At 41.7% G+C, this 144,179-nt stretch overlaps 2 protein-coding genes, 1 long non-coding RNA gene, 1 other non-coding gene and 3 pseudogenes across 9 annotated transcripts in view; 2 read left to right on the top strand and 5 right to left on the bottom strand.

Moving 5' to 3' along the window:
• The window catches only part of LOC117075538, a 2,972-nt gene extending 1,162 nt beyond the window's left edge, over positions 1-1,810 (bottom strand). Inside the window, exons 1-2 of the long non-coding RNA XR_004434040.1 lie at positions 951-1,810; positions 56-271 (exon numbers count right to left, since the gene is read on the bottom strand). This is a non-coding gene — a long non-coding RNA (uncharacterized LOC117075538). The remainder of the gene's footprint in view (positions 1-55; positions 272-950) is intronic.
• Positions 1,811-4,205: 2,395 nt separating this feature from the next.
• On the top strand, positions 4,206-4,277 carry TRNAH-GUG. Its single transcript has one exon. It is a non-coding gene; the product is annotated as a tRNA-His (tRNA).
• Positions 4,278-10,659: 6,382 nt separating this feature from the next.
• On the top strand, positions 10,660-10,784 carry LOC117076900 (annotated as a pseudogene).
• A 2,741-nt stretch (positions 10,785-13,525) lies between these two features.
• Positions 13,526-15,196, bottom strand: LOC117075483 (annotated as a pseudogene).
• Positions 15,197-24,305: 9,109 nt separating this feature from the next.
• LOC117074142 lies at positions 24,306-36,648 on the bottom strand (annotated as a pseudogene). The gene is made up of 9 exons (XR_004433516.1): positions 36,603-36,648; positions 34,909-35,121; positions 31,900-32,029; positions 30,956-31,153; positions 29,828-29,897; positions 28,460-28,674; positions 26,836-26,887; positions 25,887-26,050; positions 24,306-24,844 (listed from the first exon to the last, which is right to left on the bottom strand). The product of XR_004433516.1 is annotated as a neuroblastoma breakpoint family member 10-like (transcript).
• A 35,130-nt stretch (positions 36,649-71,778) lies between these two features.
• On the bottom strand, positions 71,779-88,638 carry PRKAB2 (protein kinase AMP-activated non-catalytic subunit beta 2). 2 transcript variants are annotated; one of them, XM_033197929.1, is made up of 8 exons: positions 87,517-88,638; positions 87,078-87,256; positions 82,528-82,694; positions 81,615-81,708; positions 81,269-81,389; positions 76,547-76,680; positions 75,830-75,898; positions 71,779-73,782 (listed from the first exon to the last, which is right to left on the bottom strand). In XM_033197929.1, exons 2-8 carry the CDS (start codon positions 87,231-87,233, stop codon positions 73,705-73,707), a joined length of 819 nt encoding a protein of 272 aa, XP_033053820.1. In that variant the 5' UTR covers positions 87,234-87,256; positions 87,517-88,638; the 3' UTR covers positions 71,779-73,704. The 2 variants fall into 2 exon arrangements, with proteins under 2 accessions (XP_033053820.1, XP_033053821.1); XM_033197930.1 differs by lacking the exon at positions 71,779-73,782 and adding an exon at positions 73,802-74,949.
• Positions 88,639-102,556: 13,918 nt separating this feature from the next.
• FMO5 (flavin containing dimethylaniline monoxygenase 5) lies at positions 102,557-135,691 on the bottom strand. 4 transcript variants are annotated; one of them, XM_033197891.1, is made up of 9 exons: positions 135,331-135,691; positions 134,936-135,110; positions 124,918-125,106; positions 122,179-122,341; positions 121,274-121,416; positions 117,757-117,956; positions 113,017-113,369; positions 106,202-106,274; positions 102,557-103,154 (listed from the first exon to the last, which is right to left on the bottom strand). In XM_033197891.1, the coding sequence occupies exons 2-9, from the start codon at positions 135,068-135,070 to the stop codon at positions 102,809-102,811; spliced, it is 1,602 nt and encodes a 533-aa protein (XP_033053782.1). In that variant the 5' UTR covers positions 135,071-135,110; positions 135,331-135,691; the 3' UTR covers positions 102,557-102,808. The 4 variants fall into 4 exon arrangements, with proteins under 4 accessions (XP_033053782.1, XP_033053781.1, XP_033053783.1 ...); XM_033197890.1 differs by having other exon boundaries at positions 135,211-135,633; XM_033197892.1 differs by having other exon boundaries at positions 135,321-135,633.
• Positions 135,692-144,179: the final 8,488 nt, after the last annotated feature.

Raw genomic sequence — 144,179 nt, 5'->3', positions numbered from 1 at the left:
AAGGTACTTTAACTTCACATCATGTAGCCCAATAAGGTGAATGCCGCCCACCTACCAAGGGTATTAGTCAGCTCAGGCTGACATAGAAAAATACCAAAGGTTGGGTGGCTTAACAATAGACGTTTTCTCAAAGTTCTTGAGGCCAGAAGTTCTCCTTGAGTCTTTTGTGAGGTTGGATGTGCTAGCAGGGTTGGTTTCTGGGAAGGCCTCTCTTCCTGGTTTGCAGAAAGCCACTTTCTTGCTGTGTCCTCCCATAGTCTTTCCTCTGTGCCTGCACGGAGAAAGAGAGAGATTCTTTGGTGCCCTTCCTCTTCATATATGGACACCATTCCTACCAGATTAGGGCCCCACTGGTATGACCTCATTAACATTAATTACCACATTAAAAACCCTATCTCAAAATACAGTCAACTTGGGGGTTAAGCTTTCAACATATGAATTCACAGGGAAACATTTCAGTCTATAACATCAAGCAATATGGATGATCCTCGGATTCTCTACCTATTAAATCCTGTGACATTTGCCTGGTGATGCGGCCAGAAATAAGTTGTTACCAAGGCTGCTATTATTGCTAATTATATGATTAGGAAAGCACACCTGAGCTGGTTTGCATGACATATAGGAAAGAGTGCAGATCAAACAGGTATGAAATAAAAACAGGGGAAAATGGTAGCAAACAAAACAGTGCTCTTTGAGTAATGAACCTAGGAAGGACTGAAATCATGCAATTTCAAGGAAATCCTCTTGTCTTTGTCAGGAGAAATGACTTGACAAGGTTCCCAAACTAGGAAGAAAAGTTTGGTGTGGATTAAGGTCCACACCTGACAGTTCAGGATAACGTGAGTTCTTGGCTAATCAGCCACATGGTGTGAAAGACAGATCAGCAGTCAAAGAAAACTCTAAGATTTCTGGACTGAGCATATGTAAGGATGGAGTTTCCATCAACTTACGTGAGAAAACTGCAGGTGCAACATATTGCAGGAGGAAGAGGAGAGATCAGTACCAGGCCTCAAATCCTTGCCTGAGAGAGGTTTCCATTCCCCCATCTCCATTTCTGCATCGCTTTGGGTCTTTTGTGAGGTTGGATGCAGAGATGTTGGTGCTTGGCCACTTCTCCCCGTGGACATTTCTCCTCTCACCTCCTTTGACAGCCATGTCTATGGCCTTGTCCTGATGACATCTCCCAGCACGATGTCTATTGTGAGATCTGGCCAGCAGCCTGCAATGCAACAGGGCTCTCTCTGTTCCCTGGCAGATCAACAGGTTGAGAAATAATAGACACACACAAGATAGTGAAAGCTGGGTCCAGGGGAGTCACTGCCTTCTGGTCCCATGATGCTGCCAATGCACTGGGTATACCAGCATTTATTATTAAGTTTAGTGAGGGCAGGGGTAGGTTAGTGAGGGATTTAGGGTCATTTGATTATGAGGTGAGATGGTCACATGGGGATGACGTAATTCTTCAACATAACATCTGTATGCAGAAGAACAGTATACAGAGGTAAGAATTGACAATATAGTGTGTGCATCAGTAATTTCTAACAGAGCCTTAAAACAAACACAGTCTTTCCATAACCTATGATTAGCAAGATATTAATCAGCAGTAACAGTTGCAGCAAAAGCTGGTTACAAACAATCCATAGAAAAAGGACATGAAACTAGACAACCGGTTAGACCAGAAATTCTCAGAAGGGAGTATGCCTTAACCCTAAAGAGGCCTAGAAGAGCTGTGGCAAGATGAGGGCATTTATAGCCCTACCTTATCCATATGAACAGGCATCCCTCATGCATCCGTTTATAGGCTCTCCACAGGGGTGGCATTACATTGCCAGAGCTATGAACATCTGCTTTTCTGGGATAGGAATCTTGGTGATGTGAAACCTCCCTGACTGCTCATCCCTTCATAGGCTCTCTGCAGGGGAAAACACATCACACACTGTTGGCTCATTCTGGCAGTCCAACCTGGCATTGTCTTTGTCTTTACACAATCCTGCATGCAACTTTGTATTTACAATAATCAGGAGCATTTCATCTTTTATTCCATAGCAATAGTTTCAGGGGATCTCCCTACAGATGTCGTTTTGCAAAAGTGATCTCAAAATCAACTCTGAGCTGAAGCCAGGGTGAGGTCACTCACTCCTTGATTTGTGTGGCCTTGGTGGGCCCCAGGAGCACTTCACTGCTTCTCAGAAGAGTACATCTTTTTCATGGAGCTCTTCATCTGAGGGAAGCAGGGAGGAAATGGCCTGTGGAGAGGGAAGGGAGGGCTGCACCAGGGAGCCTAGGTGGGCAGATCTAGGCTCTCAATGCAAAGAACATTTACCACCTGAGAGGTTCTACTCAGTTACTATTGTTAATTTAGGATCTCATCAACAAAAATGGTATAGAAATTTGTTTTCTCATTGGTTATATGTGCACCTACATAATACCATGGTTTTTGCCTCTTGGCTTAGAAGCCTACAATATTTAATATATCTCTAGCCCTTTACAGAAAAATGTTTACTGGACTCTGTAGAGAATAATGCCGCATGCTTTATGGAAAGGGACACTCAGGAATCTCCTTTGCTAATTTTTTTTGTGTTGGATGCTTTTCCTGGCAACAATAAATTCCCTTTCTTGGCTTGTAATGAGTAGTCTCTGGTTGGTTGTCACCTGCAATGAAACAATACATACGGAAACCTCAAAGTAGAAAAATCCTAGAAGAAAACCTAAGAAATACCATTCTTACTTTTGTCTTTTTTTTTTTTTTTGAGACAGAGTCTGGCTCTGTTGCCCAGGCTGCAGTGCAGTCAGTGGCACTCTCGGCTCACACTGCAAGCTCTGCCTCCTGAGTCCACTTCATTCTCCTGCCTCAGCCTCCCGAGTAGCTGGGACTACAGGTACCCACCACCATGCCCAGCTAATTTTTTGTATTTTTAGTAGAGATGGAATTTCACCGTGTTAGCCAGGATGGTCTCCATCTCCAGGCCTCGTGATCCACCCGCCTCGGCCTCCCAAAGTGCTGGGATTACAGGCGTGAGCCACCATTCCCGGCTCTCTCTCTCTCTAGAGACCATCCTGGCCAGCATGGTGAAACCCCATCTCTACTAAAAATACAAAAATTAGATGGGGGTGGTGGCGCGTGCCTGTAATTTCGGCTACTTGGGAGGCTGAGATAGGAGAATTGCTTGAACCAGAGAGTAAGAGGTGGCGATCATCACTCCAGCTGCGACGGAGTGAGAGGAAGAGGGAGAGGGAGAGGGAGAAAGAGAGAAAGAGAGAGAAAGAGAGAGATCCCAGAATCCTGGAGGACCTTGATTTAGGTCCTCATGTCCTAGGCGAGACACCGAAGAGAGGAGGGTAAAGTTGGTCTCACTCTGCATGTTCCTTGAGAGCACAGGAGCATGTGCTGGACAGAAGAAACTTGCCACCGGTTCAGGCATTCTTAAAAGTGGAAGAAATGCTCCATAGGACAGGTTCGAACCACTCACCTCCAAACTTGGAAGCAAGCACACCACCCGACTGCGACACTCGGATGGACAGTCAACTGTCGCTCCGGCCTCACTTTGCAGAGCACGCGCCCATCCAACGCTAGGCGGAGCCACTGCCTTTTGTAGAACAATTGTGCAGGCTCCAAAGCCTTAGAAAACCGGAGAGGTGCATCTTGCCGGCTACGATTGAAATCTGTGCATTGAATGATTCCGAAGCTAGGAGGGCAGCGGAATGGCCTTCGCCCCGTCCTGCCCCTCGCCGGCGTCAGAGCCAGCGTCCGGGGAAAAGCCCGGGTTCGCGACTTCCCAAAGGAAGCAGAACGCCCGTGGGCTCTAGTGATGGCTCTTCCCGTTCTTGGCTCCGCCTTCACCCGACTCTACGCCGCTTGAGCTCCACTCGCTCAACTCGGCTTCGGTCGGTGGGGCGGGAGAGAGAAAGGGTGAAAAGCAGAAATACGGAGAGGCGGGAGAGAAGCAGAGGAGGTGCAGATGAGGACAGCGAGACCACCTAAGAGAGGCCGGTGCAGGGAGGCCCAGGCTGGAGTGGAGGAGATGAGAATTATTCTTGTCCCATATTAGGATTGGGAGGAAGGGAGGGAAAAGCAGAGCGGGCATGAAAGGGAGAAAAACGTGAACCCCCTGTGGCTGGCTGGAACAAAGCCGCCTAATAATCGAAATGTATTGACGTCAAAACTGCTAGAGCAAGCGCTGGCATCGCCGCTTGGCTTGTGGCTCGCCGTGATCGTATAGTGGTTAGTACTCTGCGTTGTGGCCGCAGCAACCTCGGTTCGAATCCGAGTCACGGCAAAGTTGTTCGTCCAGGTAGTCACCTGATCCGTTTTGCTCCCCGCAACCAGGCGCGTCAGGGTAAGGCAGAAATGTCTTCTGCAACATTCTCTTCCAACAACTTTAGGGTGCCGTTTTAATTTCTAAATCTATGGCATATCAAATTCATCTCCTGACCACAGCAAGCTTAGCATCTACTAATGTCCTGATCCCCAGAAAGCTTCTCTATAGTGTAAACACACTGGCAAGAGTTACTTCTCTGCTGTTCAACACCTAAGGGCCCTGTGCCTCCCTCCATTTCTTCCCTACTCCTCTCTTACTGCGTCTCCTTCTCTGTCCTTCTCTCTCTCCTCCGGTACAGCTGAGAATCCCAGAGACACCTGACACAGAAAAGTGGACAGGTGCAGTCTAATCTGTGTCCAAGAACCCAGGTTCTGTGTTGAAAATCTACCTCAGCCCTTGCCTGACCTTGGGTAAGTATCTTAAATTTTATGTGCCTCAACATTTTTCTGTGGAAGGATGGGCCACTTTGCGAACTCTGCCTTACACTGCTGTTGTCAGACATGCCTGGATTTACTGACTATTCAATCAATAATGTAATCACTAGAATTATAAAAATCATTGTCATTGTTCTCTGCCTTATTTGTGAACAATCACTCTCCAGATTGTTTTCACTTTACCTTTGCTTCTTCTAGAACTTCACATAGATGAAATCACAGTGCATCTACTCTGTTCTATGTGCTTCTTTCTCTCTGTATAATGTCTCTGGCTCTATCCATTGCTGAGTGTTGCACATGTTCATTCCTCTTTCATTGCTGAGTAGTATTCCATTGCAGGGAAATAGCACAGTTTTTTTTGCCATTCCCACCCCACCTCTACCCCTATAATGAGCGTTTGGGTATTGGCTATTCCGAATAAACCGGTATTGGTTATTCTGAATAAACTGGTATTGGCTGTTCTGAATAAACCTGCTTTGAACATTCTTCCCAAAAGAGATATTGAGGGTGTCTGTTTTCATGTCTCTTGGGGGAAAACTTAGGTGCAGAATTATGAATACCAAAGAGTGGGATATGTTCAAGTTCATAAAAACTGACAAAACTTGTCCCAAAGTAGTAGTGTCAGTTTACATTTCCACCAATGACGTGTGAGAGTTGTGGTTGTTCTTCATCTTCTCCAAAATTGGATATTTCCTCTCCTTATAAATTTAGCCATGCTACTGGGAGTTATAGTGGTGTCTCAATGTGGTTTTAATTTCCATTTTCCTGATAGCTAATAATATTGAGCACTCTTTTATGTGCTTTGTTGACCTTGTGTGTACTTTTTATTCTAAAGTATCTGTTCAAGTCTTTTACCCATCTAGCACATTTGGGTTGATTTTTTTTTAAAATTTCCAGTTAGGAAGATCTCACCATACATTATAGTTACAGGGTTTGGGGATCAAATAGGTTTTGTGACTATTTTCTCCTCATCTGAGGCTGGCTTGTTTCTTCATTTTCTATGTGGCGTCTTCTGATGAGAAGATATGGCTAATGTTCATGAAATCGAATTTATCAAGTCTTTCCTTTTTGCATGTTTTTTTCTGTGCCCTGTTTAATAAATCTCGTCTACTAACAAGTCACAAAGTATCCTCGAAATGCTTTATACCTTTGGCTTTTAAGTTTTGGTCTATAATGTGCCTCAAGTTACTTTCGAGTGTAATGTGAGGAAGAAATAACCTTTTTGGTCTCCCTCTTCCCCCATGTGAAAGTCCATTAATTGAAACTATTTCTTTTGCCTCATTGAGCTGCTTTTATTGAAAACCTATGGCCAGTCATGGTGGCTCGGGCCTGTAACCCCAGCACTGTGAGAGGCTGAGGCTGGTAAGTCACTTGAGCCCAGGAGTTGGAGACCAGTATGGGCAACATGGCAAAATCTCATGTCTACTGAAATGTGCCTGTAGTATGAGCTACCTGGGAGGCTGAGGCAGGAGGATCCCTTCAGCCTGGGAAGCAGAGTGAGACCTTGTCTCAGAAAATGAAACAAAATTAACAAACAAAAAATCTATGGACCATATATCTGTGAGTCAATTTCAGGTCTCCCAAGTCAGTCTGTTGATGTACTGGTGTCTCCCAATGCCGCTTGCACACTGCCTTGTTTATAACAGCTTAGAGTGAGTCTGAAAGTCAAGTTGTGCAAGTCCTCTGGTTTTGTTCTTTTTCACACAGCACAATAACCTTTGAAATAGGTCATAATTCATGTAACCATCACATAGATCAAGATATGCTGTCACTTCATCCTTCTCATTTCAGTGTGGGACACATGTCGTCGCTCACCTATGCTGATCGCCCCCTTGGGGCCAAGGATCCTCTCTTCTACCCTCTGACGAAAATAAATCTCCAGTTGTCTGCAGGGAGGATGAACACGCAAAAAGTCCACAACACTCAGCACAAAGTCCAGATTTTAGTGGTGGGGTTTGTTGGAAGGAAACTCATGTTTCAGGCCTTTCAAAATCTTAGGAAAAGTTTTCTTTATTTCTAACTGTGAAACGTACAAAGCTTTGGGTCATTTATAATTTCTTATTCTTCTAGAAAGATCACAGGAGACCTAATGTTTGTGTCCCCCCAAAATGCCTTGATTGAAACTCTAACCTTCCCCCACCCACCCCTGGAAAGTGTTAAAATTAGGAGGAGGGGCCTTTGGGAGGTAATTAGATCCAGAAGGTGGAGTCCTCCTGAGTGGGATTAGTGCCCCTATAAAAGGGACACTAGAGAGCTCTCTCTGCCTCTTTCAGCCACCTGTAGATGCAATGGGAAGATGGCATCTACAAGCAGGAAGAGGTTCCTCACCATAACCCTACCATGCTGGCACCTTAATCTTAGACTTCCAAACTCCAGAACTGTGAGAAATGTCTGTTGTGGATGAGCCACCCAGTTTATGGTACATTGTTATAGAAGCTCCAACTAAGACAGAGAAGGAGTCCCATGGAGGGTGTCTAATTTTTGATGCTGGTCATTGAGTTCTTCGAGTGGGATGTTGCAAATTAGAAACTGAGGGAGAACTGACCTTTCCTGCATATGAAAGAAGAGAGTGGAGAGGCAGGGATACAGAATGGGGAAGAATAAGCTGGTACCAGAAAACTGATTTCAGGGTCTGGCACTTGAATGTCTGATTCTGGAGAAAGAGAAGACACTGGTGGGTGTATCCAGAGAAGAAGACCTTCAGTGGAAACAGCAGATGTTTAAAAGCCATTCGATTACGTCTTTCACTTGTTTGTATGTAGACCCTCTTTTCCTATCTTTGTAAGTGTGGCACAGGTGAACTGCATGCGTTTGTTCAATGTGTTTTTGGAATGCATGTGTAAATAAAAATGACTGTGTCATACTTCAGATACTCACCCCGGAACCTCCTAGACTCCCCTTAGGCTCTGCGAAATGCGCATTGAAAGTACAACAGGCCAGTCGTGGGGATTAATTTTTATTGCACATTTCTAGGAAGAGGGAGCAGGAGGAAGAGTGGGACAGTTTCAACAACCCTTGCTATACTCTTACCGAATACATGCTTCTCAACAGATCAGCCCTTACTTCAAATAAGAGCAGTTGGAACAAGAAAAGGTGTTCAGTTGTACCCTTGGAATCCATGGAAATCCTGGGTAGGGAAGCTCGAGTACCACCAACTGGAAAGAAGGGGATGCCTACTAGCTGATTGGGGGCCCATTGTCATAGGCTTTGTCCACTTTGGCAAACAGGAGACAGGGACTCAACTCACCTTTGCCAGCCACTGGAGGACCGGGAGGGAGGACCTTCAGAGGAGGTTAGATCGACTTCATGGTGACTTTAGATCCTGAAACCTCACAGGATTTTTCTTCTCTTCCCTTTGATCTCTCTTCCGCTAAGCCAACCGGACAGGACTCACCGCCTTTCTTTCTGGACAGAAAGGGGTCCCTTGCGGACAGGACCGAAGTGAGCAGCTTGTTTCCCCTACGTGTCTTTTTGGGCCTGGGCTTCTTGGGAGCTTATGCTGACTGGAGACCTACCTCGGGGCGAGTGGGACCAGCAGGAGCCGGGAAGGGTGGGAAGGGTGCGCACTGGGGAGGAGGGTGAGCGCCAGGGGGTCGGGAACCACAGTCACACTCTCCCCTTCCCCCGGCACCGCGCACCTACCCCTTAGGATGCCGAACGAAGTGGCCCCTAAGGCTTCTCTGCAGGCCCAACCGAAACAGGCCTGAAGTTCCAGGAGGGGCAAGCGGATCCTCCTTGAGCGAACCCAGCCTTCGACCTGGCTGGCCCTGGTCAACAGGCTCGGAGGAGGCCGGTTTGGAGGATAGAACGGAAGGAAAGACCTAAAGGTAGAAACTCATGATGTGGAGATGTTAAAAGCCACAAATCCTAAGGTCAACTGTGCCGGGGAGGGAGGGGCTCTCCAGCTGGATCGACCCCTGAGCCTTCATCTGGAAAGTCCTCTGCACAAGCTCAGAGAGCAGGACTAGGCCCACCAATACTCAACAAGGGGCAACTTCAGCCTCACACGCCTTCCCCACTCCCGCTGGGACACTAGGCCACGACTGGGGGAAGCCGGGAGGGAGAATGTTAACCCCTGGCATCTATCTAGTCAGCGGAGGCGACGGATGCTGCTAAACACCTTACAATCCACCGGAGGGCCCTCCCCCACCCCGAAGTAGCTATTCCGCGGAGGTGGAGAAACTCACGTGTAGATCGATGCCCACGCACTTGGCCGATGGGAAATCACGAATTGGTTACCAGTTCGATCTTGGCTCTGAGGAAAAATCTCAAGCGTCAGTTTGTACCACCAACTGGAAAGACGGGGATGCCTACTAGACTGGACGCCTACGGAAACCAGCCTGTCTCGGTTTCCGCATCCGTCTGAGTCCTTTATTATGTCGGGAATGCCAAGGTCTGAGTCCTTTATGATGTTCGGGGTGCCCCGGTCTCACCCCGGGAGCCTCCTCGCTCCTGCCTGCTCCTGGCTACCCAGTGCGAGGTTCTGGCCCCGGCGACCCGCTACTGTCTCTCCATGCGCTGCCGCTTCGCAAAGGCACATCTCTAGGTCAGTGGTCAGGTTCTGCCGGGACTCTGCAACTCGCTCCGGGACTCGTGGCTTTGGTGAGCCTCGCGGAGTGCCGGGTGCGTCGCCTGCGTTCTCCTCTTTTGGAGAAAGGAGGGAGGGAACGGCCTTGTGAGAGGACTCCAGGAGCGACCAGTGACCCCCACAAGTCCCAAGTCTTCCCAGCGCACAGGGAAACTGTCACTTCAGTGGCAAGAAGGTTGAAAATGCCCCATCCTGTGCGTCCCAGGTGATCTAGAGGCTAGAATAGCGCTTTCCCCGGCGCAGTCCCCGGTTCGATTACCAGTCAGGGAATCGTTTTGCACTGACCGCCATTCCGCAGGAATCTTCCTTTACGCCGCTGTAAGCGGGCCTTCTCCAAGGGCCGGAGACAGAACAGTCTCCGCAGTGAGGTGCAAACCCTGGCGAAGGAGGCAAGTCCTGGTGGGTCACCTCTCATGACACAGCGCTCTTATTTACCTCCGTGTCTGTCATCCCCACAAGCGGCTTTACAGAGCGACTGGGCGTCTCGCTCAGGTGTATACCGCCGTGCAGGGATGCCAGCCCTCCTGGAGCTGCACCCAAGAAGCCCACCGTCTCTGCCACCTCCGCCATCCCAGAGGCGCCGATCGGGCTCAGCTGCGAATAACTAAGAGAGAGGCCAAGGCAAGTCGTGGCGTTTGTCCGTGCCGCAAGTTGTCAGCTGACACGGGACGGTCAGCGGAGCCTCCTCACCTCCGTTCGCAGGTAACGTGCTTCTTAGGCCTTCAGAAGAAGCGACTGGAGGAGATGCCTGCGAGGTTGTAAGTGGGGTGAGCGGCGGGTGAGGTCCTCCAAGACCGCGCGTTTGTAGACTGAGCAGTAGAGGTAGGCGATATTTGCTGAGCCAACAAAGACAGCAAGTGGAGTAGGCACAAATGGAAAACTGTGGCCGGTGCCCTAAGCAGAAGGCAGGTGTGAAAATCAGCAGTAGGACGACAAAGCGATGGTACCACAGTCAAATCCCACAGTGTCTACACTCTACCAAGCACTTGCGCACGCTCCCCCTTTTCCATTCAGTACTCCCAAGAGGGGTTCGGAGGAACCCCGCATCCACTGCAAGCTCAGGGGAGAGCGGGAGCCAAGGAGGTGAAGTGCACAGACTCGGCAGAGGCTGCTGGCAGAACCGCGGGGGTGAGAGGGCGCGGTGGCTGCGGGTCGGGAGCCGCTGCTGAAAGGAGGCCTGGGTTGTCCGGAGGAGGGTGACTGTCGATGGAATCTTTGGCGGAGAGTGGTTTGGAAGAATGGCGACGGGCGAGCAGAGGGGAAGGTGGTGACCCTGAGCGTTCGGCCAGGGGAGAGGAGGCTGTACTGTTTCTCCTCTTCCCCTACCCGGCGGAGGACAGACCGTGGTCAGGAAGGGGGTTCTCCCTGAACGAGGTTAGTCCACCGCACTTCGGCTGCGCTGACCCCTGCGATTTCCCCACACGCGGGGCCCTCGTCTGCGGTGCTGTTCGCGCTACCCTGCGGCTGGGTTCGCGCACTCTCTCTCCTGACATGCCTTGGCTCACAGAAGAAGCGGATATCGCCGCCACAGACCCTTCCCGCTCTTCTAGGGATCTTGAGTGCGCTTTCTTGGTTTTCTCACTGAAGTTCTCCAACAGACAGATGTGAGCTCTCGGTCTTTTACACGCTGAATTTGGCTACTGGTAAAAAAGCCCTAACCCAGAGCTTGAGTCTCCTCCCGGCATGCACACGACTCTCCGACTCCCGCCTCCAAGCGTGGCTCTTGGCTCGCGGGTGGGCAGCGTCCACCAAGCGTGGAACCGCGGCAGCCGCAGCCCCTGCAGGCTGGCGGGCCGACACTAGCAGGAGAAAGGACACAAGGCGTCCGTGGTGGGAAAGCATGGGAGACGTCGCTTTCCCACCGGGCGAGAAGGTCTCCCTACAGTCTTTGGAGACAAGATGGATAGAGGCACCCCTTCCAGGAACAAGGCGGCTGCTCCTGAGGCCTGGCTCCGCACAGAGGGTCCTGGGTCTCGCGCGCCCTCTCCCTACCCGCTGTCGCCAGAGCTGCTTCACACATCTCAGCTGGCTTCCTCTTCCGCCTCTGCCTCCTCTTCCTCCCCAGCCGTCGTTGGAACAGCAAGGTCCCCAGCCCGTGGGAAAGTCCTCGCCTCCTCTCCAGCACTTGGAGAGAGAGTTGGATGCACGTCTCTTAACACCAGGAGGACAGAGACCCTGAGGCGGGAGGGGACCCCTTTCCTTGCTGCTTCTCTTGGCACAGCCGGTCCAGGGGGCTGGCTCAGGGCCTAGGACTCCTCGCTCCTCCTAGAAGGCCTGGGTCACGTGGCCCAGGAGCTGGCCACATGGGCATCTCCCGCACTGCTCCTCAGGGAACGGGAGGCATTATCGTGCAGGGCCCACTCTTACCCATGAAAGACGCTCGGGAAATGCTCCCGCGGAAGCTGGAGCTCTACGCGCTTGACCACTTCGGGGTGAAGCTTCCGTCTGCCCATCCTTCCTTCGGAGGGTCTGGGGGAGAGGAGAAATGCTCCAGGACGATGCCCTTTGCAGTGTCTTAGCCGAGACTAGAGGAAAGGAGGGTGCATCTTCCTGGAAGAAGGTGGCCCGAGGCCTGAGGTCGCAGGGAGGCTTGCGGAGCAGGAGCGCCCTCTCTCCACCCGAGCTATCCGGTGGCTTCCTTCATCCCTCTTGCTCTCTCTCCTACTCCGGCTCTTCTATCCTGGTGTTCTTTGAATGCCTGTCTTCCTTTTGTGCCACGGAACTTCTCATGTCCGCTACGTTACTCCTTTCCTTGGTTGTTCTGAACTTTAAATAAGGTAAGGTATGTTACCTTATGCATTTTTCATTGTTAAAAACAGACAATACTGATGATTCAGATGATGTTACTGATGAAAATAATAACAGAAGACAATTATTGAGCATTTATGGCACTCTTACATACATGGGGTATTGAATATTTTATGCTAAAGGAATTTGAGGAAATATTTATGCTAAAGGAATTTGAGAAAACAACAGAAGCAGGAAGGTGACTGTCACCCTCCCCCTGCCTTTATTCCCTGAAGCCGATCATAACACTCTCATGTGAGAGGTGCCCTCTCTGTACCCACAGGAAAGGTGCATCCTGGAGTGTGAAGACACAGGGACACAGAGAAGAGCCTGAACACAGAGGCCTGGCTACGTTTTCCCCAGTTTCTTACTGTTAGGTCATACTTTTTTTATCTTATCATACTTCTCCATAAGTATCCACTCTTCATAAAACATACTGTTAAAAAACAACAACAACAACTGAGATTTAGCTGTTTCCACAGGTCTTCATTTCCTTTGAAGGCACTCTTGTCATGTAAAACTTACATTAAATAAATACATATGCTCTTCTCTTGCTAGTCTGTCATATATATTATATATTTATAAAAGTATATATGCTTATATGTAATTTATATAGATAATATGTAACTATATATACTTTTATAAAATTGAGCTTAGACTCTATTTTACAAATATTCCATTTAATAGTGCATGAGCCGGGCGCGGTGGCTCAAGCCTGTAATCCCAGCACTTTGGGAGGCCGAGATGGGCGGATCACGAGGTCAGGAGATCGAGTCCATCCTGGCTAACACGGTGAAACCCCGTCTCTACTAAAAAATACAAAAAACTAGCCGGGCGATGTGGCGGGCGCCTGTAGTCCCAGCTACGTGGGAGGCTGAGGCAGGAGAATGGTGTGAACCCGGGAGGCGGAGCTTGCAGTGAGCTGAGATCCGGCCACTGCACTCCAGCCTGGGCGGCAGAGTGAGACTCCGTCTCAAAAAAAAAAAAAAAATAGTGCATGAATTTAACTGAAGACACAGAGACAGAAACAGAAATCAAGGAAAACCTGAACTCTCAATCACAGATAGACACTTTTCTAAGGCTAAACATACACTACATTAAGTAGAAGACATTAAGATTTGGAGTTTTTTTTTCTCTTTTCATATAGTATATGTTTTATTAGTTTGTACTAACATATTCTCATATCACAAAGGCAGTTTAGTGGAAGAATCTTCCTTCTGATATTTGAATCATCTGAAACAACACAAACAGAACTATACATTCAAAATAATTCTCATTTGGATAACAAAAAAAGACAAGTTAAACAACAAAAAAACTTTTCCTTTCTCACAGGTGGACATTGAAGTGAACCTAATTCGGTTTTCCTTTTCAAAGCCCCCATAAACAAAAGTAGTTTAAAACCTATTTAAAATGAATAAAAGATTAGTTTACTCAACTACCAGTCTTCAGCACCATTTTCTCTTTTCTGTTGTTTGGATGTAGGTTCTTGTTTGCCTGTTTCTTCTCTTGCTCTTTTCACGGGTCCAGTTGCACCATTTTCATCATGTTCATCATGACCAAATTTCATTTTCTTGCCCTGAAACTGTACTTTTTCTTTACCAGACCCAGGATAGGCAGCTTTATTATCCTTTCGTTTTCCTTTAAATCTGCAACTTTTTGACTTCCATATGTTTAGGGATTCTTGTTGGTCTTCTGTTATTTTCTTCAGTGCTTCTTTTTCCACCTCCCCTTCTAGTACTTCCCAAGTCACTTCTTTATTCCATAATTGTAGGTTACCATTATTTGCATCTTTGGCTTTACCCAATGCTTCCTTGGCTTTTTCTTTAAATAGAATTATTCCCTCTTTTGCTCCCCTGATGAAGTCTATCTATTTTATTTCACCATGATTTGAGAAAGGGATGTGTAAATCTTCTCTACAGGTCTGATCATCTAAATCACCTGAAAACTTCAGCAAGCATCCAATCATTTTTTCTAGAGATTTCATTTCAGCATCTTCTAATAACTTTTTTTTTTTTTTTTTTTTTTTTTTTTTTTTTTTTTTTTTTTGAGACGGAGTCTCGCTCTGTCACCCAGGCTGGAGTGCAGTGGCCAGATCTCAGCTCACTGCAAGCTCCGCCTCCGGGGTTCACGCCATTCTCCTGCCTCAGCCTCCCAGTAGCTGGGACTACAGGCGCCGCCTCGTCGCCCGGCTAGTTTTTTGTATTCTTTAGTAGAGACGGGGTTTCACCGTATTAGCCAGGATGGTCTCGATCTCCTGACCTTGTGATCCGCCCGTCTCGGCCTCCCAAAGTGCTGGGATTACAAGCTTGAGCCACCGCACCCGGCCCTTCTAATAACTTTTGATTTGCTTCTTGCTCTCGTTTAGCTCTTAATTTAGCTTCCACTTTATTTTGTTTTCTTACTTCATTTATTTATTTATTTATTTAGGCAAAGTAATTATCCTTGAAAAGTATTAGCAGGCCTGTGTCTTTGTACTTCTGGCCAGGGGCCTCTACAAACTTCTTAGTAGATTCAATGCTATCACACACAACAAAAGTTGATCCCTTAAATGTTTTATGCAACGTTCTTCTCATCTGAATATTTAGTACTTGACCTTTATCTTCTAACCATTCTTTTATGTCATCGAGAGTTGCATCAGTTTGGAAGCCTTTAATATAAACAGATCTGTTTCTTCACATCATTTTTGTACTCATCAGTCACTTCAGGTAGGGGTTTGCTTGGAGACCTTCTGATTTGAGTTTTATCTTCACTGATTTCCATGAGTCCTGCCTCGGATTTGCTCGGTGTTTCCACAATTACATTAAAGTCTGTTGTTAGACAGTTCATCCTGTTGAATTTTATCATTATCTCCAAAGATACCCAGCCTTCGTCCAGTTTCATCTGTTCCTTTAAAAGCTTGTCCCATGGTAAATTGAAGTCTTCAAAATAATATTCAATTTGATGACAGATTTTGGCCTCCAGGGCAGCCATCTTTTCATTATCACCATTTTCAGCATTGTGGCTGTCTTTAAAGTTCCAGTCCCACAGAGCCATGCTACAGGCTCACAAACAGCAACAGCAACAGCAACGACTCCTGGAGTGATTGTCTTATTACTTTTTACAATTAAGTTGATTAAGGTGTGAGTTGACTATGGTACAATGCATCCATTTCAAGTTGATGACGTGTCTATTACTCTAAAAGGTCCTTTCATGCGCTTTGCAGTCAGTCCCACCCTCCCCCTGACCCCAGCAATCAATGATGTAGTTTCTGTCACTATATGATGTAGTTTCTGTCACTATATGTTAGTTTTACCTGTTCTAGAAATTCACCTTGATGGCGCCACACAGGATGCACTCTTTTCATCACTCGGCATGAGGTTTTTGAGATTATCCATGCTATCTCATGTTTTGTAATGTGTCCCATTTTATTGCTGGGTAGTTCAGGTAATTGGAGTAGATCGCAGCGCATTCTGCTGACAGGTGAGACTGCGGTTCTGACCTGCGGCCCTCTGTGAATATGCGCAAGGGCACCTGGGCTCCGAGCCGTTCCCATCCACAAAGTAAGCTTGTTATGTCTACAACCGAAGATGGACACAGAGCCCCAGAGATCCTGCTTTCATCCCAAAGAACAGCACCTGTCTGCGTAGAGTTTCTACCTGGCTCTATGAGGTGAGAACACATTCCCTGCCAGCACAGAAATCCTATAAACACCGGTGGGTGCTGCAGTTAGAAGCAGAGGCTGTGTGAAGGGTGACTGTAGAGGCCTCGGAAAAACACGAAGATTTTCACAGAGCGTGAGAACCCAGGAGACTGGAGACCATGGACCAATCTCTGCTAAAAGCAGCCCCACGTAGAAAGGAAAGAGTTCTGGGGCCCTCGCGCTAGTTAACTTGTGTTAAACAATCTCACTATGGCTGTCCCTTAGAATTTCTCTGGCGGCAAGGACAGCAGTGTGTTACTTTCTATTTCATAGCCTCCTAACTACAAGGAAAACACTTGGGATACCATCCAGGATGTAACGCAGTAGAAACTAACAATAACCACTGCGTGCAGTCTATCCTTCCGCACTGAAAACAAACAAACAAACAAACAATATATATATATATAATCATAAGTATTCTTTCCAAGGGGCTCAGGAAAGAAAGAAAAACAAGAGCGTCTACATGGATGGAGTTAGCAAACAGAGAGCGGGGATTGTAACCATGGCCCAACTTATTTTCTCTAATTCCCTGAAGTTTATTCCACACCTGGTTACACCTTAAGGCATTTAGCAATATTCTCAATATCTAGACCAACAAAACTCTGAAGTGAGAGGGACTCCCAAGACAGTAGCAGTGGGAACAGAGCAGAGTTCAGAGAGCAAAGAGCAGATGGGAATGGAAGGTCTTGGCAGGGTGGCAGCCCATGAGACACAGAGGTAAGACCAGACAGATGTGACAGCAGCTGCTGGAGAGAACAAATAGGGAAGAGAAAAGCAATGGGAAAATGAGCTGTCATCATAGACAGAAATAAGAAGTGAGTGCAGCTAAGAGCCATAGATGTGATTACCTTCGTACCCCAAGCTTGTAGGCCAGGGAATTTGCATGCCAGTCTCCACTTGCTGAATGGCAGTTTTCTTTTGATCATCTTTGGTTTTAGGACACTTGAGGCATGAATGTAGCCAATGACTTGATACCCATGTGTGTTGTCAGCTGAGCCTTCAAGAGCCTCACCTTCCAGCTGGGGAGGGTTCTTCATTCCAAGGGAAGGCTCTAAACCCAACTCTGAAAATGAAACCACACCTAACAGGGTTCACTGTCATCCATGATCTTATTGTGACTTTCTCTTCCACCCAAGAAGATCATCAGAGAAGGAAAGTGGCCTTGAATAAGAAAGTCCAAGGGGTAAAGGGAAGTCAAGGAAGACATTTTGGTATTTTCTGCATTGTTGATTTTTCATGCATCACCCAGTAATGACAAGACTGCCAGGAGGAAAAGGTGATCCCAGTTGACAAACATATTCAAGAAACTTAAGATTAATAAACACAAGTAGCTTCCAGGTAGACAAGGCAAAGGCAAGGAAGTCACAGTGGATACAGGCTGTGTTTTGGGAGGGAGGAGATTCTAAAAATCAAGCAAAATCAACATTAAATGAACATATGAGAGAAAAGAATTGGAAAGACTAAACATGGGATATTGATGAAACGATCATACAGATATGTATACAGCATATGTACACATTTTATTAAAAATACATGCCAAATATACATAATGTACATGACAAATGACATAAATGCATATATTTATATATAAAAATCTATTGGAAGAAAGTATTACATAGGGATGTGGAGGATGTTGAATTAACATTATAATCACTAACACTATAATCTGGTCCATTGAAATTGGAAAAAAATTCAGAAATATAAGATGAATGAGAGAGGGAAGACATGGTGAGAAACAAATGCCCTATTAGACAGCAGGGAGAAGTCACCAGGTAAAGGAGAATGAAACAAAAGGCTTTCACTCTGTCCTCTTGCCTGGAGCCTGGTTAGTGCTCTGGACTCCTGGGGAAGCCAGCAGGTGAGAGTGTTGGAGCCAACGGGGTGAGTCCTGACTGGGAATCCATGGAGAAGCAAAAGAGACATCAGTGGAAGAAATCAGTGTAAATACTCAAAGTTATCAGGGCATGTGTCAGGGACTACGCATCCCCCAACACTCAATGAGCATCTTTCATGTGTCCTCTCCATGGACCCAGATGTTGCTCATTACCTCACGTGACCCTCCTTCCTCTTGAGGACGTGGGTCTCCTTATTCCTCAGCTGAGGGCATTGCCTGACAGATGAGCACCAGGCAGCCCCAGGGGCTCCAGGAGGAAATATTGAGTGGGACGGAGAGTAAGGATGAACATGACCCAGGGTTAAGGAAATCTGAGCAGAAGTGGATCCCTGGGAGATGGAAAGTGAGGACATGGCTGTGGACGTGAGTGGAGATGACGAACTAAATGGAGTTTCATAAAAGAGACAGATTTGTACACTTTCCAAGAGAAGGTTGCCCTTTTATTCTTTTATTTCAAAACAAGGGGGAAAAAAACACAGAGCAAGAAGCTGGGTATGTCAGGAGACTGACTTGTGGGCCCAGGATTTGCACTTTTACTGAATGTGCCTAATAGGTTGTTACTGAAAGTGCTCGATAGGGGAAAATTGACTTTAAAAGGGATGCTGACGGAGAGGAAGAAAACTGGCAAAAGAGACTGTCTAAGAAAACACAGAAAGGGGGTCCCTAGAAAGTAGAGATCCTAACAGTTACTCTTCCTCAGTTGAAACAACGAATGTCAAGTCATTTCCTAAGTGTTAACTTACCAGAAAGATAACAGAATTAGATAACATCTATTCACAGATTTATTGAGCAATTTTAACTGAATTAGTCCTTTGGAAATTATCATAATTAATGTTATCAGCAATGATTGAATGTAGATATTATTTTTCAGGTCTTTCAGATGACAGAACTGAGATGTAAATGCCAACACCACAAATGACTTGGCCGAGGTGAATAATGGGTAAGGGTTAAACCCAGGACCTGAGAGCAGATTTGATCCTAAACCCCAGGCTCTTGCTCACCTCACTGGGCTGCAACATTGTGGATTTCTACTTGACTCTGAGGGAGCAAGAAGAGACCTCATTGCCTCTTCCCCTCACAGCACCATGATCACCAACACCCGGATTAGAGCTTCCTGGTCCCCTTTCCTTCACTACCTTGGAAGGGCCATTGCTTCCCAGGATCAGCGTTGACTGTGAAGCTGCAGGTGGTGGAGGAAACGCCCCGCTTGGCTAAGCCATAGCCACAGTCAAACCCTTGATCCAGCTGCAGTCACAGACAATTGGGCACCAGGGTTCTCAGCTCCAGCTGTGCCTGTGAAGCCTGCACTTCTGACAGGTGGTGGCTCAAGTCTCCACTCCAAGGCCTATAAGGACAGGCTGCCTGGGTGGGAGCTGAAAGGAGAAGGGGCTTTAGTAGGAACACTCTCAGTTTTCCCTTTGTTAATCATGCCCAGAACACCCATCTCTGGCATTTCCGCCTCTGAGGTAAGCCACCCAGTGGCCCAGGCCACAAAGACAGACATCATGTGTCACCTTCCTGTCTGTGCCTGGGGATGCTGAGATGGAAGGTACCTAGGCTGGATGTTACTGAAGTGAAAATCCCCCACTTCAGCCTAGAGGGCTTTGGATTGGCTAACAAGGCCATGCCGATTATTCTGTTATTGTTAATATCCATCCTGCAGCCTAGAAAGAATGTTCTGGAGAGCCTTCAGAGCATAGGAAATGCTGTTTTTCTCAACACACAGGAGTATAAGAACAGAGGAGGACTTAAAGCCTCCAGGCTTTGGGAAGGAACCATAGAAAAGTGTTTTGGGACACCGTAGACCGGCAGTCTCCAAACTTTTTGCCCCAGGGGCTGGTTTCATGGAAGACAACTTTTCCTTCTATCAGGGGTGGGGGACATGAGAAGAGGGAAGGATCATTTCGGAATGAAACTGTTCCACCTCAGATCATCAGGCATTAATTACATTCTCATAAGGAGCACACAATCTAGATCCCTTCCACGCACACTTCACAATAGGGTTTGTGCTTCTATGAGAATCTAATGCCACCGCTGATCTGACAGGAGGCGGGGCTCAAGCTGGAACGCTCGCTTGCCGGCTGCTCATATCCTGCTGTGCGGCCTGGTGCCTAACAGGCCCAGGACAGGTAGCTGACCACAGCCCTGGGGGCTTGGGGCGCCCTGCAATAGACCAAATACTTCATGAGTTGAGCTTTTTAGGGTTCTGGAATATTTTGAATTTCCGTTGCCTATAATGGTTTTACCACTTACCCACATATATACATCTTGCTGCCATATAGTGGGTGTCCGCAGCCATAAGCAATGTTGTAGAGGGACCAGTCCCCTCACGGACACTTAGGGGCCACAGGTATTACCGATCAGCATGTGTGATTCTGTAGGGAGATAACACCGAGCACAGTCCTCATCTTACCCGCTCCTCCAGTGGGGTCCGGGCAGCACCCCTCATAAAAATTATCGCTATTTCCACAGGAAGAGGAAATCACACTCTCAGAAAGTGGACTAAGGAAAGACTTCCAGTGGCCTCACGCCAGTCCAGATCTGCCTCAGAAGAGGGACGGGGCGCGCAGGGCCTGATCCACGTTCCTGCAGGGCTCCTCTCTCTCCTCCCCTCTGCACATCCTCATTCTCACCAAGATTTCTCTAAGTTTTATTAAAAATGTCTTTCATCTATCTGTTGTCTTTCATCTTCCTGAGAGCACAGACTCATCACTGATGCCTGGCTTCATACACACCCCCAACTGCTATCTCTGATTCTGCCATCTCCACACTAGCAATTATCTCTGCAATTTTATTGCCAAGAAATCCTGTTCTTTCCACATTCCTACTCTGCTTCTGAAACCCCTCTCTCCACTGCCCACTGCATGACTCTCCCCACTTACCCTGCCTTTGTGCTCCTTCTAACTTCTGCCCCATGTTCCTATCCAGCATCACCTCCCATCCCTTCCTCATACAGACTCTTCCCTGGAGTCAGGCTGGCCCCTCCCTGGCGCAGCCCTGCATGGAGTGCTTTCTAGCTTCTGGGCCTTTGTCCCTGAGCCCTTCGCTCCACCTCATGTGGCCTCCTTAGCTGCTCAGGGTACAGTTTACTGATCATTAACCATCACTTAGGACACTCAGTGTGACTTCATGGTAGTTCATATTGGGCAGATGGGGAAACATCTCAAAAGGACAAATCTGGTTGGGGAAGGCTGGTCAAACCCAGGCTTCCCATTCTTGTCCTCTGCATGTGTGATTTAGAATCAATGTCTAGGAATGTTTTTAATTCTAAACACTTAATTTTGTTAGGTCCTTTTATCTCTCTTTCTCAGAATACTAAGTCTTCTTAAGCTTATACTTTTAATATTCTTTGCATTTTCAGAAGAAAACAAAAAACGTCTCAAACTTCTGAAACACTGTACATATTATTAGTTGAGCGGGTGGGGAAAAGTCCTCAATAAGTGATCGAGTTATGATTTAGGTTGTATTCTCGCTGATTCTACTGTGACTTTCTCTGAAGCGAGAGGATGGGTGGAGCACATCAATTCTGGCACCACGACTGGGATCACAGCTGTGCATAGTACAGACTCTTCACAGGTTATCATCAGAACCCACACACAGGATGCCTCCTGGTGCAACTGAGACAGTGCTTTCATGCATCTCAGCCTGTCCGCATGAATGAATGTGGCCTCTGCTGGCCTATGTTTCATGATGTCCTGGCAGAGCTGGCCCATATCACAGGCATCTCACTTCTGAGACATGTGTCTGAGCATTTCCCTTCCTCATCCTGGCAGCCCTGGTCCTGACCGGGGTGTTCCTGAGACAAAGCCCAGTAACTTTACAAGGGCTCTAACACTGCCATGTTGAGAGCAGAAACCCAAGTGATACAAGGTAGGAACAGATCAGCACCTTTCACCCCCTGAGAAATTTTCCGGTAAGCACCTTCTAGAGCTGTAGGTCCCCCTGGGGGGATGAGAGGAACCACTGGTTCTGCTCACAAAGTGCACCAAGGTGTTTATCACTGGGTTACCTGCGTCAGGGAATATAGGAGTTCTTTGTACCAGACCAGCAAATTTTCTGTTCCAGCTTGAAATCATTTCCAACAAATTTGCTACAAAGGGAAAAATCTTGAGCACCCATCCTAGCCCAGTCTCTGAGAGATCCCACTGCAGAGAAATGACAGCAACCGCACCATGGAGTCAGGCAGACATGGGGCCCATGTTCTCACTGTGACTAGTTGGGGCATCCTGGGCAAGCAAAGGGACCTTGCTGAGCCTCAGCATCCTCAGCTCTAACATGGAGATGCCACTGCCCATTTGGGAGTGCCTCTTGAGCACTGTATGGATTATAGCAAGGACAGAGCTTTCTTGGCCAAGGGCAAGGTGTACAACAGGTGGAAGGACAATGTGTATTTTACTTCGTTTTATGAATTGCTGTGATCCTACAAAATCCTTTGCTTCTTTGAAACTGAAGGAGAAATGAAACACAGGAAAGAGGATGGTTCCAGCAGGAAAGGTGCTTACTGACCAAAATAGAATGGAAGACAAAAGTTTCAGTCACAACTCTCATTACAACATATTCAGATGGGGACATCACACAGTTACTTGCTCGTCCTACAAGAGTTTTGATGGGTAAAACTACTAACAATCCACATGAAATTCCCAGAATAATGGTATAAAAACCAGAATGAGTGAGAAGAAAATTGTTTTTTTTTCCTTACACACCCTATGAAACTGCAACCTCAAGGGGCACTTGCTCACAGGAGGAGTTTGCCGGAGATCATGGGGATGAGAACCACTGCGCTTCGCTCATCAGCTAGGCCAGCACCTGATCAGGGACACTAGTTGTTGATGGTTTACATGAGAACACAGCCCTGAGACAGCACATGATTGAAACCACAAACCCACACATAAGAGAAACCACCGGGGCTCTACGGAGGATGCAAGCCATGGCCATGCATGGAGGAAGGGACGCTAACTGCTTCAGTGGAGGGAAGCCACCTCAGAGGAGGTAGTAGAGAATCTGGTTTGAAACACAGGAATCATGAAACAGCCCTCCAAAATAATGGGGGAAAACTGCAGGCACAGGTGGATGGCCAGAGAAGAGAGAAGGGCGCTGTTCAGGATATGTGATGAGAAGGGTGCTGCTCAACATAATGTCTGAAAAGAAAGATGCCCTATCTTAAGGAATGAAGTCTGTTATACAAAATTCTCCAGGTGAGCTGTTGCGGTCAAGAGTATGCAGTGACTGCATGGAAACTTGAGATTTTATGGAAAAGTATTGAGCGCATTCTTTTCATGATCACTGTATGCTGTGTGTCCTGAGGGCATTAACGCAAAGTGTCCTGTTACTCCCTCATCAGTGTGTCACCTGGACAATGCACTGAGCTCTCTCTCTCTCTCTCTCTCTCTCTCTGTCTGTCTTTCTCTTTCATCCTTTTCCATTTGGCCCTGTTCTGTCCCAACATGAAGGCAATAATTTGTTACCTCATTAAAGGATCTATCCTTTTCTTTTTTTAACCACTTCCTTATGCTACCCATGAAATCTAGTTGGGGCTCTGTGGTGTCTGATTTCCCCTGGCTGATTCTTTAGTTTTTCCTACTTTTCCAGGCTCAGCAGAGAGCTGCTGGAGGTGGAAGAGCCTGAAGTCTTGCAGGACTCACTGGATAGATGTTATTCGACTCCTTCCAGTTATCTTGAACTGCCTGACTCATGCCAGCCCTACAGAAGTGCCTTTTACTCATTGGAGGAACAGCACGTTGGCTTGGCTCTTGACATGGACAGTGAGTACCTTACTATGAAGGTGATAAGGCTCCACCTGGTCTTCCAGATAGGGGTCATATTCCTGCACTAAGCAGCCCTTACTAAGCTGAGAGATGTCATTGCCGCAGGCAGGACCTATAGGCACATGTAGGTTTGAATGAAACTCTAGTTCCATTTGGAAGCCCAGACATAGGATGGGTCAGTGGGCATGGCTCTATTCCATTCTCAGACCATGCAGTGGCAACCTGTGCTCAGTCTGAAGACACTGGACCCAAGTTAGGTGTGACACGTTCACATAACTATGCAGCACATGCCGGGAGTGATCTGTCAGATATTCTAATTTGAACCAGGTATCTCTGGGTAGCTACAAAGTTCCTCAGGGATTTCATTTTATAGGCAAGTCTCTGAGCTTCTATGCCTGCTCAAGGTCAGTGTCATCTTTGTGTTTAGCTCATGCAAAGGTGTTACCCTGGTTTCAATTAACCTAACCCCATTCTTTGTATCTTCAATGTCTGCTTTTTTAACTGATGTGTCTGTTACCTTTTGTTTTGGTTTTGGAAGCAGGACTGAGCCTCGTCACTTTTTGATGCCGTGAATAACCAATTTTTTTTTATAGAACCAAATACTTAATTTTGACTCAAGGGTTTGTTGATTTTCTCCCTCATTGTAATTTCAGTGTCTAAAATCCTCGCCTTTGTGAACAAGCTGGGTATTTGATGAGACAGGGCTGAATACTGAAGTTTTTTTTTCCAGAAATTATTTTGGGTGTTTGCTTTGAATCAAACACCGCAGAGCCCCAGCTAGATTTCATGGGTAGCATAAGGAAGTGGTTACAAAAGAAAAAAGATAGATCCATTAATGAGGTAACAAATTATTGCCTTTAGGTAGGAATAGACCATGGCTGGGTAGTAAATGATGAAAGAGAAATACAGAGAGAGAGAGAAAGAGAGACAGACAAAGAGAGTTTAGTGAATTGTCCAGGTGACACACTGATGAGGGAGTAAAAGGACACTCTGAGTTAGTGCCCTCAGGACACACAGTGAACAGTGATCATGAAAAGAGTGGGCTCAATAATTTTCCATAAAATGTGCTCAAGTTTCCCTGCAGTCACCATGAGAATACAGCTTTTGAGGTATGGTCAACCTTCAGTAGGTTAGTAAATGATAAGGGTAGGAAGAAATGGAAACCTAAACATTTACTGCAATGAAAACCAACAGCAATATTAGTAGGAGTAATTCAGGCTTGGCTGACAAGATGAAATCACTATTTTCAGCATGTACTGTTTTCCCTGCACTTGGCGTCTCTAGGTGTCAACAGCAAATTAACTGTCCACAATTTCTCAGACTCACCTGGGACCTGCGGCCTCTTGGTCCTCCTTTTTCACTTCATCACACCAGTGTCCTGCAAATAAATTCAGATGGGGCCTCTTACATGAAGCAGTTCTTCCTTGCACACAGAAACATTCCTCTGTCCAATCCTAACACAGGGACATCAGTCTTCTCAGTGTGGGAACAGAAGACTTTGAGAGAAACATAACCGGAGGCCTGAGGTCAAGTCTTGAGAGAACTGACTTGGTTCCTTTCAGGAGCCTTGGGCAAAATTCCCCTGTTTTGGAATGTTATCTTCCCAGTGTGATCTGTCCTAGGTTTGTGTACACAAATGAGCAATGACTTTCCCAATAGATTTTAGGCAAATAGTTCTAACACCTCGTAGGAGAGATACTGCAATATTCAGGTTTCTCACATCAAATACCCAGGATTTGATAGTTTACGAGATTGTGGACACTGAGATTTCATGCAGGGGTGTAATATACCAGCTCTTGAGTTACAATGAGACTTGGTTCTACACAGAAGCATCAGCTATTATGGCTTTTGTGGGTGAAAAGTCAGTCATTTATCTAGAAAACATACCAGCAAGATGATGGACAGATGAGCTAAAACAAGCCAACTGAGAAGACACAGAAAATGGGGATAAATTCAGTGAAACCTGGGTCACATCTTCCACTGAGAGGTAGACAAGGGTGACACCGGTCTTGGGCAGGTAGAGAACCGCACAGACATGCTTTGGGAACAAAACTCATAAGGAACTTTGTAGCTGGCAAGAGACATTTAATTCAGATGAGCTGATCTGACAGACAACTCCTGGGCATATGCTGCACGGCTTGGTGTGAGTTTGCCACACCTGCCTTGAGTTCAATGTCCTGACAGTCAGTCCAGGGTGCCATGGGTATGGCCTGAGGCTAGGAAGAGAGCAAAGCTCACTGACCCACCCCATGCCTGTGCTTCAGACTCAACTCCAGAGTGATTGAAATCTACATTGATATGTAGGTTCAGCCCACAGTGATGGCAACTCTCAGCCCGATCAGGGGAGCAAGGCCCAAAGATTATGGGGTCCACCTGGGACATGGACTGGAGCTTCACCACCTTCACAATGGAGTACTCACTGCCTATGTCAAGAGCCAAGTTGACTTGCTGTTCCTCTAATGAGGGAAAGGTGCTCCTGTAAGACTGGTATGAGGCAGACATGTCAGGAGGAATTGAGAGAGTCAAATAACCTTCATCCCAGGATTCCTGGGGAGCTTCCTCCTCTTCAGACTCCTGCAGATTCCTGATGAGCCAGGCAGGACAGGGATGACAGAAGATTAAACCAACAAAGATTAGACAACAAAGCCTTTCAACTGATCCAATGGGAAACAGAATCGATTGGTCACAAAAAGTAAAGGCATTTTTCCTTCAAGAGAAAAAAAGCTATCCTTCTAAATGCAGGGTGGAAAGTGACTGTCTTGGGGAGAGATCAAAAACATGCAGGTCATGCTTAGTGCATTTGCCACAGATGAGCCACTGCAGAGCACCCAGACTCTCCCTGTAAACTACCATCATGACTTGCAGCACAGACACTAACACAGGATTTCAAGTACTTTGCATAAATTGTGTTGAATTTTCCATGCAGCATTCAAGTGAACAGAGCTCTTGTGGCAGTGCAGACACAGATCTTGTGTGCTAAGGGCCCCATTTTCCCAATATTTTGATATAATATGTTTATTTTTTCAGTTTCTTTTCTTGCACAAATACTAGCAAACATACAACAAATGGGCAGAAAGCGTATATGCATCTCTCCCTGGATTTAAACACGTGGGAGAGAACAGGCGACACCAAGAAATCCCTGTTTGGTTAGTTCACCTGGCTCATCTGATTGCAGGTTCCTATCTTGAGAGGACTACAAAATTAAAGCCAATACAAGTGCCATGAATAGCCCATAACAGTGTTAATAAGGACAATTTGTAGCTGAGTGAATGAAAGAAATCGTTCTATTCATCACTTCCTCGTTTTCCCTAAATCTACAATCTCCAGGTGTCACTACTGAATTAACAGCTCACAATTCCACAGCATTACCTGGGAGACACTGGCCCTTTTTCTTCCTCTTCTTCATGATCACTTTCATTTTCTGTAAATAAATTCAGAGAAGCAGGTCACATTAAGCAATTCACACTTCACATATGACCAAATCACTGTCCAGTCATAGCACAAGGACCTAACTATTCTCAGGGCAAGAACATGGATTCTGACATGAATATTCTAGGGTGGTCTAGATTAAGTCTGGTGAGAAGTAGATGACCCTGCTTTCCAGACCCACAGGCCAAAATTTCCCTCTGTGGGTAGACCATAATGCCATATTCCCTGCCTGAGTCTATGCAAGTTAAACAAATTTTTTTCCCAAAAAAATCTCCAAAAATTGGTCAAGCTACTTTGTGAGAGTGTTGCTGCAATACTGACTTATCTCACCAGATAACATGGTCATTGAATGTTTAAAGGCATCTATATATGAGACTGGACTGATGGATGAATTCTAACAACTCTGTCTTAAAAAATAATCTGCGATTTGGGAGGCCAAGGTGGATGGATCACTTGAGGCCAGGAGTTCGAGACCAGCCTGGCCAACATGGTGAAACCTTGTCTCTACTAAAAATATAAAAATTAGCCAGGCATGGTGGTGTGCACTTCTGGTCCCAGCTACTCAGGAGGCTGAGGCAGGAAAATCGCTTGAACCCAGGAGGCAGAGGTTGCAGTGAGCCGAGACTGCCACTGAACTCCAGCCTGGGTGACAGAGTGAGACTCTGTCTCAAAAAAAAAAAATCTGTGATGCTACAAAGAAACATTGGCCATGATGGGGTGGAGAACTCAGGCCCAGCCTTGCTCTATGGAGACACATCAGCAAGGTAAAGAATAAATGTTTCCATCCTGGTTTCAAGGTGACTGTGCAGCTAAGCAAGCTGATTTTTTTTTTTTTTTTGAGACGGAGTCTCGCTCTGTCGCCCAGGCTGGAGTGCAGTGGCCGGATCTCAGCTCACTGCAAGCTCCGCCTCCCGGGTTCACGCCATTCTCCTGCCTCAGCCTCCCGAGTAGCTGGGACTACAGGCGCCCGCCATCTCGCCCGGCTAGTTTTTTTTTTTGTATTTTTTAGTAGAGACGGGGTTTCACCGTGTTAGCCAGGATGGTCTCGATCTCCTGACCTCGTGATCCACCCGTCTCGGCCTCCCAAAGTGCTGGGATTACAGGCTTGAGCCACCGCGCCCGGTCGCAAGCTGATTTAAAGGAGATCAAGACTGAAGCTGAGAGCAGTAAAACTGGGGGAACAATATCTCCAAATACAAAGGCAAGGCTGCCAGTTTCCTTAAAAAGGCATAAAAACTCCATGGACTTTGTTCAGGGACAGATGACATAATGACAGATGATGAGAGATATTGGATCCAAGCTAGAAGGCTTGATAGATACCTCCTGTATACCTCCTGGACAAAGGTGACTATGAGTTTGTCCCAATTGCCTGGGGTCCATGACACTGGGGACAGGGAGACAGGGCTGAGGAGGAGAGGAAAACTCCCTAAACCACCTGACATCTGTGTTTAGTACCCCATCCTAATTTCTGATTCAAACCAATTTGTTTGTATAGAGCTCTTTTTCAGAGTTGATCTTCCTCAGCCTAGACAGAGGTATGAGGGGCAGAGAATATAGAGTCTACCTGGGAGAATGTGTAGAGCATCCTCCCATTCATCATGAGAGGATTCACTGTCTACAACCAGTGCAGAGTCAACTTTGTCTTCCTCAAATGTGATTTTGGTGTTCCTGTGAGGCTGGTTGGACTCAGAAGGGCCATAGCTATTTGAACAAGTGACGGCACATTCCTCCACTGAGTCCTCAGGGACTTCCTTTTCTTCTGCCTTCCGCACCTCCCTGATGAGCCAGCGGGGAGATGACAAAAGATTAAACACAGAGAGATTGGACCCTCAATTGGACCCAGGGAGTCCTAGCCAGTTTTGACAGAGGTATAAGAGAATTGTCCCAAAAAGCAAACAGGTGGCTCCCTGTAAGAGGGAACAGGCACCCCTCCTTTCTCTGCAAGAGATTGTGGATGCCATGGGAGCCAAAGAGGAAGGGAGCAGCTGGTGTTCATTGCACTGGGAAGATAGGAGCTGAGGAGCATGGAGGCTCAGCTATCGCTGTGTGTGCAGGCATGACACACACAGAGATACACACATGAAGAACCATACAGCTGCTACACCGTGTGCCAAAACTGGGTTGCATTTAAATACTGTGACCAAAGGAATACAGGCTCTTGAGCCACTGTAGGCCCTTCTGGGTCTTTTTAAAAAAATAATATTGTGAAATGTACAATTTTTTTCTAGGTACTTCTCTTGATGTTTACAGTTTCTAGAAACTTCCTAAATAATTCCTCTGCTTTTTACCTCTTTACTATTTTTTTGAGACACATTCTCACTCTGTCACCCAGGCTGGTGTGCAGTGGCATGATCTCGGCTCACCGCAACCTCTGCCTCCTGGATTCAAGCGATTCTCCTGCCTCAGCCTCCCATGTAGCTGGGAATACAGGTGTCCCCCACCACACCTGGCTAATTTTTGTATTTTTAGTAGAGATGAGATTTTGCCATGTTGGCCAGGCTGGTCTCAAACTGCTGACCTCAGGTGATCCACCCACCTTGGCCTCCCAAAGTGCTGGGATTACAGGTGTGAGCCACTGTGCCTGGCCCACCTCTTTACTATTTATCTTTCTTAACAAGAACCTGAAGACAATCATGTAGAAAGCAGCTTTGCATCTCCTCCTGGTTTTCATTATAGGAGAGAACAGTTCTCCTCTGTGAGTGCAGGAAGTCCCTAGGGCTGGTGACTTCATCCAGGGTCATGCTTACAAGGCCCATGAAGACAATGGACCAGGCCTATTTCCTTGTTGGGTGAGCATATGAAATCAGTGCACTCTGCAGCTTTCTTTATCCTGCATCTGAAATCTGTGACTACCTTCAACTCCTTCGTATTCTAAGACCTTTTCCATGGTTTATCCACCCACTACCCGCTCCTGATTGTTCAGTGTAAGCTGGGGACTGGTGACTCTTGTACTTTATGAATCTCCTCATCTTTATCATTTCCACTATCACCTTCATCATTCTCTGCAAACAAATACAGAAGTTTCCATTTAAATATTCCTCACTTCACACACTGCAAGCACAGTGAGCCCTGTGTGCACAGAGACATGAACATCTATGATGGGTCAGCGTTGAAGTGAAAGCTCTCATGTTTTATCTTTAATAAAATGCCCTGGCATGGTTTCCTGATCCATCAGGCAATGCATTTCTGATCTGGAGGGCCACCAGCAAGATGTGGCCAAATATTGAAAAGATGTTTTGCTCCCCATATCACTGGAGGCTTGTCCAGCATCTTTCTGGACTTTGGCAGCTGTCTCCCCCATCCTGCCACAGATCTGATTCCCAGGCACAGGCTCGGTGTCCTGTCACAGCTCTCACATTTAGAATCTATTTCTTTCTCTTAGGGGAGAACAAACAACCTTATCCCACCTTTCTTCATGCATTGGGAGACTCACAAGCCCTCCAAGTTGGCTTCTGCTGTGTTATTCAGGGACATTCTCTCCATGGGCAGTGCTCCAGTCTGAAGCACTTCCTACAACCAAATGCCCCCACATCAAGTGCCTTCTCCAACACCACACGGCGAGGGGCTTCATCTCACTTTGAAAGGTAATCATAATTGTTCCCATATTTGAATGCTGTATCTACCATTGAAGAGACAATTTGACCCCTTTGCAGGTTTAGACAAAGAAATCCAGAAAGGATAAATCAATCACTCACCCACAGTTACTAAGGACATTGCTGAAGATACAGCCTGGGAACCTTCATTCTTAGTCCTGGACTCTTTTTACTCTAACAGCTTGCCTTCTGTCATAGCCTCCTTCCTGTCCTTTAAAACTGAATGGGTATGACCTCTTGCTCCAAAGACATGACTATCAAGGAGGAGGAGACATTTGCAATACTGTGACCTCTAACCCCATGGACTTCTTACCTCTGTTCCTACCCAGGAAGTCCTGGTCATGTCATGGCCATATATGTTTAATGGAAAGAAACACCACCGACATAACTGTCATTGGGAAAGTATGGAGGTGTAGAGTCTCTCATAAGCCTGGGCTTTGTGTCATCAGGGCCTGTGGTCACCTTACCTGGGCTGAGCTTGTGGACAAGGTGCTCTGCCAGCCTGCTCTCAGAGGTCCTGCCCCTGGGAGTTGTCAGAATCATCAGGGGTGAGAAGGACCTTGAGATGCTGATTCAGTGAGAGGAAGGCATCTCTCCCTTCCTGTAACATGTCCTGTAACTGGGCCAGCTCTCAGGTCTGAGCGTGAACAGAGACTTTATGTTGCCTAAGGTGGAATAGTAGAGAAAATTTAACAGTGGAAAGGGATGAGTGATCCATTCTAATATTGCAACAAAGGAGCCCTCCATGCAGAAAGTCAGTACATATTAAGGGAAATGCCTGTGGCAAAGGAAAGGAAAATATATTTTTTTATTTAAAAACAGGTCTTCCCCTCTGCAACAGAGAGAGAGAGAGCTCCTGGAAGATTTTTCAGCATTCCATTCATCTTTTTCTTCTGTAACCAAATGAGTTCCAAAAGGATTTTCCTTCAATTTCTCATTTTGGTTGTGGACATTTTCATGTTAAAATACACATAGTGCAGTATTCAGTGACTGGACACAAAGCTGTGCACAGAAATGTGGCCAGGTACAACTGGAAAGATGGAAAAAGAAAAGAATGACACGGTCGAGAAGGCAATATTGGTTGAACAAATGAGAAGCCCAAGTCAGTCAGGAGGTCATTCTGACTAAGAGTAAATGCAGTGGTGATTGCACAGCATTTTGAGTATACTAACTGCTGCTGGGTAGTTCACTTTCCTTTGGTTAATTTTGTGTTATGCAAATTTCACCTCAACAATTACTTGTTTGAAAAAGAGAAAACGAGGCAACCCATAACTTACTATTATTGTTCTCTGTTTTACAAATATTTGTGTGACATGTGCCTGCCATGGCAATTCCTGCCCTTCCCCTGGCCCAGCTTAGCGCTTACTTCTCCCCGCTGAGCTGCTGTACCGAGATTCACACACCTGCCCACCTGCCTGCCCCCACGGGGCCCCCTCAGCTGAGCTCCTCCGCTTGCCTGAGCTTCTCTGCCAGCTTCTCCTCCTTGAACTTCAGTTCATCCCTCAGCATAGATTTTATCAGGTCTTTGCACTCTTCATATTCTAAGACAGACACGCCTGCCTCAGTGGAAGGCTGGATATGCTGCTGTGGTCACAGCCTACAGGGCAGGAGCCAGGTCCATCCCAAGGACAAAACTGTCCCCAGTTCCAGGCTGTAGGCAGGGATTTCCACATCTTTACTCTTCAGCCTCCCGACTTTCTGGCGTCTGATACTCCCCACTTAGACATAGGAAAAAAGAAGCTCAGGGGCACACGAAGCAACTCGACAAGATGATTCACCTGTAAGGAGGCAGGGTCAGAATTCACAGCCCCTGAGGTCTGACTCTGAATCATGGGACGCTTTCCCAAGCCTTGCAGCCTCTCCTGCACTGGGGAATGAAGTAGTGATTTTCTGTACAGCTAGGAAGGCTTCTAGGACTATGAGACTGCGAAAGGAAAATATCCTGGCCCCCAAAATCACGAAGGAAAACTCAAGCTGGGAACTGCTTAGGGCAAACCTGCCTCCCATTCTATTCAGTCACTCCTCTGCTCACTGAGATAGATACATATCTGATTTGCCTCCTTTGGAAAGGCTAATCACATACTCAAAATAATGTAACCATTTGTGTGTCACCTATCTGTGACCTGGAAGCTCCCTTCCCTGGTAGCTCCCTCTCCACTTTGAGTTTTCCTGCCTTTGCTTCAAGTTTTCCTGTCTTTCCAGACAGAACCAATTTACCTCTTACATATATTGATTCATGTCTCACGTCTCCCAATGTATGAAACTAAGCTATGCCCCGACCACCTTGGGCACATGTCGTCAGGTCTTCCTGAGGCTATGTCCTGGCGCATCCTTAACCTTGGCAAAATAAACCTTCCAAATTAACTGAGACCTGTCTCAGATTTGTTGGGTTCACATTTTGGTAACCACCACTGGGGGATTCTGAGTAGAGATGCCCCTGATCTTTGACAAATGTGTCAGTGCTTGGTACCAGCATGAACTAACTTTATAGCTCAAGCCAATAGGACAATTTGCTGAGGCCTGAGAGCACCCCCTCCAGATAATGCTTGATCTACGCAAATTTGGTCAAGATCTTAAATTTATTTTACTGTACAACTCTTTTTTTTTCTGGAGTTTTGCTTGCTGTCAACAGGAAGGCAAGTTTTCCTGCTTCCATGACAATGGAATGCAGGTAACTCCTTTATGAAGTTCGAGCTCACTTCTTCCAACAGGGAAGATGAGTTGTTTTTCCTGCTTCTAGGATGCTGGAGAGCAGTATACAGCCTGAGACCAATCACTAGGTAAGAAACTGGTTTGGGATTGTATCTTGCAATTTCCTTTTAAATGACTAAAATAAGCATTTAACCAGCTGGTGTTAATTTCTGCTTACACTTAGAGTGCTCAGAAATCATATAATTTGGGTCTTCCTGCCTTTGCTTCAAGTTGTCCCGCCTTTCCAGACTGAACAAATGTACTTCTTACATACATTAATTGACGTCTCGTGACCACCTTGGGCACGGTCAGGTCTTCCTGAAGCTGTGTCCCGGGTGCATCCTCAACCTTGGCAAAATAAACTTTCTAAATTAACTGAGACCCGTCTCAGATTTTCTGTCTTCACAGGATTGATTTTTTTTTTTTAAGCTGGGAATTTTAAGCACCAATATGTTCAAGATTTTAAAAATCATATCTGGATATAATTGCATAAAATATGAGGCATAAGACCATAAGGCCATGAAGGAAGCATGCCCAAATACTAATCAAATTTCTGTTAAGTTAGAAACAGTAGAATGAAGAACTAATAGTGTTTACTCTGTGCCAACAACTATTCCAGGAGGTTTACAAGCAATAGGTGGTGTAATTCATTGCAGCAATTTACCGAGGTAGGTATCATTATAACACCCATGAACAGATGAGGAAACTGAGGCACAGAGAAGATGAGCAACTTGGATGGAGCCCAGGAAACTGACCCAAGGTTCCTGCTTCACACACTGCTACCTCCACAAAGTCTTGGGAGCTCTCTTTTTCCCTCTTTAGAAATAAGAGCCTGGGCCAGGTACCATGGCTCATGCCTGTAATCCAAGCACTTTGGGAGGCCGAGGCGGGTGGATCACCTGATGTCAGAAGTTCGAGAGCAGCCTGACCAACATGGAGAAACCCCATCTCTACTAAAAATTCAAAAATTAACTGGATATGATAGCGCATGCCTGTAATCTCAGCTGCTTCGGAGGCTGAGGCAGGAGAATCGCTTGAACCCGGGAGGCGGAGGTTGTGGTGAGTTGAGATTGGGCCATTGCACTCCAATCTGGGCAACAAAAACAAAACTCCATCTCAAAAAAAAAAAAAGAGAAATAACAGCCTGTGCCCCAGGAAGCAGGACTTTCCTCTCACCAGGGTACTCCTTGCTCTTGATGCGGTCACTTATGGATACCACAATTTCTATTAGGTGCAGACTACTCTTTAAGCTACTTGGAGTTGGTACTGTGTGCTATCACCACGTTTCCACCAGGGTTCTCAGCATGGAACTTTGCCTATCAGGCCTCAATAGCCTGAATTGAATGGAAATTCATTAGTCCCAGATACGTAAAGCCACAGATTAGATGCTATTTTTCTGCAGGATCTTATATGGTACAGAGAGAATTCTTGTAAACACAATTTAGCCTCTTGCTGAGAAAAACAGGTGGTTCTGTTCCTATGTCAGACACCAATAACTGGTATTTTAACTCTAGTTCCACCCCACACCAAATTACAAACATGAAAAGCTGCTGAACACTTTGTGCCTCTGTTTTCCATCTTTAAGAAAATGAGGTTAAAATACCCTCTTCTTTTTTCCTAGAAGCATGGAAAGGATGAAATTAATTTTGATTAAGAGAGCATTTCACCTCTCAGGGAGAAGATGGGTAATCATTCATCATTTTTGATATAGTGAACCTATAGAACTTACTGTACTTCTTCAGCTGGTTGGCCAGGGAGTAGGTAGTAGTTTGAAATATAAGAAATTTCTCTTTGAGGTCTCAGAACTGCTGTTTGCTCTCTGCCAGCTGTAAGCGCAATTCTTGGTTGATTTCTAGGATGTTCATCTCTGCCCTTTCACTCGACAAAAGGCTGGCAGAAACAGTCACGCTGACATTTGTGCCAGAAGAGGTAGAGCCAGGGACTAGGGAGAAGAAACTCAAACACATAATGGGTTGAAAACTGGTGAAATCAAATAGGTTTGATCAGGACTGAGGGATGACAATAACTGGAATTGTTATCTTACCGCTGAGAAAACCTTGATCACTCCCCACAGCACTTTAGAGTCCTTAACCACAAAAACAGGGTCTGAGATGCCAGACATTTGAGCCAAAGGCACTGCTTGTAGCTCAGACTCTGACAAGAGTGAGGCAGATAGTGCCAGGTAATGGCCTGCAGTTGCAATAACAGAATTAGAAGGTGGGAATGGCATGGAATCTTAGGAGCCGTGCATTACAGTTGCCCAGGCTTTGCTGAAATACAAGGCCCCTTGGTCTTACCTGAGGGTCACCACTGAGGGGGACCATTTGTTCAGCAGTCATTCTCAGTATTTGTGTACTTTTGTGACAATGCCACAGACCCATCTCTTTCCCAATACATCTAAGCATATTCCTCATTGTTCGTTTCTTGTGTGTACCAGTCAGAAACAGTTTCCCAACGAGTTATATTTTCTTAATGGTAGTCATGAAGTCACCACACCTTCTCTTTCAATTAAAACAGATCTGAAGGCTTTTCCACAAGTAAAAGATATTAAACTGTTAGACTGCCGTGATATTCTCAGGGTCTTCTGCATTTTTTTTCTGTATCTACTGAAAAGTGAATGAATAATTCATTTTTAAAGAATGTTTTCTTTCCTGTCTCAGTATTCTTGCTGCATCTCTTTGTTAGGTTGATTTCTATTCTCTTACTGGATCGGAATTTTGGCTTTCCATTGCACTTAAGACAAGTTTGACATCATTACCTTCAAAGTTTTTCTTCTATGCGTGGGTTGATTTGTTTTCTAATGTCAGTGAACACTACATTTTATACTTGTCACTTATCGATGTCATTCTAGTTCCACAAGAGCTCTTTTCAAGGTATCAAGTAATCCAAATTATTTATACATATATCTCCTGAAAACATGTGTGACCATCTATCATGGGAAGTTTTGTAAACCTGATACTATTTTGTTGTTTTCATTCAGTTTTCTCGTATAATGAACAGAACAGGGTTGTGAGCAGTTCTTATGGAACATCGTTTGACATATATATATTTTCTGAGTTTGTCTAACACCATTGAAGTGTGGTTGCATTCCACTAACAGAACATGGCAAGATCAAGGGGGCAAGACATGGTTAGGGTTGGTTGGTGGTCCTCAGTGTTTCTATGCAGTAGAAGGTGAGTTTGAGGTGAGAGGAACGAGTAGGAGAGAGTAATCCCCTGAACCACCTACTCACTTTCTCAGCTTTTATCCCCACCTGGGTTTTGTGAGCCTGGGACTGGGGAGATAGTCCCATAGCCCAGGTCTCCTAAGTTTGGCTGCTGGACTTGAGTGATTTGAGGGTGCAATGAGCGTGACCCTGGGCTACTCAGCATTCATGTGGAAGTGAAGGACAGAAGACTGGGTCAATCTCATTTGAAAGCATACCTCTCAGCAGTCCCCAACGTCCTGCAACTACGCTGTGTAAGGACATTGCTTTGAAATGTATCAATGTAAATAAATTTATTTTCTGGTGTCTATGAGACCTGACATTATATGGCAGGAAAAAAATTTGTAAAATTTCATTAAAAAATTTGTAAAATTTCTTTATTTTAAAAATGGTGGCCGGGCACGGTGGCTCAAGCCTGTAATCCCAGCACTTTGGGAGGCCGAGACGGGCAGATCACGATGTCAGGAGATCGAGACCATCCTGGCTAACACGGTGAAACCCCGTCTCTACTAAAAACTACAAAAAACTAGCCGGGCGAGGTGGTGGCGCCTGTAGTCCCAGCTACTCGGGAGGCTGAGGCAGGAGAATGGCATGAACCCGGGAGGCAGAGCTTGCAGTGAGCTGAGATCCGGCCACAGCACTCCAGCCTGGGTGACAGAGCGAGACTCCGTCTCAAAAAAAAAAAAAAAAATGGTGAAGGCCGGGTGCAATGGCTTACGCCTGTAATTCCAGCACTTTGGGAGGCCGAGGCAGGTGGATCACCTGAGGTCAGGAGTTCAAGACCAGCCTGGCCAACACGGAGAAATCCCATATCTACTAAAAAAAAAAAAAAAAAAAAATACAAAATTAGCCAGGCATGGTGGTGCATGCCTGTAATCCCAGCTACTTGGGAGGATGAGGCAGGAGAATTCCTTGAACCCGGGAGGAGGTGGTTGCAGTGAGCTGAGATTGCACCACTGCACTTCAGCCTGGCAACAAGATATGTTCTTACTTCCCTTAAGTTAGCGGTGATGTCTTAGGACAGGAAGGAATGCTTTCCATTTTTAGAAGGTCTTTTCTTCGTGTCTCAATGCCTCTGGACAACTGTCCTGAAAGAAATTGCTAAATTTCTGATCTTGTGTTAGATAGCTAGAATAGATTTATAAGACTTCCTTACTTTCCCATGTCTGCTGAAGTGTGATTACTTAGCAGTATGATTCCTTTTCTTATAAGCTGAGCAGCTTAGGAAAGATTGGCCATGTTGCTGTGCAAAAAGAGGTAAACTTAATTTCTACTCAAAGCATGCTTGAATTTGAAACTAGGGCTTCCACTCTTCCAGAGTTGGACTGTCACTGCCTCAGGCATGTGCCCCGAAGGGCTTCTGTCTCTGCTTTACTCAGGATAAAGTTTAAATAGAGCCCAGCAAGCCAGGTCTCCTTTACTTCTAGGTTCCCCCAACAGTTTCTCCTCTGCTTTAGGGACTGCACTGAAAATATTCTTGTTCTGCTGTTGTGTTTTGGCTTTGGAATGATGTGATGCAGCTCAATGGGTCCTACCCCCAAGTTGACCAGAGTAAGAAACACCTGGGAAAGTCAGTGCAAATACAAGTTCATCGTCCTTCTGGCACGAATTTTGATTCTGTGGGCTCAGGTGGGGCCTGGAATGTGTTTAACATGACTCAGATGTGCAGTCAGTTTGGGGACCCACTGATACCATCAACCTTACAGTTTATGGGATGATTCTTTCTGTTTTGCTGATGAAGAAACCAAGGCACAGAGAGTCTGTAACTTGCCCAAGTTCCCCTTGCTGTAAGCCCTGGAGTCAGATCTCAAGTAGAGCACCCTCTTCCCCATCCCCTTCCCACATTTTCCAATTCAGTTGTGTCAGTTCTTTCCAAGTAGATGTTTCTCTTCCCTATGCCTTATTTCTACAAACAACAACAACAACAACACCTTTTTGAATTTAATTTGTTTCATCTGATACATTCCATCACAGCATGCTGTCAGCATCATATTCTGGTCACTTACTATTAATGCAAGATGCTTGTTTTTGAGATAGGCTCTCTTTCTGTCACCCAGACTGGAGTGCAGTGCTGATTACAGCCAACTACAACCTCAAACTCCTAGGATCAAGTGATCATCTTGCCTCAGCTTTCCAAGGAGCTGGAACTGTAGGCACACATCACCATTCCTGGCTAATTTTTAAAAAATTTTTTGTAGAGATGAAATCTTGCGGCCAGGCGCAGTGGCTCAAGCCTGTAATCCCAGCACTTTGGGAGGCCGAGACGGGCAGATCACGTAGTCAGGAGATCGAGACCATCCTGGCTAACACGGTGAAACCCCGTCTCTACTAAAAAATACAAGAAACAAGCTGGGCGAGGTGGCGGGCGCCTGTAGTCCCAGCTACTCGGGAGGCTGAGGCAGGAGAATGGCGTAAACCCAGGAGGCGGAGCTTGCAGTGAGCTGAGATCCGGCCACAGCACTCCAACCTGAGCGACAGAGCGAGACTCCGTTTCAAAAAAAAAAAGAAATCTTGCTATGTTGGTCAGGGTGGTCTAGAACTCCTGGCCTCAAGCGATCCTCTCACCTAGGCCTCCAAAAGGGCTGGGATTACAAGAGTAAGCCATTGAGCCTGGCCCTGAGATGATTTTCTTTTTTTTTTTCATGAAAATACAGGGCATGGAGATGTGGAAAGACACCTCACTTTATTATTGTTGTTATTATTATTTCTAAAGTATAATTCATAAATCACAAAATTCACAATTTTTAAGCATACCATTCAGTGTCTTTTACTATATTCCAAAGGTTTTGCAACCTTCACCACCATCTAATTTTAGAATATTTTCATAATGCCAAAAGCATGCCTGTACGTCCTGCCAGTCACTCTCAAATTCTCCCCTTTTTGCAGTCCCTGACAACCACTAATCTACTTTATCTCCCTATGGATATACTTGTTATGGACATTTCCTGTATATGGAATAATACAACATGGCCTTTTGCACATGCGTCTTTTACTTAGCTCACTATTCTCAAGGTTCATTCTTGTTACAGCTTACATTGGTACTTCAATCCTTTTTATGGCCAAATAATATTCCATTATATAGTTATACCACATTTTGTTTATCCATCAACTAATGGTCAGTTGGGATGTTTCCACTTTTAACTATTATGAATAATGCTGCTATAAATGTTTTTACATGTTTTTGAGTGAACATCTGTTTGTAATATTTTTGGTTGTATGAGTGCAATTGCTGCATCGTAAGTCACTTTATGTTTAACTATTTGAGGAACTGACAGACTGTTTTCCAACCTCAGTGGCTATGCCATTTTACATTTCCACTAGTAATGTATGAGAATTCCATTTTCTCCATAACTTTTCAAATATATGTTGTCTTTTTTTTTTTAAGTAACACTAGTGGGTGTGAAGTGGTATCCCATTTTGGTTTAAATTTATATTTTCCTAATGATGAAAAAATTGAACATATTTGCAGGAGCTTGTTGGCCCTTCATATGTGCCCTTTAGAGAAATGTCTATTCAATCCTTTTTTCTCATTGTTAAATTTGGTTGTTTGTCTTTTATTGCTGTTTTATGAATTATTTATACACTCTACATACTAGACCCTTGTCAGATACGTGACTTGCAAATAGTTCCCCATTATGTGAATCATCTTTTCACTTCAATGACAGAGTCCTTTGAAGCACGAAATTTTTAAATTTTAATTAAGTCCATTTATCTATTTTCAGGTTGCTTGTCCCTATTTAAGAAATGTCTGATCCAGAGTCACAAAGATTTTATACTTATGTTTTCTTCAAGACATCACTTTTGGAATGAAAACTTTCCTGGGTTTTAGTGGAGGATGGATATTGTTTATTTATGCCTCCTGTTCATTACAATATTTTTCCTGATCGGTATTCATAAGTCCACCACCCCTCCATGGAGCATGCCATGGCCTGTAACAGAGCTCTGGGGACTGGTATCCTTCCACTAATTTTGATGCTGGTGAGAGCCCTGGTCATATATTTCAGCCTGAACTTAACCCAACCCAGTTGCTTCTATAGCTCAGGGCCATTAGAGTTGAAGTCAAGAGCCACTCTGAGAATGCTTGGCAGCCTGTGCTGCTCTGAGACTGGAGTGGGCTTTCTCAGTTCATTCCATACAGAAGAGACCACAGGGGTTGGACCCAGTCAAGACTTTCATCTCTGGTGTTAGAAAGTAGACCTGCTGCAGGGTTTGGGGAACGTTATTTAATGCAAACTAGATCCTCTCTAATTATTTATACCGCATGTGTGACTTCTTTCTAGAAACAATGGAAGAATATTTATGTTAGAACATTTTGTCTATTCTTTGTCAATTGTTGTTTGTCTACAATTTTAAAGGAGATAAAGGAAAGCTCAGTGTAACTATATTCTTAGCACTTAATTAGGGTTTATGTCCACTGCAATGTGATCATATTTAATTCTATAAACTATCTTATTACGTAGATATTATCTGGTTCCTGGTGAGAAAACAAACTCAGACAGATTAGAAAATTTCTCTAGGTCACAAATCTAGTAAGAGGAGGAGTAGGAATTAGAAGCCAGTTCCTTTTGGCCTTCAAAGCTGAACTTGTATCATTAGATCAAACGGAATGACAGTACTTTTACAGGAATTGGCCTCAAAGTTTGTGGTTCTACATTGATTTTCCCAAGGAAACAGTGTGTCATTTTTTTTTCTTTCTTTCTTTCTTTCTTTTTTTTTTTTTTTTGAGACAGAGTCTCTTTCTGTCGCCCAGGCTGGAGTGCAGTGGCGCAATCTCGGCTCACTGCAAGCTCCGCCTCCCGGGTTTACGCCATTCTCCCGCCTCAGCCTCCGAGTAGCTGGGACTACAGGCGCCGGCCACCACGCCCTGCTAATTTTTTGTATTTTTAGTAGAGATGGGGTTGTCATTTTAATATTATTTCAAACTTTTAAATTTCAAACCTTTTTAAAAATTATACATTTTTTGTTTGTTCTGTTCCATTGCTTTTGGTTTCTTCTCAATGGATCCCTATTATTTATATGCTGAATATTTGTTACTCATCTTTTGTCACTTTCACTTTTCCTTGAGTGTCTGCTAAGACACTTCTACTAACAGTTCTTCACTGAGGTGTAATTTGCATAGAGTAAAATTCAAAAAACATAAGGGCACAGCTTAATAAATTTTAATGTAATTATGCATTGTATAATAACACCCAGATCAAGATAGGGAACATTTTCCCCTATGTCAAAAAGTTCTGATGTGCTTTTGCCAGTCAATACTCATCCCCCAAATGAAGAATACAATCTGAATTTTGTCACTGTCTTAGTTCCTTTGTGTTGTTAGAAAGGAATACCGGAGACTGGGTAATTTGTAAAGAAAAGAGGTGCATTTAACTCATAGTTCCGCAGGTTGCACAACAAGCATGACACCAACATCTGCTCTTAATGAGAGCGTAAGACTGCTTCCACTCATGGCAGAAGGTGAAAGAGAACCAGTGTGTGCAGAGATCATATGGTGAGAGAGGAAGAAAAAGAGAGGGAGGAAAGGTGCAAGGCTCTTTTTAATAACCAGTTCTTGCAGGAACTAAGAGAGTGAGTTCACTCACTACCTTCTCCCAGGGTGGTGATTAATCTATTCATGAGGGATCCACCCGCACGACCTGAACACCACCCATTAAGCCCCACCTCCAACACTGGGGATCAAATTTTAACATGAGATTTGGAGGGGACCAATATCTAAACTACAGTAGCCACCATAAATGAATTTTTTTTATTCTTGTGCTTTATAAAAATGGGATCATTTAGTATGTTCTCTTGTTTTGACTTATCTTACTCAGGTGGTTATATATGCTGCTAATTTATTTGATTGTGTTTTTCTCTCATTTTATATTGTTTTGGCCAAGTAATATCCTATTTATTGTAGGATTATCACACAATTTGATATCATTTTTCTTTTTTCTTTTTTTTTTTTTTTTTTTTGAGACAGGGCCTCACCCTGTCACCCAGGCTGGAGTGCAATGGTGTGATCTCGGCTCACTACAACCTCCGCCCCCCAGATTCAAGTGATTCTCCTGCCTCAGCCTCCCAAGTAGCTGGGATTACAGGCACACACCTCCACATCCAGGTAATTTTCATATTTTTACTAGAGACGGGGTTTCACCATGTTGGCCAGGCTGGTCTCGAACTCCTGACCTCATGATCAACCCATCTGGGCCTCCCAAAGTGCTGGGTTTACAGGCATGAGCCACTGCGCCCAGCTTGCTATCGTTTTTCTAATGGTAGACAGGTTTACTTGCTGACTATTATGCATAAGTAACTATGAATATTCTCGTATAATTCTTTCTGTGAAGATACATACACATTTCTCCTGGGTATATGTAGCTAGGGATGGAATTGCTTGGTGAAAGGGTAAAAGCTGACACAAAGTTTTGGGAAGTAGTTGTATTATTTTACATTTCTATGAAAAATATAAGCCATTTCCTGTTGCTCTACATTCTAACCCACTTAATATTTTCAGTCTTTTAAATTTTGGCCATTCTACCAGGTGTGTAGTGACATCCTATTTTGGTTTTCACATGCCTATTGGTCATTTAGATATATTTTTATGTAAAGGATCTTTTCAAATTTTCCGCTCATTGATATACTGAGTTGTTTGTCATTTTCTTTGTGATCTATAGTTTTTTATATATTTTGAATGAGTCCATTTCAAATGAATGAGTTCATATATGTGTATGTGTGTGTGTATATATATATATAAAATAATTATTCCTGGTTTACAGATAGCTTTTAACTTGTTAAACAATAACCTGTAATAAGCAGAAGCTTTTTAAAAATAAAGAACAATTTAATTTATTTTTCATTGTGATGAGTGCTACAGTATCTGGTATAAGAATTATTTTCCTATGTCAAGTTCACAAAAATATTTTCTATTTTTCTTTTACAAGATTTCTAATTTTAACTTTCACATCTTAAATGTAATGTATTGTGGAAAGTGGTTGTTAATATTAAATTTTTTTTTTTTTTTTTTGAGACGGAGTCTCACTCTATCGCCCAGGCTGGAGAGCAGTGGCGCAATCTTGGCTCACTGCAAACTCCGCCTCCCAGGTTCATGACATTTTCCGGCCTCAGCCTCCTGAGTAGCTGGGACTACAGGCGCCCGCCACCAAGCCCGGCTAATATTAAAATTTTAAAGCAACAAATATTATTTTACTGAAGAACTTTTTTATTGAAAAGTCTTTCATTTCCTCAATTCAGGGCATTAGGGTACTTGTTTTTAAAAAATTTAAATAACTGTACATATGTGGGCATATTGTTTGAAACTGTATTCTTTTACATTGATATATTTATGTATACTTACACCAGTAGTATAATTTTGAATCATTGTAGCTTTAAAATGAGTTTTAAAATTTAGCAGAATAAGTCCTCCAATTTATTGCTTTTTTAAGACTGGCTTGCCTGTTCTAGATTCTTTGATTTTTAAATACATTTGGAAATTAGCTTTTAAATTTCTCTAAAAACTCCTGCTAAAGTTATTAATCAGAATTATGTTGAGGTAATAGCCTAACAAAATGGAGTCTTCCAATCCATGAACATTATATATATATATTTAATTTCTGTCACCAATACCCTTTAGAGGCTTTGTATCTGCTTCACTGTATGTATTCTTAAGGATGTAATGATTTTGGATACTAATTTCTATTCTGTTTTATTGAATTTCATTTTCTAGCTGCCAATTGCTAGTATGGAAAAAATAAGATTATGAAATCCACTTTATAAAGGTATAATTTAGGTACAACAGGCTGCACCACTTTAAAATGTGTAATTCAATACATGTTTACAAATGTATACACTAATGGAACTACTGCCACAATCAAGATTTAGGAATTTCTCTATATTTTCCTGTGCCCCAAAGTTTCTTGTACCCCTTTGCAGTTCATCCATCTTTCAACCCTCAGGCCCAAGGAGCCACTGTCACTTTAGGTCAGTTTGAAGTTTTGACTATTTTCTATAAGTGAAATTATACCTGTGTTCTTTTGTGTCTGCCTTCTTTCATGCATCATCTTAATTTTAAAATTTATCCAAATGAGTATCTGCATCAATAAATAATTCCTTATAATTGCTGAGTAGTATTCTTTTGTGTGGCTTTACCATGTTTGTTTATACATTCACTTGTTATTAGACATTTGTGTCATGCCATGTTTGAGCTATTATGAATAAAGTATAATGAACATCCACATACAGAATATAGTGCAAACATAGTGTGTAAATTCCTAGGAATGGAATGACTGTCCAACTGACTTGTATATGTTTAACCTTATAAGAAACTGTTAGCCAGATTTTCAAAGGAGTTGTACTACTTTTTATTCCCACAAGTATAAGACTTTTAAGTGCTTTATATCCTGACCAACATGTGGTATTTTAAATGTTTTGAATTTTAGCCACTCTCATGGATACATAATGGTATCTCATCCTTGTACTGATTGATCTTTCTGATGACTAAAGAGTTGAGCATCTTTTCATGTGCTAATTGACCATTCATGTATCTTCTTTTCTGAAGTATTTATTCAAGTCTTTGGAGAAAACTGTTTTTATAGTGCTGTTTATCTTATCAAACTCCATTATATATATATATGCCAAAAATCCTTTGTTGGAGATAAATATGATATCTCCTATATTGTGGCTTCTTTTTATGTTCTATTAATGCTCCCTATTTTGGACATAAAGATAAATAATCTTCAAAAAGGTGATTTTACATGTACATATATAAATTCATGCCTAAGAATCATTTATTAGGCATATACGTAAGGATCTATTTCTGGATTCTCTCTTCTCTTCCATTGATGTACGTTCTATTTTTTTCAACAATACACATGATATTGATTTCCACAGCTGTATAGTAATTCTAGAAACATGTAGTGAATTCATTCACCATTGTGTTTTTATAATATTGCTCTTTTATTATTCTTGGTCATTGACATTTCCATATAAATGGTAGAGTCAACTTATAAATTTCTACCAAAATGCCTGTTGGAAATTTTACTAGAATTACATTGGATCTAGAGATCAGTTTGGGAAAAACTGACTTTTAAACTATAACAAGTCTTTTGATTCTTGACAAGGTTTATCTCTCCACTAATTTAGTTCTTTTATAATGTCTCAAAGCAATGGTTGGTAGTTTTTAGAGTACCAGCCTTACATAAATTTTGTTGAATTTATTTCTAAGCACATCATGTATTTAGAAGTTACTTTAAATGAAATTGTATTTTTATTTCATTTTCCAAATGCTCATTGTTAATATACAGAAACACAACATACTATATTTATATTGAACTTATATTCGGCAATACATTGCCAAAATAACTTAGTTTTTGTAGATTTTTGTAGATTTCTAGGATTGTTTACATACACAATCACTATCTGTGAATAAAGACAGCTTCAATTCTTTCATTTCAGTCTTTTCAATGCCTTTATTTTATTTTATTTTATTTTTTTTAACTTCATTGCATTGGTTAAGATCTCTAGTATAATGCTGGATTGAAAGAGTAACAGAAGATATTCTACCTTTTTTTCTCTGATTTTATACAAAAGCATTTGACCATATGCCATTCAATATAATGTCACCTGTAGCTTTTTCAAATTTGCCCTAGTGGGGTTGAAAGTGTTGCCTTCTGTTCTTATTATGCAGAGAGTTTTGAGGGGTTTGTATTTTTTCATCTTGAAAAAAGTTTTCAATTTTACCAAATACTTTTTCTGTGTATGTCAAGGCAATCATATGATTTTTCTCTTTTGTCCTGATAATATAGAGTATTATGTTGGGTTTTTTTAAAGTATAAAAAGATTTATTGAATCAAGCTATGACAGTTTTTAAAAAATATTTTAAACTGTTTTAACAACTATATTGAGATATAACTTACATGCAAGAAACTACACATAATTAAAGTGTTTCATTTTAAACGTTTGATACATCTGCAATCACAATAGTGGATATAGGTCGGGCACAGTGGCTTACACCTGTAATCTGGCACTTTGGGAGGCCAAGGCAGGCAGATTGCTTGAGCTCTGGATTTTGAGACCAGCCTGGGAAACATGGTGAAACCCCATCTCTAAAAACAAAAACAAAAACTAGTCAGCCATGGTAGCATGTGCTTGTAGTCTCAGCTACTTGGAAGGCTGAGTTGGGAGGATGGCTTGAGCCCAGGAGACAGAAGTTGCAGTGAGCCAAGATTGTGCCACTGCCCTCCAGTCTGGGTGACAGAACCAGACCCTGTCTCAAAACAAACAAACAAACAAACAAAACAAAACAAAACAAAACAAAAAACCCATAGAGGATAGATCTACCACCTCCAAAGTTTCCTTGTGTCCCTAGTAATTCCTTCTTCACCTTTCTCCCCCCACCTCAGGCAACCACTGGTTGTCTTTCTGTCATAATAGATTAAATTTTCTAAAGTTTTCTATAAATAGAATCATATAGTATGTACATTATTTTGGTTTGATTTTTTCATTCAGAATAATTATTTTGAGATGTAGACACGTTGTCAGGTGTATCAATAGATCACTCTGCTATTCTGCTGAGTAATATCCCATGTGATGGATGCATCACAATTTATTTTATTCATTCACCTGTTCATGGATTTGGATGGCTTCTAGTGTTAAGACTAAAGCTTCCATCAACAAATTTGCGTGGACATATCCTTTCTTTTAATTTGGATGTAATAGCAGTATCATATGGTAGGTACAGGTTTACTATTTTAAGAAGCTGCCAAATTGTTTTATAATGTGCTTGTAAAATTTCACATTCTCATCAGCAGTGTATGAAGTTTTAATTCCTGTACATCTTTGCCAGTATATGGAATGGTGAATTTTTTAACTTTAGTCATTTTACTTGGTATGCAGTGGTTTAAATTTGCATTTACCTAATGACTAACGATGTTGAATACCTTGTCATGTTATTATGTGCCTTCTATATATATTTTTTTTGCCCAAGTATCTTTACACATCTTTTACTCATTTGAAAATTTGATTTTTTTGTCTCCTTATTAATAACCTTTGGGAGTTCCCTTAGTGTTGTAGACAGGAGCTCTTTATCAGATATGTAATTTCCAAATATCTTTTCCTAAGTGTGGCTTGCTTTTTCATTCTCTTACAAATGCCTTTTTTTTTTTTTTTATTGAGACAGAGTCTCACTCTGTTGCTCAGGCTGGAGTGCAGGGGCATGATCTTAGCTCACTGCAACCTCTGCCTCCCGGGTTCAAGTGATTCTCCTGTCCTAGCCTCCCGAGTAGCTGGGATTACAGCCTGCCACCATGCCTGGCTAATCATTTTTGTGTTTTTAGTAGAGACAGTTGTTTCACCATGTTTGCCAGGCTGAGCTCAAACGCCCGACCTCATGTGATCCACCTGCCTCGGACTCTCAAAGTGCTGGGATTACAGGTGTGGGCCACCGTGTCCAGTCACAAATGTCTTTTGAAGAGCATTTTTCTAAAAGTGTTGTTGAAGTTCAATTTATTAATTTGTTCTTTTACCAGTTCTTAGGGGGAATTCATTCAGCTTTTGCCCTTTCAGTATGATGTTGGCTGTGGGTTTGTCATAGATAGCTCTTACTATGTTGAGGTATGTTTCTTTGGTGTTCAGTTTGTCAAGTGTTTTCACATGAAGGAATGTTGAATTTTATTGAAAGCCTTATCTTTATCTATTGAGATGATCATGTTGTTTTTGATTTCAGTTCCATTTATGTGATGAATCAAATAACATATGTTGAACCAACCTTGCATTCCAGGATTGAAGTTGTTGAGGATTTTTGTGTTCATATTCATCAGGCGTATTGGCCTGAAATTTGTGTGTGTGTGTTGTGTGTCTTGGCCAGTTTGGTATCAGAATGATGCTGGCCTCATAAAATGAGTTAGGGTGGGTCCTTCCTCTTTGATTTTTAAAATAATTTCAGTAGGATTGTTATCAGCTCTTTTCTATATGTCTGGTAGAATTCAGCTATGAATCTGTCTGGTCCAGGCCTTTTTCTGGTTGGTAGGTTTTTTATCACTAATTCAATTTCAGAACTCCTTATGGTCTATTCCTGGGTTTTATTTTACTTTTTTCTGATTTAATCTTGGGATTGTATGTTTCCATGAATATACTCAATTCTTGTAGGTTTTCTTACTGCTTTCATTGAGTTTTGTATGTAGTTTCACATCTCAGTTTTATTCAGTTCAGCTCTGATTTTGGTTTTCTTTTCTTCTGCTAACTTTGGGGCTGGTTTGCCTTTTTTTTCCCTTAATTCCCCTTGGTGTAACGTTACGTTGTTAATGTTCTTTCTTTTTTTTTGCTTTTCTTTTCAGCACAGAGTTGTTGATCCATAGATTGTTAATTTGAGATCTTTCTAACTTCTCCAAAAATGCCCACTCTCACCACTGCTATTCAACATGGTACTGAAGTCCCAGCCAGAGCAATCAGGCAAAGAAAAAGAAAAGACATTGAAATACAAACGGAGGAAGCCAAACTATCTCTCTTTTCCGATGATATAATTCTACATCTAGAAAATCCCATAGTCTGTCCAAAGGCTCCTGGAACTGATAAACAATTTCAGTAAAGTTTCAGGATATAAAATCAATGTACAAAATTCAGTAGTATTTCTATACACCAATAACATCCAAGCTGAGGGCCAAAACAAGAATGCAGTCCCATTCACAATAGCCATGAAAATAATAATATTTCTAATAATACAGCTAACCAGGGAAGTGAAAGACCTCTACAACAAGAATTACAAAACATTGCTGAAAGAAATCAGAGACAAGAGAAATAGAAAAACATTGCATGTTCCTAAGCAAATTAATGCAGGAACAGAAAACCAAATACCACATATTCTCACTTATAAGTGGACATGGGAGTGCAGATACCTCCACTAGGTGTTGATCTCATTTCCTTTAGATATATAACCAGAAGAGGGATTGCTGGGTTATATTTTTAACTTCTTGGGAAACCTCCATACTGTTTTCCATAAGGACTGCACCAGTTTACATTTCCACCACCAGTATACAAATGTTTCCTTTTCTACCCACCCTTGCCAACACTTCTCCCTTGTCTTTCATACAATCACCAACTTAACAAGTGTGAGGTAAAATCTCATCGTGGATTTTACCTGCATTTCCCTAATGATTAGTGATATTGAGCAATTTTCATATACATGTTGGCCATTTGTACACCCTCTTCGGAGAAATATCTATTCAGTTCCTTTGTACAATTTTTAGTCAAGTTATTTGTGATTGAATTCTGTGTGTTCTTTATATTTTGGATATAAACCCTTTAACAGATATATGGTCTGCAAATATTTTCTCCAAATGAGTAGGCTGCCTTTTCATGTTGTTGATTTTATTTTTATTTTTTTGCTGTGCAGAAGCTATTTGGTTTGATGTAGTCCCATTTGTTTGTTTATTTTTGCTTTTGATGTCCTATCAAAAAAATTATTGCCAAGACCAATGTCAAGGAGCTTTTCCCGGCCAGGTGCGGTGGCTCAAGCCTGTAATCCCAGCACTTTGGGAGGCCGAGACGGGCGGATCACGAGGTCAGGAGATCGAGACCATCCTGGCTAACACGGTGAAACCCCGTCTCTACTAAAAATACAAAAACTAGCCGGGCGAGATGGCGGGCGCCTGTAGTCCCAGCTACTCGGGAGGCTGAGGCAGGAGAGTGGCGTAAACCCGGACGGCGGAGCTTGCAGTGAGCTGAGATCCGGCCACTGCACTCCAGTCCGGGCAACAGAGCAAGACTCCGCCTCAAAAAAAAAAAAAAGGAGCTTTTCCCCTATGTTTTCTTCTAGAAATTTTATGATTTCACATTTTACACACAAGTCTTTAATCTATTTTGAGTTGATTTTTGTGTATTTTGTTTATGTGTCCAATTTCCTTCTTTTGCATGTGGATATCCGGTTTTCCAAACACCATTTGTTTAAGAGACTATCCTTTCCCCATTTTGTGTTCTTGGGGGCATGGTCGAAAAGTAGTAGACTGTATGTACCTGGATTTATTTCAGGGCTATCTATTCTGTTTCTGGTCTATGTGTCTATTTTAATGCCAGTCCCATACAGTTTTGATTACTAAAGCTTTGTAATATAATTTGAAACTAGGTAGTATGAAAGCTTCAGCTCTGCTTTTCTTTCTCAGTACTGCTGTGTTTGTTTTGGGCTTTTGATGATTACATACAAATTTAGAAGTTTTTCTATTTCTGTGAAAAATGCTATTGGAATTTTGATAGGGATTGCTTTGAGTTTGTAGACCACATTAGGGTAGTACAGGCATTTTAACAATATTTATTCTTCCATACCATATCTTTCCATTTATTCATATCTTCAATTTCTTTCAACAATGTTTTATAGTTTTCAGTGTGTAGGTCTTTTGCCTCCTTGGTTAAACTTATTGCTGATTTTATTCTTTTTGATATTATCATAATTGTATTTTTAGATATTTTATTGAATAGATCATTATTGATGTATGGAAATCCAACTGCTTTTTATTAGTTAATTTTATATCCTACGACTTTACTGAATTCATTTATTAGTTCTAACAGGGTTTTTTGTGGAGTCTTTAGAAGTAGCTACATGTAGGATCATATTATCTGCAAATAGGAATAATTTCATTTCTTTTTTTCTGGTGTGAATGCCTTTTAATTTCTTTTTCTTTCCTGGTTGCTCTTGTTAGTACTTCCAGTACTATGTTGAATAGAAATGGTGAGAGTGGGCATCCTTGACTTGGACTGGATCTTAGAGGAAAAGCTTTCCATTTATCTTGATTGATAATCATGTTCGCTGTGGGCTTCTCATAAGTGGCCTTTATAATGTTGAAGAAATGTTTATCTATGTCTTATTTGTTGAGAGTTTTTATCATTAAAGGATGCTGAGCTTTGTCAACTGCTTTCTCTGTATTTACTGGGGTGATCATGTGGTTTTCATCTTTCATTCTGTATCACATTGATTTGCATATATTAAACCAAACTTCAACCACAGGGATAAATCCCACTTGGTTAAGACATATATTCTTTTTGATGTGTTGTTGAATTTGGGTTGCTAGTATTTTATTGAGGATTTTTTTATCTGTGTTCATCAGTGATATTGGCCTGTAGTTTTCTTTTCCTTTGGTGTCTTTGGCTTTGGTATCAGGATGATACTGGCCTCATAAAGTGATTTTGGAAGTATCCTCTCTATTTCTATCTTTGAGAAGAGTTTAAGAAGAACTGGCAATAATTATTTTTTGAACGTTCAGTAGATTTCATCTGTGAAGCCCTTATGTCCTGAGTCCTGGTCCTGGCTTTTCTTTTTTGGCAGGTTTATGGCTATTGCTTCAATCTTTTTATTTGTTATTGGTCTGTTCAGGCTTTCTACTATTTCTTGATGGAATATGGGTAGGTTGTATGTTTCTATGAATTTATCCATTTTTTTCTAGGTTATCCAATTTGTTGGTATATAGTTCTTCATAATAGTTCTTTATGATTCTTTTTATTTCTGAGGCATTTGTTGAAATGCCTCCATTTTCATTTTTGATGCTATTTATTTAACTCTTCCCTCTTTTTTTTAGTCTAGTTAAAAGTTTGTCAATTTTATTTTTTCGAAAAATTAACTCAGTTTTGTCGATTTTTCTATAGTTTTTCTATTCTTTAATTGATTTGCTTCTGCTTTGAATTTTATTATTTTCTTCCTTTTGCTAATTTCATTTTGATCTTTTCTTAGTTCCTTAAAGTGTAATGTTAGGTTATTTATTTGAGATCTTCTTTTTTAATGTAGGCATTTATTTTTTATTATGATTTTATTTTATTTTATTTTCTGAGTCAGGGTCTCACTCTGTTGTGCAGGCTGGAGTGCAGTGGCATAATCTTGGCTCACTGCAACCTCCCCAACCAACTCCTATCATCTCTCCATTCTCCTTCCCAGTCTCTGGTACACACTAATTTTTGTATATGGAATGACACATGGATCTGATTTTTTACTTATTTTTATATGCAAGTGGATATGTCATATTCATTTGTTTAAAAAAATCCTTGGCCGGGCGCGGTGGCTCAAGCCTGTAATCCCAGCACTTTGGGAGGCCGAGACGGGCGGATCACGAGGTCAGGAGATCCAGACCATCCTGGCTAATACGGTGAAACCCTGTCTCTACTTAAAAATACAAAAAACTAGCCGGGCGACGAGGCGGGCGCCTGTAGTCCCAGCTACTCGGGAGGCTGAGGCAGGAGAATGGCGTAAACCCGGGAGGCGGAGCTTGCAGTGAGCTGAGATCCGGCCACTGCACTCCAGTCTGGGTGGCAGAGCAAGGCTCCGTCTCAAAAAAAAAAAAAAAAAAAAAAAATCCTTGACCATTTGTTGAAAGATTTTACATTTTTAAATATATATATATATATTTCATGTTTGTCAAAAATCTGTTCTCCAGATATGTACTGGTTTATTTTTGGACTGTATATTTTTTTCCTATTTTATCAATGTTTTATTGATCATATCCCAACGCCATTCTGTTTTGATTACTGTAATAGTTTTTCAAATTAGATAGAGCTAGTCCTCCAAGTTTGTTCACTGTACAGGCATTTTGGTTAGGCTAGTTCATACTAATTTTAGAATCAGCTGATCAATTTCTACCAGAGATGCTTGCTGAGATTTCAAGTGGAATTGCATTGAATTTATAGTTCAAATTGGGGAAAATTGACATCTTAATAATATTTAGTCTCCTGACCCATGAACAAATAATGTCTCTCTAGTTTTTAGGTATTCATTGTGCTCTCTGTGCAACATTTTGTAATTTTCAATCAGATTTATCCCTATGTATTTTATATGTTTGATACTATTGTAAGTGGTATTGCTTTCTACATTTCAATTGTGCATTGGAATTACACAAAATAGAATTGATTTTTGTATATTGATCTTGTATACTGCTAGAAACAAATGTTTTTCGGATTCAAGTTACATTTGGCAGTGACAATATTTTTGGGGTCTTGTGTATTTACCAGGTGAAAAGAATCTTTTTTATTTCACTTGGAGCTTTATCATCAGCCCAAGGAAGAGGAATGTCCCAACCCATATGAAGTTCTGAGGCTGGGCAGAGTTTGTACCTTGTGGACCAATCCATGTGAAATGTTCTGTATGTTTACCAATAAGTTTTCTTTGAGAGTACTTATGCAGTTGATGGGGCTTCTTGTGTGCATGTCTGTCTGCAATGTTACATTTGTAAAATTTAGAAGCCAATGTTATCCCTTATTTTCAAATTTTGTATTAAATAATCTATCCCAGCATTACATAGTGTCAGACTTTGGGATGGTCTTCAGTGATATATCCATCAAGTTATCATGAGTAGGTACCTGATCCTGAGTAGTCTTATTTCTGATGTGATCTATTATAAAATGAGACCAGATCTTTAAAATAACTAATAATAATGGACTTGAGAGGGTTTCTTTGTGGAATACTCAGCCTTAGGAGCCAGTAGATCCTACTCCACATGTGAAGTAGGATCTACTCCCTTCAGTATGTGAGCATCAAGACCCTGATTCTGCAGTGGAGTCTGCGGCCCCCTGCTGTATCAGCCTCAGTCCCTCAAGGGAGGGTGAATGGCCTTCAGTTTCTTATGTCACAATTGACACATGTAGCACGTTTGAGTATCTCTTTAGTTATTGACCTAGATTTATGTCCAATCATGTCAAGTTTACTCGCCTGGGTGAATCACAAGGTCACATTCCCAGTCAGTCTTTTGACTGTGTCACAAAAAACCAAAAGTATTCATTTGTCATTATGTATCTCTCCTGAAGTTCAACTTTGATAGGCTAAAACACGGCCCACAAACAACTTTAGAGGTGGTTTCTTAAATGTTTGTCTGTGGTTTACTAAAGTCCTATCACTCAAATGAATTTATCTTTTACTCCAGTTTTTTATTTCTCCATGTTTTGTCTCTATGACAGAACCCAAAAGTCAGTATAAACATAAATTTATTCCCGCTGATTTACAACCAATCAACAGAATGTATATTACATAGGATTCTGTACATTGGGTTGCCAGCCTTCTTCCTTCTTTTACCTGTTTCCTGTTGGATGGAAAGATAATATGGACCAGGTTTGATGGCTCAAGTTTGTAATTCCAGCACTTTGGGAGGCTGAGGTGGGAGGGTCACTGGAGACCAGGAGTTCAAGACCAGCCTGGGCAACATAGTAAGACCTCATCTTCTTTTTAAAAAAATGAATGTTGTAATGTTATTTGTCACTTTTATTAACATCCCTGGACTACAGTTCTACCATTTATTTTTTTAAAAGCATACCTTATTAATATAAGATGTGCTTACATCTGTATATTTGTGAGCATCATTAATATTAATAGTTAAAATCTATAGTAGTGAATTATTTGGTTTGATCAGAGACTAAAGTCTGAAAATTAGAAATTCACTCTTTCAGGTGTGTGTGTGCTGTTTTGCTAATCCCTCACCTCTCTCAGAAAAGCCATTGTGGGCCCAAGCCAGTAAGTAGACAGTCTGAAAGAATGAATGAAGATCGGCCGGGTGTGGTGGCTCACTCCTGTAATGCTAGCACTTCGGGAGGCCGAGGTGGGTGGATTACCTGAGGTCAGGAGTTCGAGACCAGCCTGGCCAACAGGGCGAAACCCCATCTCTACTAAAAATACAAAAAATGAGCTAGGTATGGTGTTGCATGCCTGTAATCCCAGCTACTCGGGAGGCTGAGGCAGGAGAATCACTTGAATCTGGGAGGTGGAGGTTGCAGTGAGCCGAGATCACACCACTGCACTCCAGCCTGGGCAACAGAGCGAGACTCCATCTCAAAAAAGAAAAAAAAAAAAAAAAAAGAATGAAGATCCTAAAATAAATATGTAGTGTCCATTGAGTGGAAAATTTTGCAAAAGTTGTTTTTCTACAGTTGTGCAATGTTTCTCTGAGCCAGCCCATCTGTTGCTTCAAAGGCCCCCAATTTTTTTTTCATCATCTTATGGCCATTGTCATTAACTCCATTTTGCTCTTGCCTATGTCATCTACTATGCAATCTGTTTCACTGCATGGCCCTAGAGGCAGAGCCATTTTTCCAACTTTAAGTGCGTTAAAAGACTCATGTCTCTGAAAGAAAATGGAAGTCAGTGGTTCTCTTTGTGTTTTGGTATTCAAAGCCATCATTAGGGTCAAGTGGCAAATATGTTTTCTCCAGAAGTTATTAGGGGCTGTTCAATGAAATAACTTTTCACTTCCTACACTACAACTGATCCCATCTGTGATGGTTAATACTGAGTGTCAACTTGATTGGACTGAAGGATTAGAAGTATTGATTCTGGGTGTGTCTGTGTGGGTGTTGCCAAAAGAGATTCACATTTGAGTCAGTGGGCTGGGAAAGGCAGACCTACCCTCAATCTGGTGGGCTTCTAATTAGCTTCCAGTGAACATAAAGCAGGTTTGGCTGGGCGCGGTGGCTCAAGCCTGTAATCCCAGCACTTTGGGAGGCCGAGACGGGCGGATCGCGAGGTCAGGAGATCGAGACCATCCTGGCTAACACGGTGAAACCCCGTCTCTACTAAAAATACAAAAACTAGCCGGGCGAGATGGCGGGCGCCTGTAGTCCCAGCTACTCGGGAGGCTGAGGCAGGAGAATGGCGTAAACCCGGGAGGCGGAGCTTGCAGTGAGCTGAGATCCGGCCACTGCACTCCAGTCCGGGCGACAGAGCGAGACTCCGCCTCAAAAAAAAAAAAAAAAAAACATAAAGCAGGCAGAAAAACATGAAAAGGAGAGAGATGGGCCTAGCCTCCATCTTTCTCCCATGCTGGATGCTTCCTGTCCTCGAACATTGAACTCCAAGTTCTTCAGTTTTGGGACTTGGACTGGCTCTCCTTGCTCCTCAGCTTGCAGACAGCCTATTGTGGGACCTTGTGATTGTGTAAGTTAATACTTAATAAACTCCTTTATATATATAATAAACTCCTGTACACACACACACACACACACACACACATATATATATATATATATAATATACATATATCCTATTAGTTCTGTTCCTCTAAGAGAACCCTGACTAATACAGATTTTGCGACCAGGGGTGGTTCTAGAGGAAGAGAATATTAAAGATGCAGTTTTTCATTGGTTTTGGGGTTTCTGGAGTTGGCTGCTTAATATTATTAGACTCAAAAATGCTAAGGACTCTACTTTAATAGTATGGAAAACACTGATAGTCCTCAGTGGAAACAGTTTAGAGAGTTATGCAAAATAGATGCATTTGACACTCCTGATTCACTGCTCAGGAGAGGCAAGGAGTTTAGTAACTCTATACATAATATCTTTGACCATATGTGAAGAACTAAGGAAAAGAATGAAGCTGGTTAGTTGCTCCTAAGTTCAGTGGACAAAGTGATGAAAGAAAATGATGAACTCAGGGATTGTGTCTCCCAGCCTCAGAAACAGACACTGCACCTCAAATCTGCTAACATTGCCCTGAGTGAGAGTCTTATATCCTGTAGACAAAAAGCTGAAATTGTGGAAAAACAGACACAAACTCGCACGATGCGATTGACTGACCTGCAATGAAAGATGAGTGCACAGCCTCGCCAGGTGTCTACCGTGAAAGCGAGGGCATTGATTGGAAAAGAATGGGACCCTGTAACTTGAAATAGGGACGTGTTACCGCCAGGGAGCACAATGCAAAGAGGAGAAAAATGTGGCCAGAAGCCTCTGCCCCACACCCCAGAGCCCAAGAAACAACTGTTGGATTAGCAGGAATAAAAAATGCTTGAAGAAGTGTTAGAGACTTACCTTTAACAGTTCTTTTTAGGACCTGGAGAGGTTAAGGAAAAAAGACTATTTCATCTAGAGAAAGAGTAATAATTATATTCTTCTGCACGTTCAGTTTACAAAGGGTTTTACATGTTATCTCATGAATATTTATCGAGTAATTAATTTTCCAGACACCATGCTGAGCACTGGAGTTACAGAGGTCAGTGAATAAGATCTCCTTTAAGACCTCAAACCTGTAGAAAATAAGCACTCAAAAATATACTTTTATCAGAATGTGGGAATTGTTCAAACCTCTGAATATTATAGCAAGGTAGGGACAGGGCACATAGGATAAGACATTTTTTCCTAATCAGAAGGTGGTGAGAATTCTCAAGGGCAATCCCATTCTCATCACATTCTCATCCCATTCTCATCCACAGAAGGATGTCTCAGCGAAGAAAGGATGGTGTAAGGCAGGGTCTTCTCTAAGGAAGAGTCTTTGCCACAACCTTAGAGAGTGTAGAGAATCTCCCAGAGGATTACTGGGATAAGAATACAGGGAGCTAAATGGAATTCAAATTGGAAAGAAAGAAGTAAAATCATTTCTGTTCATAGGTGACATAATCTTAAATGTAGGAAAACACTAAAGATTTCACAAAAAATCTATTAGAACTAATAAATGACTTTAGCAAAGTAGCAGGACACAAAATAGCACCCAAAAATAATTTGTGTTACTATATCCTAACAATTATCAATCAAAGGAGGAAATTAAGAAAATAGTTTTATTTACAACAGCATCAAAAAATATACATAGGAATTAGCCAAGGAAGTGAAAGACTTGTACAATGAAAACTGCAAAACATTGCAGAAAAATATTAAAGAAAACTGCAAAACATTGCAGAAAAAAAATATAAAAAATAAAACTCATGAAATATGAGTTCCCATATTCATGGATTGGAAGACTTAATATTGCTAAGATGTCAATACTACCCAAAGTGATATATAGATTCAATGCAACCTCTATCAAAATTCCAACTTTTTTTTTTTGCAAAAACAGAAAAATCCATCCTATATTTATATGGAACCTTAAGGGGCCCTGAATAGACAAAACGACATTGAAAAAGAACAAGCTGGGTGTGGTGGCTCATGTCTGTAATCCCAGCACTTTGGGAGGCTGAGGCAGGAGGATTGCTTGAGGTCAAGAGTTCAAGACCAGCCTGAGCAACATAGCAAAAATTTGTCCCTACAAAAAATTTTTAAAAAGAACAAAGTTGGAGGACTCACATTTCCTGACTTCAAAATTTAATACAAGGCTCAAGTAATCAAAACAGTGGGATGCTAACACAAAGACATATAGACCAATGGAATAGAATAAAAAGCCCAGAAAAAGCTCCTGTATATTTGGTCAAATGATTTCTGACAAGGGTGCCAAGATCATTCAATGGGGGAAAATACAGTCTTTTCAACAAATGTTTCTGGGGAAGCTGGATATCTACATGCAAAAGAATGAAGGTGGACCCTTGTTAGGCTGCCCCTTTCCTGGTTCATATGGGCTAAAGAGAGCCGACAACTCACTGTGTCATTTTTTGGATCCTGAAGCTTCTAGTCAGTATGCCCTTTTCTCTTCATCTTTCAGAGTCTCCTTGTGTTAATTGTATAGAAAATCTCCAGGGTTTTAGTTCTACTTACTGGGAGGAATAGGGAAAAGCATGCCTATTCCATCTTCCCAGAAATGAAAGTCACTCTGCCAGTCTTTTTGTTTTTGTTAGAAACAAGTTCCCACTATCACCCAGGCTGCAGTGCACTGCATCATAGCTCACTGCAACCTCCAACTCCCGAGCTTAAGCAACAACAATCCCCTTGCCCCAGCCTCCTGAGTAGCTAGGAACACAGGTGTGTACCACCACAACTGGCTAATTTTTTTTTAGAGATGGGTCTTGCTATATTGCCCAGACTGGTCTCAAAGTCCTGGGCTCAAGCAATCTCCCTCCCTCAACATCCCAAAGTGCTGGGATTACAGGCATGAGCCATCATGGCTGGCCTCAGATTTTTAACGTAAGTTCTTATTTCACCTTCATTTTTTGAAACATATTTTCATTGGGTAAATAATTCTAGGTTGCAGGGTTTTGTTTTTTTCTTTCAGTACTTAAAAGATGTTGCTCCACTGTGTTCTAGCTTATAATTGTTTTGATGATAAATCTGCTATCACCCTTATCTTTCTCCCTTTGTACATAACTAGCAGCTGTTTCTCCTCTGGCTGCTTTTACAATTTTCTAACAGGTTTTGAGAGATTTTATTATGATTTGCCTTCATTTAGTTGTTTTATTTTTTTATTTCTTGTGCTTGGGGTTAATTGAGCTACTTAGATCTGTGGCTTTATAGGTTCCATCAAATTTGGGGAAATTTGGGTTGCTATTTCTACTAATATGTGTTCTATTCCTCTCCTACCTCTTTTAGGTATTCCAATTGTCTTGGTCCATTTATGCTTCTATAACAAAATACCACAGACTATGCAATTTTGAAATAATAGAAATTTGTTTTGTGCAGTTCTGGAGGCTGGGAAGCCCTAGATCAAGGCACTGGCCCTGGCGTCTGGTGAGAATGGCTCTTCACTTTCAAGATGGTGGCTTCTTGCTGTGTTCTCACATGGTAGAAGGCAGAGGGCAAAAAGGGCCAAAACTCTGTGTGAAGGCTCTTTTATGAATGCTGTAATCCCATTCACATGAGAGGACCCCTCAAGACCTAATCTCTTCCCAAAAGGTCCCAATTAATACCACCACAATGGAGACTAAGTTTCACCATGAATTTTGGAGGGGACACATATAGTACCAAATATTATGCCACCTGAAGTTTTTCTGCAATTCACCGATGTGTTGTTCATTTTCAAGCCTTTTTTCAGTTTTGTGTAGTTTCTATTCTCACATCTTTCAAGTATAATCTTTCTTTGCAATGTCTAATCTAATGTTCATCCTATCCAGTTTATTTTTCTTCTCATGATTTGTAGTTTTAATCTATAAAGTTCAATTTGGGTCTTTCAGACAAGTGACAAAATATACTTACATATTTATATATATATAAACATGTTTGCTTTTTTCTCCAGCTTTTGAACACATAAACTTATTATTGTTTCAACTGTCTGCTATTTCTATCCTCATGTATTAGTTCTGAGTCAATTTCAATTGATAGATTTTTTTTTCTCATAACAGTTTGATACTTTCTATTTTTTTGAATGCCTCAGTTGCATATGGTCAATTTTTTCTTGTTTGGTGCTGAACATTTTTGTTTTCCTATAAATATTCTTGAGTTTTGTTCTAGGATGCAGGTAAGTTACTTGGAAATAACTTGATCCTATGGCTCTTGCATTTAAGATATTAGATCAGACCATAGCCGTGTTGTATTCATTTCCTGTCACTGCTGTTGACAAATTTCAATAAACTTAGTGACTTAAAACAACACAAATTTATTATCTTACACTTCTGTATTTCCACGTCCAAATGGGTAAGACTATTGAACTAAAATAAAGCCATTGTGTTTCTTCCTAGAGGCTCTGAGAATCCATTTCCTTGTTCCTAAGGCTACCACATTCCTGGGTTTATAGTTCTTTTTTCATCTTCAAAAGCCAGCAACAGCAAGTCACGTTCTTTTGATGTCCTATCACTCTGACTTCCCTCTTGCACTTATTAGATTGGGCCTAACTAAATAATCCAGGGTAATATTTCCATCTCAAGGTCAGCTGATTAGCAAACTTGATTCCACCTGCAATCTTAGTTTCCCTTCAGCATGTAACCTAACATAATGATAGATTCTGAGAATTACTATGTAGCCATCTTTGGAGGGCCATGGTTCTGCCTACCAGAAGCATTCAGTCTTGGGCTAATTGTTCTCCACTATCTATGCAAAACTCCTCTGAGTTCTGTACTTATGTTCTCAGTTCAGGCAGTTCACCAGGCTAGAAACTAAGTTTTCCAGTTGTAATCCAGAAATACTCCCAGAGTAGTAAGCTGGGCAACTAAAGGGCTCACCTCATTTGTTTCCCATATCTTATGGATCCAGTGCTTGGTAGTTAATGTCATTTGACCCCATCAAATACCCTGTGTCTGGGCCAAGGTCAGTCCTTACTTCATGTATAGAGTCAACAAATGGGCCCAGGGGATAAAATGGCTAGTAATCTCACTTCACCTTGGATAGTTCCACTTTTTCTCCTGAACTTTAGTTCATCTAGTGCTGGTTACTATTATAATGTTGAGCTCCATCTAAAAATAAAATGCCATGCCTTGGCTCAAAATCCTTTCTGAGCTCAGACTGGCTCTTAATCTGGTAGATTTCTGGACTGTCATATTCCTTTATGTCATTCCTAGATATTCTAACTCTAGATTGATCACTCTACCAGATGACCAACAGAACACAGCTCCGCTAATTGGGAAAGAAAAAGAAACACCATCTTCAGGTTGGCACAAATGTTTCCAAACATCTGTAATATTCTCAGCCTATCCTCTAACCCCCAGAAATACTTTCCAAGATCTTGTTGAGTCCAACACCTATTCCACTACCCAATCCCTACACCTAACTGTAATTGTGATCCACAACTATTGTAATCAATAACAGAGGTCGCCCCGCAAAAAATAAGTTAGGGTTGTAGGTTATAGTTTTGAATATCAGCTGGTCTGAAGTCAGAGTCCACCCCTCAACCCCATCCAGGTATACAGGTCTGTACTAAGCTCCATGACTCTTTCAGGTGTTCGATATCCTTACCTAATGTTCGCATCATAAGTTGTCACTAGCAAGAGGGCTGTGGAAGATGTAGTAAATGGAAATTAGTTCAGGAGTGGTTGAGAATCTGTGAAACCTTACTTTGTGTTTAAAATATCACCCAGCAACTGGAAGAAAGAATATTAATGATTGAAGATCAAATGAATGAAATGAAGCGAGAAGAGAAGTGTAGAGAAAAAAGAGGAAAAAGAAATGAACAAAGCCTCCAAGAAATATGGGATTCTGTGAAAAGATCAAATCTACGTCTGATTGGTGTGCCTGAAATTGAGGGGGACAAAGGAACCAAGTTGGAAAACACTCTGCAGGATATCAACCAGGAGAACTTCCCCAACCTAGTAAGGCAGGCCAACATTCAAATTCAGGAAATACAGAGAATGCCACAAAGATACTCCTCAAAAAGAGTAACTCCAAGACACATAATCGTCAGATTCACCAAAGTTGAAATGAAGGAAAAAATGTTAAGGGCAGCCAGACAGAAAGGTTGGGTTACCCACAAAGGGAAGCCCATCAGACTAACAGCAGATCTCTCGGCAGAAACTCTCCAAGCCAGAAGAGAGTGGGGGCCAATTCTTAAAGAAATTTCAACATTCTTAAAGAAAAGAATTTTCAGGCCGGGCGCGGTGGCTCAAGCCTGTAATCCCAGCACTTTGGGAGGCCGAGACGGGCGGATCACGAGGTCAAGAGATCGAGACCATCCTGGCTAACACGGTGAAACCCCGTCTCTACTAAAAAAATACAAAAAATTAGCCGGGCGAGATGGCGGGCGCCTGTAGTCCCAGCTACTCGGGAGGCTGAGGCGGGAGAATGGCGTAAACCGGGAGGCGGAGCTTGCAGTGAGCTGAGATCCGGCCACTGCACTCCAGCCTGGGAGACAGAGCGAGACTCTGTCTCAATAAATAAATAAATAAGTTTTTATAAATTCTTTTCTTTTTTTTTTTTTTTTTGAGACGGAGTCTCGCTCTGTCACCCAGGCTGGAGTGCAGTGGCCGGATCTCAGCTCACTGCAAGCTCCGCCTCCCGGGTTTACGCCATTCTCCCGCCTCAGCCTCCCGAGTAGCTGGGACTACAGGCGCCCGCCATCTCGCCGGCTAATTTTTTGTATTTTTTAGTAGAGACGGGGTTTCACCGTGTTAGCCAGGATGGTCTCGATCTCCTGACCTCGTGATCCGCCCGTCTCGGCCTCCCAAAGTGCTGGGATTACAGGCTTGAGCCACCGCGCCCGGCCTAAGAATTTTCAACCCACAATTTCATATCTAGCCAAACTAAGTTTCATAAGTGAAGGAGAAATAAAATCCTTTACAGACAAGCAAACGCTTAGAGATTTTGTCACCACCAGGCCTGCCCTACAAGAGATCCTGAAGGAAGCACTAAACATGGAAAGGAACAACCAGTACCAGCCATTGCAAAAACATGCCAAAATGTAAAGTCCATCAATGCTAGGAAGAAACTGCATCAACTAACGAGCAAAATAATCAGCTAATATCATAATGACAGGATCAAGTTCACACATAACAATATTAACCTTAAATGTAAATGGACTAAATGCCCCAATTAAAAGACACAGACTGTCAAATTCGATAAAGAGTCAAGACCCATCAGTTTGCTGTATTCAGGAGATCCATCTCACATGCAGAGACACACATAAGCTCAAAATAAAGGGATGGAGGAAGATCTACCAAGCAAATGGAGAACAAAAAAAAAGCAGGGGTTGCAATCCTAGTCTCTGATAAAACAGACTTTAAACCATCAAAGATCAAAAGAGACAAAGAAGGCCATTACATAATGGTAAAGGGATCAATTCATCAGGAAGAGCTAACTATCCTAAATATATACGCACCCAATACAGTAGCACCCAGATTCATAAAGCACGTCCTTGGAGACTTACAAAGAGACTTAGACTCCCATACAATAATAACGGGACTGTAACACCCCACTGTCAACATCAGACAGATCAACGAGACAGAAAGTTAAAAAGGATATGCAGGAATTGAACTCAACTCTGCAGCAAGTGGACCTAATAGACATCTACAGAACTCTCCACCCCAAATCAACAGAATACACATTCTTCTCAGCACCACACCACACTTATTCCAAAATTGACCACGTAGTTGGAAGTAAAGCCCTCCTCAGAAAATGTAAAAGAACAGCAATTATAACAAACTGTCTCTCAGACCACAGTGCAATCAAACTAGAACTCAGGACCAAGAAACTCAATCAAAACCGCTCAACTACATGGAAACTGAGCAACCTGCTCCTGAATGACTACTGGGTACATAACGAAATGAAGGCAGAAATAAAGATGTTCTTTGAAACCAATGAGAACAAAGATACAACATACCAGAATCTCTGGGACACATTTAAAGCAGTGTGTAGAGGGAAATTTATAGCACTAAATACCCACAAGAGAAAGCAGGAAAGATCTAAAATTGACACCCTAACATCACAATTAAAAGAACTAGAGAAGCAAGAGCAAACACATACAAAAGCTAGCAGAAGGCAAGAAATAACTAAGATCCGAGCAGAACTGAAGGAGATAGAGACACAAAAAAACCTCCAAAAAATCAATGAATCCAGGAGCTGGTTTTTTGAAAAGATCAACAAAATTGATAGACTGCTAGCAAGACTAATAAAGAAGAAAAGAGAGAAGAATCAAATAGATGCAATAAAAAATGATAAAGGGGATATCACCACCGACCCCACAGAAATACAAACTACCATCAGAGAATACTATAAACACCTCCATGCAAATATACTAGAAAACCTAGAAGAAATGAATAATTTCCTGGACATTTACACTCTCCCAAGATTAAACCAGGAAGAAGTTGAATCCCTGAATAGACCAATAGCAGACTCTGAAATGGAGGTGATAATTAATACCCTACCAACCAAAAAAAGTCCAGGAACAGACGGATTCACAGCCAAATTCTACCAGAGGTACAAGGAGGAGTTGGTAACATTCCTTCTGAAACTATTCCAATCAATAGAAAAAGAGGGAATCCTCCCTAACTCATTTTATGAGGCCAACATCATCCTGATACCAAAGCCTGAGAGACACAACAAAAAAAGAGAATTTTAGACCAATATCCCTGATGAACATTGATGCAAAAATCCTCAATAAAATACTGGCAAACCGAATCCAGCAGCACATCAAAAAGCTTATCCACCATGATCAAGTGGGCTTCATCCCTGGGATGCAAGGCTGGTTCAACATTCGCAAATCAATAAACGTAATCCAGCACATAAACAGAACCAAAGACAAAAACCACATGATTATCTCAATAGATGCAGAAAAGGCCTTTGACAAAATTCAACAGCCCTTCATGCTAAAAACTCTCAAAAAATTCGGTATTGATGGAACATATCTCAAAACAATAAGAGCTATTTATGACAAACCTACAGCCAATATCATACAGAACAGGCAAAAAACTGGAAGCATTCCCTTTGAAAACTGGCACAAGACAGGGATGCCCTCTCTCACCACTCCTATTCAACATAGTGTTGGAAGTTCTGGCTAGGGCAATCAGGCAAGAGAAAGAAATAAAGGGTATTCAGTTAGGAAAAGAGGAAGTCAAATTGTCCCTGTTTGCAGATGACATGATTGTATATTTAGAAAACTCCATTGTCTCAGCCCAAAATCTCCTTAAGCTGATAAGCAACTTCAGCAAAGTCTCAGGATACAAAATCAATGTGCAAAAATCACAAGCATTCCTATACACCAGTAACAGACAAACAGAGAGCCAAATCATGAATGAACTCCCATTTACAATAGCTTCAAAGAGAATAAAATACCTAGGAATCCAACTTACAAGGCATGTAAAGGACCTCTTCAAGGAGAACTACAAACAACTGCTCAGGGAAATAAAACAGGACACAAACAAAAGGAATATACCATGCTCAAGGATAGGAAGACTCAATATTGTGAAAATGGCCATACTGCCCAAGGTAATTTATAGATTCAATGCCATCCCCATTAAGCTACCAATGACTTTCACTTTCTTCACAGAATTGGAAAAAACTGCTTTAAAGTTCTTATGGAACCAAAAAAGAGCCTGCATTGCCAAGACAATCCTAAGTCAAAAGAAGAAAACTGGAGGTATCACGCCACCTGACTTCAAACTATACTACAAGGCTACAGTAACCAAAACAGCATGGTACTGGTACCAAAACAGAGATATAGACCAATGAAACAGAATAGAGCCCTCAGAAATAATACCACACATCTACAGCCATCTGATCTTTGACAAATCTGACAAAAACAAGAAATGGGGAAAGGATTCCCTATTTAATAAATGGTGCTGGGAAAATTGGCTAGCCATAAGTAGAAAGCTGAAACTGGATCCTTTCCTTACTCCTTATACGAAAATTAATTCAAGATGGATTAGAGATCCATTAGAGATTAGAGATTAATTAATTAGAGATTAATTAGAGATTAAATGTTAGACCTAATATCATAAAAGCCCTAGAAGAAAACCTAGGTAATACCATTCAGGACATAGGCATGGGCAAGGACTTCATGTCTAAAACACCAAAAGAAACGGCAACAAAAGCCAAAATTGACAAATGGGATCTAATTAAACTAAAGAGCTTCTGCACAGCAAAAGAAACTACCATCAGAGTGAACAGGCAACCTACAGAATGGGAGAAAATTTTTGCAATCTACTCATCTGACAAAGGGCTAATATCCAAAATCTACAAAGAACTCAAACAAATTTACAAGAAAAAAACCCCATCAAAAAGTGGGCAAAGGATATGAACAGACATTTCTCAAAAGAAGACATTCATATAGTCAACAGACACATGAAAAAATGCTCATCATCATTGGCCATCAGAGAAATGCAAATCAAAACCACAATGAGATATCATCTCACACCAGTTAGAATGGCAATCATTAAAAAGTCAGGAAACAACAGATGCTAGAGAGGATGTGGAGAAATAGGAACACTTTTACACTGTTGGTGGGATTGTAAACTAGTTCAAACATTGTGGAAAACAGTATGGCGATTCCTCAAGGATCTAGAACTAGAAATACCATATGACCCAGCCATCCCATTACTGGGTATATACCCAAAAGGTTATAAATCATGCTGCTATAAAGACACATGCACACGTATGTTTATTGCGGCACTATTCACAATAGCAAAGACTTGGAATCAACCCAAATGTCCATCAGTGACAGACTGGATTAAGAAAACGTGGCACATATACACCATGGAATACTATGCAGCCATAAAGAAGGATGAGTTCGTGTCCTTTGTAGGGACATGGATGCAGCTGGAAACCATCATTCTCAACAAACTATCGCAGGAACAGAAAACCAAGCACCGCATGTTCTCACTCACAGGTGGGAATTGAACAATAAGACCACTTGGACACAGGAAGGGGAACATCACACTGGGGCCTATCGTGGGGAGGGGGGAGGGGGAGGGGGGAGGGATGGCATTGGGAGTTATACCTGATGTAAATGACGAGTTGATGGGTGCAGCACACCAACATGCCACATGTATACATATATAACAAACCTGCACGTTGTGCACATGTACCCTAGAACTTAAAGTATAATAAAAAAGAAAAAAAGAAAAAGAAAAAAGAAAAACAAAACTAAGCTCTCTACCTTTTCAACATTCTGGTATATTATAAATACATTTGAAATTAAAATAGAATAAAATAAAATAAAATATCACCCGGCATACAGACCTTAAACCTTCTAACTTCTGACAAAGAACTTTGCCTTTCTACTTAGGAAGTCAATAAAAAGGGAGAACTCTCAAGCCTCCTCTGGAGCACAGCTAAGTGCTGAGAGATTGCTAACTGCCAGGAGAGCATAGAGCAGTTCATCTTCAGTCAATGTACGTGCCCTGGAGCCAAGAAATGGGTTAGAAAAAGGGGCGTGGTACTCCAGACCTGCATATGTGATTCTGGATGAACAGTGACCACTGAGGACAAAGGAGTAGGGAGAGGAAGAGACTCGTGATGTACCCAAATCACCTGTGTCATGGTTAATTGTCAATACAGTTCCAAAGAAGGAGGTCTTTGGAAGGGATACTACAAGACTCCAAGCCAAGTGAGCCAGAAATAAACGCTTTAGAGAGCACGTCAGTGCAAGTTTGGACCCTGGTGAAATTCCGGTGCTGTTTTGTTTTCAGTGACTGGGGTTCATGTTTAGGAGACCATTCTTCCAGAGGCTGAGTTCATACCATATCCCACTTTTTACCTCTAGCCTGGAGGCAATCTCTGGACCTGCTATTGAGGTTTGAGGTGAACTGTTCTAGCTGATTTCTACTGTCACAGGTCTTCCTTTCATGTCCTTCTGTCTTGCATTTCCACTCCCCCTCAGCAACTCCCCTATTCTTCTCACGGTCCACATTGTCAGTCTCTTTTCTCCCTTAGTTCAACTCAGTTGACTCTTTAGAGCTCCAAAAATACAACAGCTTGCTTGTTTTAGGAAAAGGAAGTCCGGAGGGCAGCTATGTAGAAACCTTGTGAAATGATGGAACAGAAAACAGAAATTTTAATCATGTCCCTGAACAAGGCCATCCGAGGTGAATGATCTGCTGTCAGAATAAAGTATACAATGTTTTCATATATAATGAAGCATATAATCTGACAGAGAAAGAGAATTAGGATGGGTCCAGGATAGCGGTCCTCAATCCTAGATGTCTATTAGCATTATCTGAGGGAACTTAAAAATACAGATACCTGGACCCCATACCAGAGATTTCCATTTAACTAGGGTGGAAATGGATTGACCATCAATGTTTATAGTCTCCATAGGTGTTATGAATGTGCAGGCAGGGATGAGAATCATTGGTCTGATCAGAGCTCAGCTAATCCAGTACAGGATGATAGCTAAATGTACAGCCAGCAGAGAAAATGCTGAAAAACAAATCACGAAGTCTGCATTCCTATAGTTAATGTTGGCATAGCCTGAAACAAAAAGAGAAAAAGTGATAGGCAGAAGGACTTCATTTGTGTCCCCTACCCCATGACTCCTCTCTTTCAAATGTGTTGTCTTGCAGTTTACATTCTTTAGGCCCTGAGACACCAAGGCAAACAGACCTTGATAATACAATCAGTCATCAATCAATAACTCAAATATTATTGCTGTATAATACTTTTATTAAAGTTTTATGGAAAAAACCCACATTTCTGTATGTGTCATATCATATAATTTCCAGGTGTGTCAGAGTCCAGTGACAAATTACGTTTGAAGAACAGCTTTAAAATCCACTCGTCTGCCACTCCTTTATGAAATATTGAAGAGCAGCTCTGTACCTCAGCATTAAAGGTTACAAAAAGCACCATTAAAAAGAGGACTCACATATTGAATTCCCTTCACATTAGTCTTATCTCTCCTTTCTGACAGACACAGAGCTGCACTCATTTGAAATGCTGTTGTGTAATACCAACCAACATGCTCCAATTTACCAAAATTCAAACAAGTCTCATATATGAAACCTATGTAGCGATTAGGACTAACCAACCACAGTGAGCTTTGGCTGTCCTAAAACCACAAGCTGGGTTAGGTAAGTGTTTTGTAGAGGGGAACAGAAAAGAAGTAAGATCATCAATACCTAATATATTACTTAATGTAGGTATCCCTTGATGATTTAACCTGACACCTACAAAATCCATAGTGTTTAGTATTTCACACCAATCTCACTGCAAAAGTGCTGTGCTACATACAATTCAAGTTAACTCCAACTAATATTGGAAATAATAAAAAAGTAATTTATAACAAAGCTTATTCACTTCAAAGCACAATTGAGAAAAGCAAATCCAGACAAAGCCCAAACTAGAATCCTAGAGGGATTCCATTGCTAAGAATTGCCATGTGTTCTGTAATTACTGTAATGTAGTTACTGCAAGTAATAGACTTGAGTTTTTCTCTTTTTTCCCTTCTTTCTTACAATTTAAAAATGATTTGGCTTTTTACTCTAAAAGTTTGGGTTCATTGCAGAAATCACAGTCCTTCCATATCTAACTGTGACTGGCACTTAAGGAGAGACAAATGCTAAGATCCAAAGAGTTTTGAAAGACCCTAATTGCTACCCCCGCCAGGTCCCGCATTCCATGGGTAACTGGAGTCAGCAACCCCTGGTACTAGACAGCAAGAACTGGGCTTTAAGAGTGAATCAGAATTATGCAGGAATACACTGTACATCTGCTATTAAGCCCACACCCCAAATCACTAGAACGTGAGAATGTAGAAATCTCTGAGAACAGAATGTATTTCAAACACACACAAACATAGACTATTGCATATCATTTTTAGTTGAGGTCAAAATTATTAAAGCCCTATTTCCCCAGTTAAAAGCAGGGAGTTCTATTAGTATGTCTTCTTCATTTATATCACAGATTAATATAAACCCAGTCTAGAGGTATCACTTCTTTCCAAACTTAACTTCATTTCAGCAGCATACATGGAATATTAATTCTTTTCAAAGTTTTTATTCCAGACCCATTAGATCTACAAGAGACTAGAAAGAATTGGAGCAAAGTAAGTGGGCCTGGGTTTGTAGGATCCTCACAAACTTCTCCTGGATTCTTCTTTTACAAAGTTTCTCTACCATACAAGCATATGTTTAAAAAGCCAACATTATTGAGGTTAGGTATGCCCTTCAGGGGTGTTGCCTAGAATGGTTAAATCCCATTCAATTTCAAGCTTAAAGAAGGCTAACAATCATGGTGTGGAATTTTTCCATACCAGCAGCATGGCTAACCTATGTGTTTTACGTAATGTCTGACACTCTGGTAAAGTATGCCTGACAAATGAGCTTAAAGCAGAATGGAAAGGAAAGAGGAGAGAATTGGAACACGATGCAAAGGGAAGATGGTTATACACTGCTAATTCTGTACAGTGAGATCCAAGGACACCACCATGTGGTATCTGATTTAATTTCTTTTTAAAAGAGGACATTTTCAGTCCTAAGTTACTCAAGACTTTATTCTCCTATTATTACTCCTCAGCTCAGTCACTCTTCTCTTCCCCACAATTCCAAAACTATGTTGCAGTTCTTTAAGGGTGAGCCCTCATGAAGAGCTATTTTCTTATTTTGCCTACTTTGACTCTGTAAAATTCCAACAGGCAAAATAAAGGCTAAAAAAATGTTTCTGCCTTTACTCGTTTTCAAAATCTGTCAAACTCTCCTCAGCATAAAATTAATTATCCCTTTAACTAATCAACACACAAGGACAAATGAGTAGTACTTTGGGTTACTTCCTTCTCTTCCTCCCTCTCTTCCAAACAGACTGAGATAAGGCTTCTCAAAACCATGGGATGTATTAGCAGTACAGAAAAGGGACAGCACCCAGTGCTGAATGAGTCAGCACCCAGTGCCTCCTACCCATTCCCTTCTATACCAGCTGGTGGGCTCCCATTTCACATCTGGCTGAGAGTTACCTCAGAACTTGGGAAACTGACACTCTCTGCACATTTCCAGATAGAAAGATCTGAAGGTCACTAGCATCAAAATCTACTGTCGGGAGGCCGAGGTGGGCGGATCACAAGGTCAAGAGATCGAGACCATCCTGGCTAACACGGTGAAACCCCGTCTCTACTAAAAATACAAAAAATTAGCTGGGCGTGGTGGTGGGCACCTGTAGTCCCAGCTACTTGGGAGGCTGAGGCAGGAGAATGGCATGAACTCGGGAGGTGGAGCTTGCAGTGAGCTGAGATCGCACCACTGCACTCTAGCCTGGACGACAGAGCGAGACTCCATCTCAAAAAAATATATAAAAAAACCTACTGTCACTGGGGGCAGACCCATTTCACAAAAGCCTCAGGCCTGAGAGAAATTGAAGAGATCTCTTTTCCTGCCCCACTCTACTGTGTGGAGTAAAAATTTTCATACACGAACACATAGATACTATGTTTCAATACTGTTGACAAGAAATATGAATATAATAAACTTCATGTAACAACCAAGATTTTGAATCCTCCTAAGTGGCCCACTTATTTAATGGGTATTGGATAAAAACAAAACTCTAGTACAACTGAAGACTGTAAATCCTGAGAGTTGGTTATAATAGGATCTGGCCTGGATTTTTAAATGGCACACTATCCAAAAAGTGGTTGGGAACATAGAAGGTTCTCCACAAAAGCCTTTTGCTGCAGAAGGTAGTCTTGGATGGTTAAAGTAGTATTTACTCTTAGCAATTAACCACCAAAGCATTTAGTTATTTGCACCCCAGCAAAACAACAATCCCATACTTTACTCCATCACACCTGGAATCCAAGAGGTCTACAAGTCCGAAGACAACTGCATTGTCAGCTTTGCATGGGAAAGACAGGAGGTAGCTAAACTGACCTGTAGGTGCCCTTTCAGTGTGGCTAGGCTCATCTGAGCAGTCAGGGATTCTCTCATTCATCAATAGTTTAGCCTCCTTTAGTACTATTTGACTTATCTGTAAAATGGAAGAGCCCCAGCTACTTGGGAAAAAATGTTTTATCTCTGAACCCCAAAAGTGGATTGAATACTTTTCAGCTCACAAATGGAATTCAGTGACCCCATTTAATCATCAAACCCTTTAAAAAGAAGAGGCAGGAGAACAAAATGATTTTGTTAACACTTGGTGCAAAGAACGATACTTTTCATGGTTGGGAATGCTAGGAATACTTTCTTGCTTCTTGGCCTAACAATCTTTAAAATGAGGGAACCTTTTAGATGCATCAAATGAATTAAATGAACTTGAGCAGTTTATCTAGAGCAGTGTTTAGTGTAGTCATGTGTACAGGGTTGGCCATATTGATCTAAGAACCGGGAAGGCTAGACTAGAGAAGAAAATCTGAAGAAGCATTTATCAAAAGCCTGAAATTCTCCCAATGCAGTCTCTTAAGACCAATGAAAAGGCATTTTTTTAATTAAAAAAAAAATGCAGGCACATAAAAATCTTTCAAGGATGAAAGACATGAAAGTACTCCCTGGTTCCACTCCTACCTTCAGAACTGTTTGCTGAGAGAGAAAAGACAGAAGCAGGGCCAGGCAAAGTGTGAAAACTTTCGGGAATTTGCCAATACAGCCTGAGCCTTGGCACCAAACTAAAACAAAAAAGTAGATGTTCTGCATTCTGCTCTTCTTATAATGCTGAGACATATTTCCTTTAGAAGTTAAAACAAACACGACAAAGTGGCCTGCGCCTGTGCTGGGCTAAAAAGGGACCTTCTGACAGTCCTCGTGTCTGGGTTGGATCAGGTGCCACAAAACTTTTCAGTCACTTACCCAATGAGTTTTGTGTTAGAGAGGGGTCAGGTATGGGATCTGAAGGAGGCTATTAAAGGAAGAATGTGAAATGAGAGGAAAACGGGTTCTTGTGGGGCATCTGGTATCATATAAACAACACACATTGTGCCACATACTCTGGGAATATAGAGAACCCATGCAAGAAAAGCTGCCCTTGCAATTAGGCAGCTGTTAAGTAGGGCAGCGGTCTAGCACAAGCCCATTCCTTGGAGAGCCAAGGTAGCAGTGATAGAATCTCCGCCCAACAAGGATCCTAAGAGTTTGCTGTTCTTTCGTTTTAGGAAAAAGCTTCCTATATAGTTATTCCTGCAGCGCCCCCAAACAGGTCTTGGTGAAAACCTATAGGCAGAAATAATACTTCTAGCTGGGGCTAGGAGGCTTCCATTTACCTTCTTCTCATATGTATATATTTTTTTCTTAAAATAAATTCCGTGAACTCATAAAGCTCTCATCTGCAATCAAATGCAAAAGCAGAGCGTCCTACTCAGAGGCTCTGAAACACACATATCAGCCTCAAAGCAAATCAGCCTTCCAGTCTCAGGTAAGACTGGTTCAGTCCAGAAAGGCAAGGGAGATGCTTCTCCTGAATCCTTGGAGGCAAGAAGGGATCCCTTCAGATGGGCTTGTATAGCAGAGTAGTAACATACTTCTTCTTGTAGCGATGGGTTGCACTAAGGACCATCACACTGTCCTGCAAGAAAAGAAACATACGCAGCTAATTCATTAGTTCAGACAGTAGGTAGCTCTTCCCAGCCATCAGTCCTTCAGTCCCTCACTTTTAACAGAGATAGTTTGATGTAAGAGAAGGAGGTCAGATAAGTTTTAGTTCCAATTCTGACTCCTGTCATCATTCTACTTGTGGCCTTGGGTAATCTACTTAGTGTGTCCAAGTCTTTTATCTCATCATTACAAAAGATAACACCTACCATTAAGGTGGCTCTGATGATGACATGAGAATATCTGACATAGTTTCTGACACATAAAAGTGCTGAAGAAATATTAGTCTCCTACCTTGCTCCCTTCCCTACTTTAAATTCTAATATTGGGCCTAAAACTAGCAAGGAAAAAAAAAGGAAAGAAATATTCTGGCACCATTTCTAGAAGAAAGTCTTAAAGACAATGAGAAAAAAAGAAACAATCCTTCTGAAAAACTATCTCCAAGTCCCAAGGCAGGTCTAATTTCCATTTAATGCCAGGGATGAATTCAAAAAGATCTCTCTGATTTAGAGGGAACCTAGGAATCCCTCTCCATCCTCGAACAAAGTAGATGCCAAAATCCTCTTCAGAAAGACACCCAATCCAATGGGTCAATTCCAAACCGCCTAAACAATCTGAGAGAATCAGGAATGGGTCTGAACCAAGCTGAGCCACAACAACCAACACCTTCACCTGAGTCAGAACCAGTAAGAAGAGAGCAAGAGGCACCATTTCCCAGGCTATGTTGCAGACTACAGATGTACCACAGGAGGAGATGGCAAGCCTAGGTAAATTAAACGACACCCAACGAGCAGTTACAGGAGGCAAAATCCATCAGATCCCAAAGAACCTAAGCAAATCCCATTAAGAACAAGTGTATCCTTCTACCTTCCCCCATACGGTATTATCCACCATGAATGCTTCTCACGTTAACACTCCAGAGTTGACACAAAGCCTAAATACGACAGAAGCAAGGCAGGTAAAAAATTCACTTTTACGCTTCCACAGGTTTTGTGGAAATGAGAAAAACCTACTTGGAAAGACCTGGCATAATGATAATATAGGAAAGAATATGAAGTTAACATAGGAGGATTGGACCTCAGCAGTCCTGTCTCTGGTACTTACTGGCAATTTGACCTTCTCTGAGCCTTAGTTTCTTTATCTATAAAACAGGGGTTAAAAATAATACTTACCAGGTTATTATAAAAATTAAACTCAATAATATATTTTTAAGTGTTATATTGTACCACATAATTTGTTAGCTGTATCAGTGATTTCCCAAATCCAGCTATATATCCAAGTAAAAGCAGCTTAAAAAAACTATAGGGCCCATCCTAGATGCACTTATTCAGAATCTCTAGGAATGGAGCTGCTGAATCTGTATTTTTACAATCTCCCCCAGGAGACTCTGATGATAATCAGCCTGGTTTGATAATCACAGAGCTATATAACTTTATTCCAATAGCCAAACCACAAAGACACAACAAGACAGAACAGAATGGCTATTTTCAACCCAGACTCTAAAGCAGCAGAAAAACCAAGGAGGACTCTAGAGTTGAAGAGACAGGGCAAATCTGGTCACATCTCTCCTTTAACTTGTGTATAGAAGAGATGCAAGCACCTGAGTATATATGAATGAGGCACCTGAAAGTAGCTCAATTCCACCTTCAAAAAATGAAAGCCTTAATATCACATTAAAGCATTCTTTGAACTGCAAGCTAAACCTGCTTTTTCTGCAGAATAAATCCTATGCTATGAACTCAAACTTAAGTAAATAGCTGGTGGAAAGACTCTAGCCACCCAAAAAATAACTGGGCAGCAAAAAAGTCCTATCAGAAGGCAATTCAGCCAGCCAGAACACAGAGACTGAGATTTTAAAACAAACAACCTATTAGTTAAAAAAAGAGAGTTCTTCTATAATTTGATCATTACTGCCAGTTTCAGCTTCAATGAAATAGCAGAGAAAGTAACCACTGAGAACATATGTTACCCTTGACCTCTCATTCCAGGGAGCTCTGTGAAGAGCCAGGGCCACCACTCACCTTAATGGACAATGCATAGAGATGGTTCAGCATAACATGGTTGGGCTCAGGGAGTAAGGCTGGGTCACACTAAGAGAGAGAGAAAAAAATTACTAAATGAAATTAAGGCACAGACAAACCAAACAGCTTACTCTTCCTCAGAGCTCTTTGAGAAATTTAAACTAGAATGCGCTATCTCTTTTCAATAATGTACCCACTCTACTATGTATCAATAATAAAATCCTATTACAGAAAATTAGAAAAATTACCAGTCCAGGGCAGAAATCTTACGCCTCAGCATCTACTAATCTTCCTTAAGAGAGTTAAAACGAAAATCTTGCCCACAACACACAAGGAAGAGTTGTGTTACAAGGCAAAAATAATCATAGTAGGAATCAAGTAGATTGAATAGAGACATAAATTATATACAAAAAAACTTTTATAATTCTTTTGTACATCCCCAAATGATAACTACTCCTTCATGCTGTGCTCAAACAGAAGTCCATAGCTCTGATCCTGATTTTATAACGATGAGGAGACAAGTACGATTTTTTATATGAGTGGCTGAAGCAGCTGTGACTCAGCACCGGAAAAAGGCAATCTGTAGTGTTACTGATATGTGTATGACTTGTAATCTCAACACACCTCTGTAATCATCCTAACCTCCAGGATCACTGAACTTTGGTCCCAATGGTCCTAGACACTCCCAGATGCCCCAGTAATACTGAGGATACTCACAGAAATATTAGTGTCTTTGTTAAGAATAACTTGAAGTAGATGAGGAGGAAGGATGGGTGGGGATTTGAATCTTTCCTCAGATCGAAACACATACATTTCTTGACCATAAGGCCCTGGGGGTGAGCTGGAAAGGTCTGAAAGATATTTATACAAATATGAGAAAGAGTTGGAGAATTAGCAAGAATGCATGGAAAAAGTTATCAATACATGACAGCTAACATTAAATATAGTAGAAGTCCTGGATCACAAACTTGTGACCTGTGGGATCTACAGCTGTAAGGTAACCAGAGAAAAAATCCGAGTCCCCTGGACATAAACCATGAAGCTCCTCAACATGGCAACATGATTTGGGAGACAAAGAGATAAAGACTCAAAGACCCAGGCTCAAGGAAGAGCTATTACATTTATCAGTTGTAGGACCTTGGAAGAATCCCTCCATAATGGTCAGTTTCTTCATAAAATAAAAATAATATTTGCCCTATTTCATGATGTTTTTGAGGAAATCAAATTAGATAATGGATGTGAAGATGCCTTGTAACTTTCAAACAATGGGAAAAGATTAGATTTTTTTTTCCAGCCAAACAACAAGTTTATAAACCCCTAAGACTACCAATACAATAATGATTGCAACAATAAGGACAAAATGTATGTAACTGTCATTAGGGAAATGCAAATCAAAACCATAATAAGCTACCATTTCATACTCACTAGGACAGCTAAAATCAAACAGATAGACAGTAACAAGTGTCAACAAAGGAATGGAGAAATTGGAACGCTCACACTATTCCCACTGCTAGAGGGAATGTAAAGTAGTCCCGCCACTTTGGAAAGCAGTTTGGCAGTTCCTCAAATAGTTAAACATAAAGTTACTACATGACCCAGCAATTATACACTGGGTATATACCCAAAAGAAATGAAAACATATGTCTACACAAAAACTTGTATGTTCATAGTAGCATTATTTATAATAGCCAAAAAGTAGAAACAATCAAGATGTCTATTAACTAATGAATGGATAAACAGAGTATATCCATACAATGGGCTCTTATTCAGCCATAAAAAAGAGCAAAGTACTGATACATGGTTACAAGATGGATGAACCCTGAAAACACGATGCTAAGAAGCAAGTCACAAAAGACCACAATTTGTAGGATTCCACTGATATGAAAAGTCCAGAACAGGCAAATCCTTAAGAGAGCAAGATTTGTGGTTGCCAGAGGCGGAGGGGAGGAGGGAATGAGATGTGACTGCCAATGGGTACAGGGTTTATTCTGCAGGTGATAAAAATACTCTGGAATTAGATAGCTGTGATAATCACACAACTCTGAGTATACTAAAAATTACTGAGTTGTACAATTTAAGAGTTAATTTTATGATGTATAAATTACACCTCCAAAAAAATGAAAAAAGTATGCAGACAAGAATAGAAGGAAACATACTAAAATGAAGAGAAATATATTATGATAATATCTTTTATTTAAATTTTTTTTTTTTTTTTTTTTTTTGAGACGGAGTCTGACTCTGTCACCCAGGCTGGAGTGCAGTGGCCGGATCTCAGCTCACTGCAAGCTCCGCCTCCCGGGCTTACGCCATTCTCCTGCCTCAGCCTCCGGAGTAGCTGGGACTACAGGCGCCCGCCACGTTGTCCTGCTAGTTTTTTGTATTTTTTTTTAGTAGAGACGGGGTTTCAACGTGTTAGCCAGGATGGTCTCGATCTCCTGACCTCGTGATCCGCCCATCTCGGCCTCCCAAAGTGCTGGGATTACAGGCTTGAGTCACCGCGCCCGGCCAGTATTGTTTCCTTTTTGAGACAGGGTCTTGCCCTGTCACCTAGGCTGGAGTGCAGTGGCTTGATCACGGCTCACTACAGCCTTGACCTCCTGGACTCAAGCGATCCTCTTACCTCAGCCTTCAGAGTAGTTGGTACTAAAGGCACATGCCACCATGCCTAGCTAATTTTTTGATTTTTTTGTAGAGAGAGGGCCTCACTATGTTGCCCAGGCTGGTCTCAAACTCCTGGGCTCAAGTGATCCTCCCACTTCAGCCTCCCAAAGTGCTAGGATTACAGGTGTGAGCCACCAAATTCATTGTAAGAACTAAGTTCCAGTGTTCTATTGCACAGTAGAGTGAATATAGGTAACAATAATGTAACAAAATAAAATAGCTAGAAGAAAGGATTTTGAATGTTATCACCACAAAGAAATGACAAATGTTTGAGATGATGAATATGCTAATTGTCCTGACTTGATCATTACACATATGAAATGTATTGAAACATCACATTGTATCTCACAAATATGTACGATTGCTATGTGTCAATTAAAAATAAAAAAAACATACAAGGCAAAAGGAAAAAAAGTAGAATACTCTGATAATAAATACTATCTTTAAAACATATGGAACCTGAAACTTTACAAAGTATTATGCTTTGTTATTTCGTTACATGATCCACAAAATACCCTTGGGAAATGCACAAAATCGTTTTTATTGCCTTTTCACCAGAAAAAAAATAAATACAAATTGGTTATTTGCCTAAAGTTACATACATGACTAGATAGTAAATGAGGGCAGACTAAAATCCATTATCTGTAGATTCCTAGTAAAAAATGGATTATAAGCGTTACCTCAATAGATTGGGAAATTAGGGGAAAGACGGAAATATCAAAAGTATGTTAGTTTTCTCTCTATATAATTATGATTACATGTCTATTATGTACTGGTTACTTAGCCAGAATCATATAATACAAAAATTAGTCACAAGTATCCTCATAATCTAAATCGGCATTTTTAAACCCTTTTAAATTATTGTCCTACCAGTCAAAAATAATGTCCAGTTTAACCTTCTGAGCTTATATGATGAAAACAACATTTTCAAAATTTTCCTCAACAGATTATTACACTATTGATAAATCTTTTTTTTTTGAGACGGAGTCTCGCTCTGTCACCCGGGCTGGAGTGCAGTGGCGTGATCTCGGCTCACTGTAAGCTCAGCCTCCCGGGTTCAGGTCATTCTCCTGCCTCAGCCTCCCGAGTAGCTGGGACTACAGGCGCCGGCCACCACGCCCAGCTAATATTTTGTATTTTTTTAGTAGAGAGGGGGTTTCACCCTGTTAGCCAGGATGGTCTTGATCTTCTGACCTCACGATCCGCCCGCCTCGGCCTCCCAAAGTGCTGGGATTACAGGCTTTTTTCTTTTTTTTTTGAGACAAAGTCTCACTCTGTCACCCAGGCTGGAGTACAGTGGCACCTTCTCAGCTCACTGCAACCTCCCTCTCCCAGGTTCAAGTGCTTCTCCCGCTTCAACCTCCTGAGTAGCCAGCCGGGACTAGAGGTGTGTATCACCACGCTTGGCTAATTTGTATTTTTATTAGAGACAGGGTTTCACCATGGTAGCCACATTGGTCTCGGGCTCCTGACCTCAGGTGATTCCCCCACCTAGGCCTCCCAAAGTGCTGGGATTACAGGCCTGAGCCACTGTGCCCAGGCAATAATTTCCTTTAGAAACAGCAAAGCCACCCTTCTCCCCTGAAATTCAAATATGTTCCACTTAAGGTATTGTGCCTCCTCAGCTGAGAATCACTGAAAGTATAAGTCCCTGGTTTTACTGTGAAGAAACTCAGAATGAAAACGGTTGAGAGATTTGTTCATGATAGCAAAACTACTTAGTAGCAGAGGTAGGCTTTGAACTCATTAGAGAGAAGTGTGCTCACTGGGAATACAGTGCACAATTCTTTAGATAGTCTTAGCTCTTATTGTAAAGTAACAAAATGGTAACTACAAGTGTGGTTAGCAAAACATTCTCTGATACTATAGCAATTGTAAGTAGAGATGAAGGCCTTGGATCAAGTAATATTATAGGAAATAAAAGTATAAAGATCTTTTCCGCTACCAAAGATTTTTTTTTTTTTAAGCAAAAACTTACAAAATTTCAATTATCTACAACAGAATTGTTGGGAGAGGGGGGCAGGGGCAGTGGTTGTCTTGTTTTTGAGGCAGGATCTCACTCTATTACCCAGGCTGGAGTGCGGAGGCTCAAACATAGTTCACAGCAGCCTCAACCTCCTGGGCTCAAGTAATCCTCACACCTCAGCCTCCCAAGTTGTTGGGCCCACAGACTTGTGCCATTACACTCGGCTAGTTTTTAAAAATTTTTTGTAGAGATGGGTCTTGCCATATTGCCTAGGCTATTGGTTTTCTTTTCCTTTTTTTAACCTTTTTTTTTTCCCCCACACTTTTTGGGCCTCATAAAATCATGAAACTGCTAACTGAGCTCTCAAACTGGCAGGATTAAGATGGGGCATACCGAACAAACTATATACATGTATCTTCTGTCTGGGTAATATCATCAAAGGTCAGTGGAAAACTTGAAATATTACTAGAAACAGCTTTTCAAACTATAGGCTGTAGCCCATTAGTGGTTATAAAAGATAACATGGAAAATAGAGTGTATCACATGTAATAAGGTAAACATTATATCATGAGACTTGTGTTACAATGTGTGTGTGTGTGTGTGTGTGTGTGTGTGTGTATGTTTGCTGCAAAGAAAAGACTTAAATGTTTATAGGAGAAATATCTCTGTCTCTCGCTTGCCTCCCGCCCCCCACTCTCTCTCCCTTTCTCTCTCTCTCTATATATATATACACACACACATAAACAACTTTCAGGAAGGAACATACATTACAAGAAAGACACAGCAAGAGCGAGTAAATACTACAAAATTACCTCTACAAGATGTCTCAGAACTTTCCATAGAATCTAGCTTTAAAGCATCGAACACCTCAAAATCAGATTTCTTGACATGGATCAAATTGTTAATTGTGCCGAGCTGACTGGTAACCACAGGCTGAAACAGTGAATACAAAGAATTAATGAATCTTTCAAATCTATCTCTCCCATCCAACCTTCCTTTTTTACTAAAATTTACATGTGATTGTACTCAGCACCTCCACGTTTTATCAAGAGAGAAATCCTCCAGTGTAGAGGAGCTGTTGCCCATCAGTCTTGACAGAAATGACAGCTAAAATGAGACTGCTAAGTCAGTGGTTACCCTTGGAGATCAAGGCCTTACCTCTGATGGATCATGAACCCACTGTCCATCCACAAAGAACTTGTACTGATGCTCTCCCTCAGGGAGGTCCAGGATGGCAACAAAGTCATTATGGCTACAGAAGAAAAAAGAAAGGCAAACAGGCCAAGTTTCTTTTAGAAGACTGAATGTAAAAAACAAATGGCAATCATAGTATCATACGAATAATTTCCCAGATTCCTAAGCCTTGTATCCCTGGTGTAAAAAACAACATATAAACCCATTCTCCTTTTCTGTACCATCTTGGACATGTATTTACCAGCTCCTCCCAACAACGTTAGTTCTTAACCAATATCTGGAAAAGAATAATAAAAACATTAACCCCCTCAAATGGTTCACCTTAGTATAACTATTTTGCTTCAGTAGAACAAGTTCCTCACCAGTGCAAATGAGATAGGTAGGTTCAGGATACAGAAGTGCCTCAAGGTACTTTGTTTTGGTGAACCTTTTCTGGAAAATGAACTATCATCCAAAGGCTCATTCTGACAACCAGTTAAATCATTCATTATTGCTTTGGAAGCAACAAATAACATGACTACCTAGAACTTCAAAATGTGTTTTGCTTTAGTGCAGAAGTCAGAGCAACAAGACTCAGCCAGTTACAGAAGACTTCCCACGAGCATAGACAGGACTTGTATGACATAGTCCTAAAGAATGTAGTCACAAAGCTATTATGAATCCCTCTGAGGCAATGAAATTCTAAGGGATAAAACACCTCTGACTCACTATGAGGTTAAAAAAATCCCACCGATATACTAAGTGGCCACAGAAAAGGACATGTTCTGGAGAGAGTCCTTAGCAGGTGGAGAAAAGTAGTCCAGCTGGGTCTCTCTTCTGAGAAAAGAAATCAGGTCTCTATTCCTGGACCCTGAGATTCAACCAAGATACTTGTCACCTCTTAATCAGTGGAATCTTGGTGCTCCAATTGTTGAAGGACCCAGAGATGAAGACCTCCTTGCCTCCTTCAGACCAGCGGATAACAGTGGGCCGGGCCTGCTGTGTGGGCTTTACGGAGTCCTCCAAATCCTGCTGCCATGATACAAACTCTTTGTCCCCAGGGAGCTGTAAGAAGGAGTAGGTCATCCCTAGAATAAACTGTGACCCAAGAATTCTAAAAAGGTCACTCTCCCTCCTAGAGTAGAGAAGGGGGCTAGGCTTTAGCTAAGGATATAAACCCCAAAATTAGCAACTAAATCAGAGTTTGAACAAATTATAGAAAAAGAACTCATCTAGGACCAAAAATGGTCAAATGGCCTATGCTCAAGCACTGCCTAAATTAAAGCCTAACTTTTGAGTCTACCTATATCACTCACCCTTTCACAGCCTTAGACTCTCCCTTTAAAAAAAAAAAAGAAAAAAACTAACTCCCTACCACTAGTTTAACTCATAGGCAGGCAATTACGATATGCTTCTGAGTCTTTCTTATTTTTTTATTTTTTATTTGTTGAGACAGAGTCTTGCTCTGTCGCTCAGGCTGGAGTGCAGTGGCGCGATCTCGGCTCACTGCAAGCTCCGCCTCCCGGGTTCACACCATTCTCAGGCCTCAGCCTCCCGAGCAGCTGGGACTACAGGCGCCCATCACCACGCCTGGCTAATTTTTTTGTATTTTTTAGTAGAGACGGGGGTTCACCGTGTTAGCCAGGATGGTCTCTATCTCCTGATCTCGTGACCCACCCACCTTGGCCTCCCTAAGTGCTGGGATTACAGGCTTGAGCCACCGTGCCCGGCCCGCTACTGAGTCTTTTTTAAGAGAGAAAAAAAAAATGAAAACAAAGTATGGTTCTGTAAAAAATAATTAAGTCAGTCATATACTTTTATAGGCAAATATGAATCGTCCTCAATTACCAGTTGTAATGGAAGTTAGAGATATCAAAATTCTAGTTTATAAGTAATTCATAAACTCTATTTCAGCTAACAAGTTACAAAAAGAAGAAACATCAAAAATTCAAAAACCAGATCACTGATTTCTTAAAACTTGAGAAGTGGCTATGAAATCTTACTTACTCCCCTATCCCAGGTTTATACTAATTATTTCAGGAGTAGGAATAAAAATTCTAGAACCTCAAGGAGCAAGAGATCAAAAATACAATTTCCTTTATCAAAAGTAGCTCTCTTATTAAATGAGGTCTGTGGGATTGTAAAAACAGTAACTCCTGTTTCTTTTCATTACTATCCTTTGGACCAAGAATTGGCAGCCAGCCAGTGAGCTAGATGCTTTTATCAAGTTTTATTTGAAAACAGCTCTACCCATTTGTTTACCTATTATTTTATTGATTGTTTGATTGAGAAAGGACCTTGCTCTGTCACGCAGGCTGGAATGCAGTAAGTGGTGTGATCATAGCTCACTGCAGCCTCGAACTCCTGGGCTCAAGCCATAGTTTCCAGAGAAGCTGAGACTAGAGGTGTGAACCAAAATACCTGCCTTGCTTACCTATATTGTCTATAGCTGCTTACATGCTAGAGTGGCAGAATTGTGTAGCTATAACAGAGACTGTGTGGTCTACAAAGTCTAAACTGTTTACTATCTGGCCCTTTACAGAAAGATTGCTGACCCCTGTTTTAGACTGGTTTAAGAGACTTTGGTGAAGAAGACTGTATAGTATTAAGCCTAAATATTACTAAATAGAATAATGTGGGGTTTTTTTTTTATTAAAAAGGACTAGCTTATTCATTTGGGCTTTCTTTTCAAAATGGTTGACATAGTTTCCCCTCCATACATTCTCTTGATATTCCTCAAAACTACAGTATAAGACATCAGTAGCAGGATAATCCAAAGTAAATAGAGAAAGAGAATTGAAAGGACTTTCACATAAGGAATTGACTTCAGAGAAAACTACATATTATCAGAACGATGCACCCTGGCCTAACTGGCTGCGTTAGAATCAAGAATTTGACATATGCCTAAGAATAACCCTCAGATTCTGATATAAGATCTGGGAATCTATTTTTAAAAAGCTTTCTAGATAATACTGGGATTACGTTAAAATAAAGAAAAAAAGCTTCCCAGATATACCGTGATTATGTTAAAATAAACAAAAAACCCTCATCTTTAGAGGTACATCCTAAAATGTTACAGATAAAATAATATTTGATATAACGTCTGGGAATTTGTTTCAAAATAACTAGTGGGGGAATAGTGGACTGGGGTATAGATGTTACATGTTTATTCAAGATCTGATCATTCTTCAAACTGGGTGGCACGTATATAGATGTCATTATATTGTCTCCCCCTACTTTGATAATGTTTAAATTTTTCCAAAAAGTATTTAAAGAAATCTGAGGTGATTCTAACTTGCAAACAGGATTGAGAACCACTGAACTAGTCCACTGAAAAAGGCAGGCATTCAAGCAAAGTAGGCCCCCCTACCACTGTTTCTATCAGTTACTTTTATGACAGGATTTTCAGTTTAGAATTTGAAAGCTACAAACTATTAATATGCCTAGCTTTGGAGGAAAGCCCTTCCACTTATGACATGACATTTCTGTAGTAGGAATGAATGCGGCTGACTAGCAGAAAGATTATTTACTCCAAGTTACTCAGCAAAACTACCAGGAAAAGAGGCAAAACAACAATTAGAACTACAGTTTGATGTTTAAGTAAAATGTTGAGGTTAGAGGTAAAGAGGGTAGATTGAGAACTATAAAATTTTAGATTTAAATGAGACCTTAGGAATTATCTGAACTAATTTTCAGACAATCTGAAAATTATATGAATAATTTTCTTAATTCACAAATACCAAGACTGAAGTGAGAGATAAGAATAATACAAAATAGGCCCCAGTTCAGACAGAGCAACCTGGCTTTTAATCAGGACACCAATTACTGCAGTCACAGTTCAACAAATACACTGTATTTAAATCCTGAGTCATCAGCGTAGGAAAAGGGTAAAAATATAATGAGGCAGATCATCTTTCGAAAGCTTTGAATAAGTAAATTCAGATGGCTTGTAGATAGCCCAAATAAGAATGGAGAATAAACCCCAATAAGTGCTCCTTTTAATCACTCTCACTTCTCTGTGATTATGGTTGGTTGGTTTTTTTTTTTTTCTTTTCTTTTGAGACAGAGTCTCACTCTGTCGCCCAGGCTGGAGTGCAGTGACTTGATCTCCACTCACTGCAACCACCGCCTCCCAGGTTCAAGCGATTCTCTTGCCTCAGCCTCCCGAGTAGCTGGGACTACAGGCATGCACCACCACGCCCAGCTAATTTTTTTGTATTTTTAGTAGAGACGACGTTTCACCATGTTGGTCAGGCTGGTCTCGAACTCCTGACCTCAAATGATCCAACGTCCTCGGCCTCCCAAAGTGCTGGGATTACAGGCGTGAGCCACCGCGCCTGGCTGTGATGATGTTATCAATTGAGATCCAAGGAAATAAATCATGGAATCCAAATTCCACGTGCTACCAATATGACAAATAATACTCTATTCACTCTCTAAAGCCCCAGTTCCCTGGGAAGTGACGAAATGATAGGAAACATCAAACACACCCCAATCTCCTTAAGCCCTCCATTTTTCTATCTCATCCAGTCAGTCTACCTGGAGAAACTACCTGTATTTCATGCTGCCAGCTCTAAAAGCGATTAGAAACATTAGAATGGTAATTGCTGCTATCAGCTCCATCTGTCCTTTCTTACAGAGTGAAAAAACAAGTTGGCTCTTCCTGCAAGTCCTTGGAATTGAGAGCAAGGTCTTCAAGGCAGCTATGGGTTGTCGTATTTTAGCCACGCAACATTTTGAAGTACTACTGGGGAGTAAACAAGTCGTGGAATCATTGGCTCTTCCACCTGCGGAGCAGCAGCAGGGCGTGAAAGAGGCACAGCCTCAGCCACAACTATAAAGTATGGGACAAAAATTAAGCAGTCAACCAAATGATGTCCTTAATTGATCCCCAAGACTAGGGGAAAGTATTCAATAAGCAAGTAGTTGCTGCTTACAGCCGTGCCAAAAGGGAAGATCACAAGTGCAGAGCTGCTAGAAGGGCAAAAATGATACTGATACATAGAAATTTTCAGAAAAAGAATTTCATGTAGCCACCTCAGGGCAAAGGTGAGAAACTACCACCTATGGTTAGCAACTCGTGCAACCTACCCTCTGAAGTTGTCCTCTGGGGCTAACAAACTACAAATTCGGCAACGCTATAGAGGAGAGCCACTCGTGCATGTTAGGAAGAACCAAGGATCGGGGATGTCTATTGTCCCCATCCTAAAAATGTGGCCAACAGATTAGTCAGAACACCAGGAAAACAAGAACTCCGCCTCTTTATCCTATTTTGAGGCGGCACTGCAAGAGGAATTACCATCCAACACCTCTGTCCCCGAAAAATCCTTTTAATTCAAAAAACCATAGCCCGGTTCGGCGCGGCAGAAAAGAACCAAGAAAGGGAAGAGGAGCCCGGAAATCAACCCGCTGCTGTACTGCCACCAACTGCGGGCGTGGGACGCTTACCTTGGAGTCGGGGAGGCTGAACACGCTGGGGTCGTCCGTACTGCCCACCATGATCTTGTGCTCCTTCCCCGGGGCATGACCGCCTGCGCCCTCGGAGCGGGCAGCCTTGGCACCGTGGCGCTCCCCGGACACCCGGTCGCTGGTGGTGTTTCCCATGGCTGCAGCTTGTCGGGGACCACCTACCGCGGAGAACCACACCGGGCTGGGAACACCTCAGCAGCAGCGTCAGGGGCGCCCCCCGGCCCCGCCCATGCGCCTTGGGACAGGGCAAGGGATTTCCCCGCCCCAGGGAAGCCAAGCCCCGGAGCCTTCTCCCTCCTGGCCTGCGGGAATGCCAGCAAATACCCCGGTGCCCTCGCTGCCCCTAGTCAGGAAACAAGCTATCGGGACTCCCCCGCGTCCCCGCGCTCACTGCCAGGGGCGCCCCCACCCCAGTCACCTCGGGCGATGCGCTCCCTCCTCCAGGGGCCACTGAAGTGATGACTGTTCTGCAGATCAGGCCACCAATAAAGTTATTGAAATTGAAGCCGCACCCCTCGCTGGCGATCAGCGATTCCTCCTAAAATGGCTACAAGGCCGGCGGCGCGGAGTCGGCCCCGTGCGCGTTCCCTGCGGCCTGCAGCCTCGGCGTCCCGGGCCCGCCGGCCTCTCTAGCCGCCGCCGCCTCGATGGTGGGCAGTCGCACGCAGCCTCCAGCGCCAGGAGGGGGCGCCAGGCAGGGCCTGTGCCGCCTGGGGAGACTGCACCCGGGATCATTGGAGCGCTGGGCCTGTGAGACTACCCGGCGGAAGAGACGTTCCCACGGGACACTCGGAGGCCGCCTCCCTGGGCTTCGGCGCTCGGTGTCGGGAGGAGCGGCGCGGCTTTCTACCCAGCCTGAGGTGCGCCAGCACGTTTTCTGGGCAGCATCTGTGTGTTAGGCGACGGGAGAGGTGGGTTCCTTACAGGGAATAAGAAAACTGAAACTGACTTCCAACTGCAGGCAGAAGGAAGCAGTGGCCATTGCTGGAGGTTAAAACTGTTCTGGCCGGGCGCGGTGGCTCACGCCTGTAATCCCGGCACTTTGGGATGCCTAGGCGAGCGGATCACGAAGTCAGGAGATCAAGACCATCCTGGCCAACAAGTTGAAACCCGGTCTCTACTAAAAATACAAAAATTAGCTGGGCGTGGTGGCGCGCGCCGGAAGTCTCAGCTACTGGGGAGGATGAGGCGGGAGAATCGCTTGAACCCGGGAGGTGGAGGTTGCAGTGAGCCGAGATCTCACCACTGCACTCCAGCCTGGCGACCGAGCGACACTCCGTCCCTCCGCTCCCCCCCACCGCGCCCCCCACAAGACAAACCTGCTCAATGAGGAGCGACAAGGAAGGAGCTGTCAGCCCGACTGGGGTTGCAGGGAAGAATTCAAGATGGCGTATTTAGGAGCTAGACTTTGACAAATTAGTAAAATGTTAGTCTTAGGAGAATAACGAAAAGGCTTTCCTAGGCTAAGAAACAGCATACGCAGTGAGAAACCTCAGAAGAAATAAAATTCAAGGAAGATAGCAACAACGAAAACATCAGAAGGAACCCTAAAGGTATAAAAAGGGCAAAGACAGTCCTAGGGTTGGGAGGGATCCAGGTTTTTTATGAAAATTAGTGGAAGCTCTAAGGTACTTACCTTTGTATTATAAGTATTTGCCTATCTCCTTCTCTACTAGAAACGTTTATCTGTGTTACACAGACCAGCAGCGTTGGCATCACCTGGGAGCCTGTTAGAAATGTAGAATCAGGCCGGGCGCGGTGGCTCAAGCCTGTAATCCCAGCACTTTGGGAGGCCGAGACGGGCGGATCACGAGGTCAGGAGATCGAGACCATCCTGGCTAACACGGTGAAACCCCGTCTCTACTAAAAATACAAAAACTAGCCGGGCGAGGTGGCGGGCGCCTGTAGTCCCAGCTACTCGGGAGGCTGAGGCAGGAGAATGGCGTAAACCCAGGAGGTGGAGCTTGCAGTGAGCTGAGATCCGGCCACTGCACTCCAGTCCGGGCGACAGAGCGAGACTCCGCCTCAAAAAAAAAAAAAAAAAAAAAAAAAAAAAGAAATGTAGAATCAGGCCCTATCCCCAGGGTTCAGGATCTGCATTTTAACAAGATCACATTAACGTGTGTGAGAAGCAATGCTTTGACAGCTGGCAGAGAGCAGATCCAGATTTGATACCTTTTCATATTCTGCATATACCTTGTACAGAGCAGGCTTTTGCATTTGCGGAATGAAGGATACAGGAATACTGTTTACTGTAATCCATTTCTAACAAGATATGCCACTTAGGCTTAAACACCGCCAATGATGGGGAACCCCAAGTTACATAGGCCACCCTTTCTGAGTGAGCAGCTCTATTTGTTGAAAACTTCATTTTTATATTATGAAGTTGACAGCCCACTTAAGTACAACAAATTCACTACTACCCCATTCTTTGCTCTGCCCCTTATAAACTCATTCTTTGGCTCATAAACCAAAGACAGTTTACAGGAAGAAAAAAAAAAGGTACGATTTTGCTGCAACTTCTTGCTCACCCCTCCGAAATCTTTACTGTCTGAGTACATCCTTTTTGGTTATCCCTACCTTTATCCCTCCACCCTTCAATTCCTTACCATAGGACACTGAAGCAAGGCCCTTCAAGGTGTAATACATTAAACCTTGACTTGTGTAGTATTCAGTTTTCTGACCCCAACGTGGTTTCACCATGCCAAGTAATATGTCCTTGGTATGTATTTCCTTGCAGTAGTCAAGTCAGCTTAGCAGAAACAAAGTATGTTAGCCAATGGAAAACTGAAGGAGAGAAATAAACTGTTTTTACACAGCTAAATGGAAATGACTTTTGTATTATCTCCTTTGGAAGATTATCATGACACTGTTCTGCCCTGCTCTGCTCTAACAACATTTGTAAGTTACTCAACAGTTAATAATAAAAGTCAATTTTGAATATTGCATGTTTTAGACACAGAAAAAATGTAATATGACACTGTAGGAAGAATGAATTCTCCTTAGTCCCAAATTCCTTTTTTTTTCTTAGATTCAGGAATAAGTAGGTAAAGATACAAGATCTTCTTAACCAGTATCAGTATAATTGTTCCCTTTAGATTTATTGCTGTCACCCCAGTGCTCTTCTTTCTAAAGGGAAGGAAAAGAAGGAGGTAATAGGAAAAGTAATTGGTGGGGGTTGTCCTGATGTTACTGTGTCTAGGATGTCATTGCCACTGGTCTCCTCAGATCGACCATTCTGCCTAATAAACAGGAAAATAACATGGGTAACCTCACATGCAAGCATTTACACACACTGCTAAAGAGATCTCGCTTCCTCTGAGAGGTGAGGATGTGAGAATGAGGGAAGAGTGTATTGATTTTACAGAACTGGATGACAGGTTAAATTGGGCATCTGGAGGCTTATATTCCCATCTCCACTCACCAAGTTTCGTCCTCCATTTATGACCAAGGATAGGTATAACATCTGATCTTGATGGTTACTGTTTCAAAAAACAATCTGATCTTTTTTTTAAAGTTAAGCATTTACTTAATCATGTAGCATAGTAATTCCCACTCCTGGGTATTTATCCAAGTGATATAAAAACAAGTTCACACAAAACCTATAAGCACATATATGTCTTTATTCATATAATAGAAAAACACAAACCCTAAAATGAAAAAAAAACCATTAATGTCCTTCACCTGGTGATATGGTTTGGTTCTGTGTCCCCACCCAAATCTCATCTCAAATTGTAGTCCCCATGTGTTGAAGGAGGGACCTATAACCTCCACATGTCAAAGGAGGGAAGTGATTGGAGCATGGGGGCGGTTTTCCCCATGCTGTTCTTGGCATAGTGCATAAATTCTCACCAGAGCTGATGGTTTTAAAAGTGTTTGGCAGTTCCTCCTTCATTCACACACACTCACTGACTCCCACCTGCTGCCACATAAGACGAGCTTGCTTCCCCTTCTACCATAACTAAGTTTCCGAAGGCTTCCCCAGCCATGCAGAACTAAATCAATTAAACCTCTTTTCTTTATAAATTACCTAGTGTCAGGTATGTCTTTATAGCAGTGTGAAAATAGGCTAATACATCTGGTGAATCAATAATTAAAATGTAGCATAGCTATAAATGGAATACTACTCAGTAATAAAAAGGTATAACTCAATACATACAATAATATTGATGAATCTCAAATGCATTATGGGAAGTAAAAGAAGCCAGGCTCCACTTATATGACATTCTGGAAAAAGGAAGACTATACGGTCAGAAAACAGATCAGTGTTTGCCAGGATTTGGGGATGGGGGTGGGGAGTGATTGACTACAATATGGCATGAAGAAATTTTGAAGGGGAGTTATGGAACAGGTCTAGATCTTGATTATAGTGGAGTTATTTTTACTCACCAAACTGTACAATAAAAAAGTTAAGTTTTTATTGTATGAAAATTATGCCTAAATTAAAAAAAACTATTAATAAAATCAGCGTTAGCGGCCAGGCGCGGTGGCTCAAGCCTGTAATCCCAGCACTTTGGGAGGCCGAGACGGGCGGATCACGAGGTCAGGAGATAAAGACCATCCTGGCTAACACGGTGAAACCCTGTCTCTACTAAAAACTACAAAAAACTAGCCGGGCGAGGTGGCGGCGCCTGTAGTCCCATCTACCCGGGAGGCTGAGGCAGGAGAATGGTGTGAACCCGGGAGGCGGAGCTTACAGTGAGCTGAGATCCGGCCACAGCACTCCAGCCTGGGTGACAGAGCGAGACTCCGTCTCAAAAAACAAAAAAATAAAAAAAATAAAATCAGCGTTAGCAAAAGATACGCGTTTATACACAAGAGACTTCTCAACCATTGGGTAAACTAATTACTTTTGAAACAAATACCATTGATTTTAATATTTTTATAGTTTTTATACAGGCAGAGAAATAGTAGTGATTCTGCTCACCTAAAAGAAGATAGACCCAATTCAAAGGTAGAATTTTCCCCAAATAGTATCATACTTTTTCCTTTCAGATTCCAAAGGATTTGCATGTAAATTCTATCATGTGATCCTTAGAACCACCCTATGAGGGTAAGCAGAAGAGATATGATCAATGATATTCCATTTTATAAATGAGGTGCAGGTTAAATATTTAGTCAGTATTTCTTGAAGTGATAAGTATAGTCCATTTATTTCAACAAACCTTGATTGAGGGCCCCAATACTTGTTGAGCTTTTGCTGAGCCACCCCTGCTCTAGAGGAGCACACACTCTTGAAATCTCTAAGGAAACTACTACAACTCTAGATAGATATGGTCTATAGTGATACTGTGACTAAATATTCACTGAAAATTTCCTCTAAAACTATAGACATACATTATTGGAATAATTAGTAACTCAAGTAGCATCTTCATTAACTATGTATCTACTATGTATATATCATCACCATATGAGTATTAATTTGGTGCAAAGAGGCTGCCAACTCTAAAATTATTTGATGTAGGGCAAGTACTTTTATCTTTCTAGCTGTAAATTTTCTCATCTGTAAAATGAGAGGATTAGGCATGTGATCATTAAATCCTGGGTTAGGGTAGGAGGCATCAATATGAAATGTTTAGCTTAATATAGATACAGATCGGTAAATATAGAAATACTTAAAAATACATGTGGATTCATGTGTAATACATTACTATATACACATATATTTCCAAGTTCTGTCTTCTGAAGGCCTAGAAGCAATGACAAGCAGAAGCAAGGAGCACACCCAGCATACAGTTCTTGGTTTCTAATACTGTTCTCTAACAAAAGGAACCAGAGCCCTTGAGAGAAATGCCTAATTCTAGGACTGGGGCAGGGGATATACAAGATGAGTCTGAAACATCTTATAGTGCCAGAAAGTAAACAAGTGCTTTAAAAAGACACAAAAAACTCATGGTATATCAAAGTGACATAGGAGCCAACTAAAAGAGCTCCCAATGGCTAAAGCTAGAATAATTCAAAAAATAAGTAATTCAGCATTGGATTATAACCCAAATTATAAAATAAGATCTATGAGTTCATACTGATACAAGTAAATGATTGAAGAAACAAGTAATTGGGAGATAATTCTCATACTGAAAAATTCCAAAAATTTATGTTCTCTACCCTTGAGAAGATGGAACATAATTCTCCACCCCATAAGCGTGAGTCGAGCTTAGTAAATTTTTTTCAAAGAGCGCTGTATGGCAAGGAGGAAGAACACTACCTCAAGCAGTTCATCAAGGCTAACATCTCTAGTAATGTCATTAGTGGCATGTAACCTTGATATGATGAGAATAGCATTTGATCTTTGATCTCTGTTTCCTCCCTGAAACTCATTGCCCCAGCCTAATCATGAAGAAATATCAGACAATCTCAAATTAAGTACAAAGTACTTAACCAGTACTCTTCAGAACTGTCAAGGCCACCAAAAACAAGCAAAGTATAAGAAACCGTCATAGTCTAGAAGAGCCTGGTGATGACTAAATGTAATGTGGTATCCTGGATTGGAATCCCAGGACGGAAAAAGAACATTAGGTTAAACTAAATCCAACTTGAGTATGAAACTTCCTTATTTTTTAAGTGCCTAAGTCCTGAATGAACAGAAGACGGAGGAACTGACAAAGATTAGAGGACACTAAGGAGACTTAACAGCTAAATGCAAAATGGGACCCTGAATCTGATCCTGGAACACAAAAACTAAATTAGTAGAAAAGTGGTAAAATAGGAATGCGGTCCATGATTTACTTAATAGTATAATGTCAGTGTTCATTTTCTTATTTTGATAATTGTCATAATGTTGTGTGAACTATTCTCTTTAGGGAGCCTGGTAAAGAATATATAAGAACTCTACTATTTTTGTAACTTTTGTGGAAGACTGAAATCATTTCTAAATAAGAAGTCTTAAAAATCACTAACGTAATAAAAATAATTTTTTTATTATTATAAAATAGGAATTATACCAGTGAGGAAGTCTGGTGTCATGATCTATAGTCGGAAGATTCTTCAAATGAGAGAATATGCATTTGAAAATAGAAAAGACTCTGAAAAGAGCTTTTTTTTGTTTGTTTTGTTTTTGTTTTTGTTTTTTTGTTTTGTTTTGTTTGAGATGGAGTCTTGCTCTGTTGCCAGGCTGTAGTGCAGTGGTGCGAACTTGGCTCACTGCAACCTCCACCTCCCGGATTCAAGCAGTTCTCCTGCCTCAGCCTCCCAAGTAGCTGGGACCACAGTTGCGTGCCAAAACGCCCAGTCAATCTTTGTACTTTTTAGTAGAGGTGGGGTTTCACCATTCTGGCCAGGATGGTCTCGATCTCTTGACCTCGTGATCCACCTGCCTTGGCCTCCCAAAGTGCTAGGACTATAGGCATGAGCCACCATGTCTGGCCTGAAAAGAGCCTTAAAATACGTTTATTTAAAATTCTCAGAGAAAGAAAGATGCCAGTTTGAACACACCCCAGCTCCATGCCATTTCTACTCCTACCCAGCCAATTTTCACAAGTCAGAAGCTATTGGTACTAGCTAGAGTACAATAAAGGCCTAAGGATCAGTGAGAGGCCTGACAGAACAGATTCAGGTCCACCTCTCCTTTTGACTAAATCAGTGGTTCTGAAACTTTTACCATACATCAAAATTACTTAGAGGGTCAAATATACAGATTGCGGGTCTTTGTGCCCAGAGTTTCTGATTCTGTAAATCTGGAGTGGGGCCTGAGGACTTGTATCAAGTGCAAGGCTGATTTTCTGCCTCAAGGACCATATTTTGAGAAACGCGGGCTAGGCAAGAGTCTAGAGACCAGTATTCAAGATCCCCAGTAAAAGGCATTGTGCAGAAAGGAGTTAGCTGACTCTTAGAACCATAATAATACTTCCCGTACCTAAAAAATAAACAATTAAAAGCAACTAGGATGTGGGGGAACAAATCTCTCACACAGAATTCCAAATAATTTATGTAGCTACTGCCCCCTCAGGGAATTAGAGCACAACTGCATGCTTGTGACTGCTTAGCTTGTAAGTTTGGCCCGTGGGTGGGATCTGGGAAGCTGGATTTTGGGAAGTTTCTTACCACCTTAACTGATAAGAATGGCTCACTTTTTCTACACTGTTTGTACAATGTGATTTATGCTGAACACTTGCTTTTCTTCTGGCAGCCTAGAATTCTGGTATGTGCTAAGTAGATGGTGCCTATGTGACTAGCCCCCACTAAAAGCCTCATCACAGAGTGAAGATATGTGAAAGTCTTTTGATTGTTTCCATTTTCCTAGAGAAAAAAAGAAGTAAGATGATTAGCTGACTGTGAGGAAAGGAGACAACATATTTGCTGAAAGAGATCAAATGAAGAGACTAAGAGGCAGAAATGAAGTCCACAGGCAAACAGCCCGGGCGGCGCCCTGAGCCTAGTTAAAGATCGACCCCGGACCTAACCGATTAAGGTTATCTATAGACTCCAGACATTGTAAGGACAAACGTTGTGAAAGTCTCTGTCCTGCTCTAATTACCAGTGTCTGCCACATATCTTAGTCCTGGGCCCAGTACAAACAATCCTCTATTTTGTCCCAACTTCCTGAGCCCCATATGCCTGCCCGACATAAACACATTAAGAAAAACAACACCTGGGGAAGCTTCAATAAGGTTACAACCGTTTGTAAAAGCGCAGGAACCGATAAGAAGGCTGCTAAAAGCATAACTTAACATTAACATGTAAACCAATTGTAATGCTGTAGCCTAGAGAAATGCCTTGTTCCTCTGTAACCTGACAAGTCCTGTTTACCTCGAGCTATAAAAAGCAAGCGCACGCATTGTTCCAGGCCCTCTTGTATGTTGTGGAACGGAGGGACCAAGTTCGAACTTGCATTAAAGATCCTTGCCGCTTGGCTTTGACTCTGGACTCTGGTGGTCTTCTTCGGGGAACAAACGGTCTGGGTATAACATGCGGTTTGAGGAGATAGGAGATATGCAATAATCAACTAGAAGGATGGGACAGAGAATTGTCTAGAAAAATGAAGTGTGATTGGCAGTAGCACTGAAGGCCTACCTATGTTCGGTGGTTATGAATTTAAGATAAGGCAAGTCACCATACTGGTATTTTTCTCTTGTCATGTTTAGCTGTTTTGATGCAGGCATGTAACCAAAGATGAAGTTTTTAGCTAAGCAAGTATGGAGGAGAGCAACAAAGGAATTGAGAGTGTATGGTAGGGTGTGATTATAATGTTGGACCATGCATTTTAAATGAAGTGGGCTGGGAAATGAAGACAGCAGGTTGATGGGCAGCTCAGTGGAGTCAAAGAACTGCTGGAGTTGGAGTACCAGAGTGAATGAACTGAAAAGGCAGGATAGAGTTTTAGAGAGCGGGATGCTTGAAATTGAGACTTTAGTGGTGTCACAGTTATTCATGACAATGTCTTAGATATGTCCATGTGGGTATAGGTAATTGAGATGAGGTAGATTATAAAATCACTAGAGTAAGAAGATCACATAACTAAAGGGCCAGATAGTAGAGAGTGTTAGAGATCTACCTCAACATTTATTCTCTCTTCCTCCTTAATAACAACCTTGATTTTTTTCCTGAGCATATTGCCTGTCTGTATAAAGACACGTTTTGTAGCCTCCCCAGTAGCTAGATATGTAACTAAGTTCTTCCAGTAAGACTAAGTGAAAATGTTATGTGGAACTTTTGTAAAGTCTCCTTAAAAGAAAAGGGGCGTGCCCTTGTTACATTTCTCTTTCCTTCTGTGTAGAATGTCCATATAATGGCTATAGCTACAGTGGCCATCTTGGACCATGAAGTGTAAGGTACATGCTGAAGATAGTGGAGCAGAAAGAGAAGCTGAAGAACTGTTATATCATCTCAGGACTATCTACTTCCAGACTTTTTTAATGTAAGAGGAAAATAAACTTAAATCTTATTTAAGTTATTGTTATTTGGGGTTTTTCTGTTAAATGTAACTGAAGCTAATCCTGACTAAGACATGGGATTGGTGAAAGTATTACCTACCTCAGTGTTAAGGAGTAGTTTTATATTATGGAGAGGCAGAGCGCTTGGTGCTAAAATCTTTACTGAATGAAGGGGAGTCAACAATTCTGCAAATAACTTCAATCAGAAGTTATGGATGCTTCAAAGGAGCTGGGGAATTTGGGAAAGCAAGGCAGAACAGTGAAGGGGTGGCCTGCCCCTCCACACCTGTGGGCGTTTCTCCTTAGGTGGAACGAGAGACTTGAGAAAAGAAGTGAGACACAGAGACAAAGTATAGAGAAAGAAAAAGTGGGCCCAGGGGACCGGCGCCGGCACCGGTCTCTGAGTTCCCTTAGTATTTATTGATAATTTTCTTTACCATCTTAAAGATAAGGCAGTGGCAGGACAATAGGATCATTGTAGGGAGAAAATCAGCAGTAAGACATGGATAAAGATCTCTGTGACATGAATAAGTTCAAAGGAAAATGCTGTGCCTTGATATGCATATGCAAACATCTCCATAAACCTTTTAGCAGCATTGCTCCAGCAAGTCCCACCTTTTGCCCTAAGGCGGTTTTCTCCTATCTTAGTAAACGGAGCATACAATCAGGTCTCACACTGAGATGTTCCATTGCCCAGGGACGGGCAGGAGACAGATGCTTTTCTCTATCTTAACTGCCAACATCCGCCAAAAGGCCTTCTTTCCTCTTGTACTAGTCCTCCTCAGCACAGACCCTTCACGGGTGTCGGGCTGGGAGACGATCAGGTCCTTCTCTTCCCACGAGGCCATATTTCAGACTATCACATGGGGAGAAACCTTTGACAATACCCAGCTTTCCTAGGCAGAGGTCCCTGCGACCTTTGGCCGTGTACATGTCCCTGGGTACTTGAGATTAAGAGAATGGTGATGACCTTTAACCAGCAAGCTGCCTTCAGGCACTTGTTTTACAAAGCACATCCTGCATAGCCCAAAATCCATTAAACCTTCAGTCACCACAGCACATGTCTCTTGCAAGGACAAGGTTGGGGGTAGGGTCACAGATTAACAGCATCTCAAATACAGAACAAAATGGAGTCTCTTATGTCTACTTCTTTCTATATAGACACAGTAACAGGCTGATCTCTGTTTCTTTTCCCCACAGAACAGCAGTGAAATTAGGGCAGCATGAGGGTCAAGGATGACATATATGTACCCTACCTTCTTTCTTGTACTAAGATCTTGGCTTTTTATGTCTTGTGTTTGATTGAGGAAATGAATTATAGACAAGGACATAACACTTGTGTTTTAAACCACAACTGAACATTAAAGATAACAAACTGATTTAGATCAGTGACTCAGAATATGTTTTGGAAGAGCATACTTGTCCTGCAGACATTTCAAAATGTTAATCACCCTTTAATCTCCTTCATCACTTTTTAAAATTATTCACTGTTTGATTTAATCCTTCAAAAGTCATCTACCTCCCTTATTGAATGTATTCATTTAATTAATTAATTCTTAACTTACTGAGGTCTTACTATGTTCCAGCCACTACATCAGGCACTAGGAACACACAGATTAAGTACAAAATGTACTCCATCAAGGAGTTTACTAGTTCAAGGAGGAAACAGGTGAGAGAACCAACTATTGTTATATAGTATGATAAGGCTATTCATAAAATGTAATTGAAAAGGACACCAGTTGTAATGAGAGCACAGAGGAAGGTGACCTATTTCATACTGAGGGTCAGAAAGATATTCCCTGAAGAGATAACAGATGACCTGAATCTGGACAATGGTATAGGTGTTAGCCAGCTGGGCCAGTGAAGAATTTATCAAGAGGAAAGTACAGCACAAGAATGTATATAAAAGCATGGAAAAACTTGGCGCTCTGAGAAATTCCATTAGGCAGTCTGGAGGTTGTTTAAATGCTGTATTATTCCTAACGAAAGTAACAGGCCCAGTATTAAGTAAAATAATCTTATTTATGAATGTACATGACATCAACATACCATAAATTTGCTAGTGGGGTCTGCTGGCTTAATGTGTGCAGCTTCAAGAAAGAACATATCTAAGTGATTTTAAGAAGTTGTGTATTTTGACTTTGTATCACCATTTTACATTCTCTATAATTATAGTCTATACTTACTCAGCAAAGGAAGCAAAACTGCTGCATTAAGTTATATTATGCATTTTTTTTTTTTTTTTGAGACGGAGTCTCGCTCTGTCACCCAGGCTGGAGTGCAGTGGCCGGATCTCAGCTCACTGCAAGCTCCGCCTCCCGGGTTCACGCCATTCTCCTGCCTCAGCCTCCCGAGTAGCTGGGACTACAGGCGCCCGCCACCTCGCCCGGCTAGTTTTTTGTATTTTTTAGTAGAGACAGGGTTTCATGGTGTTAGCCAGGATGGTCTCGATCTCCTGACCTCGTGATCCACCCGTCTCGGCCTCCCAAAGTGCTGGGATTACAGGCTTGAGCCACCGCGCCCGGCCTATTATGCATTATTAAAGCAACTTAATTTATGGAGAAATCATAGAAAAACATAGTAATTTGAATGACTGGTACTAGCCAGTATTCCTCCTCTGAGAAAATTCTGCCAGACCATAGCTCTGGGTCAAATCCTGAGCCAAAAAATAATAAGAAGAACTCCACATTTCTTCTTTTTATTTTTAAATTTTATAAGAGTTTTAGATTTAAGAAAAGTTGCAAAAATAGTACAGCATTCTCATGTATATACCCCACATCCAATTTCCTTTATTGTTGACATTTTACATTCCTGTGGTACATTTGTCACAACTAATAAACCAATATTGATACATTATTAACCAAAATGCATACTTTATTAATATTCCCTTAATTTTTACTTAAAGTTCTTTTTCTGTTGCAGGAGCCCATCCAGGATACTACATTACATTTAGATGTCATGTCCCCTTAGGCCCCTTTATTCTGGGACAATTTCTCAGACTTTCTTTGTTGATGATCTTGACGGTTTTGAGGTAGTCAGGTATTTGTAGAATATTCTTCAACTTGGGTTTGTCTTACATTTTTCTCATGGTTAGACTGGATTATGGTTTTTGAGAGGAATATCACAGAGAGGTAAAGTGGCCTTCTTATCACTTCATCTCAAAGGTACATACTATCAATGTGACATTACTGTTAGTGTTACTCTTGATCACCTAACTGAGATAGTGTTTATCAGATTTCTCCACTATGAAGTTATTTTCTCCCTTTTCATACGTAATTTTTGGAAGGAAGTCACTATTCAGCTCACACTGGAGAAGTAGGAAGTTCTGCTCCATATCCTTGAGGGCAGAGTTCATAAGTTATTTGGAATTCTTCTTCATGGGAGATTCATCTATTCTACCCCATTTGTTAATTTATTCAATCATTTATTTATATCAGCATGAACTCATGGGCATTTTTCATATTTTATGTTATAATTCAATACTAGGTTATTTTATTGCTTAAATTATTCTAGCTTTGGCCATTGGGACCACTTTGAGATGGCTCTTGTGTCCCTTTGACATATGCCATTGAGTTTGCTTTTTGAGCACTTCCTTATTTTCTGGCACTACAAGAATATATATATATATATATTTGTAATTGGCTTTAAAATAATTAGGAAAATGATAGAACATTTTAATGTAAGAGCAAGATATGGTAAATTGATGAATATTATTAGACATTATCAGTAACAAGAGCTTTGTATCTTAAGTTGTTTTTAGTTCAATTTCCTGTTCACATCTTACTTTTAGCTTGGTTGAGCTAAAAAATCATTAACCAATGATTTTTTTTGTAACCTTACATATAATATGTATAATGAGAGAATCAATTAATTTAGAATTACATACTCCTAATTTTAAAAAGAAACTGGTGTACTTGTTGCCAATAACTAGGAATTATATTATGAAAGGGCTGTTAATTCAACAAATTTATATGCTAAAAGAGAAATGAATTTATATGTTAAAAGAAATTAAAAGGAAGCAAGAGACATTCAATTTGCTTTTCATCTGCAGATTTAAAAATACTAGGTCCATTTTAATAGATGATAAATCTCCAGTATCACAAGGATTACGGAAAGCAAAAGACCTGAAAAGTAATACCAATTCTCAGTTCTAACTCTCAAAAGGCATTCCACAGGTAAATTCGGTGAAAGGGTAGGCAATTGTCCAAATGCTTAAACAAGAAGACGTTGTAGTTCTCACATTTCTGGTTCTCTTACATGTGTTTGTATTTGGAAAGACAATAATCTCTAATGTTGTTCTTTTCCATTGTTCAGATTTATCCTGTTGTTAAGTAATAAGCAGCAATCCAAATACAAACATATTGTACAAGAGCTATTTATGAATATCACCTGAGTTCAGTGTGCCTGACAGCTGACACTTAGTTAATTTCTCCATGAAACAAGGACAGTGAAACTTCCACAGATGAGAAAACAGAATCATCAGTGGCACTAGGATGTAAACCTAAGTCCCTGCTTTGCATTTCATTTGCTCTGTTTTTCAGAACTACACTTTATGACATGAGAAAAACTGGTATAAGCAGAATGTTCGTACATTTAGTTAATATCAATTCTAATTTAATACATAAATGACTTGTTCAAATACTTATTACTTAGACTCCATGTAAGGGAGGAGAAAAGGGGAGAAAATTAGAGTGGGGGAAGATGACTCAAATCACATTTGTAGACCACACTACAACAGTTGGAAGCTACTTATCATATTTCCTAAGATAAAGTTGTGTTGGATCCTAATATGGGAACAAAGAGATTTAAGAAGGTAGGACAGCTAATTTAAAATCCCAAAATTCTCAACCAAGTTGATCTCATTGGCAGATGGTAGATTATCTGAATGACTGTGAGCCTACAAAGTTGAAAGTAATTTCTTTATAGAGAAAATAAAGACATGGTCCCTAAGGAAAAGGGCTAAAAATGACCATGTATCAAGTACACTAATGAACAGCAAGTGAAACAAAATGTCTTAAGCATCTATGTCTTATCTTAGATACATACAGCTATTGTAAGAACATTATTTCTCTTATCTCTTAGGAAACATTTAGTTATAATATGAAAAAAAAATTAAGCTTCTAATAGAAAATCAAATCCTAGCAGAAGAAGAATTACGTGGAGTAAGCAATTTTACACAGATGCTGACTTACTCTCCCCACCATAAAATTTGATAAACAACAAACATTTATGAAGCATCTACCACATGTCAAGAACTGTGCTAAAGACATACAAAGGGCCGGGCGCGGTGGCTCAAGCCTGTAATCCCAGCACTTTGGGAGGCCGAGATGGGCGGATCACGAGGTCAGGAAATCGAGACCGTCCTGGCTAACATGGTGAAACCCCGTCTCTACTAAAAAATACAAAAAACTAGCTGGGCGAGGTGGCGGGCGCCTGTAGTCCCAGCTACTCGGGAGGCTGAGGCAGGAGAATGGCGTAAGCCCAGGAGGCGGAGCTTGCAGTGAGCTGAGATCCGGCCACTGCACTCCAGCCTGGGCGGCAGAGCCAGACTCCGTCTCAAAAAAAAAAAAAAAAAAAAAAAAAAAAGACATACAAAGATGACTAAAAGAGTACCTGAGCTCACAGTCTAGGGATTACCACAAGGAAGAGTGATGGATCATGAGTTACTACAAATGAAAAACAGGTTTCATTGTAGGAAAAAGGAAAGTGAATTAATGCTTTTGAAAGAGACATTAAAGTAGATTTCTGGGCAATATGGAACTGAGAGTCAATCTTGTCAGATTCTGAAGGCATCTGTAGATAAGCTGCCCAATGAAAAACAGGGCAGTGACAATAGGACAACTAGAAATAAGCTATAATTATAGCAAAGAAGGCAAGAGCTAGCAGAAACCTGCCCATTGTCATTGTTGAAGTCATAGAACTACTCCTTTCAACTGCTCTTGACATCAGAGGCTTCCTGATGCGATCATCTGTGGTGAGGATAGCTTTTCGAGCCCCATCCCACTTTCCAGGGCCCTGTAGGCGATAGTGGATTGGAGTGCAGGGTCCCAGGAATAAGTGTAATGCCAGCTTGGGGTCAGTGAAGGCCAGAGACAGCAGATTGGGCCTGACCCCCACCAAATCAGCAAGGTCATCCATGGTATCTATGTAGTCTCCCTGAATGGTATGGCGTTGGCTCTCCACATACCTAAAGTAGAAAAGACAGAAACCATGGCCTAGCAATAATTCAATCAGTCAGTCAATCAATTACTGCCTTTTGAGTGCCTGCTATTCGCTTAATATCGGACTAGGAGCTGTGGCATATAGAGAAGAAAGATAAAACATTTGTCACTGTCCTTAAGGATCTTAGGATCTACAAAAGGAGATAAAACAGATAAACATGAAGCAGAGACTTCTGAGTGGTTTCAGACTGCTAAATAGGAATGTGGAGAGGGGATAGTTAAAAGAGAGCTGTAATTGTTAGGTTCTTGAAGGATGTGAAAGATACAGATAAGATGAGGGACAGGTATAGCACATCCAGATACAAAGGACTCTGATGTTAGGAGAAAGAGAAAACCCATCACAAAAATTCTCAAGTATGGCATCCTCAATTATTTTATGAGGGAATGGTGACAGGGTCCACAGGGCAAGACTTCCCAGGGCCAATGTTAATTTGGAATCCTGAAAGGATGAGGGAGAGTGACTTACTTCACAAGAGGAAGTAGCCCTCCAAATGGAGACAAATGAAATGATTACACCAAGTGCAGATTTAAAGACTTAAAAACGACTTTTTGGGGGAAAATGTGGTTGATTAACAGTGATATCTGTGTGGTGGAGTGGGATTTGGTGAGCTAATGAGTGACTTTCACTTTTTACTTTCTTTTTTTTTTTTTTTTTTTTGAGACGGAGTCTTGCTCTGTCGCCCAGGCTGGAGTGCAGTGGCCGGATCTCAGCTCACTGCAAGCTCCGCCTCCCGGGTTCACGCCATTCTCCTGCCTCAGCCTCCCGAGTAGCTGGGACTACAGGCGTCCGCCACCTCGCCCAGCTAGTTTTTTTGTATTTTTTAGTAGAGACGGGGTTTCACCGTGTTAGCCAGGATGGTCTCGATCTCCTGACCTCGTGATCCACCCATCTCGGCCTCCCAAAGTGCTGGGATTACAGGCTTAAGCCACCGCGCCCGGCCTCACTTTTTACTTTCTGTAATGAAAAGAAAGAACTGTAGGACAGAGAAGAAGAGAAAAGCCAAATCAAGCCAGTTGAGATTGAAGAATCCAGGAATAGGGACAGGAAAAAAAATGATAGAAAATAAATTTGAGGTAGAACTTGTGCGATGGAATTTCAGAGGACCTGATAGAGGGTCAAGTAGGAATTTATTGAAATGGGACGAAGTTTAGGAGAGAAAAAGGTAAAACTGTAAAAAATTTGAGAGCTTTCCCTTTTGAACAATATGCTGGCTTAAGGGTTTGTAGGCATGCATTTATTTATCCTATTAATAGTAGGTCAAGATCTATACTATTCATGATGTTGGGCGTGGTGTTTCACGCCTGTAATCTTAGCAGTTTGGGAGGCTGAGGCAGGCAGATCACTTTGAGCTCAGGAGTTCGAGATCAGCCTGGGCAACATGGTGAAACCCCATCTCTATAGAAAACACAAAAATTAGCCGGGCGTTGTTAGCGCGCCTGCAGTCCCAGCTACCTGGGAGGCTGAGGCAGGAGAATTGCTTGACCCCAGGAAGTGGAGGTTGCAGTGAGCCAAGATCACACCACTTCACTACAGCCTGGGTAACAGAGTGAGACCCCATCTCAAAAAAAAAAAAAAAAAAAAGCTATAGTATTCATGAAGATTTCACAAAAGAGGTTCATTATATCCTTGGGTTACTGACTACTCAGGGTCAGAAGGTGTTTAGACAAAAATAAGTCAAAGGAAAGAGAGGAGGAAAGTTAAAATAAGAGACTTCAGAGCCAGAAAAGAAAGCACTCCAAGAAGGAAGAAATGTTTAAAAGCACCAAACTCAGTAGTGAGAAGGAAAATGAAGCTGATCATAGGTGACCTTTAAGAGAGCAGTTTCCGACCGGGTACAGTGGCTCCCGCCTGTAATCCCAGCACTTAGGGAGGCTGAGGCAGGTGGATCACGAGGTCAGGAGTTTGAGACCAGCCTGGTCAACATGGAGGAAACCCGTCTCTACTAAAAATACAAAAATTAGCTGGATTTGGTGGCGTGCACCTGTAGTCCCAGCTACTTAGGAGGCTGAGGCAGGAGAATCGCTTGAACCTAAGAGGCGGAGGTTGCAGTGAGCCAAGATTGTGTCACTGACTCCAGCCTGGGTGACAGAGTGAGGCTCCGTCTCAATAAATAAATAAATAAAAATAAAAAGGGCAGTTTAAGGAGTAAGGATGGAAGTTAACAATGCAAAAGGCTTAGGAGGGAGCAAAAGGTGAGAATTTAGAAAATTTAGTGCAGAAGTTTGGCAGTGAAAGGAAGGAGGAAAATAGGAGAGCACCTGGAAGTGGTAATGGAATTAAATAAAAACTTTTTCCTCCTCCTGCATGAGGGAAAGTTATGCTAGTATAATCAGTTGAAGAAAACCACCTCTTTAGGCCTAGAATGATTGTCTCTCAGTTTTCCACACAAATTTAGAGACTTACCACCAATTTTCACTTTGTCCAAATAAAAAACACCAGCAATTGAGCTTAAGTTCTGAAATTCAGACTGCTAAATGACTGTGTTCACCAAAACACTAAGCAGCTGGCTGTTACCATGTTCTCAACTCACATGGACTATTCATACCATGAGCCACTGTGACTTGAGTGTGCTGTCTGTCACATGAGCATAGCCAGCAAAGCGGCCACTGCAGACTTGTAAATCTACCTACAGATTTGTAATTCACCCATAGCTACCTCTCATTCATTCACTGTCACTCTTCCTCTGGCAAGTCTACTAGCACTTCAAGTAATCCTCACAAAAATAATACACCTTCTGCCTTCTGATTTTATTTCCACATGTGTTTTCCGATGTGACTTTTTTTAAGGCATTAAACATTGGATTTTAGACACCTAAAACTTTTCTCCTTTCTTATCCATATTTAGACTACTAGTGCTATTTCTCTATTCTATTGTCACAAACTATTTTTCCATTTTTCTTCATAATAGAATCTAAATCCTCAAGCTAACAGGAAGTTAAATATAGTACAATATTTCTCTTATTAAGAAATAAGTAGAAATGTAACCATATATCTTCCTGGGAGATTTTCTTACCTTTTTTCAATTTTCTCTTGAGTTTTAGATATTTCTGCCATCATTTCACTCTGTGAGGGCAATGTCTTTAGCCCTAAAGATAAAAAGTAAAATTTTAACTGTAAAATTACCTCAGTAGGAACACTAATCCTATAAACAATTACTATGCTATGGAGAATTCAAAGAAATACAGGATAGTTTCCTATACTCAAGGAGGTTACAATTCCCTTGATCATTACTCTACCACCACCACCACAATATAATATTAACATCTGTAGCTTACTCTACTTACTCTCCTTTGTCTTCAGAAGAGAGTTCCCCTACTCTGACTTCCAACCAATACCTGCCTCCTTCCTGATGTAGTCTTTCAATTGGGAAATGAAATATGGACATGAGAAAATGGCCTTAAAAGTATATGGAAAATCAGTTACAAAGTTAAAGGGGCAGGGGAGTGGGGAAACACACCTGCACCTGTATTCTTGATAACAAAGGGGCCTTATATCAACAGAAAGAGAAGGAGTAAAAGTAAATTCTTTTTTTTTTTTTTTTTTTTTAGACGGACTCTCGCTGTGTCACCCAGGCTGGAGTGCAGTGGTGTGATCTCAGTTCACTGCAACCTCCGCCTCCCAGGTTCAAGCAATTCCTTTGCCTCAGCCTCCTGAGTAGCTGGGACTACAGGTGCATGTCACCAAACCCAGCTAATTTTTTTTGTAATTTTAGTAGAGACGAGGTTTTACCATATTGGTCAGGCTGGTCTCGAACTCCTGACCTCAGGTGATCCATCCGCCTCTACCTCCCAAGGTGTTGGGATTACAGGCGTGAGCCACTGCGCCCAGCCAAAATAAAAAATCTCTTTTTATGCCTAATGTCCTGTGGAAGATAAGCCTCATCTTCTAAACATGTTTCTTTGATAAGAGTAGGGGTTAAGGCCAAGGGGAACTCATAATACCTAATTTTGACTGATAAATTTAAGTATGATGCATACACAGTTCCAGTTGTAGGAATTATACACCAAGGATAGGGCTAGACAAAGGCTAAATAGTATTTAAGTCAGTATGAATAATGCTAAGCTTAAAGAATTAGTTGTATGCCCCTATAACTAGGGACTATGCCATGTAGAAGATTTTGGCCACATCCAGTCCTAAGGTGTCACTCCATAAAATTGGGGAATATAGAATTTCAGAATGGCAATATATTTTACCTGATACAAGTGTTCTTTCTACAAGTACTCTAACCTTGTGGTTATCTCATTCCTCTTTAAACATCTCTGGTGATGGGTATCTATAATAATTATATCTGAGGTGATTATACAATTATTTGACTGCTCTAGCTGCTGGAACATTATTATTTTTATTGACCCCAAGATCCGACTCTGCATTTGTACCACTGACCAAGCTCTGCCTTCTGGAGCCACAGAGTTTAATGTTAATACATGACAGCTCTTGAAACATTTGGAAATGATTGTCATAACTCCTTTAAGTCTTCTCATTATCAGGCTAAACAGTATATGTTTCCCATATAACGGGTTTCACATTCTCTGCCATCTTGCTTGCCCTTCACTAAGCATACTCTAATAACTATCCTGGTGAATCCCTCTTAAAATATGGAACCCAGAAGTTCATCACTCTCAAATAGCCTTCTGTGGTTTTCCATGTGTTCTTACATTTTAGCCATGGGAATTATTACTTATCTTCATAAATCAATTAGGAAACACTGAAATGCTTCATTTCAGATTAATCACAGGTCTGTTCGGATATTCAAGAAATGCATTTTGAGAGTCAATTTCCAAATTACTTCTCCACAACCACAAGTTTTACTTCTATTAGCTAGAAACATGAAGGAGGAGGTAAGTATTTCTTGATTGTGGGAGACACCCAATTCATAAAAGATGGGAAAAAAAACAACAAAAAATCCTATATATTTCTCTGTCTATAGACAGATAAAGATGTATATACATCTTAGTCTAGATCTCATGGGGTGAAAACATTTTTAAAAATTAAAAAATTTTAAAAAGATGTATTCATCTTTTTACCTATATACCCTGTGGTACAGTTATGTCTTAATTCATAAATTTTGTTTTTGCAATGTTTCCTTGTTTAGACATATTAGCTTTACCATATTTCTTATCTCCCTCCAGGTCTTTGCTCCCCATCTTAGATTCCCAATTCAAATGAATGGCCTCAACACCTGAACAGATTCTTTTCTGTCTCTCTTCTCCAATATGCTTTCTGTCACCAAATTCTTCAGCTTTGCCTGTGAAATTTTATTTAAGTCTGGCTTCTCCAATTCCTTTAGATTGTCATTGCCTTGGTTTAAAGCCCTCATGATGTCTTACTGAGACTTTTACCACAGGCTCTTACTGACCTATTTCCCATTTCACTCCTCTCTAACGTATCTTCTAAACTGCACATCTGGTTTGACTCCTCTTCCAGCTAAAATCCTTCAGTGGTTCTCCACTATGTACCTTAAATGCAAACTTCTTGATATTCCCTGTGAATATGTCTAGTTTCATTTTCCTTCATTCCTATAACACTTTATTTACCAGCATTCTGAACTACTTGCAGGTCCCAGAACTCTATTTGTTCTGTCACTTTTATCTAACTTTGCATAAACAGTAGTGATTATTTCCCCTCCATGGTCATTATTTCCCTGTTCTTTTAGTAAATTCCTATGTAGTTGTAGGGAGAATTAGGTACTTATTACCCATTGCTCCCATGGCAGCTCTTCTGCATTGCTACTGGAGCACTTGTTTAGGGTCTAGTTAAATATCTGCTGAATGAACAAATCATTAAGTGTCTGTTTACATGTCTGTGTTTGATATGGTTTGGCTGTGTCCCCACCCAAATCTTATCTTGAATGGTGGGTCCCATAATCCCCATGTGTCATGGGGGGGACCTGGTGGGAGGTGATTTAATCATGGGGTGGTTACCCTCAGGCTGCTCATGCTGTTCTCATGATAGTGAGTAAGTTCTCACAAGATCTGATGGTTTTATAAGGGGCTTTGCCTTTCACTCAGCACTCATTCTCTCTCCTGCCACCCTGTGAAAAGGTGCCTTCTGCCATGATTGTACGTTTCCTGAGGCCTCCCTAGCCATGCAGAACTGTGAGTGAATTAAACCTCTTTCCTTTAGAAACTACTCAGACTCAGGCAGTTCTTTATAGCAGCATGAGAATGGACTAATACAGTCTTCCTTGCCTGACTCTGCATTCCAGAAAGTTAGGGATTTTCTGTTTGGTCATATTTGCATCTCCAGCCCCTAGCAAAGGGCCTGGTACATACTAAGAGGTCAGTATATGTTATCTGAAGAATGTTGAAGAATAGTGAAGAACTGAAGTTCAGAGATCTTCCAAGGATTCCAAGACAAGGTGGGAAGGAAGAGAGCCTGAATTATAGTCCTGTGGTAGCAGGCCTTCAGTCTGCTGTCAGCCTAAAGCAGGTTGTATCTGTGTACTCCTGGCTTGCCCCTGCATATTTCAATGTATAGCTGATGTTACAAGAGAAAAGAGATCTGGCTCCTATTCTGCAATTTCAGTCCAGTTCAGGCTTTTAACATAACTGGAAATTGGCTAAGGTAGCCCAGAAGCTGAGATCCTCAGATAAGAAATTTCTACATCAGAATTTAGAATTTCATTTACCTCAAGGCTAAACTGGCATTTATTAGAATAGACGTTTATTAGATACCTCTTATGTGCTAGGCACTGGTCTAGACCTGCAATACAAAGGCAAATAAACATGAGTCCTTTACTTAAAGAGCTATCACTATACTATGAAGGGAGGGAAGAAATATGCATAGGCTTTTCCTATACAAATAAAAAGTAAAGGGAGGCATATCAAGGAGAAAGGACAATGGAAGCAAAAGCACAGGGTACAAGGGTACCTGCTGTGTTTGCTGCTTAGTGGGTATGTCATCCAATGCATTTAGAGTATTGTAGGAAGTATGGTAAAGACTAGTGAAAGATGGGCCTGAGGCCAGGCGTGGTGGCTCACGCCTGTAATCCCAGCACTTTTGGAGGCCGAGATGGGTGGATCATGAGGTCAGGAGATTGAGACCATCCTGGCTAACACGGTGAAACCCCATCTCTACTAAAAAATACAAAAAACTAGCTGGGTGTGGTGGCGGGTGCCTGTAGTCTCAGCTACTTGGGAGCTGAGGCAGGAGAATGGTGTGAACCCAGGAGGCGGAGCTTGCAGTGAGCCAAGATAGCGCCACTGCACTCCAGCCTGGGTGACAGAGCGAGACTTCGTCTCAAAAAAAAAAAAGATGGGCCTGAAATTGGAGGTTGTATCCAATTTGTGGAGGATCTTGAATGCCAGGTTATAACATAATGCCTTCTTGTGATCCAGAGATTTGGTGTAACTTGATATAGTTTTCAAGGAAAGAAAGTTGCTGAGTGAAAATAAAACACTTGCAAGGGCTGCAAAAGAAGCAATGAAAAAAACTACGTTTCATTTCAGTCAAGGCAAGGAAGTAAATTCAGTGTTCTAGAAAAGAGTAGAATATTTTCTTGACAAGAGAACAATAATTCCAGAAAACAGAAGAATAAGGAAAATGGGGCTTGATAGGGGACAGACAAGGAAGGATGCAGGCTTTGTTGGGCAGACATGAAAAAATGGGAAAAACAAGCTAATCCAAAGGGTTTAAAATTGGCATAGTGAAGGGATAATTCAGGGAAGAGAAAGGCAAGAATGTGGGAGGCAGACAGATTGGTCATGGACCGAATAAAAAACCCAGGGTTCCTGTTGGAAGTCTGGTAAAGTTACAGAATTCTGAAGATTTCTTCCTTCCAGGTGTTAGAAAAAAGCTGGAGGAATTAGCACTAGGCTTCTGCTACCATAGGAAGCTGGGCTTTTTGTACATTTTCCCTAAGATCCCCTAATCTCATAGCCATAATGCAGACTCTTGCAAATACTCATTTTCTCTATTTCCTCTCAATAATTCACTTGGTCTTAGAAAAGAGTCCCAGTTGCTTAAAGTATACTAAGATGCTGTGGCCTGTTTTAATGAACTGTTCTCCCCTTATGTAATTGACCCAATTAAAAGATCACTTTAATATGACTAGAATTAGGCCAACCTAATGGGCTATTTGTGTTTGACTACTTGTATAGTGCTCTCAGGTAGTACATAATCTGCTGGATAGGAATGGAAGTAATAGAAATTTGGGGAAATTTAGAAAAGTTGTTGAATTATCAACTCTAATAACATTGGTTCTTTTTTTCTCTGCAACTGTGAAGATTTTCACTAGGGAAAACAAAAAAGGTGTAATTCCAACAGGAACTCTGAGTTTTAATTAAATGCTAGTAACAATAGCAAATTTTGTTATAACAACCATAGAATCAGTGAATTTCTTCTTTAGAAGGACCCTTAAACATCACCTTGTTTCTCTCTATCCTGAGGCTTGAATCTACTCCATACCTTCCCCCATCCTGCCTGGCCCAGTGAGTATTCAGTCATTTGGCATCCTTTTCCTATTCTGCTTAGAATTTCAGAGGCAGCCGGTTCCATCATGAAATGGCATTGGCTGATAGGAAAAAGGTTTTGGATTTTCTTCTTAATGGTAAGCTGATACCATTAATGGTAACCCTTAAGATTTGACTCCTTGATTCTGGTTTGACCCTTTGAAGCTATATTGAGTAAATTTAATCCTTCTTTCAAGGGCCTTCCCTTCAGATATTTGAAGGAAATTCTCATATCTCTCCTGAAGTTTATCTTCTCCAGGCTAAATGTCTCTCCAGCTGTTTCACATGTACTTCAGATGGCATGTTTTCAAATCCCTTAAACCATTTTAATCTCTCTCCTTATTTAACGCACTCCAGCTTCATTTCTAAAATGTATCATTAGGTGTGGTCTGGCCAGTTTAGAGAACAACAGTTGTAATGTTCTAGGACATTATAGTTTTTTAATGATGCTAGATTTAATTATTTATTTGGAAGCTATAGCATTCTACTGACTCATATGAAACCTATCCCCATGCCGGGCGCGGTGGTTCAAGCCTGTAATCCCAGCACTTTGGGAGGCCGAGACGGGCGGATCACGAGGTCAGGAGATCGAGACCATCCTGGCTAATACGGTGAAACCCCGTCTCTATTAAAAAATACAAAAAACTAGCCGGGCGAGGTGGCGGGCGCCTGTAGTCCCAGCTACTTGGGAGGCTGAGGCAGGAGAATGGTGTAAACCCGGGAGGCGGAGCTTGCAGTGAGCTGAGATCTGGCCACTGCACTCCAGCCTGGGTGACAGAGCGAGACTCCGTCTCAAAAAAAAAAAGAAACCTATTCCCCATTATTTTTTTCATATATTCCTAGCCAAAACTGAAAGAGGGGACATAAAAGGAGAAAAGTGAGAATTTGGGAGATTGAATATCCTACATTATTGACTAGTCTCCATTCAGGTCTTAATTTTTGGCCGAAAGCAAGTCATACTATTTCTATATTTTATTTTATCTATAATGAAAGAAGATAAAACTATTTTACTTCATAAATATATGCCAGTTGCCTAAAATCTAGATGAGTAAATTCTAATTTGGAGTACACATTGGAATCACTGGGGAATATTTTTCTCAAAGATGTTATGACTGCCCCACCCCAGGCTAACTAAATAAGCATCAGCAAGGATGGTTTCAAAGCATGCATAGCTTGGAAAAATTTCCCAGGTATGATGTATGTCCATGGTTATAAATTGCTACTTTAGATACACTCAAAAATAAATTTTTCTGTACTAACTTTGTGCTAGGCACTGTTGTAATCATACATGCTATCTCTAGTTATTTAGAAACAAGTATCTAAACAGAGGTAAACATACCACCAAGTAATTAAGTAGTCTATTTGCATGGTCACTTACCTTTAAATACCTGAGTGGCCCAGCGTCCTTGGAGCTCTGAAATGGGCATAATGGCTCCTAAGGGCTGAATCAAGCCTATGATTGCAAGAGTTGGCCTTTCCAGGTTAGGAGGGAAGACCCTTTTATACAAGGATATCTTGTTTTTGACCACTTTGACGGAATCTTCCAGAAACGGAAAGGCAAAGCTATAGCCTGTGGCAAAGATAACAGCATCAATGTCATCCTCCCTGGAGCCATCCTCAAATATGGCAGCTGTCTCTGTGAATTCCTTCACATTTCCTTTCACTTTCACCAAGCCAGAAATGATACGATTTGGCAGGTCATCATTTACGGTTGGATGCTGACTCAGAGCTCTGTGAGTGGTGACAAAGATCAAGTGAAGGAGAAAGAGAAATCAGTACCATATAAGTAAAATTTTGCTTTGGTGGAGGTAAACAGTATGCCAATAATCTTCCCCTTGGTCTATGCATGAAGTTTGGGAAGGGTCTAATTTACACTAGGTTGGCACAGATGAAGATCAGAGCTAAGTTGGACCCTGGATGCACTGAAAGGGACAGTGTTGGAGGGGTGAAGGAAGAGTGTTGTTTGAGGAGTGGATATATGATTTCTCAAGTAACAGTAATATTCTATGTGTGATATGATAAGGCCACAGGTCAATAGTTTGTATCCTCATATCAAGAAGTCTGACAGAACTAAGCTGTCAACATTCTGTTCAGTCTCATTTCCAGTTTCAAAGGCTCAAGAGCTAGGTTTAGGCCACTGTGTTCCAAATTGTATAATAAATTACATGTATGTACCAACTTACAGTTTGTAAGTGGCTTTTACATGCTTTAACTTATTTGACTCTCACAAAACTCTATGAAGGAAGCAGAACAGGTGTCATTATCCCGGTTTTATAAATGAGGAAATTGAGGCCTAGAAAAATTACGTGACTTGTCCAATGATACACAGCCTAGGATTTTAGAATTTATCTCAAAGCTGTTTTCACTGAATTATATTGGTATAGTTTGGGCCTGTTATTGTTTCCTAGGGACAGCGTAGGATATGGATACTGGAAACATTGGGTTGGTGCAAAAGTAATTGCTTTTTTTGCCATTACTTTTAATAATAATAAGGCTGGTTCCTAGTATCGTGGATCTTTCTAAAAAGCAGTCTTTTTTTTTTTTGAGATACAGTCTCACTCTGTTGCCCAAGCTGGAGTGCGGTGGCACGAACTTGGCTCACTGCAACCTCCACCTCCCGGGTTCAAGTGATTCTCCCGCCTCAGCCTCCTGAGTAGCTTGGACTACAGGCACCTGCCACCATGCCTGGCTAATTTTTGTATTTTTAGTAGAGACGGGGTTTCACCATGTTGGCCAGGCTGGCCTCGAACTCCTGACCTTGTGATCCTCCCACTTCGGCCTCCCAAAGTGCTGGGATTGCAGGCGTGAGCCACGGCACCTGGCCTAAAAAGCAGTCTTAATGCCTGAATACTAAATTAACTCATCTTCAGATGGAGCTATCCTGGCCTCAGGAATTTTATATGTTTAAATTACCACTACTGGTTTGTTGCATTTAGTTATGCTTTGACACTAGGTCGATTGTGTTCTGCATTCCAACCTAATGATTTCATCATTTTCTCCAAACCTACTCCTTTTCACCAGCAATACCACCATCCATCCATATAGTTGCCCAACCCACAAAACCATGAATCTTATATCTGGTCACCAAGCCTTTTCCCTTTCTCCTCTTAACATCCCCAGAATAGTTTTATCTACTCTTTATCTCAACCAGATGATACAATTGTCTTTAGGACCTCCTGTCCCATCCCACTCCCACACCATTTTCAAAATGGTCTTTCTAAAATATATGTATTATTATGTTACTCACTTGCCTAAATCTTTGAATGGCTTTGGACTGTCTTCATTACATATTTTTTATGTACTAGAGCAAAGGTTGTCATGCCTAATGAACCTAGAGATACATTCAGTCACTCTTTCATCTTTGCTATATAGTCCAGCCATTCCAGACTACATGCAGGTCCCGGACCATTATGTATTTTTTGCTGTTCCAAGACTTTGTTTTTATAATTAGAATGCTATTCCCTTGCTCTATTTGTTTGGCTATCTCCTATTATTCAACAAAGCCTCAATTTATTTTGCAACCACCAAAAACATGCATGCTAAAATAATTAGGTGAAAGGTTTTTTTTTTTTTTTTTTTTTTTTTTTTTTGAGACAGAGTCTCGCTCTATTGCCCAGGCTGGAGTGCAGTGGCCAGATCTCAGCTCACTGCAAGCTCTGCCTCCCGGGTTCACGCCATTCTCCTGCCTCAGCCTCCTGAGTAGCTGGGACTACAGGCGCCCGCCACCTCGCCCGGCTAGTTTTTTGTATTTTTTTCAGTAGAGACGGGGTTTCACTGTGTTAGCCAGGATGGTCTCGATCTCCTGACCTCGTGATCCGCCCGCCTAGGCCTCCCAAAGTGCTGGGATTACAGGCTTGAGCCACCACGCCCGGCAGGTGAAAGGTTTTTAGGAAACACAGTCTCCAAATGTCACCACACTGATTAATTTCAAAGGGAAAAAATATCTTTATAGTGGAGAGACTTGGTGGTATCTATACCACCTTATCTAAGTGGTCAAATTTAGCATAATTACTGTGAGAGACACTGACATCATGTGACTCTTGATATGACCCCCTAAGACCAGCATCCCCTATGTAGTGTATGTGTCAAAAACATTTCACCTGAATATGAGAAAGGAAGAAAACTATGCAAGTCTAAATTTAGAGACTCTCTACAAAACAATGCCTTGGGTTCTTAAAAAGAAAGCCCATGTCAAAGAGAGAATTATTTCAGATTAAGAGAGATTAAAGAGACATGACAACTAAATGTAATGGTGTAATTGATGACCTGACAGGACGCTAGATTTAAAAAGATTTTTTAAAGCTATAAAAAATATTATTGGGGCAACTGGGGATATTGCCAATGTATTAGATAATGTATTTTATCAATGTTAAATTTCCCAGGTGTGATAATTATATGATGGTTATGTAGGAGAATGCCCTTTTTCTTATTTGATATACACTGAAGTATTTAAACTGCCTTAATGACTGTAACGTACTCAAATGGTTTCAGAAAATGTACTTGTGTATGTATGCCCTATATGTGTGGATGCATCTACAGAGAGGGGGAAAGACAGGAAGCAAATACAGCAAACTTAACAGGTGAATCCAGGTGAAGGGTATATGGGTGCTCATTGTACTTATCATTTTGCAACTTTTCTGTAGATCTGAACATTTTCAAAAATAAAAAGTTGGAGGGAAAATAAATTTAGAATCAGCCTCTAGAAATGTTTTCCCTCCCTGGTTCTATGAGGACCCCATCCTTTGTACTTTCATAGCGCTCTATGTATTTCTTCATTATACTCTGTCCTCTTTCTTCTCATTCGAGTATTTAAGGTAAGATCTATTTCTTGAGTCTGCCATTTATTATTTCTGTTGCCCTCGGGAAAATTACTTACTTTTTCTACATCTCAGTTTTTATATCTGTAAAATGTAGATAAAAAATTGTGGAGGCCCAAGCAACTCCATCTTAGAAGCTAATCTACCATATTCACTTCTGATCAACCCTGGTTCCAGGAATACCTCTGAGATTTCCAGTTAATCTGTTGTTTAATAGCATGTACTTACCGTAAATCCCACTCTTAGGGCAAACTCCTACCCATTCGCTCTGAAGTATGTGCGCCCCTCCCCTAATGTATATAATCCTTGGGTCGGGAGGTAATGGTGTGGGGATCTGCCATCTTGTCTCACCACTGCCTGAGACAGACATGGCTTCTGTTTGTAAGTCCCTATAAAATGTTTCTAAGAAACGGAATCTGTCAGCTTTTTCTTCAGTCTCTCAGCTTCCTCAGCCTTTGGAGTAGGTTTGCATTAACCTCCTCACTGTGAAACAAAAATAGTGCCAACTTATAGGGCTATTGTAAGGATTAAGTGAGATACTGCATGTAACTCATTTAGCACTGTGCTTATCTTATAGAAAGTCCTCAGAAAGGTGAGTGTTATTTCTATTACTATTACTGTTAGGTCTTTTCTCTCTGTATTTCGTGCCCATGTATGATGCCTGGCTCATAACAGGTACTCAATGAGTAAATGATACATTGCCCTCAGCTCCCATTTTGTTGTTGGGCATCATGCAAAAAGAACTGATACCTGGGGGAATGAGAAAAGCGTTACTGCCAAAGAGAATTCTAGACTAAAAACCCACAGACCAATAGATCTTGGACATCTGTGGGTACAAGTTAGAAATCTGATTTCAGATTCTATGAGTCTATAGGCTTTCTTTTCTTCTCTTTTTTTTTTTTTTTTTGAGACGGAGTCTCACTCTGTCACCCAGGCTGGAGTGCAGTGGCACAGTCTCAGCTCACTGCAACCTCTGCCTCCAGGGCTCAGGCGATTCTCCTGCCTCAGTGTCCTGAATAGCTGGTACTACAGACAGGTGCCACCATGCCTGGCTAGCTTTGTATTTTTAGTAGAGATGGGATTTCACTATGTTGGCCAGGATGGTCTTAAACTCCTGAACTCAGGTGATCCACCCACCTCTGCTTCCCAAAGTGCTGGGATTACAGCCATGAGCCACCACACCCAGCCACTATGGGTTTTCTTAATGTATGAGTAGAGGTAGCTCTACTCTTAGCCAGTGTGAAGAGTCCTTATGCTTGTGTTTTGGCCATTATCCCTGCACTCCCATCCTGGGAACATACCTGTGTTTAGGCTTCAGGCCAAACATTTCATGGTCAAACCTTTGGTTCATCTTTTTTTCCATATATTTGTTTGCTAATGATTGGCCACAGATCTTCCATAGAAAATATGTAAGTCGAGAAGAGAACACCACATCAAAAGGATATCCATAGTTCCCTACACGATTCAGGATCCACGCCCCTCTCCTGGTGCTGAGGAAAACCTGGGGCATGGAAGAAATTGTTTGCTTTAGTCAGTCAGATTCATAAACTTTCAAAAGCACCCCCATTTTCTTCAAGAATCAGTTCAAACTCATTAGTCTGGCTTTTTAATCCCTGCATAATCTTTGTGGGTTTTTGTGTTTGTTTCCTGCCATTTTCCTTCCCAAACACTAAACTTACAATTAAATTGGTGTATCTACTGTCCAAGAATATGTCTTGCTCTAATCCACCATTGTATTTCTGTTTAGTGCCATTATGCCTGCCTGAAATGCCTTCTCTCTTCTTAACTCTCCAAATCCTGTTCATTTTAAAGACCCGGATCAAGACTGCCTCCTCCATGAAGACACCAGTGACCATTCAGGCTGACAATTTTCTCCCCATCCTCTGAACTTCTCTAGCACTTATCGCCTGTAGAACTCATTAAAAATCATGTACTGGTAAAGTTGAAAGCAGCTGGAGACCATTTAATCTAAAACCCTCATTCTTTTGCCATTGACATTATTTGCATTATTACAAAAACTCCTGCTATTTATCATTTTTATTGATATTAAACTTTCTACACTCTTAATTTCTGTCTCTTCAAATGTGTTTTCTCAAGCGTAGGAGATAAAGCCTACACATCCACAGCAGATTATCATCACTTCTGTTTACTGGGATTTGTGACCTTTACGTCATTGTGCTAGGTCCTTCATCTATATTACAACCACCTCTTGAGGCAAGTATTATTACACCCATGTTATAGATGAGGGGCATGGAAAGGATGAATAACTTGCCTGAGATCACAGAGCTAGTAAGTGGCAGAACTGAATTTCCAACCCAGGTCTGACTAACTCCAAAGCCTGTGCTTAAGAAATGTTTGACTGATTATTTAATGGAGAAAAATAAGATTGCTAGTAGAACAACAGGAAGCTAGTCAGTCTTTCTGTGTCCTCCGCTGGCTAAAGTCCATGTTCAGAGCTGATAAAGATTTGATATTCAGTTACCTGGCAAAGGAATCACTTTTCCTACATTATGAAACTGTCTGGAGATGGCTTCCAGATGGTTAGTTATATAAGTACATTGCTCCATAGTCTTTTTGTCTAAGATGACCTGTCTACAGAGGGATAATTGTTTACTTCACAAATCTTATCTTCCCTATGGTGACTGTAAGCGCTGTGATAATTATGTACTTCCACAGTCACAGTTGAAAGAGCATATATGGTCTTAGAAATTGAACAGTTTTGTGTGTCGGCTATATAATTTCTGATGAGTAACGAAAACACTCAGAGCCCTAATTAAAAGGTTTCATATTTATGAAGTAGTAACAATAATACATAGATCACAAAGCTGTTGTGATAACTAAGAAGTGTTTTTGTAAAAGGTGTGGTATATAGTAAACACTTGATAAGTGCTTAACTGCTGTCATATTTCTTATTTCAGTTTTCCATTTATACCTTGTTTTAAGCAAATAACATTTACAAATCAGATATATAAGGAAAATTGTTTAATCAATGTAATCTTATATGAAATTAATATTGAAAGAAAGGAATGTTTTCTCTTTACAAAAGCATCCACAAGAATTATATGAAAAACTTCCATGATATACTGAAACATATAGGTCCATTTAAAATGTTTGATTTATAAACAAATCTTCATGAATACAATTTACAAGTAAAGCAAAAAGTTAGAACTCAGCAATTGGGTTTCTTCAGCTTGCATTAGTGGTATGACAGTATTGCCTCTGCTATGCAGACATAGTTTTCCTTTGCATTTTCCCAGGCTTTCTCACAGACACAGCCACCTCATCCGTGCCCACGCACAAATGCTTTGTTATTTGGCAACCTGCAGTTCCCCAGGGCAGGTAAGGCCAAGATCCCTTAGAACTGCCCATTTGACAAGCCAATGATTTTTTTTTTTTTTTTTTGAGGCAGAGTCTCGCTCTGTCGCCCGGACTGGAGTGCAGTGGCCAGATCTCAGCTCACTGCAAGCTCCGCTTCCCGGGTTTACACCATTCTCCTGCCTCAGCCTCCCGAGTAGCTGGGACTACAGGCGCCCGCCACCTCGCCCGGCTAGTTTTTTTTGTATTTTTAGTAGAGACGGGGTTTCACCGTGTTAGCCAGGATGGTCTCGATCTCCTGACCTCGTGATCTGCCCGTCTCGGCCTCCCAAAGTGCTGGGATTACAGGCTTGAGCCACCGCGCCCGGCCCAAGCCAATGATATTAAAGAAAGCTCTTGCCATGGGTCCCCACTCTTTCTTTTTTGCACATTCTTCTACCATAACACCCACACACGTTTTAACCCTTGTTTATATAATTACTTTAATTATTTTTATCCTTGTTTTTATATTGTTATTTCCTGATAAATGTCTGATGAATTAATTCATGAAGTAACATACGAAATAATTTTTGTGGTTATAGATGAGGATAGTAATGAGAAGAAGTGTTTTTCCAACAAAGTTGCTGAGTAAGAGTCATTTAACAGAATTATAGCACTAAGCTTCTCATTAAAATAAAACAATTTAAAACATCTTTGTAGAGAAGCATGGCTTAGTTAAAGTTACTAAAGAACAACCAAGATGTTTACCTATTGCCAATAGAGTTTAATTCAATAAAGACATTAATAACAAAATACAATATTGGCATGTCTTTTTCCAGGAATTCATAGTGAAGACACTTGCTTCTCAGTTCAAAATCTGCTATACAAAAACCAAAACAAATAAAACAAAAAGCCAAGGAGATATAATTGCTTTAGAATGAATGTTATTCTGAGTTACCTAACTGTATGCAAAGGCCGGGGCAAGCTGCTTGCATGTGCTACGGTTTGGACGCTATACGGATACCCACTTGTCTTTGGGAAGATAAGATTGCTTCTTTTTGGGGAGTGTAAAGGAAAATTCACCCACTATCCTATGAGTGAAAAGTTTCTAATGATCACAGCGTGTTTTCCTTTATATAAGAACATAGCACTTCTGCTGGCCAACAGAAGATCCTCACTCTCAATACTGCTCTCTAACAACCTCCAGCAATTACTTGGTCTTTATCAAAGCCAGAGGCACACTCTAAGAAGATGCCTGATTAGGATAATGAGCCCAGACTTGAGCCGATCCAGTTCCTTGGTGTGAGGCCAGCTGCATAATGGAACTCTAACTGGTAGCCTTAACTCCTCTATTAGCATCAATCACAATGTTGCCAACTGAGGTAATGAAACCAAGCCCTACATTTGCCACTGGCACTAATGGGCTATGTGCAGGTATCCCTACTCTCTGTTGGGCCCACCTGCAGCTTCCTTGGAGAAACTGAAGCTAGAGTTAAGCAAAGTAAATAATAGAGTGATTCAAACCTGCTTGGCTGTGTGGCTAATCTCTACAGCCAGATCCCCTCCAGAATTCCCAATGCCAATTATAAGGACTCTCTTTCCAGTGAATCCCTCTGGGTTCTTATAGTCTCGACTGTGGAAGTACTGCCCTTTGAACTTCTCAATTCCTGCAAGAGAAGGGAAAATAATTATTGGGTAATGGTTTATATGATGGATATCATTTGTCAAGTCACTTGGTCTTTTTGCAGACTTAAGTTTAAGCATATATTCTCCAAGTGTTCTCTTTACTCAGCTACTTTCTTGCCTTTCTCAGTATTTTTGCCTATTTTTTTCCCCCCGTAACCTCAGAGTAGTACCTTGTGATTTCCTTGTCATAGGTACTTTGCTTAACTCAGGATGTGTTTGTATTTTGGATTTAGAGACTATGAATATAAACTGCCTCAGAAAACCTCCATTCTCGTTTGTCTTTTCATCCCCTTAAATACCTACTCCCATTTCGCTTACAGCACATATATTCTTATATACTTTAGAGTATACAGAGTACTTTTTTTAAAAATGAAAATCCAGGCCAAAGACTGAAATTCTTCAAGCTTTCATTCCTTCCTTAGAAACTCAATATTTCTGTTTATTGCTGAAAAATTCCTCATTTAGCCTAATGCTCCTCAAGAACTCCACATTCTTCCTTTTGATACTTAGAAAAACTAAAGTCATTGTAAAACTAAAGAGATCTCAAATTTTACTCTAATCTCCAAAATTACAAAAATGACAATAATCCAAGTTACCCCAACATCTTTCTGGGGAACAAGAAGAATTAGGGTAAGTCTTACTTCATTCCAAAGTAGGAATTACTCAGACTACAATCCTCCCATTCCTCAGGGGTCAGGTCACAGGCATGGGTCAAAGGTCTTCCTTCCTGGTAAGCTGCTCACCAGGGAAGCTTTCCAGAGGTAGATGAGCATCGGTGTGATGGCCAGTGCAAACCATGACTCCATCAAAGACATTCATCTCCTTTTTCCCTTCAGACTCAGTGACCACTTCCCATTGGCCTGAAGTTGAAAAATCAGGCTGCTTCTTCACACTGCACACAGTGGTCTGAAAAGAAAAGTGATAACCACAGGGACATCCCTGACATGGCTCTCCTTGCAGTGTTACACAAAGGGCTGATATCACAGGTACTATCACATAATAGGACCCATGCAGGGATATTTGATTTTCATATTCCACAAATAAGAACTGTTTTGTTTTGGGCTGTGGCCAGAATGAGAAAACTTCCCCAAGACAGAAAAAAATAACATAGTGTTGGCAGGCTAATGTATCCTCCTCTTCTAGAAAAGTGCAAGTCACTAGGTCTCTTGGTCCATGTCCTAAGGCACTGTAACACCTGATTAAAGCCTGGGCTTCTCCTGTGTTTTTATGATACTCCATGCACTAAATGCCTTCTTCTCCTGATCCCTATATGTCCTGAGATCTCCTGATGTCTTCTTACCCCAGGTTCTCTTCTTCTGGCCACCTTTAAACAAGTGACTGAGCTATAGGGCTCCTTTTCCTGGCAGGGTAGAAAAACACCTCAGTGGCTCTCATTTTATATAAGTGAATCTCCCTTTAGCTCCCATAAATACCCATTTTACAAGGAACTATAAAGAAAGAGGCTATGAAACAGGATAGTGTTACGATTTTTAACTTTATAAAAATAATAAATATGGGTTACTCTACTTAGGTTAAGGAAACAGTATGTGCTTCTAAGGGCCTATGACCATAAGGTCTTCATGGACTAATAGAGATACCACCCCTGGCCAGGTGTGGTGGCTCACGCCTGTAATCCCAGCACTTTGGGAGGCTGAGCCAGGTGGATCACCTGAGGTCAGGAGTTCAAAACTCACCTGGCCAACACGGCGAAACCCCGTCTCTACTACAAATACAAAAATTAGCCGGGTGTGGTGGCACGTGCCTGTAATCCCAGCTACTTGGGAGGCTGAGGTGGGAGAACTGCTTGAACTTGGGAGGTGGAGGTTGCAGTGAGCCGAGATTGTATCACTATACTCCAGCCTGAGCAACAGAGCAAGACTCTGTCTCAAAAAAAATAAGAGAGCCGGGCGCGGTGGCTCAAGCCTGTAATCCCAGCACTTTGGGAGGCCGAGACGGGCGGATCACGAGGTCAGGAGATCGAGACCATCCTGGCTAACACGGTGAAACCCCGTCTCTACTAAAAAATACAAAAAAAAACTAGCCGGGCGAGGTGGCGGGCGCCTGTAGTCCCAGCTACTCGGGAGGCTGAGGCAGGAGAATGGCGTAAACCTGGGAGGTGGAGCTTGCAGTGAGCTGAGATCTGGCCACTGCACTCCAGCCTAGGCCACAGAGCGAAACTCCGTCTCAAAAAAAAAAAAAAAAAAAAAAAAAAAAAAAGAGAGAGAGAGGAGAGAGAGACCACCCCTGCATGCCCTGGCCATCCAGCACTATTTATAGTTCCTCTATCATGTTCTTTTACACAGGCTGGTGCCTCTGCCTAGATAACCCTTTTATTCCTTATTTGGTAGATTCCTACTCTCCCTTCAAGACTCAGCTTTAAGAAAACTTTATCTCCTTTAAGAAAACTTCCCTGGAACCTGTCCTGTTGGGTTCAACATCTCTCCTCCGAACTGCAACGTATAGATCTCTAGCGTTTGTCCTCATGTAACTCTTTATTTTTATTAATTATATTTATAATAAAAATTTTCTTCATTTGTTACCCATTAACTAAACTATAAAGTTACTGATTTTTCTTTTCTGTCTTTGCATATTCAATACTTAGTATGATAACAAACTTGTTCAATAAGTATTGTTTAAACAAATGAAGAGAAGCACCAATGGAATGTAAATGACTTACTTTAGAAGTTCACTATGTTTTCATTTTCTTATTGTCGTTAAGTAGAAAAAGGCATGAGTTAGCAGGATGATCAGAAGGCAGAAGATTTAGGCTTTTTGCCAGCTGTCAGAAATATCTGTTCTTTTATGGTCATGATCAGAAATTATAGAAAAGTCCTAGAATACTTTAGAGCAGGAAGGAACCACGGAAGTGATCTAGTACAGTCATCTTGTTTTATAAACAAGAAAATTTTTAAAAATTGAAATTGAGGAAATTGCTTGTCTAACATCTAAGTTAGTTAGTGGTAGGGCAAGCACCAGAATTCAGGTTTTTGTTCTGCAATTCCATGTTCTTCCCTCTACACCAGAGTTAACTACCCAACAACTATACTTCACTGGGTTTTATGATATTCATGTAAACAAATGTATTGGAAAGTACTTCAGAAAGTACAAAAGGGCAAAGCAGTAAAGGACTGTGGAACCAGAAAGTTTTAAAGTTCCCATACCTATCAGTTCCCTTCTGTAATGGGAAAAACAATTCCCTTCATCTGTTTATTGCAATTATGTGCAAATAATGTGAAATGAAGATGATGAAAACACTCTGCCAGGTGGCTTCCTGTATCTGCAGCCAAATATATGAAAGCGAGACCATCCCTTGAATATTTTTGAGGAGGAAGGAGGGCAAAGAATGGAGTTTTTCCCTGGCTAGGATAAATACATGTGCAAATCAAGCCAATCTTTAGAAGTAAACATTGGTAACTGAAACCACATTATTCATTTACTTAGCAAACAACATCAAACACAAAGATATCCACACAATTTTCTACCTTAAATCGAATATACTTTAGAAGGTCAAATTCTTTGGCATACATCCTGAAATACTCCAGGACCTGGGCGTTATGCATGAAGTTAGGATAATGATCTGGGATTGGATAGTCACTGAAGCACATCATCTCTTTAGAAGTATTGATGATCACTGATTTGTAAATACTGGCTCTTCCTTCTTCAGGATTTTCCTGCAATAAATAGAAAATATTCATAGCAACTTGAGAATCATCTTCATGTTTTATAAATAGTCAATAAACATCTGAAAAAGTTTTCTGAAAGAAGTGTCAATCACACACACACACACACACACACACACACACCTTCCAGTATTTGTGCCCTTATATAGTCCCTTCCCCTTGAATCTCAGTTATCTTTATGACTTGCTTTTGACCAACAGCATACAGTTGAAATGACACTGAATGACTTCTAAGACCAAGTCATAAGTAGCCTTACAGATTCTGCCTGGGTCTCAGAAAGCTCGCTCTGGTAGAAGCTAGCAGCCATATGAGAAATCCAACTACCATGAGACCACCATACCATGAGGAAGTCCAGCCTCACCACATGAAGAGAATGTCTGGGACAGAAAGTATGTGGCCAGTCCCCAGAAATTCTACCTATTCTATTCTATCCCAGCTGAAGTTCTAAACATGTGAAGAGAGTGTTACTAACACTGAGTAATAGTCTTTTAAATGAGTAACAGTGAGGCAAAATGGGAACGTATACAGGAAAGAGTGTAACAGTTTCCATGTACTGGAAACAGTATAACATCTCCAGTGTTTTCTGGAGAGCAGTGTTAAAATGTATATGAAACTCCTTGCAATTTACCTAGCCTTTTAAAAAAATATTCAGCATTGCTGAGGAAGATTTATGTTAAAGGATGTTAATACCAGCATTATTCATAATATAAAAATGAAACAAGCTAAATGCCCAACAAAACAACTGAAATTTGAGAATCACTGCTCTAGATCCTTACTACCAAAGTGTGGCCTATAGACTAGCAGCAGGGACTTCACTTGAGAGATTGTGTTAGAAATGCAGACTCTCAGGCCCCACCTCAGACCTACGGAATCAGAACCTGGGTCTTAGCAAAATCTTCACGCGATTGAGATGCGTATGCAAACTGAGATGCACTGCATTAGATGACATTAATGCCCAATTCAGTGTTCTTTCCCCTACAATAAACTTCTTTGCATCCTCAAAAACTTCCTATTGAGGCTGGGCGTGGTGGCTCATGCCTGTAATCCCAGCATTTTGGGAGGCTGAGGTGGGCAAATCACCTGAGGTTGGAAGTTCAAGACCAGTCTGACCAACATGGAGAAACCCCGTCTCTACTAAAAATACAAAATTAGCTGGGCGTGGTGGTGCATGCCTGTAATCCCAGCTGCTCAGGTGGCTGAGGCAGGAGAATTGCTTGAAGCCGGGAGGTGGAGGTTGCTGTAAGCTGAGATCGCGCCATTGCACTCCAGCCCGGGCAACAAGAGCAAAACTCCATCTCAAGAAAAAAATAAAAATAAAAAAAAACCTTCCTGTTAACTACCTTACAGCATTGTTGTGGTGATCACATAAAGTAATGCAATGATACAATCTACCCAGCCTATTATTCTGTCACAGAGATTTCACAAATGAGGAGTTTTCAAATTTTTAGATTTTCAAAAATTGTTTTGACTATGGAAAATCACCTAATCAATTTGGATCTCCTCCTCCCTTTTTATTCTAGAAATGAACAGATATTGAAATATTGAGTATTATGAAACATTAAATAGCCACAAAGGAGAGTGTTTGTTGGCTTTGTCCTCCTTTAGGATTGATTTTCTCCCATTTTTATTGTGTAATTATTCAATCTAGGAATCCTAAATTGATCATTCCCATTTCTCTGACCCATAATCCAAAATCTCATTTCTTTAACTGCTAATAACATTTTCACAAGTCTCCTTTGAAGTCTCTTCTTCTAAACTATCCTACCTATTTCAGCTGAAGTGTTCTCTCTAAGGTGTGGCTGGACTACATCTCTGCCCTAATTAAAATTTTAGATGTTGCCCCATTTCCTGTAGAATAAAGTTCCTATTTCTCAGCTTAGGATTCAAAGACCTCCATAATGTTTTGTAGTGTATTCCTTATCTCCCCAACTAGATTGTAAGCCCCGTGAATTGTACTCATGGTTTTTCTCCCAGCATCCACAATGATACATAGCACTCAATAAATGTTTAATGGATGCATATCAAATTGTACTGAGAAAGGGATATACAGAATAAGATGTAAGTTTCGCAAAATGCATAACAAAACTAATAATATACATCAACATTTATCTCAAAAAGAGTTCAATAAGACACATGTATCTCCCAAAATTTTGTCCTAAGAAAAATTGCAAAATAATATAAAGTCAAATGCATAAAGACATATTTTTGTATAACTTAAATAGCAATTAATTAGTAACAATGTTAAATGTTCCCAAAATAGATGAATGGTTTAGTAAGTTACAGTATCTCAACATGCAGAATTTTTTAAAGTTTTTCTTTGAGACGGAGTCTCGCTCTGTCGCCAGGCTGGAGTGCAGTAGCACTATCTCAGCTCCCTGCAACCTCTGCCTCCTGGGTTCAAGCGATTTTCCTGCCTCAGCCTTCCCAGTAGCCGGGACTACAGATGCGTGCCACTACACCTGGCTAATTTTTATTTTTTATTTTTAGTAGAGACGGGGTTTCTCCAGGTTAGCCAGGCTGGTGTCTATTTCCTGACCTCGTGATCCACCTGCCTCAGCCTCCCAAAGTGCTGGGATTACAGGCATGAGCCACCGCGCCTAGCCTCAACCTGCAGAATTTATCTTCCACGCCACTCCATGGGTATCCTGATAAATACAAAGTAGATCCTGCCACTCCACTGCTTAATAGTTTCTCTTGATTCCATCTGGAAAACAAAATTCCTTATCTTGAAATTTAGCACATTTCACAATCTAGCCCGGTTTATCTTTTAATGTTCATCCAGTGTTGTCCTTATTTAATCTCAAATTTCTAAGTCATTAAATTGTTCCTGAAACACTCTAAGCTCTTGCACAACTTTAAACCTCTCTACATATTACTATTTCTTCACCTGGAAAATTTCCTGTCCTTCAAGAGTTATATCAAATGTCACTTCCTTCAAGAAGACTTTTCTAATTTCTCCAGGGAATTAGATTCCCCTATTCATCCTCCAAGCTCCCAAAACTCTCTGTTCATATTTCTATAAAGATAACTTAAACACACTATATTATCAAGCATTTGTTTCCATGACTGTGAGAAACCCGAGAGTAGCCATATCCTTCTTTAAATCTCTGTTATCATGGACCTGGTGTGTACTGGATGTGCAATAAATGCTTTGAAATGAATTAGTTAATGAATTATGGAAAGTGAATTTGGAGACACCAAAAACTATGATTTTGAAGTCTGTGCAGGAACGTTACAAACGGCCTATGATATAACTTGAAGTAAAAAAGTAATTGTAAAATTAAATTTACATTCTATTCACCAAATATGTAATATTGTGTCTACCTGTGGGTATATAATTGTATAATCTCTCCCTGTTAGACATGTCTCTTTTGAGTATACTTTATTTATTTTAAATAGAAAAAATGTGAAAATACAGAAAACCAGTTGATTTATTAAGGCAGTAGGATTTCTTTCTTTTTCTTTTATTTTTGTTAAAATGTTGTTTGTACAACACCCATTCATGATAAAAACTCTCAGCAAACTAGAAATGGAGAGAAACTTCCTCAATTTGATAAAGAACATCTATAAAATACCTACAATTAACATCATACTTCAGTGAGAAACTAGACACTTTTCCCCTAAGACTGGGAACAAGGTAAGGATGTCCTCTCTCACCACTCCTATGGAACATTGTACTAGAAGTCTTAGCTAGTACAATAATACAAGAAAGAAAAGTAAAGGATATACTGATTGGGAAGGAATAAAGATAACTTTTTATTTGCAGATGACCTGACTGTCTACATAGAAAATCCCAAAGAATTAAAAAAAGGAAGGAAGGAAGGAAGGAAGGAAGGAAAGAAAGGGAGAAAGAAAGAAAAAAAACTCCTAGAGCCAACAAGTGAGTACAGCGGGGTTGCAGGATACATGGTTAACATACAAAACTTAGTTGCTTTTTTTTTTGAGACAGAGTCTCGTTCTATTGCCTAGGCTGGACTGCAGTGGCAAAATCTTGGCTCACCACAATCCCCACCCCCCAGATGCAAGCGATTGTCCTGCCTCAGCCTCCTGAGTAGCTGGGACTACAGGCGCATGACACCATGCCTGGCTAATTTTTGCATTTTTAGTAGAGATGGGGTTTCACTATGTTAGCCAGGCTGGTCTCTATCTCCTGACCTCGTGATCCACCTGCCTTGGCATCCCAAAGTGCTGGGATTACAGGCATGAGCCACCATGCCCGGCCATTTCCTTTTTTATATACCAGAATGAACAACTGGAATTTGAAATTTTAAAAACTCCATCTATAATAATGCCCCCGAAATTACATACGTAGGTATAAATATAAAAAAAGTATAGGATTTATAAGCATGAATTATAAAACACAGATATAAAACACAGATTAAGAAAGTCTAAGATTTATTTTTTTATTTTTATTTTTTGAAAGTCTAAGATTTAAATAAATGGAGAGATATTCCAATTTGTAGACTGGAAGATTAAATATTGTTAAGATGTCAGTTCTTTCCAACTTGACCTACAGATACAGTGCAATCCCAATCAACATCCCAGCAAGCTATTTTAGAATCCAAGTTAACACATGGATTCTAAAGTTCATATGGAAAGACTGAAGGCCTAGAAGAGAAGACTTTGTCCTTAACTGTGAGCCGTGTACAGTGGCTTTGTTCCAAAGAACACAGTACAGTCAGGGAAAAACAAGGAGCAACTTTACAGTGTCAGCAAAAACTGACAAACACTGTTTCAAGCCAGGACATCAAGGTTAACATCAATAGTGATATTATCTAGGGTTTTTATAGTTTGAAGTTTTACATTTAACTTTTTAATCCATGTTGAGTTGATTTTCACATATGGCAAAAGGAAGGGATCTAGTGTCAGTCTTCTGCATATGGCTAGCAGTTATCCCAGCCCCATACAATTTATCCTTGTAACAAACTTTCATATGTACCTCCTGAACCTAAAATAAAAGTTGGAAAACAAAAAATAGAAAAGTGAAACAAACTTACACTTCAACAAAGTTATATTTTGGCATATATTGAATGCTAATTTCTTACTTACAATAACATAAAATGAGTTTTAAGTTTCAAAAAAAAAAAAAAACAAAAAAAACCGTGGGTATAATGTTGATAGTATGTAACCTTGATGGGAGGTTAGGCGAATGGCACTTTACCTTTATAATATTCCTCCCCAAAATTCATAACTGCAGTTTAACCATGAGAAAAAAATCAGATAAATCCCAACTGAGGGATATTCTACAACATATCTCACCAGTAAGTAATCATTAAAACTATCAAGGGCATCAAAAACAAGGAAAGTCTAAGAAATTTCATAGCCAAAAAGAGCCTAAGGAGATATGACTAGTAAATGTAATATGGTATCCTGGGTGGGATCCTGGAACAGAAAAAGGACACTAGGAAAAACTAAGTAAATCTGAGTAAATTATGGAATTCAGTTAATAATAATGCATCAATATGGGATCATTAATTATTTACAAATGTATCATACTAATATAAGATGTTAATAATGGGGTAACTGGACATGAGATGTACTGTAATTCTCTGTGCTATCTTCCTAATAAATTTTGTAAGTCTAAAACTGTTCTAAAATTAAAAGTTTGTTTAAATATGTTTGTACACAAGTATATCTTTTTTAAATTAAGGTAAATTAATGAATGGCAGGGTCATTTTGGAATTAAGATGTTTGTTTGTAAGGAGAACAGGGGAGGCACGTTCCTAACTTCTGAATTTTATTTCATTTATTCATTCAAGAGATATTTATAAAGTCCCTCTGTAATAAAATACTTTATGAGGTACTGATAAATGCAAGTCTGTACCTGTATTCCAAAAGTTCAAAGTTTACAAAGAATAGAGCCATGCTTTCCACAGCAGGTCTGTCGGGATCAGTGAGTGAAATGAATGACAGATCTCACCTCTTTGAGGTACTCCTATATTTCAACTCTTTTTCAAATCACTAACCACAACAAAGCGTTATCCTATGTCAACAAAATCCTTCAAGTCCTTCGAACCACCCAACTGGACCTTAGGTAAGTTTTATCACTGTGCCAATCCACTGCTTTACAAAAGAGTGAGCACAGAGTAGTATCGGGTTAGTGAGTAGAAGAAAAAGAAGCTTCTGCTCCTGGATTTTACAATTTTCTACCATTGATGAATAAATCTTCCCTCTACAAATTCTATACACTGATTATATTTCCTACCTAGGCACAAGGCTCACACATTTATTTGATCAGGAAGTCTGTGTAAGAAAAGAGAGGCCAGGCACGGTGGCTCATGCCTGTAATCCCCACACTTTGGGAGGCCGAGGTGAGCTTGAGGTCAGGAGTTCGAGAATAGCCTGGCCAACATGATGAAACCCCATCTTTACTAAAAATACAAGAATTAGCAAGGCATGGTAGTATGTGTATAATTCCAGCTACTTGAGAGGCTGAGGCATGAGAATCACTTGAACCCAGGAGGCAGAGGTTGCAGTGAGCTGAGATGACGCCACTGTACTCCAGCCTGGGTAACAGAGTGAGACTCTGTCTAAAAAAGAAAAAAAAAAAAAAAGAAAGAGAGAGAGCAGGGGATGGAAGTTGGGGTAATTGGAACTGATGGGATTGGAAGAAGTAATAAGGACAGAAGAAAGAAGAAAAATTTAAATGGGAGGAATGAGGACAGTTTGGGGCTACTGTTCCTGTCAGATTCTCAAAATCCCACGGAATAGAAACTCTCTTTGAACTGTGATTCTTAACCTTGTCTGCACATTGGAATCATCTGGGGAGCTTTAAAAAATGGAGATAGTAGAATACATGCTTGGCTCTAGAAATAGAATGGTGAACCACAGGTGTGGTCTGTCGTAACAGAGGTCAGAGCATTATGATGAAACACAGCTTATTTATTTTCAAGGAAGCAGTTTATAAAGTGTTAAAATTTTGCCAAGTGGATAATCAGAAGAAAAACCTCCACATTAAGTCTTTAGCAGATAATAATTTTAAACCACATTGGAGATAAAAACCAGAAACTTGATAATCAGACAGGGTGATGGATGCCCTCCCAACCTCCTCCCATCCTTAATTGATTTCATGCCTTTTCAGTAACTGCCAAACCTGGCTAAGATGCTTAGTAAAGACACCACATGTGTGAGTCCCATCCTAGGCCTACTGAATAATAACCAACATGTAGCACTACGTTCCTGGCACTGTTGTAAGTGATTGGCATAATTATCCATTCACTTACTCCTGACAATAACTCTATAAAGTGGATACTATTATTATCCACTTCTTAAAGATGAAGAAACAGAGGTATAGAGAGGCTTAATGATGTGCCCAAGGTCACACTGCTAGTAAGTGACAGAAATAACATTTGAGCCTAAGACTGTGTTCTTAACCTCCATACCATATTGTGGCCAGATCTTAAGAGTAGAATTTTCTGTTTACTAAAAACAACGGGCTTTTTGCCCATGTCCAAGACTGATGATGATATAGGTATGCAGGTCAGCCAAGGGGATCCACTCCAGATATGAATAAGGACCATTGTCACATAAAATTAGTCCCCAAAACAGAGTCAGGGTGCAAGAGGATTGTATTTCTGTTCAACTAAGAAACGCTATAAAGCCACTTTTATGTAGCTGGCCAACACTGTGTTAGTTTTTATGAAATATGAAATGTAAAACTTATCTAGGGCACCTCAATACTATTCACTGTTCAGAAAGCTAGCTTAAAAGCAAACCTGTTCTCCTCTAGCCACCCAAGATGCCAACAGGAAAGAAGGCTAAGGGAAAGAAGGCAGCCCCCACCCCTGCTGTGGTGAAGAAGCAGGAAGCCAAAAATGTTGCGAATCCTCTGAGAAAAAGCCTAAGAATTTTGGCATTGGACAGGACATCCAGCCCCAAAGGGACCTCACCCTGTTTGTCAAATGGCCCCCCTGTATCAGGTTGCAGCAGCAAAGAGCTATCCTTCTATAAGCTGCTGAAAGCACTTCCCGCCATTAACCAGTTCACCCAGGTCTTGCACTGCCAAACAGCTACTGACTGCTGATGCAGGCCCACAAGCATAGACCAGAGACAAAACGAGAGAAGAAGCAGAAACTGCTGTCCTGGACTGTGAAGAAAGCTGCTGGCAAAGGGGATATCCCACCCAGACACCACCCGTCTCTCCAGCAGGGGTTAACACAATCACCACCTTGGTGGAGAACAAGAAGACTCAGCTGACTCAGCTGGTGGTGATGCCACACGATGCGGATCCCATCGTGCTGGTTGTCTTCCTGCCTGTCCTGTGTCCCAAAATGGGGGTCCCTTACTGCATTATCAGGGGCAAGTTAAGATTGAGATGTCTAGTCCACGGGAAGACCTGCACGACGTTGCCTTCACACAGGTTTACTAGGAAGACAAAGGAGATGTGGCTAAGTTGGTGGCAGTTTTCAGAACCAATTACATAGACAGATATGAGATTCGCTGCCACTGATGAGGCAATGTCCTGGGTCCTAAATCTGTCGCTTGAATGACAAAGCTGGAAAAGGGAAAGGTGAAAGAAGTTGCCACTAAACTGCGTTAAATGTACACTGCTGAATTTTCTGTAAATAAAAAGAATAAAAATTATCCTTCGAAAAATGAAAAAATAAAAATAAAAGCAAACTCAGCAAACCCAATGCATGTCAGTTTGGAGATCAATAAAGGTGGCTGGTATTCTTTGGAATATAAGTTTAACTATCTTTTTTATTTATTATTATTATACTTTTTTTTTTTTTTTTTTTTGAGACGGAGTCTGGCTCTGTCGCCCAGGCTGGAGTGCAGTGGCCAGATCTCAGCTCACTGCAAGCTCCGCCTCCCGGGTTCACGCCATTCTCCTGCCTCAGCCTCCCGAGTAGCTGGGACTACAGGCGCCACCCACCTCGCCCGGCTAGTTTTTTTGTATTTTTTTAGTAGAGACGGGGTTTCACCGGGTTAACCAGGATGGTCTCGATCTCCTGACCTCGTGATCCGCCCGCCTCGGCCTCCCAAAGTGCTGGGATTACAGGCTTGAGCCACCGCGCCCGGCCTTATTATTATTATACTTTAAGTTCTAGGGTACATGTGCATAACGTGCAGGTTTGTTACATATGTATACTTGGTGCCATGTTGGTGTGCTGCACCCATCAACTATCTTTTTTCTTTTCCTTTTTTCTTTTTCTTTTTTTTTTTTTTTTGAGACGGAGTCTCGCTCTGTAGCCCGGGCTGGAGTACAGTGGCCGGATCTCAGCTCGCTGCAAGCTCCGCCTCCCGGGTTCACGCCATTCTCCTACCTCAGCCTCCCGAGTAGGTAGGACTACAGGCGCCACCCACCTCGCCCGGCTAGTTTTTTTGTATTTTTTTAGTAGAGACGGGGTTTCACCGGGTTAACCAGGATGGTCTCGATCTCCTGACCTCGTGATCCGCCCGCCTCGGCCTCCCAAAGTGCTGGGATTACAGGCTTGAGCCACCGCGCCCGGCTATTTTATTTTTTTTCTTGAGCTCGCTCTGTCACCCAGGCTGGAGTGCAATCTCGGCTCACTGCAAGCTCCGCCTCCCGGGTTCACCCCATTCTCTTGCCTCAGCCTCTCGAGTAGCTGAGACTACAGGCGCCCGCCACTACGCCCGGCTAATTTTTTTGTATTTTTAGTAGACACGGGGTTTCACGTGTTAGCCAGGATGGTCTCGATCTCCTGACCTCGTGATCCGTCCCTCTCGGCCTCCCAGAGTGCTAGGATTACAGGCGTGAGCCACCGCGCCGGCCACCTGACACTGTTAAGATAAACTGTAGTATGCACCTAGTTGCAGGGAGGGTTTCAAGTATTAAGGGACTAGGAGATGTATGTACCTGGAACCTCCAGAGCCCTCCGATGTCATCAGTCCTTTCAAAGCAGACAGGTTCCAGGCCTTCTTCTACGCAGCACTTGATGGAAGAGAGCCCGCTCACTCCTCCCCCAATCACAGCAATTCTTTTCTTAGCCATGGTCTCCAGAGATCTTCACCGTGGGTCAATGTCGCCTATCCTAAAGAAAGGATGACAAAAGACAAAAAGCACACATCGGTCAACATTTTTCAAGGAAGACCTTGGCCATGGCATTCGAATAAATTCTGTACAAGAGCTGCCTTGAGGAGGACAGATTCGACGGTCTTCTTCACTAGAGGAAATCGCTCTGCTGGCATCAGGGAGCCCTGCGCCTGCGAGACCCAGAGCCGAGAGTGCTCTGCTGCGGTACCGGATCTCACCGCCTTTCCTGAAGCCCTTAACAGATCCTTCAGCTGCGATCAAGAGGCGACTCAATAGCCGGCTGTTGTCAAATTAGTATAAACCAACAGTGTACAAACAGCAAGAGCCAACGGGGAGGGGCTGTAGCGCTCCACCTCCTTTCAGAGACTACTTCCCCGCCCACTCAGCGGCACCCATTCTCCCTCCCCTAATGGGAATGAAACGTGGGCTGAAGCTGCTTTGGGCGAAAAAGTTAATCCTACAACTTCTTTATATTTCAGCTGCTGTTGCCAGCACTCTCAACCACTTTCTCTGAAAACAGAGTGCCCCCTAGCCCCATCTGTGCTCGCCTCTGCATCCACTTTTAACTTCCTGGTTTTTGCCTTAAACTGACAAACACTTCCTAGTGAAAAGAAAACTGTCAACAACCCCAAAGCAAGTTCTGCTCCAAATGCTTAAGTGAACACCTACCCTTCAGGTGATCTGTTCAAACAGATGACCCTGCCCCCGCTTCCGCCCCCGCCTCACCTATACCTCTCTCCTCCCCTCCTCACAATCTGGATCTAAGAATCTCTACTTCTGGTAGAAATTTACTTTTAAATCCCCGTGCACTGAGCTGAGTGCTGGAATATAGTGAGGAATGTATTGTTTCCTACTCAGAGGCGCTTACAGTTTAGTGGAAGAGACCAAAACAAAAGCAGATAATTTTAATGAAATAAAAGTATTTTTAATACTGCTTTCCTACAGTTGTATGAGTAACCAAAAATACAAAATATCCACTTCTAAAATATAACTTTTCAAATATAAAGTCATGTAGAACCACCAATATAATAGAAACAAGATTTCAGGCACTGGGCTAGAACAAGGGCCCATCCCGCCAAGGGTTCTATTTGACAGACGTGAGGGGTTGTAAGAGGCATGGATTATGACTCATGCCTTGGATCCTTGCTCACCTTCTACCACTCCCTGAGTCAGTTTTGCTCTTCTAATCTGCACCTGCTAATCTTGGACTTTTACATGAGGCAACTGATATTTTGTTTGTGCCACTGAATTTTTTGTTGTATTTATAGCAACTTAGCGGACTCTAATTAACATGAATATGTTTTGGAGCTGTCAAACTTTTTTTTTTTGAAACAGGGTCTCACTCTGGCACTTGGGCTGGAGTGCATGGTGAAATCATGGCTCACTGCAGCCTTTATCTCCTGAGCTCAAGCAATCCTTCCACTTCAGCCTCCTGAGTAGGGACTACAGCTGTGTGCCACCACATCTGGTAATTTTTGTATTTTTTGCAGAAATGAGGTTTCACTATGTTGCTCAAGCTGGTCTTGAACTCCTGGGCTCAAGTGATCCACCTGCCTTGGCCTCCCAAAGTGCTAGGATAACAGGCATGAGCCAACAGGGCCAGCCTGTAAAATATTTTAAAGACTAATATCTTTCACAAAAGCGTTCAGCTATAAATGTGAATTTATACTAAAATAGTATCTTTTAAAAGTAAAATTCTGAAGACAGTGTTTCAACACAACCATTTTATATGCTGGACGTTAACTTAAAACGAATTATTTGTAAATTGGATAATTTTGAATGCACTAGAAGAAATGCCTAAAGGAAAACATGAATACTTTCATAAACTGAGTATTAATTTTTTCCTACTGAATCAGTTTGACAAATAATGCAAGAATTACTTTTAAAATCTAGTAAACAATGTAATTTTATTTTAATGTCCCCCTACTTCAATTGTGTCTTATAATCAATTGCTTTTGAATGTAGCAAATATGTTTTGTGTTGTTTTAAAATTACTTATACAATGTTTTAAACCTTGACTCAAATTTTCTGTCTCAGCTAGCTGACAATTTGCAAGTGAGTCAATTTCTTCATTGACCAATAACTTGACATACCCAAATTAATATATAGACTCAACTCAGTTACTCATGCTATTACAAAAGAGCAATATTATGAGTGAGAAATAACAATGACTAATTCCAAGATAACATATGAGGCTTTTGAAGGAGTGTATGGGTATGGATGCGCATGCATGTGGAACTGCGTTTGCAGAGTTTCTGCAAAGGTCCAACCCAGGAAGAGCTTTCAAACAATACAGTCTCACTTCTACTCAGATGCTATCCTGTTTTCCAATTCTATTACATTTGCATTTTGCCTATATCCATTCAGCAAATAGTCTCTTTTGGAGGCCTTTTTTTTTTTTTGAGATAGAGTCTCACTCTGTCACCCACGCTGGAGTGCAGTGGCGTGATCTTGGCTCATTGCAAGCTCCATGGAGGCCACTTTTAAATGGCATCTTTGTAAGATAGAATAGGCTTGAAGCTTCTTTGAGGGACAGCTGCCAAGGAAAGGTGCCTGACAAGCACTGGACTGTGATATGAGTGAGAAATATACTTTTGCTGAGTTAAAATGTGGAGAGCTATTTGTTCAGTAGTAAACCCTTAATAAGTCAATCCTGACTAGTGCAAGAGTCATTTCTAGCACAGCATCTGTTGGGAAAAAGCTAAGTGTTGGGAAGAAAGCTGAGGCAGGGCTTGCATGTCTGACATAATGTCCTCTGCAATGTGTGTAGACTTGCTGGCTCCTTGCTTCTAGCCCTCCAAGCTCCTAGATCGATTGTATTCCCATTACCTCAAGTAGCAGAACATGTTCCATATAAACGCTAAACCGTCACAGCTGTAGATCATGAGCCTGCCCTTTTGACCCCCACATTCTCACCACCTGTTTCTCTGTTGGATTACCAATAAATAGCGTGCGCTCCCAGAGCTCGTGGCCTTTGCAGCCTCCACAATCGCGATGGCCCTCTCCCTGGTCTCACTTTACTTCTCAAACTGTCTTTTCTCAGTCCTTTGACTGCCAGACTTCATCGCCCCCACGACCTGGTGTTGGGTTTGATCTCCCCAACATCATCCCTTCTATGCCTACCATGTGCTAGGTACTTTGTTACTCAGAGAGGAGGAAGGGAAAGTGCATATCTGAAAAGGATGAGGAGATAAATCACAGACATCATGGTGGGCTGAAAACATGGTCCCCAAAGATACCCATGTCCTAAGCTGCAGAACCTATGGATGTTATAAGATAATACATGTAAAGTGCCCACACATGGCCTGGCACGTAGTTGGAGTTCAAGTATTAGTCGGCATTAATTGTAAAAAATTATTTTCTAACTTAAAAATGTTTTCACTAATTTTTTTATTTTTTTTATTTTTTGAGACGGAGTCTCGCTCTGTACCCCTGGGGCAGTGGCGCGATCTCGAATCACTGCAAGCTCCGCCTCCCGGGTTCCCGCCATTCTCCTGCCTCAGCCTCCTGAGTAGCTGGGACTACAGGCGCCGCCACCACGCCCGGCTAATTTTTTGTATTTTTAGTAGAGACGGGGTTTCACCGTGGTCTCGATCTCCTGACCTCGTGATCCGCCCGCCTCGGCCTCCCAAACTGCTGGGATTACAGGCGTGAGCCACTGCACCCGGCCCACTAATTTATTTTGAATTGACAAATAACAATTGTCTATATTTATGGAATAATAGTGAAAAATTTAAAATGACTTCATAAATGTTCATCAAGATGGGGAAGAACTATATTACATATTTAACGAGATGAATTTATACTGACATGAAAAAATTAGGAAAGATTTTAACCAGCATGGCCCTTATTTCATTTGTATAGCTTCCAGGGCAGAGGGCAGGAACAATCTGGGCAAGCACATTTAAAGCTTCAACTCATATGCTAGGGTAAATCACATTCACTCATATTCCACTGGCCAAGGCAAGTCACAGGGGTTCTTCCTATTAGGAAGCACTGCAACTCATATAACTAAGGGCATAAATGTATAACCATCTTATGGAGAGAAAGTGGATAGTTAGGAACAGTAATACAATCTATCAAAGCTGGTTAGAGCCTACCATGGAGTAGATATCCCACTGTGTGTGTGTGTTTCTGTTTACCTTTATGATATGACCCATATCTGTGGGCCACACATATGGGGAAAACACTATGCCTGTACACACCCCAAGCAAATGAGATTACCATGGAACCTCAATAATGAGGGATAACTTCCAATTTCTTAAGTCTCCACTGATGAGATGCGGATACTTGAGTGACCCCCAGGCTCATTCCCAAGTAAAGGTTTTTGATCCTTCACAATACCTTGGACTTTCAAATTTGTATTTAGTTTCTTGTGAAAAAAAAGTTGCATTTAATTTTTACAACAGCATTATAGGATAGCTACTATTATCCTCATAATTTACTATGCATTATTGGCCTTTCAGAAGCACTCTGATTGTTAAAACCCTCTAATTAGGAAGACAAATTATACATGCCATTTTTGAGCAGTTTGAGGGGATAGAGGTGGGGGAACTTGCTTGCATCAAAGTTATAACTATGCCTCAGGGATAGATACATGTGCAACAGAACCCAGAACAGGTATGCTCATTTTTCAAACCTAAAACCCAGGTTTTGTAGGATTAGGGCAAAAAAAAAAAAAAAAAAAGGCTTTGGATTCTTGTCAATCAGAGGAGGAAGAAGGTCATAGAAAGTTCTTAGGGTCATAATTTTACATTGCCTAAAAGTATTTTAGAGTAGGCTGAATCATGAGAAACATTTTGGCTTGATATGGTTATATTATCAAGACAACCTGTCCCCATTGTCCCAGGATTCTTGGGGTGTTGCCTTGTCAGACAGAAACCTCTGTGGCCATTGGTGCTTTTGCACAAGTTTTGCTCGAGCCTGTTGGGCTTGTTCGGTCCATTCAGCCTGGCAGGCTGCACTTGGCTCGTGCTACCAGCCTGGATCCCATGCCTGCCAAGGGCCAGCCAGATGCAGAGCAGAGAGGGGTATGTGAGCAAACGTGGGGTCCAGCTACTGCGCACAGCCAGGCATGCCAGCTGTGGTAAGGTGGGCAGCTCCAGGTGCCAGTATGGGCACTGACTCCCTGTGAGGCTGCAGCTGGACCAGGCGTACCACAAACAGCTTTCATGGCTGGCACTGGGGAATGCAGTGGTGCCTGGAAGCTTGGAGATGCCAGGAGCTACAGAACCCCAAAGAGGGTGTCACAGCCCCCTGGCTTGGTGAGCTCCTAGGTCTAGGCTTCCCAGAGGGCTGCAGCTCCTCTCTCCTCTCTTCTGTCCTTATTGCCCACAATGTGGCAAACAATGGGCATGTTTCATCCCTGTTTGTGTTACAACTCTTTTCGTTCCTCCATTTGGTGGGTCCTGAGTTCTTGTCCTGTGTCCAGGTAGAATGATGTAAGTGGACAAGTGGAGAGTGAGCAAGGTGAAGAAGAACTTTACTGAGTGACAGAACGGCTCAGAGGAGACCCACTGAGTCTCCTGGATGGGTAGCTCCTGGGGTGGGTAGCTCCTCTTCGCGGCTGGTCATCCCATCGTCTCAAGTCTGACTGAGTCTGGGGCCTTTACAGGCCTCAGAGGAGAGGAAGTGCACACCTACTGGTCCATAGGCACTCAGATAAAACACCACAAGTTCTCACTCTCGTCTTTGGGACCAGCATCCCAGCCTCCAGGCTTCAGGCCTTACCCAGCTTGAGGGTACGTCTTCACCAGTGACCTGCTCCCTTCCACCCAGGAGCCTGCCTCCTGCTGCCATTCATGGCACCCAGACTGTTCGTGCAAAGGGGCACCTGTAGGCAAGCACAGAGGCTCAGCACCCCCTCGGCCTCCCTCCCATGCTGGCACTCAAAGTCCAGAGGGGGCCAAAGCGACATGTCAGTGCTGCCTGGAGTGGGCGCACACCCAGCCAGGCTGCGACAGCACCCAGCCTCAGCTCCAACCTTGCTCTCTGAATGGAGTGGGTGCTGGGAGCAGGGAGAGGCCAGCAATGGGAGCAGACACCTCTTAGCCTGTGGGAACAGGAGGGGCCTTCCAGGGCCCCCAAGAGTGCAGAGATGACCAGGTCTGCAGCTGTGGCTTGAGCAGCTATAGCTGCACCCAGGAGGATGGGGCTCCTGCCTGCTCCAGGCCCCCAAGAGCACAGGGAGGCCCAATTGGTGGACATGACTCGGGTAGCTGCAGCTGTGCCTGAGAGGGGAGGGCTCCTGCCTGCTCTCAGCCCCAAAGAGCACAGGGATGCCTAGGTCTGCAGCTGCAGCTGGGCAGCCACAGCTGCGCCTGGGGAGCAGGGAGCTCCTGCCCTGCCAACTCAGAAGGAGGCAGGGCTTCCACCTGCTCCTGGTTCCCCCTGGCTCCATGGAGCTGGCAGCCCTGGTGTGCCACCCCCATTGCAGCTGGCTTCATGAGAGCAGCTGCTCTGGACAGGCCATCAGTGCTATCAATATGTCACAAAAGTTAAATTTCCAGAGCTGGCAAACTCAAAAGCTTTCAGGGACTAGCCAGGTAGATTGCATAAATGTTGTGCTGCTGGCTGGAGAAGATAAAGAATGAAATTCTATGTGACCAATGTGATGGCATGGCATGACAGTCAAAAGGCATCTGGTTAAAAAGGGAAACACCATCCTTTCAAACAAAAAGACTGTGGGCAAATTTTGATGCCTACAATTTCTAAACAATGTTCTCAAAGATTTACTTGAAAATATTCCTGTTTTACAACCTTACCTTTGATAGTAAAAGGGAGTGGCAATTCTCTGAGGCGACTGGGCAAGAGTCCTATGAAACCAACTTACTTTTTTTCTATACTTCTATACTCTGGTATATTTTCCCTGGCTTTCTGGGTTCTAAATTTATTACATGTTATTTCATGACAAAGAGGTATACTGGCATCAAAAGTCAAAACACAGTTTTTCATTTCTCGCAAGAAAGAAAACCCAAGTCTTTTTCATCCCAGCACAAAAATTTTCCACCCATGGGCACTGACCTAACTCTAACCTAAGCCAAAAGTTCCAATTTCATTTACTCAAGAGGTCTGAATAAATGTTCACTTTGCTCACAGCTTTTATCCGATTTCCATATCTGACTCACTAGGTGCTTCCAACTGGTGCCCTGATGTTACCTAACAGAGCAAGGACATAATGGAACAAACGTAACTTGTTTCTTAATCTGTGCTTAATCCATGTTTGTTTTGGTAATGTTTGTTTTGGTAATGCTAACATGCTAAGTTAGCATTAATCTTACGGAGTTGCTGTTGCCAAAGGACATATCCTTTCTGTGGAGGAATAGAACAAAGAATTAACAAAAACAGCATGATTGTATAACCTGAACAATGAATGAAAAATGAGTTGAGACTAAATTTTATTCTGGCAGTTAATGATGACTCATTAGAAAACACTGGACCAACTTCCTAAACTTTCTGTGCCTTGGTTTGCCCATCTGTGAAATGCACTCTCTGTACTTCAAGGTTATAACAATCATATGCCCTAGATTTTAAAATTGTCCCACAGGCACCTCATTCAAACATTCAACAATATTTATTGAGTGCATACTATGTGCCGAACACTGTTGGTACAAATCTAACACACCCCACTAGTTGCTTGGGCCACATCCCTGAAACCAACCATTGCTTTTCCATTTCTACCAGACGCTCAATCAGTGAATCCTATAGGCTCTATCTTTTCAATATCTAGTATCACACCACTACTCACCACTCCACTATCACCATGCTGGCCCCAAAACTATCAACTTGTTGTCCAGACTACTGCAATAGTTTCCAAACTGCCTCCTTGCTTCCATCCTGATCATCTACAGATCTCTTCATACAGTATTCAGAGCTAAACCTTTCTATGTGTCACCTCACTGGCAGACCTGGAGTCCCTGTTACCTTTCTTAGCTGTATTTTAGGTACCAGACTCAGTATACCAACAGTCTACTTAGCTTATAACTAGGACTGTATCATCTGGTATTCTGTTACAACAAACGTACTTAAAGTTAAAAATAATAAACGGGGCCAGGCGCGGTGGCTCAAGCCTGTAATCCCAGCACTTTGGGAGGCCGAGACGGGCGGATCACGAGGTCAGGAGATCGAGACCATCCTGGCTAACATGGTGAAACCCCGTCTCTACTAAAAAATACAAAAAATTAGCCGAGCGAGGTGGCGGGCGCCTGTAGTCCCAGCTACTCGGGAGGCTGAGGCAGGAGAATGGTGTGAACCCGGGAGGCAGAGCTTGCAGTGAGCTGAGATCCGGCCACTGCACTCCAGCCCGGGCCACAGAGCGAGACTCCATCTCAAAAAAAAAAAAAAAAATAATAATAATAATAAACGGGCTTGTATTTAAGTGGCAAGTGCTTGATATGGCAGCTTTAGCAGGTAAGTCTACTGGTAGAATCTTGAGGGGAGGAAATAAGTCAAACATGGAGACCAAGACGCAAAAACCACTCATGAGCAGCCACATAGGACAGAGGTCCCTCTGGAGAAGCCACCAAAGGATATAAATCTGTCTTCAGGTTTGTTTTGAGAAAACACCCAAGCAGGAAAGCTGCTGTATAAAATTACTGTTGCCCCATTATGTGACTCTGTTTTACTTTTCTCTTAGTATTAATCCTACCTGATTTTTATTTATTGCTTGTCTCCTCCTTTTATTTATTTATTTATTTTTTTTGAGGCGGAGTCTCGCTCTGTCGCCCTGACTGGAGTGCAGTGGCCGGATCTCAGCTCACTGCAAGCTCCGCCTCCCAGGTTTACGCCATTCTCCTGCCTCAGCCTCCCGAGTAGCTGGGACTACAGGCGCCCGCCACGTCGCCCGGCTAGTTTTTTGTATTTTTTAGTAGAGACGGGGTTTCACCGTGTTAGCCAGGATGGTCTCGATCTTCTGACCTCGTGATCCGCCCGTCTCGGCCTCCCAAAGTGCTGGGATTACAGGCTTGAGCCACCGCGCCCGGCCATGTCTCCTCCTTTTAAAATATAAGCTCCAGGAGATTAGTGGCCTCCATCTTCAGTACCATAAGGAGTGCTCGGCACATGGTAT

Source organism: Trachypithecus francoisi, unplaced genomic scaffold, assembly GCF_009764315.1.
Source record: "Trachypithecus francoisi isolate TF-2019V2 unplaced genomic scaffold, Tfra_2.0 Lachesis_group5, whole genome shotgun sequence".
Taxonomy (NCBI): Eukaryota; Metazoa; Chordata; class Mammalia; order Primates; family Cercopithecidae; genus Trachypithecus; species Trachypithecus francoisi.
Note: the sequence above shows the minus strand (reverse complement) of the source record. Positions and strands in the feature narration are given on the sequence as shown.

Bases quoted from the DNA above. Each gene is read 5' to 3' on its own strand.
- PRKAB2 (XM_033197929.1), bottom strand. From the start codon at position 87,233: ATGGGAAACACCACCAGCGACCGGGTGTCCGGGGAGCGCCACGGTGCC. The intron at 82,695-87,077 runs GTAAGCGTCCCA...TCCTTCTTACAG, and splicing joins TCAGCCTCCCCGACTCCAAG to CTCCCTGGGGACAAAGAGTT. The intron at 81,709-82,527 runs GTGACAAGTATC...TTTCTTCTGTAG, and splicing joins AAGATTCCACTGATTAAGAG to CCATAATGACTTTGTTGCCA.
- FMO5 (XM_033197891.1), bottom strand. From the start codon at position 135,070: ATGGCTAAGAAAAGAATTGCTGTGATTGGGGGAGGAGTGAGCGGGCTC. The intron at 113,370-117,756 runs GTATGTTCCCAG...CACCACTCACAG, and splicing joins GGCCTGAAGCCTAAACACAG to AGCTCTGAGTCAGCATCCAA. The intron at 106,275-113,016 runs GTAAGTGACCAT...TTTTATCTTTAG, and splicing joins GGCCACTCAGGTATTTAAAG to GGCTAAAGACATTGCCCTCA.